General features: G+C 41.8%; 3 protein-coding genes across 7 annotated transcripts; all 3 read left to right on the plus strand.

Moving 5' to 3' along the window:
- Positions 1–26164: 26164 nt before the first annotated feature.
- Positions 26165–73084, plus strand: RIPK2 (receptor interacting serine/threonine kinase 2). The gene is made up of 12 exons (XM_061602673.1): positions 26165–27318; positions 45238–45391; positions 46169–46324; positions 48863–49020; positions 49598–49647; positions 50113–50274; positions 56667–56752; positions 56922–57017; positions 58307–58385; positions 62673–62834; positions 65094–68909; positions 73004–73084. Exons 1-11 carry the CDS (start codon positions 27089–27091, stop codon positions 65432–65434), a joined length of 1674 nt encoding a protein of 557 aa, XP_061458657.1. The 5' UTR covers positions 26165–27088; the 3' UTR covers positions 65435–68909; positions 73004–73084.
- An 8039-nt stretch (positions 73085–81123) lies between these two features.
- LOC133373224 (Y+L amino acid transporter 2-like) lies at positions 81124–108081 on the plus strand. 3 transcript variants are annotated; one of them, XM_061602694.1, is made up of 12 exons: positions 82163–82363; positions 82548–82626; positions 86666–86762; positions 92299–92823; positions 98921–99046; positions 99144–99288; positions 99473–99596; positions 102093–102196; positions 104267–104363; positions 105081–105230; positions 105902–106085; positions 106535–108081. In XM_061602694.1, the coding sequence occupies exons 4-12, from the start codon at positions 92319–92321 to the stop codon at positions 106624–106626; spliced, it is 1527 nt and encodes a 508-aa protein (XP_061458678.1). In that variant the 5' UTR covers positions 82163–82363; positions 82548–82626; positions 86666–86762; positions 92299–92318; the 3' UTR covers positions 106627–108081. The 3 variants fall into 3 exon arrangements, with proteins under 3 accessions (XP_061458687.1, XP_061458678.1, XP_061458670.1); XM_061602703.1 differs by lacking the exons at positions 82163–82363; positions 86666–86762 and adding an exon at positions 81124–81207; XM_061602686.1 differs by lacking the exons at positions 82163–82363; positions 82548–82626 and having other exon boundaries at positions 86169–86762.
- A 19716-nt stretch (positions 108082–127797) lies between these two features.
- Positions 127798–143283, plus strand: OSGIN2 (oxidative stress induced growth inhibitor family member 2). Of its 3 annotated transcripts, none has more exons than XM_061602747.1 (6): positions 127798–128149; positions 135121–135275; positions 136987–137123; positions 137986–138177; positions 139128–139219; positions 142005–143283. In XM_061602747.1, the coding sequence occupies exons 1-6, from the start codon at positions 128106–128108 to the stop codon at positions 143044–143046; spliced, it is 1662 nt and encodes a 553-aa protein (XP_061458731.1). In that variant the 5' UTR covers positions 127798–128105; the 3' UTR covers positions 143047–143283. The 3 variants fall into 3 exon arrangements, with proteins under 3 accessions (XP_061458731.1, XP_061458741.1, XP_061458721.1); XM_061602757.1 differs by lacking the exon at positions 127798–128149 and adding an exon at positions 128292–128454; XM_061602737.1 differs by lacking the exon at positions 127798–128149 and adding an exon at positions 128494–128577.
- The last annotated feature ends 896 nt before the right edge of the window (positions 143284–144179 follow it).

Here is a 144179-nt window from a genome sequence, read left to right on the forward strand (position 1 = left end):
TGGTTTCTGCTAAGAGTATGGTGTCATCTGCATATCTTAAATTATTGATATTTCTCCTTCCAGTTTTCACACCTCCTTATCTTGGCCCAATCCTGCTTTCCGTATGATATGTTCTGCGTACAGATTAAACAAGTAGGGTGATAAAATACACATGACTCTGTTCTGATTTCCAGGACTTTGGTACATAGGACACAGTCAGAAAACATATTGGTTTAGGAAAGGCTGTTCTCATATAATTTTCTTCATACATAGCATCTCTATTTGTTTATTATTTGGTTTATATCCCGCCCTTCCTCCCAGCAGGTGTGATTTCTTCCAAATGAGATGTACAACCAGTTATAAATTTAGAACAGTAACAGCAGTCATAACAAATTATCGGAGGTTCTCTTATTTTACTGAAACCTTGGATAAGAAGAGTGGAAAAATCCCACAAATCTTGACCAAAGTATGGCTTCTAAGCATAGTGATGGTGGTGTTCAGAGGGTGATACTGTTGTATTATTTAAAATAATTTTAAAACTTACATAAAATATCTATCTCATAGCAAATGCTGAAATAAATCATAGAGAGAATCTGACTTATACCAAGTTGCTTGCATGAGCATCATATCAGTAATTTAGTTGTTGCTTGCCTGCCTGCCTAAAAGGCACGGAGCTTTGTGCATGTGGTGCTAGAACAGCCTTCAGCAACCCGGTGTTCTCCAGAAGTGCTAGCCGTGGCTGATAGGAGTGGTAGTCCAAAATGTCTGAAGGGCACCAGGTTGATGAAGGCTGTACCATTCCCCCCCTCAAAACTCACTAATGCAATCCACAGCTAGCGAGGATTTACACTGGAAGTGAGGAACCTGTGGCCCTCCAGATGCTCTTGGACTCCAACTCCTATGAGCTCAGTCAGAATGGCCAATGGTCAGTAATGATAGGAGCTGGAGTCCAGCAAAGCTGGAGGGCCAGACATCGATCCCCGCCACCATCACAATTTACACAATCAAAACATGCCCTTAGGAGAAGGATCATGGCTCAGTGGTAGAGTATCTGCTTTGCATGCAGAAGGTCCTAAATTCAATCCCCGGCATCTCCAGGTAGGACTGAAAATGTCCCCTGCCTGAAACCTTGGAGAGTCACTGCCAGTCAGTGTAGACATTCCTGAGCCAGATGAACCAATGGTCTGACTCTGTGTAAGACAGCTTCCTAGGTTCCCAATAGTGCATGGTGGGAAACTGCCAGAGGATGTTAGGCAGAATATGACTAAAAAGTTCCAGTAAAATGTTTGATTAGAACCCCAGCAAGTTTTTTTCTGGTTCTGTCTGAGTGTAACTAACAGTTACTAACAAACAGAATGGAAAGTGAAACTAAACTAAAACAACTGCTTTTCCCTGAAAGACGGTATCAAAATTACAAAACTGTATAGTTAAGGAACATCCCCAGATGTCCACAACAGATATTCATCATGGTATAACAGGTCATAAAGTGTACTACTTCTACTTTGAAGTTGTTGGGGACAGGTTGGCGTGGGATGGAGAGAGGCTTTAAGCCTGTACATTTCTAATCCATCGTCTCAGTTTGCATACGTTCTCCAACAAAAGTTTAGTTAGATTTATTAATTTATATCCTGCTCTTCTGTATAAAAACATACTTGTAGCTTACAAAGAATAAAATGAAACAATATTACATGATAAATTAAAACCAAACTCAAAGGTAGAAAAAGCATCAGAACAAAGCCAAAACATGGCAGTTATTTTATTTAGGTATTTATTAAAAATATTTAAAACCAGCCCTTCATCCATATGGCTACCAGGGTGGGATACATGACATAAAGCAACTGTACAGCACCAATACAATTTTCAAGAATAGGAACAAATTAAGGTACCAAAAACAAAGTGGGTTAAACAATTGCAACTATCAAAACAGTCAAGAATTTTAAGGTTTAAAAGAACGGCGGGGTACCTCCCGGCAAGGGTCCTAATTTGGTCCACAAGGCCATTTTCCCAAACCATGCCAACCTGCCCCACACCTAATGTCATATGTGAAGACACGACTGTGGCATTTATGGCCACAGATGTGATATGAACATCAACCAATAGAGCCAAAGCCAGGTAACATCCCCAGGCTACAGACCTAGTTCAGGGAAAGTGCACAGCAACTCTGTGGTCCTGATATACTGGCAGTCTGCTAATATTGGCATAACATTACACCAGCATAGAGTCTCCACTCCAGGCTTATGTTCAGGATTCAGTGGTGCTCAGGACCTCCTCAAATACGTATGGCTGTGCTGTTGCTATAAGGTGATTTAGGGCCCTAGTTCAGGGATGGGGAATCTATCCCTAGCCCTCATGACTCTTCCCAGGCCACATGCCTTTTCCAGTCACACCCCTTCTGCCCAGGCCACACCCTTCACCAGCCCTACTTTGCACCCTCCTTGAGTGTTTCTGCCTGGCTGGAATGTGTCCCCAGGCTCTGCTAATGCTTCTTGGTTGCCTGCAGGAATGAGAGGGCTGTTTGAATAAATTAACATTTGTTGCTTCATCCACTTTTGCTTTTTGCCATGCCCACTACTGGCATGTGGTTTCTGGAAGATTATCTAGAAGAGAATGTGGCCCTTGGGCTGAAAAAGGTTCCCCACCTCTGCCCTAGTCCTATGATCCATCTCAATGTTGCATTTGAATGATTAGACATACCTTAATTTCATTTCAACTTCAATCCTCAAACTAAGCCAATATGAAACTGATATGAATCATTTGACCATTCCAAAGTGACATTAAGCTTGGATTAACGCAGGCCTTGCAACCCATCACAAAATAAACATCTGAAGCCGCTCCACCGCGGTGAGCCCTTTAAGAACTGTAGCAATAATTGGTGTTTGAAAAAAACAGTTAGGGAAGATGAATGAATTAAAAACAGCAACTAAGAAGTGTGAGGTTCAACAAGCACTTGAACCATTTTCAAAAGTAAAGATGTGTTGAGAATTGCTTTAAACAGGGCCAATTTATTCTTAAAATGGTTATGAACAGAGATAAGACTAACAGAAAATATTGCATTCAAGCTCTTATTAATATAGTCGTCATAAATGAGAGATAAATCTCTTTTTTGAAAAAGAACAGAAAATTTGTGACTACAGTGACATCAAGTGGCTAGATGTAGTGCTGGCAATAGTTCTCTGCCGGTCCTTCAAAGTTTATCCAGGCAATCAGTAATCAGTACTTCCTTATCTGAGCCTTTGTAGAACTGCTCTTAACATTATATTTCAAAGTATAACATTATTTCTGCACATAATGGAGCAACAGTGTGAGGGGACATAATTTGCTGCAAGGACATAAGATTCCTGTTGGATTAGATCAAAGGCCCATCTAGTCCAGCATTTTGTTTTCACAATGGCCAACCAGATGCCTGTGGGAAGACTGCAAGCAGGAGAACTTGGATGCAACAACACTCTCCGCAGACATGATTCTCAGCAACTGGAATTTAGAGGCATACAATATTGGAAGCACAATTGTAGCCATTGCTAGCTTTATCCTCCTTGAATTTCTCTAATCCCCTTTTAAAACCCAGCTGGCAGTGGCGTCACTAGGGTTGGTGTCACCTGGTGCGGTAACTCATGGTGTCACCCCCATGGACCTCCTTCCGTACCAGACCATACAAAATCCTTAGTAATGTTTTTTGTACTAATGTTACTCGTAAATCGTAATTCCCATATATCACTGAATGTAATGGCAATAGTAGTGACATAAACAACTAGCAAAATTAAAATTACACCTTTAAATTACAATATCATACACACAGCTCAAATTCTTGCTCTTATTACTAATGGGAGTTAATTATCTTGCATATGCCCATAGTAAATTTTCAGATACTTTCAGACCCTCAGCAATTTTCAAGTGGTCTATGTAGAAGAAAGGTTTGGGAACGCCTGGAATAAGACACCTGCTTATGACCCTATGCTGCTCTCTCCCCTCATTTAGGTGCCTGGGATGCATGCGTGTGGACGCACCTCCTTACAATTATGGAAAGTGATTCTTAATAATAAGTCTCCAGACACAAAGTTACATAGGTATTTATCAGTTGTTTAGTAGAAAATTCAGAGCTGCAGGGTCCCTTCATGATAGTTACAGCCATGTACACCATTTTTTGCTCCTGGATTAAGAATGAGATCTTTGTTAATGCATTCTGTCACAACAACAAACATCTCTAGGAGCCAATCAGCATGAAAGTGGAGAGCGTTAGCAACTGAGAAGAGTCTTCTCAGTGGCTGACTCACCTCCTTTCACTCTGATTGGCTCCAATCTGCAGAAAAGGCAAGGAAGCATATTAGAAGACTCTTCTCAGTGACTAACACACTCCCTTTTCATGCTGACTGTAGAATGCTTGGAGACATAGGGACCCTGCTCCCAAAAAAGCAGAGGGACTAAGATCCCCTGGGCGACTACCCTCCTGGTGCTTATGGACATGACCGTAATATATTTTGTGATGTGCAAGTTCGACATTATTTATTAAGTGTGTTTAGGATTACACTGATGGCATTCCCAAATATGTACTTTCACACAGACTTTGGTTTTCCATAACACAATGTTTGTCCAAGCCTCCACACTTGGGGGGACACTACTTGCACACCCCTTCCATAAGCACATCAAAGTTGGATACACACCTGAACCAAGACCCAGACAAAAGGGCACTCAAAACAAAAAGGTAATTACTGTGGCTGAGTAGATCTTGTACAATGGTTATACTGACTGGGCAGCCACTGTCCTTCACATTTTACAAAATACTTTTTCCTATACAAAGATTAAATTTCTGTGTATGAAAAAGTAATACATGAAGTGGTCTCAATAGTGAGAAAAGTAAACAAGTGAATGGTGATCCAAATGTTTTTCATTCTCATGTTATGAAGCTAGCTGCCAGATGATGTATCACCTTTGCTACACATGCAGCGTAGACTGAAAAAACAACACCCAAGCCACCATTCAATACATGCACGTGTTCTTTCCAACATGAATCTACAGGTCTCAAAAAGTAATGTGTGACAAAGTCCTCAAACACCTTATAACATGCCTCAAACATGGTCTCTTGTTCTACCAGCATGCCTTCACACCATCACTTTGCCAAAACATAAGGATAGGTAAATTGCTTTTAGGGAGGTTCACAATTATGATTTCCTATTTATTTAATCTAAAAATATTTAAAATACATAAAAACAGCCAGGGGAAGATATTGGAGAAATATAAAATAAATACAAATAAAAAAAAGGAGGGGGAGGTGAAGAGACCTTAAATGTGCTACTCACCATCTCTCAGCCTATCCTCCCCTCAGGATGAAAACAACAGAGAACCATGACCACCCCCAGGAAGAAGGGCACACTTAAAATGTAGAGGAAAAAATCATCTACAACCATCGTGTGAAATCAAATATTTATTGGGACACAGTATGAAGAAATATTTCTATAAACATGACTCTCAAATATGTTTATGAATTACACAATATTTAAATATATTTATAGTGCAATCCGATGTTTGTTTACTCAGAAGCAAGTCCCAATGTATTCAATGGGGCTTACTCAAACTGGGAAGTGTGCAGAGAACTACAGGCTCAAGTGATAAGGAACTTGTTCTTTCAACTTGTGCTTTTAAGTTGAGACCTTATCCAAGTCTGAGTCTGTGTTGGAATTGCTTTTTAATATGTTTTTAAGCCTTTTCTTTTTTTTAAAAAAAAGTTTTTTTAAAGATTTTAAAAAATATTTTCAAAGATATTTTAAAGTCTGTTTTTATGATGTTTTAAAGTGCTTTTAGTGCTTTTGTTTGCCACCTTAGGGCTCCTACTGGGAGGAAGGGTGGGATATAAAGCAAATAATAAATAAATAAACTTCATTCACCCAACCCAAAATTCAGAATCATGCCTCTTTAGGCTGTTTTCCAACTGTTTATTCTTGCTTTATGGTTATTGGATTTTAAATGGCTTTATTTCTTGTTGTGAGCTGCCTTGGTTTCCAACCCTACCTCACAGGGGTGTTGGAAAGACTACACACGCACACTGCAGATGTATAAATACATACAGCCCATATAATAGTTTATTGTCAAACCAGTTGGTCATTGCAGAAAAATCAGTATTAGTTTTTTAAAAATCAGTATTCGTTTCCTACAGAATAAAAACTGTAATACCTAAGTAAGCCCTGCCTACTTGCTTTAAAATAGGACTGGAGGAGGGGGGGACAGAAAGACAACACAAACACAATTCTTTTTTACATTCACTCCAAAGTCCCATTGATTTTCAGCACATTCATAACCAAGTCTACTCAAAAGTAAATCCTATTGAATTCAATGGGATTTACTCTGGAGATATGGGATTAGCAATGCTTTTACCCCCACAAAAGCAAGTATTCAGAAGGTTTTGAAAACACTGCCCAGGATCTGACTCCTACACACAAGAGGGGAAAAAAATGAAATATATATACTTAACCAATTTATGAGATTTTCAGATAAACGGGGGGAACCACAATTTTCTGGCCTTGCAATGAGGTTTACTAGACACTGCCACAGGTCAAACAAACACTTCACTGATTGGCTGCAATCCTGAACGGGCAGGGTTAAAGCTATGAAGTGCTATACAGTAGTTTAAAAAAAGATTTAATGGGGCGGCTGACGTTTTTATGTATATCTCGAGAACCGGACCACCTAGAAACTTAATTTTTTTAAAATTAAAGCTGAGAATCACCCCCCTCTGATGGTGTCACCTGGTGTGGTCCACACACCCCGCACCCCCTAGTGACACCACTGGGGGGCGGCTGACGTTTTTATGTATATCTCGAGAACAGGACCACCTAGAAACTTAATTTTTTTTAATTAAAGCTGAGAGTCACCCCCCTCTGAGGGTGTCACCTGGTACGGTCCGCACCCCCCGCACCCCCCTAGTGATGCCCCTGCCAGCTGGTGGCCACAACCGCTTATGGGAGCAAATTCCAGCGTGTGAAGAAGTCCCTTCTTATATCTGTTGTGAATGCCTCAACATTCACTAGATGACCCCAGTTTCTAGCATTAGGAGAGAAGGAGAAAAACGTCTATCTGATTTCTCCACACCATGCATAATCTTATACATCTCTGTCATGTCCTCCTTTATTCTTTTTTCCTAAACTAAAGAAGCCTCAAATGTTGTATCCTTTCCTCACAGGGGTATTGCACTAGCTCCTTGATCAGGTCGGTCTGTAATAAAACCATGTTGATCCATGATTTGATCATGGATGAGCAGGTCAACCTAGTTTGTATCACTGAGAAATTGGTGGCCTCATTCTAGGATGTCTTTGGAGCATCCTCTAGTGTTATTGTTACTAAGCCAAAGTAGATGCAACCGAAATAATAACCTCCCTTCCTCTGTTGGTTTGCTATGTCAGTTTTCAATTGTAAGCCCCATGAGGTAGGGACCTGTAAAGCTTGTTCTTTGTAGATCACCATGTACATAGATGGTGCTATATAGACATACAAAGAAATACTGTGTAGTTCAGGGTTGGGGAACTGTGGCCCACTAAAAGGTAAAGGTGTCCCCACACTTATAGTGCGAGTTGTTTCCGACTCTTAGGGTGACATCTTGCGACGTTTACTAGGCAGACCGTATATATGGGGTGGGATTGCCAGTTCCTTCCCCGGCCTTTCTTTACCCCCCAGCATATGCCGGGTACTCATTTTACCAACCACGGATGGATGGAAGGCTGAGTGGACCTCGGAGATTCGACTTCCTCCTTCCATTGGAATCGAACTCTAGCCGTGAGCAGAGCTTCGGCTGTGTTACCACCGCTTACCATTCTGCGCCACGGAGGATGCCCACTAGATGATGTTAAACTGCAGCTCCCATCAACCCTGGCCAGCACACCCAGTAGTCAGGAATTATGGGAGTTGTAGTTCAACACCATATAGAGGGCCACATGCTCCCAACCCCTGGTGTCAGCATTTACTGAGACCACCTTTTTAACAGGAAATAGGGCTGCTTGCTGCTCCACAACCAGGGACATTTCTATATCTGTACCTTTCATTTAAAGCAGTATTGACTTTGACAGTCATGACTTCCACCAGAAGAATCCTGGAAACTGCAGTTTGTTAAGGGTTCTGGGAGTTGTTAGGAGACCCCATTCCTCTCTCAGGACAATTCCCAGAGTTCCCTAGGGAGAGGGCTTGAGTGTTAAACCACTCTGAGAATTGTAGCTCTGTGAGGGGAACAGGGTCTCCTAACAATTTTCAGCATCCTTAACAAACTATAGTTCCCAGAATTCTTTGGGGGAAACCATGACTCATAAAGTGGTATAATACTGCTTTTAATGTAAGGTGCAAGATGTGGCCTATGTGAGTTTTGCATTTCTGTGGGCTGCATGGCACTGGTGGGAATGGCCAAAGGTAAAGATGGGTGGGGCAGTGAATGTGTCTCTCACATTTGTAGAGTAGGGTTGAGTGTGAACTTCGCTTAATCCAGATTTGTTACCGGATTTTTGAATAGTTCACATGCTCACTCTGTGTGCGAAGCAAGCATGTTTGCTTGCTGTGACTCGAGTGGATTTTTTCTGACACCGGCCTCACTGTGCGCAAGCCCAGCCTGCAGCTGCTGCCTCCCACACTGCCAGGCACACTTCCCTGCCCGGCCCGGCCCCACTATCAAAGTTCAAGAACACATGTGTATTGCCAGTCACCACAAGAACTTCGATGTAATGAGATTAGAAATGGCATGTGAATGGCCGTTGTCCCCTAATTATTGCCCCTAAACCCCTGATTTATGGGGGTGCTTATTGCTTTTGTACTCTGTTACTGCTTGGAGTCTGGGAAGCTCAAAATGCAGACTCCTTGACACAATCACAGCATTGGGAAGTTTCCCTATGCCTCTGTGCTCAAAACAACACAGGATCTGGGAAGTTTTTGCTCAGTAACCAAAACAATGCAGCTTGTCTCATACTTCTGCTCTGTCAGGTGGGTTTGTTTATGGCTTTCTCAAGGTTTGAAGCGGTGATGAGCTAATTGGCTTACGAATGTTCTCACTTGGCTAATGTAAACAAGTAACCTGATAATCAAAACAAGCAAGCAACCTCATGAGGACAGGATCAGGAGACATCACCTGAGGGGGAAACCAGCTACCTGAATGGTGGGAAGATAATGATCTAATAGGTGTAAGGTGCCCCCTCCCAGGGGGTCTTTGCAGGACCCCTTGATCAGGGAGATTAAACCTCCAGGGGCTGAAGAAGCCCCAAGATACCAACAAGATACCAAGCCTCCAGGGGGCTGACATAACCTCGAAGTACCATCAAGAAGCAACATCGAGAAGATTGAAGACTCAACCCCTCCCAAGCAAGATTTATTATAGTGCTGTTAGGAGGTTTCCAGCATGCAGGGAGACAGACGGGAGATAAGAGCACTTAGAGACAAGGGGAGGAGTGGTAACATGTTACTTAGTTTCATTTTAGCTGTTTGTAATCCTGCTGTAACGGCTATTTAGCTCCATTTTAGCTGTTTTTATCTCTTTGCTGTAATAAACCCTTCATTTCCCCACAGCCAGCTGTGTTCATGATTTCTTTGAAATTCCGAACTCAATAGTCATGTGCTTGGCAAAGCCTGGGCATTTGGCATTACAACATGCTAGCCAGGCCAAAGCACTTCAGGAGGGCCCAGTGGTGTCACTAGCGGGGTGCGGGGAGTGCGGACCACACCCGGGTGACACCATGAGGGGGTGACATCCAGAGCCGCCCCATCACGGGGAAGGGTGCCCGCGCCATTGCCCAGCAAAGGAGCCGAGAAGCTCTCCGGGTCGGCGTCAGAGCAGCCAACTCCTCCTCGGAGGCAGGCAGGTGGGCGGGCGAGACCGGGAGCAGCGTCAGCAAGGCGAGGGAGGCACGCCAGCATTCCCAGGCCTGCTTCTCCAGCTGGGTGCCCCTCCGGCACGTGCCCTCCCAGGAGCATGGGTGGCTGGCCTTGTGCACGTGCACGCGCGCGCACTCAGCAGGACATTTGGGGGCTCACCAAGGAGTTACCGCACCGCGTGACATCAACCCTAGTGACACCACTGGGAGGGCCTGAAGCAGACGGAGGCCTGGAAGGCTCCATTTGCCCCTAGGCATGAGATTTCCTATCCTTTTTATATAAGAATGGAAGAATTAGGAGGACAAGGTCATGGCCAAGAAGGCCAAGAATGTGGTACAGGATCCAACAGGAGACAACACTGGGATAATCCAGAAAGTTGAAAGTACCTGCAGCGGAGCTTTCCAGACATTCTCTTTCTTCCAGGATCAGCTAATGATGTTGCCCCAGAAAGTGCTCCCATTGTGAGAGGAATTGCTGTTTTAACAGCAGAGAACTTTTAACTGCAGTTGCTCCAACCAGTGTTATTGTCACATGTCCTTCAGCGTGTTGAAGATGGCTGTGCTGGTGACATTTTGTACCCACTTTAGAACAAAAAATGTGCTTCTCTTTGACTGCAGTTGTTCTGCCAAGGAGGAGGGGGAGGAGTCAGAGAAATGAGCCGCCACCAGACACAAAATTAGACACAGTCTATGCTATTTTTCTAACTTTTTTTTATTGTTTTCTTGTTTTTCTATTCTCTATCGCAGGGATGGAGAATCTCAGGCCTAAGGGCCATATGTGGTAGTCCAGGTCTCTCTTTCTAGCCCCCAGAACTCTCTCCATCCACATCCTCTTCCCAGGCTACACCCTTCCTGGTCCTGCTTTGCATCATGCCCAATTGTTTTTGCCTGGCTGGAATACATTTTTGAGCTCTGATAATGCCTTTGGAGAGAGGATTGAGAAAGGTGCGCAAGTGGATGTATAAACTAGGACTGCATTCAGACAGCAGTTTATTCCAATTTTGTGACATTTCCTTACCTGATAACTTTCGCTTTTTCTGGTGGTCTGTGAGTTTAATCCAGGTGGCCTACAGGTGTCTGTGAAGAACAAGTAAGCAGCGGCAACAGTGGCTGCTTCAGGTCCAACTAGAAGTGATGGATGGAAGGAAGCAACTTGCAAGGGAGGGGTGGCAGAAAGACAGTGGCTGCATTCAGAGAGCAATTTATTCTGTTTTCCCGATGTTTCCCTTCCTGATAATTTCCACACTTTATTTGATCTTTCACACAATGCATAAGCCACTTCTGGAAATCTTGCAAAATATAGCAGAAGTTTAGCACTCATTTCTGTGTTAATTGTTTCCGGGGGGAAAAACTCAATTTGCAACCCCATTGACCCAGAAAATCACAGGAGTAAAGTGGGGAAATTTGAGGTAGTATACCATCATACAGTTCGTTCCCGCCATTTTCATGGGGGAGTCATGGGAAAACAGAAGTGTGCATGTGTGGAAAGAGTGAGGGAGCAATGACATGTCACACCATACCCATTGGAGTGAATGAAATTTAGAGTGACATGCAATATATTGGTCAAAAAGCCACCATTCCATAAGGCAACTGGTACTGCAGTGTGAAAGGGGCGTTAGAAATTGGGACAGAAGTGCTACAAACCCCATGTCTGAATGCAGCCTAGCTTATGATACAAAGTTTGCCTCAGATTGTGCTCACTTTTGACACAGGACCAGCCCACCACTGGCATGTAGCTGCGGAAGATAGCCCAGAAGTGAATGCAGCCCTCAGCTTCCCACCCATTCTATAGCACCAAAAAAGGTGGGGCTCCTTCAAGGTGCATGGTAGGAAGTTGTCAACTCTCTGGGAACATGGCAAGTTATGGGCTGGGATGTCTTTGTCTACATTAGTTATCAGAACCAGATTCCAGTACCTAGGTAAATCATATTATTATTATTATTATTATTATTATTATTATTATTATTATTATTATTATTATTATTAATTTATGAATTGCTTCCTAGGAGGCCTCTCAAAGTGATTTACATTTCAATAAAATGTATATAAAACATACACACACACACACACACGAGTTCAAACAATTGCATGTATAAACAAAAAAATGCATATAAAACAATTAAAATACAACAGGAACAATTATATATAAAATCAATTCAAATCCAATGCAGATACTGGGATAACATTCTCCACTTAATTTGTTAAAAGAGCAAAATCTTCAAGAAGCACCTAAAAGAAAATAGAGATGATACCTGTCTGCTATATAATACCAGAAAGTAGGTGCTCTTTCCCCAATCATAACATGAGTCATATATCTATATTTAGCTGAGATTGGATGGCCATCCTTATTCTTTTTTTAACATCATGCTAGTATTTCACCACAAGGTGGCAACCAAAACATACAAAAATATATTGCGAAAAATGCAAATCTCATCTGTGATAGCATTCACGTCAGTAAAGGGCACAAATACATGTGCTGTATTTTTTGAAGATGCTCAAAGACAAAAACACAAATTTTGCACATAACACAACTGCTTTTACTTTTTTGTACTTATATTTTTAAAGATCTATATTGACTAGATTTCTACAGTTGACCTTAACACGGCTTTCTTCTGACTTTCTTTATTAATATCATTTGCAGATATAAGAAGGGAAATTAGAAGTCTGCTGCAGGAGGCTGTTTGCCAAAGCGAGTAATGAACCAACAATTTCCTGCTGCTAATTTCTGCCTGCTGTTAGCATCCTGATTCATTGATGAAATAATGCCACTTGTCTCCATTAGAAAATCCTTCTGTGCCTATTTCATTTGTTTTACAAGACACATTTCCAATTTAACCTGAACCCTTTAATAGGAAATACCATGACAGAGCTCAATATCTATGTGTGCATAGATACAGTCCTCTTACATCGGGGTCTTACATCATGCGGCCCTCCTGGCCTCTCTGTCTGGCCCTCAAGATTCTCACTATGCCAGTCCCCTCACCAGCCCTGCTCTGTACCCTTCTCGAGTGCTTTTGTCTGGCTGAAATGTGTCCTTATACTTTGAAAATGCCACTTCCTTGTCTGGATGCAAGATGGAGATTGCATGAACATCTGTGTTGAAATCTCTGGCTTTGTGGCTGAAATGTTGCCTACTATACAAAGAGTCACATCCATTGCTCCATCCACTTTTGCCTCTGGCCCCACCCACCACCCTGGCATGTGGCATGTGGAAAGTCCCCACAAGGAAATGTGATCCATGGGCTGAAAAAGGTTCCCCACACTAGTCTTGCACAATTAAACTTTCCCTTATAAATTAATTCATTGTAAGCAGAAAGAAAACTCTAGGCCTCTGATATTTTGGGCTCATTCACACAGGAGTTGAACTTCGCAGTAAACACGCAGCTTTTGCCATTACGATAGATTTGCAAGGTTACCTTCAAATCCGCTGTTTTCCTTTCACATAAGTAGGCATTCCTCTGGAAAGGTTTAGTATTGCTGTTTCCTTGTGGCCCGCCCCTAATTTTACATGCTTACTCCCTCCTGAGTATCCATATTGCTAATGGAGAAGCAGAGGGGTTTTTTGGTCAGTTTCACTGTTTCTTGTCAATTGCATGCCTCAGCCAGAGAGGGTGCTCCTGCAATTGACACCAAAGTGTATGAAACTGAATGGAGGGGGGAGTGAACGAAAAGAAGCTTTTGTGGGCAGCAGAGAGAGAGGGATCTGACAATAGGGCATAATAGAGATCGCACACTAAAAAAACATCGAGGCAAAGTGCCTACACAGAGGAGTGCAGAGAACCTGAGATGGTTTTTCCTTTCCTTTTCACATTAAAATTGGATTGGGTTGATACCGGAAAACTCTGTGATAGCTGCTGATTCCCTGCAATGTCATGTGAACCATGCAAATTAAGCAGGGATGCAAGTAGCACCAATCTCATAGTAAGTCACCAAGTGAACGGAATACAAGTGGCATGCTTTGTCCACACAGTCAATGTAGTATTGGCAGTAGCTTTGTTTCAGCATTAAACGTGAGCATCTGAAGCTACCTTACACTTCAGGCCAAGTGTGAGGTCCCCATTGGGCTAGGATCATGTAGTGAGCATGTCAATATTTCAAAAGCAGCCCAAAAGCAACTGCTGACTGGACAATGAACAGTGCATGCGCAATAACAAAGAGAAAAGGGGGAGTTGAAGCCCATTTTGCGCACCCACCCCATCCTGTGCACACACACCATTTTCACTCCGGAAAGGTTTGCTTTCAAATATAAGTGTTGTAAGAAAGAAAGAGCAGCAGCCATGCTGAAGTAGAGACTGTGCTTCCCCACCAGGAGATAGCCCATCCTTCAGTGAACTTCATCTCTCCTTTCTGTTCACACTTTAACCTCTGAAGAACCAATAGTATATCATTTTCTTTAATAACAAATTAACTTTAAACTATCTTATCCTCCCAGAATCTGTAACTGAAATGTATTAACTTAGTACATCTCCTTTGCCTCCAGACTCAAGTTGTGGTCTCCAAATGGAGGCATGGGTTCAGATCCCACTTCTAACACCATATTATAAGAAAGAACAGCAGCCATGTTGAAATAGAAACTGAAGTGTTTCCCCAGCCGGGCCATCACCAGGCATGACTGAGCCCTTGGGCACCAGCCTGCCCTGGGCCTGCGGTGCCATAGCCCAACACACACACACTCTTATACAGTCAGCTCAGGTCTAATAAGCCCACCCATGTACCCAGCCTATCTCTTGTGTCATGTGAATGTGCACATAGCACACATGCCTGCCATCAACCAAGATGGCATCAGGGGCATCAGCCCCTCAGGGAAGCCCCTGATGCCATCTTGGGAGATGGCAGTCATGCTCACACAGCACGCACGACATTCACACTGATGAGAGAAGTGGGTGGAGTGGGTGGATGCGCTTATTGAAGCCTGCTCTGTTTGTATTGGGGGGTTCCTGGGAGCTCCCCCTCCGTGATAGGGTCTGGTTGCAGGACTGATGCTGCCACAGATCATGAGAACAGGAGCACCACCTTCCCACCCTAAGGAGGGACCCTTTAGAGGCCCTTGGCCAGGGCCCAACTTGGCCGTCCTCTGGTGAAGGCCCTGTTCCCCAGCAGGAGACAGCTCCTCCTTTATTGAACTCCATCTCTTTCCTGTTCACAGTATGACCTCTGAAGAACCAGTTAGTATATCACATCACAATTAACAGAAACCCTTGAATCGTTGAGGATACAGGCACAGAAAGTCCATTTGTATTACTAGAACAATAACACAAGTGACATTGCAATGCAGACTGTAATCCTCAAGAACTAAGCAGATGGCCCTAGTAATTAGCTCATGTTTGTCATCCTAGGAAACGTACTAAAAAATGAGAGCTACTGATCGATTACTCATTTCAGAAGTCATCTCTCATCAGCACAAGGGTTAGCAGCACCTGCAATTCGTCCCCCCCTTTCTGAAAAGCATGTAAAAAAAGACTCTTGTTTACAGATAGCCATATGGATAGCAAGGCAAGATAGCAGTTGTTAGTTGAACTTAGTTACCCATCCTGGGAGTTGACACTAACATCAAGGGGTATAGTCATTTTTAATTCCCATTGTGTGATGAGTATAGCCAGGATTCTAAATAAGTGTATGGGGATGTGGGCACGTTTGTTCCCTAATGACTGGACAACCCGTAGGAAAATTTAGTGGATCTTTACACTCCTAGGGAGAGCCAGTGTGGTGTAGTGATTAAGGCAGTGATTCTCAAATGGTGCGCCGCAGCACACTGGTGTGCCGCAAGAGGTGACTAGGTGTGCCGCGAATATTATGAAAGTATATTTTAAAAATGAGAAGAAACCCATTTGTATATTTATCTTTATTCATAGTTTAAAATATATTAATATATTTTTAATTTTGTACATGAAGTGCGCCAGAAAATTTTTATATGTTTTACAGTGTGCCACGAACCAAAAAAGTTTGAGAACCACTGGATTAAGGTGTTGGACTATGACTTGGGAGGCCAGGGTTCAAATCCTCACACAGCCATGAAGCTCACTGGGTGACCTTGGGACACTCACTTCTTCTTAGCCTCAGAGGAAGGCAATGGTTAACCCACTCTGATTACCACTTACCATGAAAACCCTACTCATAGGGTCGCCATAAGTCGGAATCAACTTGAAGGCAGTCCATTTCCATTACACTTCTAACAACGCAACTTAAATTATGTTATATGATGTTGTCTAATTGTCTTTGAAATGTTTTTGGTTGATAATGTTAATATTTCTTGAAAACCGCTTAGAGGTTTTGCTACAATCAAGCAATATATAATTTTTTGTTTAACAAACACATAATATGTGGATAGATAACTAGAGATAGCTCAGAACTGACAGCCAGTGTGGCGCAATGGTTAGAGTGTCAGACTAGGACCTGGAAGACCAGAGTTGAAATCCCTGCTCAGCCATGAAGCTCATTTGGTGATCTTGGGCCAGTCAACATTTCTCAGCCTAACCTACCTCACAAGGTTGTTGTGAGGATAAAACAAGAACTAGGCATAACAATTTGAGCTCTTTGGAGGAAAAGTAGAATATAAACGTAAACATGAATTAATTAACCAACTAACTAATCATTACATGCATAAAACCCTTTCCCACAATGGCTGGACTTACAGATGGCAAGGAAGTGTTTTTTGTGCAGACACTAGCAATGTGAGATGTGGGTTGTGTGAACCTCTCTTTTATTAGGTGATATCGAACACAATCCCCAGTGTATTTTGAACAGACTACATGACTGTGAAAATGGACATTTCTGAGTGTTTCTTTCTATACAAATATTTTTAACACATTTCCTCTAGCAACTTGGATGTGAAATGCCCGTTTTTATCTTCACAGCTTCTACTGCACTATCCATACTGTTTATGATTTCTTTATTAACATCCCCACACAACCACAGTGCTGTCACTTCTGTTCCTTATATTGCCGTGAGGATAAAATGAGGAGAACCATGTTTGTATACCACCTTGAGCTCCTTGGAGGCAAGGTGTAATAATAATGATGAGGTTGCCAAGCCTCACAGCGAAGTCAATGGCAAAACTTCCATTCATCTTAACAGATTCTCCTTCTTGTAAAATGAGTAGTCCTTTCTTCCTAGCAACACAAACGCAAGCACATTTCTTCTGAATATAATGGGTGGATGGGTTGTGGCCCACTCTGGATGGGATGACACTTCTCCTGAAGGAGCAGGTGCTTAGCTTGGGGGTACTCCTGGATCCATTACTGTCACTTGAGGCTCAAGCGGCCTTGGTGGCACTGAGTGCCTTCCATCAGCTTCAACTGGTGGTCCAGCTGTGCCACTATCCTGGACAGGATAGCCCAACTTCGGTTGTCTACATTCTGGTAACATCTTGGTTAGACTACTGCAATGTGTTATACATGAGGCTGTCTTTGAAGATGGTTCAGAAACTCCAGCTAGTGTAGAATTTGGCAGCCAGACTGCTGAATGGGTTAAGTCGGTCAGTACATATAACACCAATTCTGGCAAGGCTACACCAGCTACCAATTAGTTTCCAGTCTCACTTCAAAGTGCTGGTTTTGACCTATACAGCCTTACGTGGCTCAGAATCTCAGTATCTCAAGGACTGCCTCTCCACATATTAACCAACCTGGACCCTACACTCAGCATCAGAGACCCTTCTTCATGTGCCCCCTCCATGGGAGACTCGGAGGTTGGCAACACAAGAACGGGCCTTTTCAGTGGTGGCCCCCCAGCTATAGAATGCTCTCCCAAGGGAGGGACGCCTGGAGCCATTTCTATCCATCTTTAGATGTTGGGCAAAGACCTGCCTTTTCACTCAGGCCTTTGGCCCTTGAGGTGTGCTGTCTTAGTTTCTTAGTTTCTTTCATTTGGGTTTTATTTTATTTGGGTTTGGGTTTTAAGTTTTTATATTGTATGGGGTTTCCCCCCAAAAAAATTTGTGTTATATTGAACATTTTAAAATCTGTTTCATATTGTATGTTTTAAAATCTGTTGTAAGTCACCTAGAGACCGTTGGGTATGAGGCAACCAACAAATAAAATAAATAATATACACGCTATACTAATAACAAACTCAGTAATCTAAGTGTGGCTCCTTATGAAGCCAAAATGGCATGACTCACACCTAAGAGAGAGGTATCAGTAGGCTCAGGGGAACCCCCAAAGTTTCCATAAAAAAAGCTTTGGAAATAATTAAGGGGGAACCCCAGAATCAGTCCAGTGAGGAAAAAGCATGTTCAGTGGGTACAGAATAGTGACCAAATTGTAAAAAGAGTAAAAACTGGAAAACTGGGGGGAATGAGACAGAGTATCCTGGAAGAAGGCAAAGCTGGCTGGCATCCTGAGCAAGACCTTTCCACACTGTAACTTTTGTTGCAGGTTCCATGTCATAGGAAGTTTCAATAAATACCAGTTACACTAGTCAGAAGTTATGAAATCTGGTTTGGCAATGATGATGCCCATCATGTTTATTACATTTTTGCTTAGAAAGTCTAATAACACATATTCTTCCCATTACCCTTGCCTGCACCTGACCCCTTCACCTTTGTCATAGATCATAAGATCCTGAAATCCCTGCCCTGAGACTAAGCAGATCTCACTGGGAAGGGAATTCCATAGCTGTGGTGCTGCCACTAATGAGGGCCTACCCCTGCTATCCACCAACTGAATATCCACTCAGGGTAGGGCAGAAAACATCTAGTTTTTCAAACCTAGTTCTTCAGATTTCCCTCTTCTTAATGTATGTACTGAATTAAATCAGTCTTGAATGAAGAGTTCATACCCCCAGTGACTCACTGGAAGCCATCTTGCTCTTCTGGGCAGCTCTAGTGACCTTCCTGCAACAAGAGGGTAAGGGGGAACTTTAAAAATGGAACAACCCAGGAATTTGTGTATCATAAAGCCAATGACTTTAGAATAGGGAAGGGAGGAGGTTCTAAAATAGGTGACTGGCACTGACAAATCTGAGCAAGCAGGGGGTTGGACTCTGTAGCCTTCTAGGTCCCTTCCAACTCTAGTATTCTATGATTCTATGAAAGCTGCAGCTTTGGGAACTGCATGATCAATAACCTTTGGAATACACATAGGCCTGCTTCTGAATGCATTTTGACCTGTCTAGAATGGGGTATATGCTTGCAAGGGTTGCTTCACAATCACACAACACTTTTTTCTTACAGGGCGATCATTGCTATGTAGGGAAAATATAATCCTAGAAGATGCACCAGCATATGCAAAGAGCAGCATGGTTCAGTGGATGAAGCTGAGTTTATATTCTTGCTCACCCAGACACTCACTATCGAACCTTGCTCAAACAAGTCACTATTGTCAGTCTCAGATCCCCATGTATAAAATGGAAATAAATAATAGCAAGTGGAACCTGCAAGATGTTGCAGTGTGAAGCATTCCTAGTCAAGCCAGCCAGCCAAGCTCCTTTCTAGCATATTCCATTCCATGACTCCCCACCCACCCCTTAGCGTACTGTTCACCATCACCCTGCAACAAATGTGCAGTGTTCTGTGGCCACTGAGCATTCTCAATCAGTTTTGGACTGTTTGGGGGATTGTCCCCTCTTTAGTCTTTTCTTCCTACTTCAGCAAACCTTTGGGTTCCCCCAAGTCCGTCGATACCTTCCTCTTGTGTGTGGATGGTGCTGTTTTGTAAACACAAGGACCAAACCTGGAGAATCACACAGAGAATCAGGTCACTATTAGTATGTACTATACAGAACGTGCCTTCACCAGGGGAAGGACAAGGTGCAGTATGTGGTGTGCAAAGCATTTTTGCCTACACAGAGAATAACTGAAACGATGATTAACTATATGACTTCATCATGCAAGGGGTACTTTTTACCTTTTCTATCCCAAGCTATAAATGTGCAGAATCTCATCTTTGCGCAGCAGAACTTCCTTAAGAGTTCCAACAGTTGCAGAACTGTTTCCTCCTTCCTGTTGAAAACCTGCTAAGCTGGAGGGGAGGGGGAGCAAGGGGATTTCCCAACAGTTCTGCCCATTCTGAAATGTGTCCAGAGTAACAGAATCCTTTAACTGTGGAAACTCCACTCAGCTTATATGCATGACACACCACTGGAAAGAGAAGCATACACACAGCCATGAACAAGTATCATTGCCTCTCTTCATATACATATTTGTCTTGTTCCCATCACTCAGGGCCCTTCCAGACAAACTATTCATTTGCACATTCATCCTCATTTGTTTGCAGGGCGATCAGATGGCATTGGCAATTTAATGAGCATTCATTCCACTTTGATTGCGCGGAGGTTAGATGATGCTGGGTCAAAGCACGTGTTATCCCCCACTTTCCAGTGCATTTTCTCATCACTTTCCTTAATGCAAAAGCTCTGACCAGGTGTGTTGGGCAAAACCTCCCAATCAATTATAATTGCACAACCTGGATTTGCCAATATGCAACTGAATCCCACCTGAAAACAGCAACAGTCTAGAAGTGCCCTCAGTTACTGTTTGCTGCTGAGATGCCGCTCTGCACCATCCTACAGGAAAAGGTCAATGAGAAGGAGGACTTGCGGTGCAATCCTAACCCCTGGCTGGCAGCAGCAGGGCTTAATACAGGGGCACAAAGATCTACCCGGGCTATCAAATTCTGATTCTGCCAACTTCAAATCTCTAACCATCCAACTCCTTACTATAAAGGGCTAAGGTACTCCTCTCTGAAGCCCTCTTCAGTCATTCAAAAGTATATCTGACATTGATGTGTTTTGCAAAATGTCTGCAAAGCAGCACCTGTGTGTGAATGTCTGTAGGCACCTCTTTGCAGGCCTTCTGCTGAGCATACAAATACTGTGGGTGGAGTGGGACACATGAGATCATTGTGGAGGAAAACACATCAAGAGGGTTCTGTAACACTAATAAAATAAAATCCATTTTTTCACATAGATGATTTATAAGGAATATGTGGCCCTTCAGATGTTTGTTTATTTCTTACATTTATATCCCACCCTTTCTCCAAGAAGCTCAAGATGGCATATACGGTTCTCCCCATTTTATCCTCACAAAAACCCTGCAAGATAGGTTAGGTTGAGAGACAGTGACTGACAGTGAGCTTCACAACTGAGTGGGAATTTAAATCTTGGTCTTCCAGGCCATAATCTGACTCCCTAACCACTACACCATACTGTCACCATACTGACACCCTAACCACTACACCATACACCAACTCCCACCAGCCCCAGACAGCGCTGACAATGGTCAGTGATGATGGGAGTTGATCAGTACAACCATAACTGCGGGCCACAGGCTCCCCATCCTCATAAGAAGCCAGTGTGGTGTAATGGTTAGAGTGTAGGACTGGGACCTGGGAGACCAGAGGTCTAATCCTCACTCAGCCATGAAATTCACCGGGTGAACTTGGGCCAGCCACTGTTTCTCACCCTAACCTAGCCCACAGGGTTGTTGTGTGGATAAAGTGGAGAGAGGAGATCCATATATACTACCTTGACCTCCGTGGAGGAAAAGGTGGTATGTAAATGTATTTATTTATTTATCTATTTATTACTTCATTTATATCCCGCCCTTCCTCCCAGCAGGATCCCAGGGCAGCAAACAAAAGCACTAAAAACACTTGAAAACATCATAAAAACAGACTTTAAAATACATTAAAACAAAACATCTTTAAAAACATTTTTTTTAAAGCTTTGAAGACATCTTAAAAAAAAAGGTTTAAAACATATTGGTTTTTAAAAAAAGGTTTAAAAAACATATTAAAAAGCAATTCCAATAAAGACGCAATTTCAATGCACAAAAAAGCAATTCCAACACAGACACAGTTTCAGTGCACAAAAAAGCAATTCCAACACAGATGCAGAAATTAATTAATTTACTGCCATCCCGTTCTGCACTGATAACCATAACCAAATGTGGTCAATGGGAGCACAACAGCATATATAACCTGAAAATATTTTAAATTTATATGTGCTCTATTCTGCCACAACCTATGAAATCAATGTAACAATTAAATGCCATGGTAGACTCGTGGCAGAGGACTTTAGTTTCAGTTTCTAATTCTTTTCAGTGTGTTGACATCCAAAAATTTGCATCATTTTGTAAAACAGTTGCTTTTACAGGACTGGCTACAGCCAAGGTCAACAACAGCTAGGATACCTTTTAAGTTACTTGAGAGAATGCCAAGCAACATACAAAGCACAATGAGGATTTTCCCAAGTTATCTGTGGGAACTGCTATGAAGTTTCCCTGTAAAAAAAAGTGCACCAGCTAGATACACATGCCCTGGGAATTCCCAATTTTTTTCCAGTTCTTTTCCATTTTCAGCAGTTTGCTTGTGTGTGTGTGAACTCAGAGTGCCCAGAGAGATAAATTACAGAAATTAACTAAGCTTGTAAACCTAACCCCCTTACCTGGGAGTAAAACCTACTGAATTCAATAGGATTAACTTCTGAAGAGACAGAAGACTGAGCAGTAAAATTGCCCAGAAATCATAAATGCTAATAGCAAACTCAACCCTCCTAGTGTGGATCCTTAGAAGAACCATCCAGACAACTAGAGGGAGGTGTCAGCATACTTGGGGGATGGGGGAACTCCAAGATTTGCAGAACTAGAGAACAATCTTTAGAGGTGGGTGAACCCAAATGGTGGTGAAACCCCACACATGTCAATGTAGACCAAGTATGTTCCATTGCAACATCACACTTTTTGAGTGTTGGCGGAGAAAAAACAAGAAGGGGTCAAGTGGAAGAAAGCATTACTAGATGGATGGCACCCTGAACAGAATCACTCCAGTCTACACTGCAACACTTTGTTGCTGGTCCCACGTGTTTTAACTACATGGAGAAGTCGCTTCTCTTTTGAAAGTATTCTGCAATGAATCTTGAACTCTGACCTACAACAAGTCATTCTTTCCCAGCTTCAAATCATCTTCACCAGGAGCAGTCTGTAACTATTATAGCTGCGCTCATTGAAGCTCTACCAGATGAATTCTGATATTACCCTTCTTCCAATGGTAATTCTGTCAATATCTAAGAAAGCCCACTGATATCCCCCAACTCCCCAAAGGACGCTTGTTGGCATACAGTATTCACTGTGCTTTTAGCCACAGCAGAAAAGCATTCTGAATTGTTTAAAGGATGCTTCACACAAAGCTCAGCCACAAAGCCAAGTTTGCCATTGAGGGCCAAACCTGATGGTGCGTGTGCTTAACATGTGTTGGGGTGAGATTGACTTTTATATTAAAATGATCACATGGGGGAGGGAGCAAAAACCCACCTCACCACACCTGGCTGCTTTAAGCCATTCTCTCTAGCCTGGCCCACCTCCAATCTTATATCAACCCATCATCCCACACTATTAGCAAGCCATCAGTCTAATGGAGGACAGTCTCCCTAAATCCTCACAATAAATGTGTTTCCAAATATGACATCCGCTGGTTCCATTCAACTTTGTTTAGGTACACCTAAAGAATATAACATCATGTGAAATGGCTGTATACACTCCAATTATCTTCTAAAACACAGAACTACTGGGAAAGATATATTTGTGTCTTCAGTTCTTAAAGCTTAGTTTTTCAACCCAAGGCACAGACATGTTATGACAGAACAGTAAAATGTAAGAGAGGTTAGTACCATTGTGGCTTGTGGCTCTCAAACTGAGTCACATCATGTAAACATGTTACAGTGATGATTATAATCTGAAAGGACTGGGGTTTGATCCGAACACTGCAATCACAAGAGCTGCCAGATAATATTTTACAGGCATTTGCATCAATTCTTGCTGACCAAGATTAAATTGGAGAAAAGACCACTCTCTCCAACCGGTTGTGTTGCCCCTTCTGCTGGGTATTGTACAAAAAGTGGAAAGTGTGAAACAAAGCCCTTTTCTCCCCGTCAGAAAGTCACAACGGCTCATCCTGACAAATTCCCAAATCTACCCACTCCAAATGGCATTATCTTCCGAGAGCCATCCTAAAAGCAATAATGGAAAAAAATTTAACGACTTATAAAAACATTTGCATTCACTGAGACACCCCCCCAAAATACATATATTACAAAATATGAATTATTATTATTATTATTAATAATAATAATAATAATAATATATGGAAGATAAGATTTTTCAACTTGTTTGCCAGTTTGAAGGCTATTTTCCTAAGCTAGCATGTTGTTATGTGCCTCCAAGTCGACTATGACTTATGGCGACCCTATGAATCAGTGACCTCCAAGAGCATCTGTCATGAACCACCCTGTCCAGATCTTGTAAGTTCAGGTCTGTGGCTTCCTTTACAGAATCAATCCATCTCTTGTTTGGCCTTCCTCTTTTTCTACTCCCTTCTGTTTTCCCCAGCATTATTGTCTTTTCTAATGAATCATGTCTTCTCATGATGTGTCCAAACTATGATAACCTCAGTTTCATCATTTTAGCTAGCATACTGACATGAACATTTTAAGCTTTTGATCCTTACAAATTATTCGTTATCCTCATATATGCAGCATATTGTAGCGCCTTACTCATAAACAAAGAGAGAGAGAGAACATGGATTTACGTGACATTTGCTTAAATTTCTATGTATAGATGCACGATAATTTAGATAGAAATGCAGTATATCTCACCATAGTGGGGAAGACAGTGACCAGGTGACCCATGTGCCTGTTCAGTCTGTCTGCTGCTCATGTGTGTTCCACTTGGAATAGTTTTACTTGTTTTATGATTGTAACAGTGTAATCTGGTTTTATAATTATATATTAGATTGTTGTAACCAGCCCTGGGACCTCATGGTGAAGGCCAGGTAAGAAATCATATAAATATATAACTGTTGATAAGCAACTTCAAGGCCCCTTATGATGTTTACATCTTTAAGCTGGGCTTAGAATTTGATTTGATTTGAATGTACAGTCCTTCAAAAAGAGGACTGTCCTCTGATAGCTTCTCAAGAAGAGGCCTGCCCTCTGTAAAATAGGACACCTAGCCACCCTAAATCAGCATGCTTCATGAGCTCTGCATATTTTCTTTCGCAATAAGCGCTGGGTTCTAGACTCTGAGACACAGAAGAGGGGGTCAAGAACTACAAAAAAAGCCTCTAAAGGGATTGTAAAAACAGACAGGTATGCACAATGTCCAAAAAGGATGCTTGCAGCACATTACTCAGAAATAGGTTTCACTGTGATCATTATAATTGTGCTAAGAATTGCATAAGTCCTAACAATTGTGCAATGTGGACTGAAATTTAAAAGATCATAAAGGTGGACAAGCAGGGAGACAACCGCATAGAGGAAGCCCAGATAACTATTGCTAATGCCAAAAGCACACCAAAGCCAGGTTGGTGCCCTAGGACAGGACATCATGCATTCTTGCTTGTATTATTTTTGGAAATGCAAAATAAGTTACTTGTATATTGGCTGGTGAAAGTACAGTATTTTTTTAAAAAAATACCTCCCTGCTTCTTTATAAGACAAAGCACATTGCTTACTTCCCCCAGAAAGCCTGAACCGGGTGTGTGTTTTCCAGAGGCTGAGGGTGCCCTCCTCCCTAGCTTGGTATGCGCACGTGATCAAAACCAGTGGCAGCTAGGGAACAAAAACATCATTCAGTTGTAAGATGGCTCTTTCCAAAATGTGCGCTTATTGTTTTGAATTAGGGGTAAGAACATGTATCAGTCACTGTACGAATGAGGTGGTTGGTTTTTTAAAAAGTTTAAAAGAGCAAGATTTTTAACAAATGTCGATACAAAAAGGGGGGCACTGTCACTTAAGACTGCAGTTGTATGCACATGTACCTTGGCATAAGTCCCATTGCCTTCGGTGGGGCTTATTTCTGAATAGAAACTGTATATCTTCAGATTGCAGTGAGTCTCGGAATGCGCAGCCCCAATTTACCTATGTTTAGAAATAAGCCCCACTGAATTCAATGGCTCTTGCTATCAAGTAAAGTGTGGAAAGCGCTGGGCTGCCTTCTTAGGCTGCAATCCTAACCAAACTTTCCTGGCTGGGAGCACATCCCATTGGACTCAGTGGGACTCTTTCTTCCGAGTAGGCACGCATAGGATTCTCTTTCAAAGCGGGCTTGAGAGTTCTAATACCCACCGGTGATTGACACTAGAGACCCGGAAAGCGCTTGCGTTATTGCGAATTAAATAAGGCGGCGTAGAAGGGCGCCCTGTAGCTGCGTTGGGATGGGGAGGGGGGGGCTCGCCGCGCCCTGTTTTCAGTTTCAAGCAGCCAAGGGAGCCAGGTAAGAGAGAGGTTCACCTTCTCCCCGCGTGCAGGCACGCAACATTTAACTACCCATCACAGGGCAAGCCAGACTTTCCGGACGCCTGGGCTGTTGTTTTCCCGGAATGGGTGGGCGGAGTCTTCTGGAGCGGCGCCAATGCCTCCTCCTCATTGCTCTCTTCCGTATCAGGAGAGAAGGGAAGAGCTTGGAGGTTGTGTAGTTCTCCGCGCCGAGGTGGGCCCCCGTTCTGGACGCTCCGTCAGTGCCCCAGTCGCCTTTGATGCGCGGGGCGACCATCGTCGCCCTCTCGAAGTTTCTTTTTGCTGCGTTTAACGTCATTTTCTGTAGACAGGCTGGAGAAGCGACGCGTCTCCTTTGGCTTCCTCTCCTTGCATCTCTGGATTGCTGTTGGTGGTCATGGAGATCTGAAACAGGGGCTTCCCCCGCGCTCTCCTCCCCCCAAAAGTTGAAACGTTACTTTGGATCTTAAGCGTTTTGAAACGGCAGATCGCGAGGGGAAAGTATCGGCAGCTTCTTACAACCGTCGGAACTTTTGTGCTCTTCAGGGCGAGGGAAAGCGCAGACCTACTGGGCTTGGGGAGACACGTCCCGCAGAAGCCTTGCTGGGAGTGGGAGAGGGTGTGTGAGGGAGAGAGAGGAGGAAGGGACGAGGCTGATAGCTAGACGTGAGGGGCAAAGGAAAGGTGTGTGTGAGAGAGAGGGCCTTAGGAGCGGGTGGTTGGCGTACGATGGCGAGACAAGTTGGCCAGGATGGAAATTGAGGGCCGAAGCTGTAGAATTTGGCGGAGTAGCCGAGGATAGCTGGAGATACTGATGAATACAGAGGGAGGGAGAAACTGAGATGAGTCAGTGCCGCCTGCAGAAAAGGATGTGATGCAGAGAAACTTTGGAGAGGTTCGCAGAAGAACTTGCGGAAATCTTGGTGGATGTTAAGAGCCTCCATATCCAAGAAAGGAGCCTCCGCCTGCTCGGAGACACGGGGAGGGGGGTGTTTTTCGGCCTGTTACCTGGTTTAGCAGCAGAGGCCCCGGGACTGCCAAGCATAGGCCAGAGCTGCCTTGACTTGATGGCTGCTGACGCCGGCATGAGGACGAATGGCGGAGGCCCCAGCAGCAGGAGCGATGACAGCTGCGTGCTTTCTAACATCAGCTACACCCTCCCCACCATCTCCTCCAACAAGCTCCCGGACTTGCGCTTCATCAGCCGGGGGGCGTATGGTACTGTGTCCTCTGCGCGCCATGCGGACTGGAGGGTCCCAGTGGCTGTCAAGTGTCTGCAGGGACCACTACTAGACAGGTAATGGCTGGAGTTGGGTTTGGGTTTACTTCTTTCTCTCCACCACCACCCGGCTCCATCCGCAACTGTGAAATCTAGAAACTTTATTAATTTTTTTATCCCACTTAGAAGGTCCTTGATTCAGTCTCCAGGGAGACAGGGAATGTAACTGCCAGTCAGTGTGGACAATACCGAGCTAGATGAGTTAATGGCCTGACTTCCTATAAGGCAGCTTCCTATATTCCTAAAATTGTCTCATTGGAAAATATGGGCCTCCCTCCTCCATTTTACCCTCAGGACAATCATGTGAAGTAAGATTTGACTGGAAGACTTTCCAGTCCGAGTCAATACTGAGTGTAGTAAGCCATTTCTCAGAACTGTCTTTCACAGCTGAGACCAGCCATCTGCCACTATTTTACCATTAGCCCTTGCCCCACTCCTTTTGCTTAAAGAGCCACACCCCCTCCTTTCAGGGCAGTCCTTGTGAATATTACCAGCTTTGTCTGGTGTGTTAGCTGCAGCTGTTCCTGGACACAGATAGCCTGACCACTGTAGTCCATGCATTGATGGGGGGAGATTACTGCATTGCGCTCTATGTGGGGCTGTCAGCCCTGGTTCAGGAGCTCCAGCTGGTGCAAAATGCAGCGGCCAAACTGCTGATGGGAGCACATAGGCAACAATATGTGACAAACATCTGTACTAGCTGCCCATCCGCTACTGAGCCAGATTCAAGGTCCTTGTATTAATTTACAAAGCCTTGAACAACTTAGGTCCACACTATCTTAGGGACCGCCTGAACTCATATCCCAGCTGGGATCACTGAGATCATCTGTAGGAGCAACCTTGGCCGTCCTGCCAAGTTGGGGAGACTCATTTAACATCGACACGAAATTGACCCTTCCGGCCCAGTGCTCTGGAATGCTCTGCCAACAGAGGTTCAGCAGGCGCCCTCTGTTTTTAACTTGTCAATGCCTACTGAAAACCTTTCTGTTTCGCCAGTCTTATGCAGGCAGTTAAGAAGATGCTTTCCCCCCACAACAATTAACCTTTGTTTTTATTGTATCTTTAATGTTTTTATTCTATAGTGGTGGTTTTTTAACTTGTAAGCGGCTTTGATGTGTTTAACGAAATAGTGGTATACAAATATATTTCTAAAAGAGTTAAATAAGTAAATATTGTTTCTGCCCGAGGGTGTAATTGGGATGAAAAGATCTGCTGCACAGTAGGTCCCATGTTGGATCCCCAGCCTCTGCGGCTATGGCTGGGAGAGACCTCTACCTGAAACCTTGGAGAGTTGCTGGCAGCAGTCAGTATAGACAGTGCAGGGCTGGATGAACCAATTGGTCTGACTTGCAGTTAGGCAGTTTCCTATCTTTAGGCATTGGCTTGTTTTTAATCTATATTGGATTGGACTTTGAGTGCAGCATTCAGAGATTGTGTGAAATGTGGTTCTTCTCTGTCCTGAGAGCTTTATGGGACAGAAGATTAAGTCTAAGTGGTGCAACACCCAACACAGTTTTATCTATGTTTACTCAGACATGGTGTTTTTCACTGTGATTTGCTCTCATGCAAGTCTACATATGTTTGCAGCTTTAGGGGGGTGTCCTGTTGAAGCCAGTGATACTTATTTCTGAGAAAACATGAAGCTGTAACCATAAACATAAGAACATAAGAAGAGCCTGCTGGATCAGGCCAGTGGCCCATCTAGTCCTGCATCCTGTTCTCACAGTGGCCTACCAGGTGCCTGGGGGGAAGCCCGCAAGCAGGACCCGAGTGCAAGAACACTCTCCCCTCCTGAGGCTTCAGGTAAACATGCTTACCTGATCCAATTGAACTACTTCTGAGTACAAATGCTTAAGGCAGGGCTACAGTGCATACCTCCTAAGCATGCACTATTCCAGCTATTCACGATGTTTATCAATAGACTCTTATCTGCGTCTTCTTGGAGGTAAGTCCCATTGAGTCCAGTGGAGCCTACTCCCAGGTAAGCAGGCATAGGACTGCAGCTTTATTAGTGCTGTTTTGGGCATTGTGTGGCGTTTGTGTTTTTTTAAGATCTACCTTATTAAATTGACAGGGAGATGTCTGGCTTCCTCAGTTTAAAACATATAAGGGAGACTTTATATCTAATACTCTTGTGTTTTTGCTGGAAGTCTTTACTTCAGTAACCTTTAATCTGTCATAATGATAGCTGAAATTTTATAGGCTGATTAGTCTAGGCCAGGTTGGGGGGGACCTTTTTCTGCTTGAGGGCCACATTCCTTTCTGGGCAACCTTCTAAGGACCACATGCCAGGGGTGGGTGGGGCCAGTGGCAAAAGTGGATGGAGTATCAAATGTAAATTTTACCTTTATACAGTGGAGCGAATGCTCCTAACCATTAAGAATGTTTAAATGAATGCTGATGAAAGTTAAAGAGGAAAGCGCAAAAGCAGAACTACAGCTGAACATCAAAAAGACTAAAGTAAGGACAACAGAAGATTTATGTAACTGTAAAGTTGACAATGAGGACATTGAACTTGTCAAGGATTATCAATACCTTGGCATGGTCATTAACCAAAATGGAGACCATAGTCAAGAAATCAGAAGAAGGCTAGGACTGGGGAGGGCAGCTATGAGAGAACTAGATAAGGTGCTCCAATGCGAAGATGTATCACTGAACACCAAAGTCAAGATCATTCAGACCATGGTATTTCCAATCTCTATGTATGGGTGTGAATGTTGGACAGTGGGGAAAAAACAGATATGAGAAAAATCAACTCATTTGAAATGTGGTGTTGGAGGAGAGCTTTGCACATACCATGGACTGCAAAAAAGACAAATAATTGGGTGCTAGAACAAATTAAACCAGAACTATCACTAGAAGCTAAAATGATGAAACTGAGGTTATCATACTTTGGACACATAATGGGAAGACATGATTCACTAGAAAAGACAATAATGCTGGGAAAAACAGAAGGGAGTAGAAAAAGAGGAAGGCCAAACAAGAGATAGATTGATTCCATAAAGGAAGCCACAGAACTGAACTTACAAGATCTGGACAGGGTGGTTCATGACAGATGCCCTTGGAGGTTGCTGATTCATAGGGATGCCATAAGTCGTGATCGACTTGAAGGCACATAACAACAGTGGAGCAGCATTGAACCAAATAGCTGCTTGTACGCAAGGATTACTGCTAACACAGTGTTACTTCTTACCCTCTCCTCACCTTGTGCCATCCCAGATTTGCTTCAGAGAGTTCGGGGATGCACGGGGGGCGGGAGGAGAGGAGGAGAATGTTCTGTTGTGCAAGGATAAATCCTTGCAATGAGAATTTTCATCTTAGCACTTGAATACTCAAGGAGAACGCAAAGGAGGGCTGGTGAGGGAGGGATCACTGAGGAGGACAAATCTGCAATAAGTAAACAGTTATTTGTCCTACCAGGACAGAAATTCATGTCAAGGGCTAAGATCTAGACTAGCCGTTTTATACAAGGGCAAAGGAAGCCCTTGTACAACCAATGCTTTAACCACTCTAACTGTCTTGAAAACCGAACACTAGCTTGGATCTGTTGTTTTTTGTTTTAGTGCTTGCCTTGTTCAGTGCCATAGCTGCAGCAGTGAAAATTAAACAGAGAGCCTTAGCTGCATGCACCCTTTCATGTGCTGAAAGAGCTTTTTCTAGGAACAAAGGAAACTGCCTTGTATTGAGAGAAAATCTAGCTCATTATTGTCTGCACTGACTGGCAGCACTTCTGGGATTTCAGACAGTGGTTTCTCCTAGCCTTGTTGGAGCTTATAGGGATTGAATTTAGAAGTTTCTGCATGTAAAGCAGATTCTCCACCCATGAGCTCCCCTTCCTGAGGAGGGAGAAAATGGACAGCAAGTGATGTACTTACTCTAGGCCTGATCCCTGACACAGAATAAGTACACCACTTATTCATAATCAGATAAGCCCGGTATATCTGCATCTTCCTTTTTAATGTGTGCATTGGACGCTTTGCTGACTAGCTTCTATAACCTTTTACAGGTTGTCAATGGCAGGGCCTTCTTGGTGGTTGCACCTGCTCTGTGGAACAAGAATTGCAGGAGGTTTGAATCGTTAGCCTCACCAAGTGGTCAATCGCAGGGAATTTTAGGCCAGATTTATAAAATAATTATTACCTTAGAATAAGAATTCTTGAGAATTCTTACCAATGTTTCAGCCACAGTTTCACCAGATGAACAGGCATGGATCCAGAGGAATGATCCCTACTTTATCTCATGTGTGAATCTCAGAAGAAAATATCTATAAGATCCTATCTAGATGGGTATTTAACTCCAGTCAGATTAAACAGGGCTTAATTGTAAGGTGCCCAAAGCATAGCTTGATTAAGCAATTCTGGGATTCCTGTACGCACCCTGCTGCTATCACGTGATAGCAACCAGCCTGTTCTGGCCCTCTTCCCTGTGTCAGCAGCAAAGGGGCATTTTTCCTGCTCCCACACATATATCTTTTACCCTGGCTAGCACAAGCTCTGAGGTTTTACATAAGATGCTGGCTATGCAGCTCTATCAAGCCTGTCCACTGCCAGCCCAAAGTTGAGGCTGTAGCCCTAATCATTAGTTTAATAGCCATAACAACAACAATGGACTGCCTTCAAGGTGATGATAAATTGCATGCAGTCAGGTTAGCGGGCTGGCAAAGGAGAGATGGGGTGTTCCATCCCTTCTTGATACCCAGCATAGAAACACAGCGGACTACTTGTTGGAGTGACAGAGTTCTCCATCTTTCCTCTGCCAGTAACAAAAATTCACAGACTATCAAACTTTGTGGGGTTGTTTTTAATGCATTCTTTTAAGTAAGTATTTAAGTTGTTCAGTTGGAGATTTTGTTTGTGCTTGAGGTAGGAATATGATTGTTTGGCTTGTTTTGTTATAGTTGCCTTTCTAGACCATTGCATGGTCTGCACCGTTTATATAGGAAGTTTTAAATTAAGTTTATTGTAAGTCACTTAGGCATGAGGCGATTCATGAACTTACTTAACAATAATAAACCAGGAAAAATCTGAATAACTGTTTCGGAATGGGATACTTATTTAAAAGAAACTATTTTGATGAAGTAGCTGTTGTGGAGAAGACATGTACAAAAGTATCCTGTATATGAGGGATGGGAATCTCCAGGCCTCCCTATCTGACCCTCAGAACTTACCCCAGGCCACACCCTCTCTCCCCAGGCCACTCCATTTGCTGGCCCTGCTTTGGACCCTGAATGCTTTTGCCTGACTGCAGTGTGTCCTTGAACTCTGATAATGCTTCTTGCTTGTTTGTGTAGAAGATAGAGAAGGGTGTGTATAGAAACTACCCACTGGTACAAAAGTAAAATTTACATTAATCGTTCTGCCCCTTTTTGCCTCTGGCTTCATGAATCACTGGCACATGGCCCTCAGAAGGTTGCTTAGAACGAAATGTGGCCCTTGGGTCCCCATCTCTGTTGTATACAAATAGGCCCTCTTTGATGACAGTAAGAAACTGAGAAACACTCATCTTTTCAAATGGCTTTCTTGGTTCCTACCTTAATCATCTCTAGTGATTCAGTTCAAATTAATGTTCATAGTTAGTCACATGCGTTTCAGTGGTGTTGTGGTTAGAGTGTTACATCTACACCATACATTTAAAGCACATGGCTTCTCCCAAAGAATCCTGAAGATTTCTGAAGATAACATATGATCTTCTACCGAATAATAGTAGATTTTCTTTAAATAATCTAAGCAATCAATCAGATGCATCCCCAGTAATATCCAGGGCTGTGGAGTCGGAGTCGTGGACTCGGAGTCGTGAGCAATTTTGGGTGGAGTCGGAGTCGGGAGCAATTTTGGGAGGAGTCGGAGTCGGTAGAAATGCACTGACTCAGACTTTCAAATACATTTTGATTGACAAGAAGCAATTTTGGGTGGAGTCGGAGTCGGACAGTAGAAAAATAGAGGAGTCAGAGTCGGACAGTAGAAAAATAGAGGAGTCGGAGTTGAAGGTTTGGTGTACTGACTCCACAGCCCTGGTAATATCAATATTTTCAGCCCATTTATGCCAGACTTTTACTCTCCATATCTAGTTAGAATGCTTCTTAACACACACAATGTAGTGCATACCCTTAGAAACCACAGCTCAAGGCCAGTGGGACTTCTGCAAAACACATAGTGAAAGTAAAACCCCATTTTGGGGAAGTGCAATGTAATTCGGCAGCATGTGTAAAAACCACTTCTGAATAGTGTGACCAGATGCAAAGGAAGGCAGAACTCCTGCACCTTTGGTAATTGTAAGGAGGAAGGAATTCTTCTTATGCATGGACGAGAAGTGGCAGCATCTGCTTAAGGACTTAAGAGCCTGCTGGATCAGGCCATTGGGCTATCTAGTCCAGCGTCCTGTTCTCACAGTGGCCAACCAGGTGGCCAACATTCTGCCTTCTGCACAACTACAGGAGCTCTGTCCTTCTCTCAAATGGACACCGTATTTGTGCCCCAAATCTCTGGCCCACTGTGAGAGTATACCACCCTCAGCCACCTGAAACTCTCCTGTTTCATTCAAGACTAGAATTGCCTCCAGAATGGCTCCATGCAGGTGGCTCCAGGTTCAAAAGACCCTTGAGCAAAACATCCTCCAAGGACTTCACTTTGTTAGCCACCCTGAACTTTTTAGAAAAGGCAAGGTAATTTCCCCCCTAAATAAATACTATTCTTCCATGCAACTTGAATAGCCATGGGAAAAAATATCTTTTTGAGGTCAAGAATTGTCACTATAGCATGGTAAGTCATGTGCTGTATTGTTATGGGCTTGATAAGGGGGCCACAATCTAGCAATCCAGCCCCTGTCTCCAGACAGGCAAACGCCTGTGCAAAGGCAAGGGGGCTACAATCAAGCAAGAGTTTTGGATTGTTAGTGAGTCCCTGTTTCTCGGTTGCATGCAGATGTGGGGCAAGGTAGGACTGTGATGTAATATAGTAGAGAGGGGGAGCCTGTGGTCCCCCAGAGTTGCTGGATTACAACTCCCATCCTCCCTGACCATTGGCCGTACGGCTGGAGGGGGTGATGAAAGTTGGAGGCCAGCAATATCTGGAGGACCACAGGTCTGCCGTCCCTGCAAATGCAGGAAGAGGAGCAGAAATTTACTAGGAAAATGAGAGCTAGTGTGGTGTAGTGGTTAAGGTGTTGGACTACAACCTGGGAGACCAGGATTTGAATCCCCACATAGCCATAAAGCTCACTGAGTGACCTTGGGCCCGTCACTGCCTCTCAGCCTCAGAAGAAGGCAATGGTTAACCACCTCTGAATACCACTTACCATGAAAACCCTTTTCTTAGGGTCGCCATAACTCGGAATCAACTTGAAGGCAGTCCATTTCATTTCAAACGTAGGAAAAAATTCTACTCCTAGACAGTGAGAGTGTGCTGTGTTGTTAGTTGAACCAGTTAGCATGCATAATTCTTTATGGTATATATGGGATACTACCATAGATGGTGTGAGTGCCCCATGTAGTTAGTATGCACTTAGTATTGCATCATTCTTCTATCAGATACCATCCGAGAGAAACTTGATCTAAATCAAATCTCTTTAATCTAAATTTACCCTGAGCAAATAATTTACCTAGAAGATGTTATGTCGATTGTTCACTCTGGCAAAAGGCCACAATAGTATTGCCATCAAGGATGTTTTGTTTGTTGGTGGGAATGGAACCAAACTCTGCAATGATGTACTTATTAGTGGTTGCCAAGCAGTTGAAAGAAAGCATGGAAGAATTGCCAGGGGGGGCGGGGAGTGGTGTTTTAAAGTAACTCAGAGAAAGAAGAGTGGTTACACTCTGAATATCATATTTGTCTGTTTGTGAATTTTCAGTATTTATTGGTTATTTTTCTATTAAAAAAATATTCGAGGCAGTGTAGATAGAGCTTTTCAAACAATAAATGTTTTTTTAATTTAAAACCCAGAATGAGAGAGAGAGAGAGAGTACACACACACACACACACACACACACACACACACACACACACACACACACACACACACACACACACACACACACACACACACACACACACACACACACACACACACACACACAATATTATTGCACATATGTCCTGCCTTTCCTCCAAGGAGCTCAAGGTGGTTCTCCCCCTCTATTTCATCCCCACAACAACCCTGTGAGGAAAATTAGTTTGAGAGGCAGTGACTGGCCCAAGGTCACGTCATGGCTGAGTGGAGATTTGAACCCTGGCCTCTCTCAAGTCCTAATCCAATACCCAGTCTTCAAAATGCCTGAGAAACTACTACATAGCAAATTTGCACTCTGCTACCATTGAGGCCACGTTGATATTATTAATGCAGGAGAAACCATGCTAGAGAAATGGTTTTGTACTTGCATTGTGGACAGATTTAAGTGCTCCCAAATATTACAGATACTACGATTGTGTTTCCTAATATTGAAAATCAGGTCCTTCATAGTAAAGCTGCTAGACCACATTGGTTCTCAGGTTTCCAGTAAGTTGTAGAAGGATGGGAAACCTAAGGCATGGGAGATCAACTGCTTTTTTATTAGAATCCTGAAATCTACCAACCAGAAACTGGTGCAAAAGGAGTACACTTACAATTGAAAAGGTCTGATCCAGGAATTTATTCTTATTTCCAGAACTGAACGGAGATCACAATCCTTCCATCCAAAAATCCACTTCTGGTTAACCCCCCAAACATGCACACTTTCTTCATTTCAGCAACATGATTGAGGGAATTATTTTGCTGGTATTGTTAAACAATTGAGAGTCAGAAATCCTTGCCGATCTACTTCATATCACCCAGAAATCTACCAGTAGATTCCGATCTACCTTTTTGCCCACCCTTCCAAGGATTCTGAACCATTACCCCCAAAATTGGATCCTGAGAGTAGCCTTGGGACAGGCAGCAACCTGAGTAACTGGGCATCTGCTTCTTGCACTTCTGTAAATTGTTGGAAAGGAGACCTCTGGGCATTTCCCTTCCATTGAGATGTGTGGCACCTGATATGAGTGCAGCTAATTTATCTCCCCTCAAGGGAGAAGCACCAATCTTCCTTCAGACATGGTGCTGAAATGTGAATAGTGGATGTGCAAGTCAATTATGCATCTGTCTTTCTGCAGCATCCTAATAAACAAAAAGTATTTTGTAATGTAGCCTAACTGTGTGTTATGTTAATTGTGTGGTTTGCAGCCACAAAAATGTTTTTAAAAATTAATCTTAGGAGAGGCACCATTTCCATCAAGAGCATAGCACTTGGGGAGGGACAGTTAAGTCACTAGCACAGTAGTCTTAGCTTAACACTGGTCTAGTTTGTGCACAATGCTAAGCAATAGTTTGTTTAGTTAAAGTGGTTTGTGTGAGCCCAACCCTGCAGACTATGGTTTGTTGTCTGGTGACAAGCCACAATGTGAAGCCATGGTTTCCTGTTGACTTGCAAACCATGGCTTATTTTAACGAAGGTTTGGTGCTGAATCTGGTTTGGAAACCGAACAGCCTTGCTTAATTATGGTTTCTTTGGTCACCCCAACATCCTGACACTTGCCAAGCTGCAGAGACTTGAGCAAAAGCAAGTGGAAAGCAAACCAAGGTTTGGCTTCTCTTCTCATCTCTGAGATGGCTCATGGTTTGTTTGCATGAATCATGTTTAAACTCGAAACCCCAAAAGAGGCAGACTCCTCCACAGAATCGTTGTCGGTGGTGATACCATGCCCCAGGAGGGACTTAATACTGGGAATGATCTATCGTCCCCCTGATCAAAATGCTCAGGGAGACTGTGACGTATTCTCCTGGCTCTCCCTGTCAGGTTCCTACCTGCTCGTGGTTACTGCCTGTCACTAGGCACCACCAGGGACTCCACCAGTCCGGACTGTCCTTTTTTTATGGTTTCTCTCCCCGCTCTAGCATAGACCTCACCAGATCCCCCTGCTAGGCAGCACCACCAGTCACGTCCTATAACCCGTATTCCCAGAGACTCTGCCTGAGTCTCTCTATCAGGTTACCTCTGTGACTGCGTGCTTAAGCTGTCCCAATCCCTTTGTATCAATGCAGATAATCCTGGTTTGCTCTGAATACTTGTGGTGTTATTCTTCCCTTCCCCGCTGCCACCATTTGTCACTCTTCAGCCTTGGTATTTACCTTACCCTCCCTTCTGGTCTGTGAAACCCCAGCCAAGGATCAGGCCTTTGGTAAACCAAATATATTTATTAAATAACAGAGATAACAAGATTTCTTTATAAAGCATATGGTTTCATCTATCCCTGAGGTACTGGTCTTAGTATTAATCCGAACTCCACACTCTCCTCACATCCACCAACTCTCCACACAATCTCCTCTCTTAAACCCACCAAAACAACCCACTAACATCCACCTTCCACCTCACATCCACCTTCCACCTCACATCCACCCTCCACTTCACATTCCCTCCAGATTTACCTGTCCTCCTTCCATTTATACTGTCAGCCATTTTAAACATTCAGCCAATCATCCAGCATTCTACTGCCCATTCACTCCCCCCTCCTCTTTCATTCCACTTACCATGTATCTCCTATACAAACAGCACTTACCATATATACACTAATAGAGAAACATCACAGAGACCTTGAGATGAGATATGAAATTGAGGAAGCATCCAAACTAGGAAATGTGGTAGTAATGGGTGACTTCAACTACCCGGACATAGACTGGCCACATATGTGTTCCAGGCATGACAAAGAAGCAAAGTTTCTAGATATTCTAAATGACTATTCCCTAGACCAGTTGGTCATGGAACCGACCAGAGGGACGGCAACCCTGGACTTAATCCTCAGTGGGGACCGGGACCTGGTGCGAGATGTAAGTGTTGTTGAACCGATTGGGAGCAGTGACCACAGTGCTATTAAATTAAACATACATGTAACTGGCCAATTGCCAAGAAAATCCAACACGGTCACATTTGACTTCAAAAGAGGAAACTTCACAAAAATGAGGGGATTGGTAAAAAGAAAGCTGAAAAACCAAGTCCAGAGGGTCACATCACTCGAAAATGCTTGGAAGTTGTTTAAAAACACTATATTAGAAGCTCAACTGGAGTGCATACCGCAGATCAGAAAAGGTACCGCCAGGGCCAAGAAGATGCCAGCATGGTTAACGAGCAAAGTCAAGGAAGCTCTTAGAGGCAAAAAGTCTTCCTTCAGAAAATGGAAGTCTTGTCCGAATGAAGAAAATAAAAAAGAACACAAACTCTGGCAAAAGAAATGCAAGAAGACAATAAGGGATGCTAAAAAAGAATTTGAGGAGCACATTGCTAAGAACATAAAAACCAACAACAAAAAATTCTATAAATACATTCCAAGCAGAAGACCATCTAGGGAGGCGATTGGACCCTTGGATGATAAGGAAGTCAAAGGTGTACTAAAGAACGATAAGGAGATTGCAGACAAGCTAAATGAATTCTTTGCATCTGTCTTCACAGTGGAAGATATAGGGCAGATCCCTGAACCTGAACTAACATTTGCAGGAAGGGATTCTGAGGAATTGAGACAAATAGTGGTAATGAGAGAGGAAGTTCTAGGCTTAATGGACAATATAAAAACTGACAAATCACCGGGCCCGGATGGCATCCACCCGAGAGTTCTCAAAGAACTCAAATGTGAAATTGTTGATCTAACTAAAATATGTAACTTGTCCCTCAGGTCCTCCTCCGTGCCTGAGGACTGGAAAGTGGCAAATGTAACGCCAATCTTCAAAAAGGGATCCAGAGGGGATCCCGGAAATTACAGGCCAGTTAGCTTAACTTCTGTCCCTGGAAAACTGGTAGAAAGTATTATTAAAGCTAGATTAACTAAGCACATAGAAGAACAAGCCTTGCTGAAGCAGAGCCAGCATGGCTTCTGCAAGGGAAAGTCCTGTCTCAGTAACCTATTAGAATTCTTTGAGAGTGTCAACAAGCATATAGATAGAGGTGATCCAGTGGACATAGTGTACTTAGACTTTCAAAAAGCGTTTGACAAGGTACCTCACCAAAGACTTCTGAGGAAGCTTAGCAGTCATGGAATAAGAGGAGAGGTCCTCTTGTGGATAAGGAATTGGTTAAGAAGCAGAAAGCAGAGAGTAGGAATAAACGGACAGTTCTCCCAATGGAGGGCTGTAGAAAGTGGAGTCCCTCAAGGATCGGTATTGGGACCTGTACTTTTCAACTTGTTCATTAATGACCTAGAATTAGGAGTGAGCAGTGAAGTGGCCAAGTTTGCTGACAACACTAAATTGTTCAGGGTTGTTAAAACAAAAAGGGATTGTGAAGAGCTCCAAAAATATCTCTCCAAACTGAGTGAATGGGCGGAAAAATGGCAAATGCAATTCAATATAAACAAGTGTAAAATTATGCATATTGGAGCAAAAAATCTGAATTTCACATATACGCTCATGGGGTCTGAACTGGCGGTGACCGACCAGGAGAGAGACCTCGGGGTTGTAGTGGACAGCATGATGAAAACGTCGACCCAGTGTGCGGCAGCTGTGAAAAAGGCAAATTCCATGCTAGTGATAATTAGGAAAGGTATTGAAAATAAAACAGCCGATATCATAATGCCGTTGTATAAATCTATGGTGCGGCCGCATTTGGAATACTGTGTACAGTTCTGGTCGCCTCATCTCAAAAAGGATATTCTAGAGTTGGAAAAGGTTCAGAAGAGGGGAACCAGAATGATCAAGGGGATAGAGCAACTCCCTTACGAGGAAAGGTTGCAGCATTTGGGGCTTTTTAGTTTAGAGAAAAGGCGGGTCAGAGGAGACATGATAGAAGTGTATAAAATTATGCATGGCATTGAGAAAGTGGATAGAGAAAAGTTCTTCTCCCTCTCTCATAATACTAGAACTCGTGGACATTCAAAGAAGCTGAATGTTGGAAGATTCAGGACAGACAAAAGGAAGTACTTCTTTACTCAGCGCATAGTTAAACTATGGAATTTGCTCCCACAAGATGCAGTAATGGCCACCAGCTTGGACGGCTTTAAAAGAAGATTAGACAAATTCATGGAGGACAGGGCTATCAATGGCTACTAGCCATGATGGCTGTGCTGTGCCACCCTAGTCAGAGGCAGCATGCTTCTGAAAACCAGTTGCCGGAAGCCTCAGGAGGGGAGAGTGTTCTTGCACTCAGGTCCTGCTTGCGGGCTTCCCCCAGGCACCTGGTTGGCCACTGTGAGAACAGGATGCTGGACTAGATGGGCCACTGGCCTGATCCAGCAGGCTCTTCTTATGTTCTTAAACCAAACTGAGTCTTGGTGTTAGGTGCAAATACAACTATTGCGACATGGTGTGGTAAAAGGAATAACTTCAACCAAATTGAGGGGGATGAGACAACTGTTGACTAATGGAAAATTGAAATGAAACATTAATTTAGCTAGCATTCATTGATACTGGGGAAATGTAGTTGAAAAGTATGCTTTTAGTCATGTGAACCTGGCTTTCAGTTAATGAATGGTTTAGGGGATTTTCACTACCTCATCCTTGAAGTATTGGACAGTGTGGGCAGGAATTACTCAATACTACATTTTGTTTCCCTTTTTTCTTTTTATTCCATGCTTTAACCCTTAACTCTGCCCAATGCATGTATCTCAATTATGGCAAAAGGTGAACAGGAAGACAGTCATGGGCTAGCTCTAGCTGTTGTTATGGATGATCACTTATGCGCAACAACTAGTCTCTGCAAGCCAGTTCCTGCCTGCAGGCTTCCAATAAGCAGCTGGTTGGCCACTGGTATGATCCAGCAGGCTCTTCTTATGTTCTTACATGTAGCTACTAGAGATCTGGTTCGCATGCAGTGGTAAGTCAAACCATGGCTTACTGAGAATATGTCAGTGTGTGGTTTCCCAGAGGGAACTATTTTACGCATCTAGTCCAGCTACCGCTGCACTGCAGTGAGCTAAGTCATAGTTTCACTTAGCATGTCACCTGAACCAGGGTCCGTGATCTGTGTCATTCCAGACAAACCAGGAGGTGCAATCAATGTTTGTTCTTGGTTTGCAAGAACATTTGGAAGGCACCATGATGGCTATCCAAGGTATACAGTGACTAATAGTGTCTTTCCAGGGTTTTAGACAAGGGACTTTCCCAGCCATACTTGGAGATGCCAAGTATGGAAACCAGTACCCAGCCCTGTAGCTAGCCTTCCTTGTTAGATTGGGCAGCCACATTTCTAGGTGGGGTATTTTGGAGGGAAGGTGCATAAAGCCACCCAATCCCCTGGTTGCTGGGTTGATTTTCGGCTCAGAAACCCTAAAAAGTCCTCCAGCAGAGCTGCACACATTGGGGAAATCAGAAATTAGGCCTCAGTTACAGCCTGCCAGTTAACTGTAGTGTGCACAGTAGTGTTTCTGTTCCTATAGGGCTGTTTCACCCTTTGCCATCAAGTACTCAAGAAAAAGAAGAAAAAATAGCCAGTGTGATTGTGAGTATAGTGATTCCTTTAAAAGAGTAAAGGGTAACTTAGGGTAGATATTCTTTTCAGATCATTTACAGTGCCTTGCAAAAGTAAACAGACCCCTGACCAGTGCCGTCATATTACTGAATTACAAATGGTACATTGTAATTTCATTCTGTATGATATTTTATTTTGAAACACTGAAACTCAGAGTCAATTATTGTAAGGTGACATTGCTTTTATGTTGGAAAATGTTTGTAAGAAACATAAAAAACTGAAATGTTGCTTGCATAAGTATTCAACCCACACACATTAATATTTGGTAGAGCCACCTTTCACTGCAATAACAGCTTTAAGTCTTTTGGGGTAGGTATGTACCAGTTTTATACAGAGCGTCGGAGGATTTTGGACCATTCTTCTTGGCAGATTTGCTCTGGGTCGTTCAAGTTGGTTGGACGTCACTTGTGGGCTGCAATTTGCAAAGAGCACCACAGATTCTAAGTGGGATTGAGATCAGGACTTTGACTGGGCCACTGTAGGACATTCACCTTTTTGTTCTTGAGCCACTCCAATGTTGCTTTGGCCTTGTGCTTGGGATCATGGTCCTGCCGAAAAGGGAAAAGCTGTCATTGTCTGTCATGTCACAAATTAAAAAGACAATTTTCCAAAACAAAAATCTGTGGGGGGGGGGAGCACAGCTGGGGGGGCGGTGCACCCATTTGTGCCACCCTGACTACAGGGCTGTGGCCCTTCTGCACATAAATCCTGTGCTCTAACTCTGTGCTACAGCCTTTCCATTTGTTCTAGATTTTTTTAGTATGGTACCATCACATTTTCAGACACACATCTGCAGCTGTGATGTGTAGTTTTTTCCTCCCCCTTGAAGTTCCCTTGATGTTGTTTCCCAGATGTTCTCTAATATAGTATTTGGTGTTTTTGGGAAAACAAGGAATCTCTCCAGCTTCACTGAAATAAAATTTTCCTTGTTTTGCTTCCCCCCCCCCCGGATATTTTACATTAGGGATGAGGAACCTGTGGCCCTTCAGATGTTGCTGGACTTCAAACTCCCAATATCCCTGACCATTGGTCATTCTGGCTGGGGTCATGGGAGTCTGGAGCCCATCAACATCTCGAGGCCTACAGGTTAATCTTCCCTGTTTTACAGTGATTGTCCTCTTGTTGTATAGTTCAAAGCACTTAGGTCTAGCTGCTTTGCTGCTGCAATGAAATCCTGGAGAGTCGCTGTCAGTCAGAGTAGACAATACTGACTAGATGGACCAATGATCTGACTCAGTATAAGGCAGCTTCCTTTGTTTCTATGTATATTATATCTGTATCTGTTAAACCCAGCAGTGTAGTGGCAAACGTAGAAGTGCAGGGTCTCTTCATGTTAGTCACAGCCACCACCACCCTTTTTGTTTTTTGGTGCTGGGTTGAGAATGAGATCCTTCTTCCACAAGAACAGGAGCCAATAAACATGAAAGGGGAGACTGTTGCCTACTGAGAAGAGTCTTCTCAGTGACTGACTCACCTTATTTCACTCTGATTGGCTCCAATCGGCAGGAAAGGAAGCATGTTAGAAGACTCTTCTCAGTGGCTAACACACTAAAAAACCCTGAGACCCTCAACAACTACACCCCTGGTTAAACCTATTCCTGTCCCCCATCCTTCATCTTCAGTGATACAACTCAGCAAAATACATTTACTCAATGTGTAGAGGCTACAGTGTATTGTGAAATATTATCATATGTGCATAGTGCAACAGAAATACTGAGTAATACTGCCGTTTGGCTACTGGGAGTGTGTGTGCACTTTGTTCAGTACTAGGAAGCAATGTCATTTCAACACACCCATGAAAATTACAGAGGTGAGCTTGGGGTCTAGACAATCACACAAAACTTCCCTATATCCTCATTTGTACTGCATCATGAATACAGTTTGTTCAGACATGTCAAAAGGCCATAAATGGGAAAAGATGAAGTTGGGATTCTTTATTAAGGCTGCAATACTTTCTAGAGAGTAAGTCTCATGGGATGCAATGGGACAATTCTGTATAAGCAAGAAAAAGTGGAGTGCTTGAAATGACAATGTGATTTGCTATTTGATCTCTAATAATTCTGCTTGGCTGCAAAAAGTAATGAGGAGAACTTATATTTGGATTTCATCAAAGGTCATGGCAAAAGTAGAACTCTCCTTCAAACAGAAATCCTGGGAAGAAAGCAATAGAAGGGGTCTTTTACAAGCTGTCTGTCTCTCAGCTTTGAAGCTCTGTTGACATATGACTGGATTTTTAGTATCTGATATGTAGGTGAATCAGTCTCAATTGCAAAATGCTCCTATTGGGAGGAAGGGCAGGACATAAATTTAATAAGTAAAGGTATGTGAAGGAAGATGGAACTCAGTTATTGCCTGTCTCAATGGACTTGTTCCAATTTGGAAGAGTTATTCATAATTTATTTGTTCCCGCTGAAATATTTTATTCAGTAATCTAGTAGTCCCTTGCCAATTTTTATTATAATATAGTTAGGGAGGCTTATTTGCTACCAGATTTAGTTCCTATTATTATTTTAAAAAATAAGCCTGGACCCTGGATCCTACTAAAGACTTTCCTTGCATGTGAAACCTTGCCATACTTTAAGTTCTTCTGGAGAGGCCAGATCAGGGTCCTATTCTACATAAAGTAAAATCTTGCAGAGGTTAATGGGACAGGGCATTCTCTTTTGTGGCACTGCACTGTTGGAATCCATTTTCCAGGCAGGTCTGCTGAATCACATCATTGCTAGTGCTTAGGAGCAAAATATAAATGTATTTTTTCTTATATCCTTTAATTGGATTGAAATGTTGTGCTGTGGACTCCTTTACATTATGTCTGTGGTTTTAGGGTGTCCCCGGACTGTCAGTATTTTGCAGGAGGAGTTCAAGTGCATACCAGGGAATGTTGGTTTGTGCCCTAGCACAACAAATCCACTTAAAAAAATAATTTAACTTTTTGCGGTTAAGAAAGTGACACAGAAATGTGTTGAAAAGTGTGGAATGAACAAATGATTAATGGGAAGACATATAAATACCCTGCAAGCAAATCAGGAGGACTGCAGAATGAATGTGCATTGTTGTACGACCACCCCGCAACCAAATCAGAATGAATGCTCATTAAAAACTGGGTATCTAACCTCTTTATAAGCTTTGTGCAAGCAAATGAGGAGGATGGGTTGTCTAGAATAGCCCTTATTGGTTTAACTTTGTCAATTGCAGACCACCTTGGGGGTGCTTTTTGTACAGAGAACCCATTAATACATTTTCTATTAATAAAAATAAAAAGGTTTTTTTAAATGCTTTTCTCTAGCCATTACTACAGTTTCACAGTGTATGCTTTTCAGCATGCCACTTGAAAGGGTGTTTAAAGTGTGTGTTTTTGCCATTGCACTGACGGTTTACATGTCTTACAGAAATGTATTTTAGGAGTTTTAACTTACAGTTACATATTTCTGGGTTCGGATGTAGTAAAACTGGTTTGGTTTTGTCTTTTGTTCCTGTAGCGAGAAAGACAATCTCTTAAAAGAAGCTGAAATTTTGCACCAGGCAAGGTTTAGTTACATTCTACCAATTCTGGGCATTTGCAATGAACCTGAATTTCTGGGCATCGTGACAGAATATATGCCAAATGGGTCACTGAATCAACTTTTACACAGTGTAAGTATATTAAGCCCACGAATGGTGTACATTTTCTAAATGAAGCATTTTCGAAGAGAGTGGAGAAATTTAAAGAGACAGTCCTCTTCAAATGAACCTTCACCACTGCTACCCAACTGTCTGAACACATGAGTAGGGAATAAGGCCACATCTGGTGGTCACATGCATACAACCTTAGTCTCAAAGAGCAGACAAATTGGGGGCCGGGGTGTCCCACTGCCCTTTGAGCATGTGGGGGGGTTTTTTGGTCTTGTGAGCTTCTAAAGCAGTGGTTTTTAACCTTTTTTGGGGTCACGGACCTTCTGAAAATCTGATGAAAGTGATGGACCCCCATAAATAAATACAATTTATTTTATTGCATTGGAAATTTATTGTTGTTGTTTTGTGCCCAGCTCACTGACTCCCTGAAGCCCATTCAAAGACCCCCTAGGGATCCATGGACCACAGGTTAAGAACCCTGCTCTAAAGCATGAGTGGCAAGTCTATGGCTCTCCAGATGTTGCTTCCTTCAGCTCCAGCCACCATTGCCAAGGGTCATGGATGATGAGAGTTGGAGTACGGCAACCTGTGGAGGGCCACAAGTTAGCTATCCTTACCCTAAAGGGCTATTGAATCTGTCATTTAGACAAGCATTTTGTAGTATAGAGTAGTTTTTAGTTTTGTAACATGGAGTATTTTTCATTGCATGGCCTGATATTGTCTTTCTTATACATCCAAATATATATAATATGTATTGTGTGTTTGTGTTTAATCATTTTCTCTCTCTCTTTTAAATAGAAAAATGTATATCCTGAAATTGCTTGGTCATTGAGGTTTCGCATTCTTTATGAAATTGCCTTGGGAGTCAATTATCTTCACAATATGAGTCCTCCACTCTTGCATCATGATTTGAAGACCCAGAATATTTTACTTGACAGTGACTTTCATGTTAAGGTATGGGTGTGTTTTTCTCTCTCATTCCTGTGGTCATCTACAGAAAGAGAAGGCATACTTCACATTTGTGAGATCTACTTGGTCTTTCACTAAAACCACAAGATCCATCAAATGGAGCCTGGTGCAAAAGATATGGGCTTCGAATTAAAGAACAGAATCCTCTGATCTGCTGAGCACAGGGATTTTTGAGTACCTGAACTGAACTGAGCTCACATTCCTTCCACTCAAAATACCACTCTTGGTTATCCCCCAGCTCTCAGCCGCCTAATTTAGGTGTTTTTGTGTATTATTTTGCTGTTGTTGCAGGTGTTGTTAAACAGTTGCAAGTCAGAAATCGTTGGTGATATACTGCAAATCACCTAGAAATCTACTGGTTGATTCTGATCTGCCTTCTGCTACCCCTGCTTTGCAGTAAATAGATAGGAGCTGAAAAGTTTGAGGGTGTGTTTTTTTTAGAGAAGGAGAAACAAGACTATGCAACATTAGAAATACAAAGGGGCTCAAAGGTTTGAAGGAGAATGAAGCTCTGTCTCTCCGAGCACTAAAAGCCTTCTGAGATTTCATTAGGCTCAGAAGAGTGTAAGCGCTCTCTATTTATGCCACTAACGACTAGAAATGTGTTTTGTTTTTGTTTTACTTTTTGTAATGAAAAAAGAGCAGCTGTGTTCACAAAATTGCCTCTGTGAAAAAGAAGCTTGTTGGCAATTCCTTTTTCAAATTTGCACTTTGTGGGCAATGAATGAAAGTACCAAGTATATTTTGGCTTTAATATCTTAAGAATTTGGAAAGGTTATTTGAACTCTTTATGAAGCAGTAATCTATAATGCAACTATGTTTTATTTGAAGAGAGAAAGAGAGGACACATTTCATTGTGTTATTAATTTGTCCTCTGAGTTTGGACGTTGGTGGGTGGAGTTCAGCATTGTTAACCACTGCTCTGAATGCATCTTTGAAAAGGGTAATAAAGTAATAAAGCTGTGCAAGAATTAAGGTGGGCATGCAAGGATGTGTTAATTGTACCACTTACTGAGTAAGACAATAAATGGTGCACAGTAGCTAAATTTAGGCCTAGCTCCAGCATAACACTGAGCCTGTGATCCATCATATTTATAAGATTATTTGTATGGCAGAACATCCACAGGACTTTGCCCACATGAAGCGCATGCATTTCTTCCCTTGATTAATAAGGGAACACATCCACATGACCTTCCATCAGAGATGTTCTTGTCCTGTGGTATAGGTACATAAACATAAACAATGGCCTGCTGGATCAGACCAAAGGGCCATCTAGTCCAACATCCTGTTCTCACTGTGACCACCCAGATGCCTATGCAAAGTCAGCAAGCAAGATCTGAGTACAACAGCCCTCTCCCCACTTGTGATTCCCAGTGACTGGGGCTCTGCCCCACCACACATGCTAGTACTGAATCCTAGAGAGTTGTTTCCAATCAGTGTAGTCCAGCCTTCATAAGAATATAGGAAGAGCCCTGCTGGATCAGGCTGACAGCCCTTCTACTCCAGCATCCTGTCCAGATAGAGGCCGGAAGTAGGAAGTTCTGCCATGCAACCTGATCCCCTCATAGGTGGCTATCTAGCACTAAGGGCTTCATACTAATGGGAATACTGTATTTAGGCATGCCCATGACATTGCATGCAAATCTGATGCAGCATCAAAGTACATGGTTTCTCTACCTCTCTTGAAAATGCCTGTCTTAGTACAGTTTCACATTCTTACCACTTCTTCATTAAATTTTGGTAGGAAAAAGTAAAAATCTTTGGCCGTCTCCACCTTGCATGGTTATTTAAGATTGCTGTCCTATACCCATTTACCTTGGAGTAAGCTAAATGGAGAAGTATAGAATTGCACTGTAAATGTCAAAGTGACTGCAGGGGCTGATGGGAGTTGTAGTCTAAAACATCTAGAAGGTACCAGGTAGGAGAAGGTTGCTATAGAGTGTTTTGGATTTTTCAAAAGCAAAAAAAAGGGGGAGCATTACAAAGCAAAAAGAAGAGACAACACTTAGACTGGTGCTCAGAATTTTAAAAATATGATGGGGGCTACTTCCCCTGCTAGCTTCGCTTGCCAACCATGCCTCCTGTCACCAAACTCCCCCTACCCCTCACCAACAACAAATTGCCCCCATGGTAATCCCTCAGACTTTCACCTTTCACCACCTGCAACTGCTAAGCCCCCTACTTTCCCCCCTGTAGACCTCACTAAGAACCTTCCCTTTTACCCCTTAAAGTTTCCCCCCTTTCCCCCAATGGGTCCCTAAAGCTCCCCTTCTCCGCCCAGCCTCCAAGCTGCTGCGGCCACCACTGGCGTCCCATCCAGGCTGTCACCACTGGGTTCTCACCTAGGTCTGTTGTTCAGGCTGCAGCTGCTGAGGCTGCTGTGTAACTTACTTCTGTGAGTGAAAGTTCCTTCTGTTAATGGAACGAACTGGAATGAAACCTTTGCATCCGCTCCATTGTATCTGCACAGGCATGCTGAGCTCTTATTTGTAGATTGTCCTGAGTTGTTGCTGTCCCTTCCAGATTGCAGATTTTGGTTTGTCAAAATGGCGCATGGTGTCCATGTCACTGTCACGAGGTGAAAAATCAATGCCTGAAGGAGGGACTATTGTCTACATGCCACCCGAAGAATATGATTTCAGTCAAAAAACGCGTGCGACTGTAAAGCATGATATATACAGGTATTTACATTTTATTATCAGGTTAAGAAAGGACAGACTGTTTCAAGCTTGTTTCAAACAAACTACGGTTAAGTTTGACTGCAGTTCTGGGCTGAGATGTAATTTTAAACTGCTTCTCCTCACCGCTGCACTGACTGGGAGAGGTAGCATTTGCTGTGGCTCATGCCCATCATGGTATTTTTATTATTATTTTATTCATTTATATCTCATCTTTTCTCCAGAACTGTTACACAAGTTGCTAAATCATGGTTTATTGGCTAAACCACAATAAACCATTGTTTATTGTGTCATCCAAAGGCAGCCAATATGACTTCTGTTAAAGTATCTTCTGAACACAAACCCTTACATTTCTATTTTTTCTAAGTATATAGTTCATATGTGCATTGATATGCCAAAGTCATTTGAGCCATCCAGTACTGGAACAAATACTGCCCTTGAGTACTTCAGGTAATATCCTCCTTGCTGAGTAGAGAGGGAGAGATGCATATAAACTGTAACTGCATTTTGTGGAGTATATTTTGCCTTAGCAGAAAACATGGGACTGATTTACATGATTGTGCATTTTTACTTTGAACAGCTATGCCATCATTATGTGGGAAGTGATGTCAAGAAAGCAGCCTTTTGAAGGTCAGACCATCTTTGACTTTATTACATAATCATGTTCAGAATTAGATGGATTGGTTAACATGCAGCAATTATGGGGGATTGATCCACTGAAAAATATAAACCATGGGGTTCTTTTGAATGCTAGACCTACTCAGAGTAGAGCCATGGAAATTAATGAACCTAAGGTGGTTATGCTTATTAACTTCAGTGAGTCTGCTCTGAGGAAGACTAGCATTGGATACAACCCATTATTATTTTTATTTATTTATTTATTTATTTTAATTTTTTTAATGGCCATTCTTTCTCTTTTTGTCTTTTCTGTTCAATAAATGATACCATGAAGGCTTGGAAAGGAGGGGCGGAAGATGGGTAGCAGTCTCTTGTAATTTAAAATGCTAATTATTGCCTCTTCGTTCAGCTGTTCTTTTGCCACTGCATAAGAAGTGCATGTATTTCTAATAAGTGCATAATATCTACTTTTGACAGATGTTGTAAACCCCTTGCAGATTATGTATAGCGTGTCACAAGGAAAGCGTCCAGACACTGGGGAAGAATATTTGCCGCTAGACATTCCTCACCGATCCTTGATTCTGTCGTTAATGGTGTGTGGCTGGGCGCAAAATCCAGATGAAAGGCCTTCATTCTCAAGTGAGCTTCACATTTTACATAGCAGGGTAGGCAGCTTGGCAAGCAGCACTAAACTCTGCTGCTGCAGCATAATCTCTGTTAATTTCACTGAAGTATAACCCTTGCCCACACATCAGTTCCTATGGCAGTGAGTGGAAGCTGTGTGTCAGTCAACTATGGGCTTAGGAGATTGTTTGATTTAGAATACTTCTGGAAGTATTTCAAGTGGTGGCGGCTGCACTGCATATATCACAGTTATGGTATATGATTTGCATGGGCTATCTGAATAGCAGGCTAGTGGATATATCAATTTGTTTCTGATTATTTTCATCCAATTGCAGTGGAAAACCTTTTGAGATGACCTGTTAATTGAGGCTTCACTAAATGATTTTTTGTCTGTTTTTGTAACTCGTTTTGATACTTTGTAAACTGTTTAGAAAACTATTTTTTTCATTAAGTAATATATAAATTAATAAATAACAATAGGATAGACTATCATCATCATCACCTTAATGAAGAGATTACTGTTATTCCCATGTTCATTACACATGGGAAATTGAGTCAACTGCTGGGTAAAGTGAAAAGACAGAAATAGAGGGAAAATAGGAAAGGTTTGGCAAGAGGATTTCTACAGGACTGGGATAGAAATGTTTAGATGATGATGATGATATGTAGCATAGCACTTTAGGGTCCAAAGTATTTTAAATGCAGTATCTTCAAGCAAACTGGATCAAATTTTCCATAACATTTCTCTTTTTGAAAAATGATATATGTCTTGGCATCTACACCAATTAGACATTTGGGTGCTTGAATTCAGGATGATATATGTAGTTCGGTACTATATAGTTCTCATAAAAGTGAAATGGAGATTAATAATGGGATTATAATCTAGAGCAGCCTTTCCCAACCAGTGTGCCTCCAGATGTTGTTGGACCACAACTCCCATCAGCCTCAGCCAGCATTGCCAATGGTCAGAAAAGATGGGAATTGTGGTCCAACAACATCTGGAGGCACACTGGTTGGGAAAGGCTGATCTAGAGTCAATGGCATACATTTTATTAGTATGACATTAAGTTCCCTTAGCTCAGCATTGTCACTGTTGCCACATTGGTGTTCTGTAACAGAATTTTCTTCTCCAAAATTGCTGTGGCATTTCACTTCTTGGTATCAATTTCCGTTGTTTCAAGTTACGAATTTGTTGAAAGATAGTCCTATTTTGATACTTGAATAAGTGGTAGATGAACTGGAAAGCAATTGGCCACTGTTGTTTCAGCGTTCTTGCGTTAGGAAAACAAAACAGGCGTAGCTCAATGGCAGAGCATCTACTTTGCATGTAGGAGGTCCCAGGTTCAATCTCTGGCATCTCCATATAGGGCTGGGAATGTCTCCCAGTCTGAAACCTGGAGAGCCACTGCCAGTTAGTGTAGACAGTCCTGAGCTAGGTGAACCAGTGGTCACTATAACACAGCTATGTATACACAATGTTCTAGATGGGCCAATAGTCTAATTCTGTGTAAGGCAGCTTCCTGTGTTCCCATTATCCCTGTATTTCAGGCTATGACATATGGTCTTGCTTAAGTGTGTCTCTGACAAGAGGAAAGATTTTGTCCTGGATCTTGTCTCAGTCTTTTGCGCATTTTGCTACAGTAGGTCTCAATAAAATATTTCTGAAGGTGCACAACCACCACTTAAAGTACAACAAGAGCCCATGAATTGAATTGCACTTGAAGCCATATCCAATATTAATCAGAACTACATTCTGTTTGTGCATGTGGAATTAAAAATTGAAAGCATGGGTTGCACATGTTAAAAGCACATGCTTTTAAGGGACCGTAGCAAAAAGTGTGACCTTCAGAGCTTGTCTTTATTCGGCTTAGGGTAGAAAACATGGAAGGGTTCACTCTGTTAAGAGTTGAGAGCCTCTGGCTCTTCTTGTTGTTTAAGTGAGCAGATAACAAAATCCTGTGTGACAGGTTTTCCTTTTAATATTCTGGAGTATTTTGAAATTGAAGAGATTTTTGAAAAGCCTGACTTGAACTCTCTCTCTTATCCTTTCTTCATACATCAGCAAGGCTCATGTGATGGCTAACGTTTTAATTTAAAATGGTCTGTACTCTTTTGTATGGAGGTGGCTGACTAATGTGTTGGCGAAACGGTGAATGTACAAAAGTCCCACAAAGAAAAGCTTTATCCAGGATATTGGTTTAAATGCTACGCAAGTTTCAGATCGCTCAGTGAAAGAATATTTAGTTGATAGCCCTCTCTGATTCCCCCCCCCCAAATACTCTGGGTATAACATTTAACTAGGATATGCATCTTTTAATCTCCCCTCCCACATTTCTTTTTTTAAACTTACTTGCAGTTGCAATGGAAAGTTTTGTCTAGTGTCAGATGTTAAAATGTGGAAATAGCCAGTCTCTAATTGCACTCCTACTTCCCTTCATCGTGCAGTAATTGGTGAAAAACTTAGAAAGCTAAATTTCCTGAATCATTGTCTTGTCTAGTGTCATTTGCAGATTTTTCTCCAGATTCCTTTGTTGTTGTTGTTGTTATGTGCCTTCAAGTCGATTACGACTTATGGCATCCCTATGAATCAGCGACCTCCAATAGCATCTGTCATGAACCACCCTGTTCAGGTCTTGTAAGTTGAGGTCTGTGGCTTTCTTTATGGAATCAATCCATTTCTTGTTTGGCCTTCCTCTTTTTTACTCCCTTCTGTTTTTCCCAGCAGTATTGTCTTTTGTAGTGAATCATGTCTTCTCGTTTTGTCCAAAGTATGATAACCTCAGTTTCATCATTTTAGCTTCTAGTGATAGTTCTGGTTTAATTTGTTCTGACACCCAATTATTTGTCTTTTTCGCAGTCCATGGTATGCACAAAGCTCTCCTCCAACACCACATTTCAGATGAGTGGATTTTTCTCTTATCCACTTTTTTCACTGTCCAATTTTCACATCCATACATAGAGATTGGGAATACCATGGTCTCAATGATCCTGACTTTGGTGTTCAGTAATACAGTAGGGCCCCACTCATACAGAGGTTTATGTTCTGGACCCCTGCTGAAAAGTGAAAACTGCCAAAAAGCAGAACTCATTGAATAGAATGGTGCACGATGCCTGAAAACTGCCGTAAAAGCAGAACAAGCACCGTATGAGTGGGACTTTTGTCTAATTGCATCTAATTGAGACTGCTGCATTAGCGAAGCACCGTAAAGCAAAGCACCATAAAGCGGGGCCCTACTGTACATCTTTGCATTTGAGGACCTTTTCTAATTCTCTCATAGCTGCCCTCCCCAGTCCTAGCCTTCTTCTGATTTCTTGACTATGGTCTCCATTTTGGTGAATGACTGTGCCAAGGTATTGATCCTTGACAAGTTCAATATCCTCATTGTCAACTTTAAATTTAAATAAATCTTCTGTTGTCCTTACTTTAGTCTTTTTGACGTTCAGCTGTAGTCCTGCTTTTGTGCTTTCCTCTTTAACTTTCATCAGCATTCTTTTCAAATCATTACTGGTTTCTGCTAGTAGTATGCTATTATCTGCATATCTTAAATTATTAATATTTCTCCCTCCTTCATCTTGCTCCAATCCTGCTTTCTGTATGTTATTTCTAAATATAGATTAAACAAATAGGGTGATAAAATACACCCCTGTCTCACACCCTTTCCAACGGGGAACCAATCGGTTTCTCCATATTCTGTCCTTACAGTATCGTCTCGTGCAGACTATAGGTTGCTCATCAGATGCTGTGGCACCCCCATTTCTTTTAAAGCATTCCATAGTTTTTCATGACCTACACAGTCAAAGGCTTTGCTGTAATCTATAATGCATAGGGTGATTTTCTTCTGATATTCCTTGGTCTGTTCTGTTATCCAATATATGTTTGCGATATGATCTCTGGTGCTTCTTCCCTTCCTAATCCAGCTTGAACATCTAGCATTTCTCGCTCCATATATGGTAAGAGCCTTTGTTGTAGAATCTTGAGCATTACTTTACTTGCATGGGATATTAAGGCAATAGTTTGATAATTACAGTAGGGTCCCGCTTTTCAGCAGCCCACTTTTCAGCATTCCACTAATACGGCAGTTTTCAATTAGAGTGAGGCCCCACTCATATGGCACTTGTTCCACTTTTACAGCGTTTTTCGGGTGTCGGGTGCCATTTTGTTGATGGAGTTCTGCTTTTCGGCGGGTTTTGCTTTTAGGCGGGGGTCTGGAACGTAACCCGCCATATGAGTGGGGCCATACTGTACTGCATTCCCTGGGATCCCCTTTCTTTGGAATTGGGATGTACATTGAACATGTCCAGTGTGGGGGCCATTGTTTAGTTTTCCATATTTGTTGACAAAGGTTTCTCAAAATTTGGACAGATTCAGTCTCAGTAACTTGTAGCAACTCCATTGGTATGCCATCTGTTCCTGGTCTCTAGCAGTACTGTAAACTAAGCTCTGGCATCGTGATTCTGGAGTGAGTTTGATGTTTTTGGAGCATCTCTTCCCTCTCCCCCTAAAGCAATACATTAGTGTTAGGTATTGCTCAGCTGTCTTTATAGAGATCCTACCCTTTCCCCCTTCTCATATATAATGATATGTTCATGTTGCTTTTTTTCTAAGGATTGTACAACAATCAGACTGCAGTTCCATCGATTCACTCGGGAGTAAGCCCCATTGTATGGAATTGTGCTATCGGTCACCGGAAATGTTTCATAGGGAAGTCATCACCTACATTAGAACATTATTATTTGTTAATTTATATACTGCTTACATGCCAAAATGAATTCTTAAGCAGCTTATAAATATAAAATCAATTATAAATGTAACTGTCTAACCATAGCTCAGTGATAGAGTTCATGTTTTGCATGCACAAGGCCTCAGATTTAATCCCTGGCATCTCCAGGTGGAGCTGGGAATGTCCCCTGCCTGAAATCCTAAAGAGCCTCTGCCAGTCAGTGTAGACAGTACTGAGCTAGATGGACCAATGTTCAGCATCTGTGTAAGCCAGCTTTGTATGTTCCTAACCCATCCTGTCTTGGGATATTGTGAACTTTAGAACCAAGACTGAGGCCTAGCCCAAGCCATAGAATTGTTGTTCGAACCCTCTTCAGGCGCAGAAGGTACTGGAGAGTGTAGCATTGTCCCTTTGCAGTTGGCCTGGTCAGGCTTTGTAAAAAAACAAGGAGCCTAGCCTTATTCCCTTCACCTGGTCAATAGTGCAGTACTTCAGGCTCCTGCTACCACCTCAAGGCACTGAGCTCATGAACTAGAAGGCAGCAGCCATTTTGGATTTGTTTTGAATAGGGGCTCTAAAATATTTGAGGAAGCAGAAGTGCTTAAAGTGGTGAAGGCAGCTTCCTCTCCTTTCCCCCCTTTTTCTTCTTCCTCTTTTCTTTTCAATTGTTTAAAGGCTGCTGAGCATCATTCCTGGAGCACTCTGGAGTTAGAAGTAAGGCAGCAGCATCCAGAGCTTGGCTCAGCTTGCTCTGCTCCTGCCAAAGCAGCCGATAGAAACAGCCACTTAAAAACAGTTAGAGAAGAGGGAAAGAAGAGCACGCCATCTCTGCCCTCATAGTAATTGGTCCCTCCAAAATATACCCAGACCGAAATACTCCCCTCCCCCGACTCCAAGTTGAGCAAGCCGCCAATTTTGAGACGATTCACTACAGCCCCCATTGCAGAAGCCCTTTTGGTAGTTGTGTGGCTCCTGAGAGGAGGGGCATGCAAATTTCCAGCCCTTCCTGCTGTCTACGTGGACTTGGCCAGCTGTGATAGGGAAAAGGAAGCACATCAGCACAGCTGGGCTTGTGGGTCCTTAATACCAAGTCATGAAAAGTTAGTGAAGCAGAAAGCATTTTGAGTTGAATGTAGACACAACTTTTAAAACAAATGGTTTGCAGTGCATCAGCGTGTTGGTAGATGTGAGGTGTTCCCAGAAGGATGTGCCTTGCTGTAAAAAAAAAAAAAAAACTTCCTCTCTTAATTAACCTGTAAATTTCAAAAGCCCACATTCTCAAGTCTGTCATTCACTCCTTTCTGATCTGTGTCAAATATTCATAAAAATCTGGATATTTCCCAACCCAAAGAGCAGTGCAGACAGTCAAGAAAGGCAAGTGACATGAACATGTTAGCCTTCCCCATAGTAGAAAACCTGAATGCTGCTATTTTTTCATGCCAATGGTTTATGTAAATAAGAAAAACTGGTAGTAACTCTTCTTGTTGCATGACTATTGAGTACTCCAGATCTGTCTATGCCTAGTGTTTTTAGCTAGGGATTTGCTCAGGCAGCAATTTTTGGCATCCTTACAGTGGGGTTCATGTGCGTGCCCTTAAGAATTTTTCATAAATGTGATTTCAGACTTCAGTCATTTACTGTTAAAGACCTAATACTGTGGAACTGAGTGTTCTTTTTCTTGTTTAGGATGCTTAATAGAGCTTGAACCTGTGCTGAGAACCTTTGATGAGATACCTATGCTTCAAGCAGTGATACAGTTAAAGAAAGCCAAAGTAAGCATTTGTTATAACACAAAATGAAAATACACAAATTGAGTTATTTCTCCATCAAAAGAAACATGATTGCCATGTTACTAATGCTTGAAATTGTATACCTAGAATGAACCCTGTTCTCATAGTTTAGTTCCAAGATGACTAATACAAGCTTGCAAATGTCTTTCAGTCTCAGTATGAGTGGCGATGCATTCACTTGCCTAGCAAGATGTCCAGTGATGAATCAGTATCTCTAAATATACCATTAAATTCTAGTCCACAAGAGGTAGGCCAACTTTTTTCTCTTATTACTGTCTTCATATTTCTACAGCATTTTTTACGTGTGTTACTTGTTTTCCTTTTCTTCATCAGCTCTATTTTCGGGCATTTTTGGTTCCTTTGTTGAGCAAGTCTGCACTAAGTAGTCCTGTACTCCACATTGCACACTCAGCCCTTCGTGCCTCAATGTATTAATGTGGATGTCTTTGGCAAGAGGGCCTTTGCACATATAGCTGTATGTATGAAGGCTTCCCTGGAATCTGCAATCCTGGTCATTCCAGGGATTTCTTCGTGCATACTGCCATACATGTGAAGGCCTTTTCACTGCAGATGTTTGTGCTGCATGTGCAGATGTTGAGGGAGGAGCACACAATGATAGGAACATGGCTCCGCTACCTGCTCCTGTGTTCTTCAACATGGGAGTAAAGAATACCCAGATGGGGCTTTTGTGTTAAAGATAATTAAAAACAAGTATTCTCTGGGTCTGGGGTGGAGACCCTTATTAACCGCAGACCTAATTAAGCCTAGTAGACCAATTCATTTGGCCTGTGAAGCCCTTTTGGCTAAGCCATGCCTCCCTTCCCTACACCTTATACCATATATGAAGCTAGGTGTGGGGCAGGTAAAGACATGGCTGGGCTAAAGGTGGTCATGAATTGGGACTTACGTAGGTCCATGTGTGGCATTTTGCAAGTCCTGACGATCAGCTGATTGTCTGTGCAGACCAAAATGGGTCACCAGATGTGACTTCAGGTTATGGACAGGTGGGCAGCACTGTCCACATGTCAAACATACCCACCTGTCAAACATACCCACAGGGGGGATGGAGGAGACAAGGAGCTGGCCTGCCAGCTGGATCCAATTCCCCACACCAGCTTTAGGTCAATTAAAATGTCCCAAGGCATAGGTTGAAGGCACATGCTACAGCACTGTTGCTAAACCTAAGCAGTCCTATCTCTGGATGTGAGGCCGTACAGAACTCTAGGTATACCTCAACTTACATGGCAGAAGAAAGGCAGGACATAAACGTACTAAAATAGGATAGTTATTCCTTAAATAATCCTATCATAGGGCAGGGGTCCTTCTCAGCCTTAAGCTTTGGCCTTCCCCCCTCCTCCCAGATAAATTCTAGAATCAAAGCTTTGCTATGCCCTACAACTACCACTGAAAGTTCCCATTGCCTGCTATTTAGCAACAGAAGGGGAATTCTGCACGGGGGGCGGGGTGCAGAGGGAGGAATGCAATGTAAACATCATTATTCAGTATTTGTTCTTTATGTGATGATGATCATTCTAGGACTCTTCATCACAATGTGACAGACATCTGCAAAACTCTGTCCAAGATACGTCAAAACAGTGCAATCTCCTCTCAGAAGGTATGTCCTCTTGACCTGGTACAGCTTTTGATGAATGGCAATGAGATGTGAGTGAGGTTGCATAACCATCTTTAAAGGATAGAGCAGGTAGGCCATGTGTTTCTGGTCCAATGGATGTTAACAGCAGGGACAAGACCAAAGTGAAGGGAGAAAGAAAGATTGAATCAGTAGCACAGTATCCGGGCAGATTTCTTAGATTGAAAGCAGGCATCCTACAATCTTCTTTGTTCTTCTTAAGCTATTCTCCAGGCTAGCATATGGATGCTTAACTAATACATTTTTAAAAGTTGGATAGATCTATTTTTATTTATCAATTTATCTACAAAGCCAAACTACCGTATATTCCGGCGTATAAGACGACTGGGCGTATAAGACGACCCCCAACTTTTCCAGTTAAAATATAGAGTTTGGGATATACTCGTCGTATAAGACTATCCCTGCTTATGACATGCAGGTACTTAGCAGGAAAACTGTCACTTATAAACTTATAAATATTAATATTTGGATTGTCCAGTTGTTTTGTTTTTGTGCCTAGGAATTACCACCAAAAACTGGGGAAAGATGTGAGAAATCTTTTTTTTAAAAGCAACATTAAATGCCTAGACTCTAGTTTCCAACACTATGGAGTATTTATTGATTGATTAAGAGAATTTATATCCTGCCCTTTTGCTGTTAAAAACAGAGCTCAGCACAGCTTACAAATATAGTAAAAACAATAAAAATACACAATCAGAGAAAAACAAGCCAAAATGTTAGGAAAAGGAGTCTTTCACACCACATGCTCAGTTCTAAATACTGTTGCAGCAAGTTTTACAAGTTCCTCCAGTATTCCACTGGTGCAGGCACTCAGACATTCAAAGTACTGTATGTTTCTTAGGTTTTATAAAAGCAGAGCTTTGCTTAACTCAAAATTTCTTCTCCCTTTGATAACCACATCTACACAGGTTCCACCTCCATACTCAAAATGAAACTGAGCCTGGAAGCGTACAACAACCCCACACATACCTTGCTAATTCGATTATCAATGCCAGGATGTCTGTCTTATCGACTACTCTCCTGCTCCCCCCACACACACACACACACCGGGCATCATGAAAGACCCAGTCCTGGGCTCAGAAAGAAAATAAATATCTGGTCCTCTTCAAAGTATTGATAAGCCTCTTGTTTTAATTGAAATAATAATTATAAATTCTTGTTCTTATCACTAATGGGAGTTAATTATCTTGCATATGCTGCTGTTGCTTCTATGGCTGTAACGGAGTGAGGTTAAAGATAAGTGAAATGCAAATAGGAAAAAAAATACAGAAGGCAGTAACACTTTCCTAAATGTAATACCATACCAACCACAACAAGATTCCTATAAGGCAAAAAACTAAGCATCTCACAACCAGTCAGGATTCCTAACCAAAAACCAAAAATATGATAAATGAAGAAATATTTATATAAGCATAACTATCAAATATATTTATTATTTACACAAACTAAAGATATTTATAGTGCAATCCTAAATTTATTTATTCAGAAGCAAGTCCCAGCGTATTCAATGGGGCTTACTCAAACAGGGACAGAAATGCAACCTCAAGTGATAAGCAACTTCATTCACACAACCCAAAATTCTGAATCATGCCACTTTAGGCTGTTTTCCAACTGTTTATACTTGTTTTTATGGTTATTGGATTTTAAATGGCTTTATTTCTTGTTGTGAGCTGCCTTGGTTTCCAACCCTACCTCACAGGGGTGTTGGAAAGACTCCATACACACACGCACACACTGCAGATGTATAAATACATACAGCCCATATAATAGTTTATTGTCAAACCAATTGGTCATTGCAGAAAAATCAGTATTAGTTTTTTAAAAATCAGTATTAGTTTCCTACAGAATAAAAACTGCAATACCTAAGTAAGCCCTGCCTACTTGCTTTAAAATAGGATGGGGGGGGGCAGAAAGAGAACACAAACACAATTCTTTTTTACATTCACTCCAAAGTCCCATTGATTTTCAGCACATTCATAATCATGTCTACTCAAAAGTAATTCCTACTGAATTCAATAGGATTTACTCTGGACATATGGGATTAGCACTGTTTTTACCCCCAAAAGCAACTATTGGGAAGGTTTTCAAAACACTGCCCAGGATCTGACTCCTACACACAACAGGGGGAAAAACTGAAATGCATATACCTACCCAATTTATGAGATTTTCAGATAAACAGGAGGGGAAACCACCATTTTCTGGCCTCGCAATGAGGTTTCGCAGACACTGCCACCAAACAAACACTTCACTGATTGGCTGAAATCCTGAACGGGCGGGGTTAAAGCTACGAAGTGCTATACAGTAGTTTAAAAAAAGATTTAACCGGGGGGGGGGTGCCTGACGTTTTTATATATAGCTCGAGAACCACACCACCTAGAAACTTAGTTTTTTTAAAAAATGAAAGCTGAGAATCCGGGCCACCTAAGGGGCTAGCCGGGCGCCGGGTGGCATGCTTAGAATCCGGGTAAAACCCGGCTATCCGGGCAATATGGCAACCCTAATAAGACGACACCCGGCGTATAAGACGACACCCGACTTTGGAGAAGATTTTCCAGGGTTAAAAAGTCATCTTATACGCCGGAATATACGGTAACCACATGCAGCATGAAAGGAACATTAATTCATTATTCTGCATAGGGTGAGTGCACATAAAGCAATACATGATGGACTCGTAGAATTGGAAAGGGGCATTGAAGGGCATCTAGCCATTCCCCTGCCCAATAGATTCTTGACAGATGGCTGTCCAGCCTTTGCTTAAAAACTTGCAGGCAAGGAGAGCCCACCATCCTCCACAACAGTCTGTTACACTGTCAACATAGCTGTTGCCATTAGGAAGTTCCTCCCCATGTTTAGACAAAATCTGCTTCCCTGCAATTTCCATCCATTGGCTCTTCTTGTCCTCCACTTTGAGTCAACAGAGAACAAAGTCTGTTCCATTAAAGGATATAAATTGGTTAAATAAGGAGTGGAAGTTTGAGGAAAAGCTTAGGGGCCATGATGGTACAACAGGTTTGTCTTGTCTGTCCACCTCTGGACAAGCTGGTTTGGTGTTCATTCTAGCTGTTTCTGTTACACAGGCGGTGGCTGGTTTGTTGTCCTTATACTGCGTTGGGTGAAAAAGATTGGAGCTAGCCCAGCCACACAAACATCAGGCCACTATATTTCTAGAGATACCGGTGAAATGGCATGCAGTGCAAGAAGTGTTTCTCCCCAAATCTGTTGGGTGTTGGAAAGGATGCTGGGATGCCGTTCCCAGATCATGCACCATAGACAATTCCAGAATTGTATCCCAGCCTTCTCTGTAATGTAGTAAGAGAACCTGAGTTGCATCTCTCAGGTTGTGTGGCACTGCAGCTTGGACCAACCCTGATCAACTCCTATATTTATGGGCTGTGGTCTCTCGTTTGTGGGCTGTGGTCATAGCAAGCACGAACGTCCCCACTGATGCGACTCCATGAGTCTTCAAGCTGCACAGAGGCTGCATAGGAATATCCTACTGACCATTCTCTTCCCCACCCCTGGCCATGGATCAGCAAGAAATTTTCAGCATGGAAGACAGCAGGGTAATGCAGGGACCCAGCTTGTCTGCCATGGGTGAGAGAGAGTTCCATGTGCTCTCCAGGGTCCCAAATTGGTTGCTTTCTTACGAAAGATGGCACGTTATGTTCTGCAGCTCCTCTGTGGCAGTGGCTGTTGCCCAGCAAAGGAAAGAGTGAAAGTTTTCATACTGACAGTCAAACCAGCCAAGCAAAACTTCTCAGGTGCCTTTTCTTGCTGTTCTTTTCTCTGCTGGGCCAAACTTGGCTGCATGCAGAGAACGTCTGCTGCTTCATCTTCCAGAACCATCAAAATATAGGAGTAGTGTTGTGTAGTGGTTAGATTTTTGGAGAAGGACTAGGGAGGCCCCGGTTTAAATTCCCACTGAGCTATGAAGGTGTCCTGTTCTGGTCTTGCAGAGGAATCCATGAAGCAAGGCAGGTAGGATAGGTGTTACAGCACCACAGAGAGGACAACTTGTTTCAATCAAGACTAGAGGAGGACAGAGGCCTTCTGGCCCACCTCTTCTAGAATCCATCCCCTTCTTTGAGAACTATCGTGCCTTAAAAGGGCTAACCCTCTGGCCTACAGAGCAGTTCTTTGGTTCGAGGTTGGTATGTGTAAGATAACACACTAGTTTTTTGTTGTTGTTGTGGGCTTTGTTCTTAGCCTGATGTGAACGCAAATTAAAAACACACTCTTTTTTCATTAAAGGTGATGAAGACTCTTTAGATGAACCACACTCATTGGTTAGCTTGAAGGGAAATCGCTCACTGCCTCCAAATCCTCAGTCTTGGGCATCTCAACAAAACTTTTCTTCATCTACCACAGATAGCAATGATTCATCAAATTCCATGCCACCAAGACATAACTCAGGTACAAATCTTTGTTATCTTTGTATCCTTCTCATATGATGAGTCTGGGTATTTATTCACTAATAGGCAAAAAACCTTGCGGTTTAAGAACGTACCTATAGCCCACAGATATTTCTATCAAACTTTAAAAAGCAGGGAAATTGGGCAGCTATAGTGAATACACCAGGGGAGCAGGAGACCTGACCTCCTCTCTGAGATATTGTACTGCCCTACAAATTTATGCAAACACAATTTGGGTTGGTCTTTCACAGTCCAATCCACCAGGCCTTTATTTCAATTTGGACAGTCATGGCTTCTCTCAAAGAATCCTGGGAAATGTAGTTAGTGGAGGGTGCTGAGAGTTGCTAGGAGATGCCTTGTTCCTCTCACAGACATTCAATCAGAGTGGCTGACTGTTAAACCAGTCTGGCCACTAGAGCTCTCTCAGTGGAACAGGAGTCTCCTCTCATCATCGTTCACAAACTACACTTCCCAGGATTCTCTGAGGGAAGCCTTGACTGTCCAAAGTGAAATGAAGGCCTGGTGTGGGTGTGGCCCCCTGATTAGCCAAGCCCAGCAGCTGTGAGGCTTTTAGAACACTGACAGTTGGTTCTTACTGAGCATGCCTGATGTTATAATTGGATTTGTCAAAATTTCTTAAATTAATTAAAAATCACCCAGGCATTTTTTTAACTTTTAAACTGCAGAAGATGATGGTCAGAGTATGGGGCAACGTCAGTATTAGGATTACAGGCACTCTGTGAATGTGGCTGATTTTTAATGAATTTCAACAGATTATGAGAACTCCCAGAGAAAAAAGTCCAAAAGGGCTCTGGGGTTTGTCTCTCTCTCTTTACACTTTGAACTCTCTATTCTCTCTGACTGTTTTGTGTATTGCCATGAAAATTGAGAGGGTTGTTAAGCAAGTGTTTCTGAGTTCAGGACTATAAGTTTGGTAGGGTTTTGTTTTGAAATGAGCTTATGGGAAGCATCAGAATGGCATGGGGGGTATTTTCAATTTAACATTGCGGAATGTGAAAAATCCACACTGGCTGTAGTATACAGCCACTCTCGTGGATGTATAATTAACAAGGTATTACAATATAATATGGTGTGCAGTATAGCTAAATCAAGTCTCTGAACGCTGAGAAGTAATGGTGTAACTTACGCAAATTCACCTGCATGTCTCTTTTTGCCCTATTTGATCACATTTCCAAGAATGAGTTTCTGTGGTCATTATGACAGAAAAAATTAACTATGCAACTTTTCCCTTGCAAAGCTTCCTTGTGAGAATGCACCATACAATTTATACTGAACCACATGCTGAGGAAAGATCAAAATAAATTCCTTTGGACTGTAAACTAGAGTCAAACTATTAGGGCTGTAGCCAACTAAATCTATTCAGAGTAGACCTATTTAAATGAATGGACCTACGTTTGCCATGTCCACTCATTTCAGTGGGTGTACTCGGAGTATGATTAACACTGGATACAACCCTTAATTCTTTCAAGTTACTACAGTGGGACTTCTTTCGGAATAAACTTAGGTAGGACTGGGCTGCATATGACTGAGGAATAACTGGCTTATGAATCTTTTTGAACAATTATTATTAGTATAATATTCTAATTACTTAATTTACATCATTAAATACATTGCAAATGTAAATGAATATAAAACAAAATGAAAGAGGTAAAAAGAAGATGTTATAGGTGGGAAAGAAATACAACTGGGCAAGGAGTTAAACTATGCTGCTTCTTGTAAATGTCTGTATTTCTCTGAGAATCTAGCTGATAAACAGTGGTTCACTGTCAAGAAGGAAATAATATTAATCTAAACATAAAACTCTAAATGAGGTCCTTTTGTACAGTTTATTTGCATGAACCCATAAAGCAGATTGATTCAGTTGAAGAATATAATATTAATAATTAATATTAAGCAGGCACCTTCACTGTATTGTTTGCAGTTCCTGCTAAAAACGTTTCTGTTTAGGCCAGCTGAACAGCTACCCAAACATGTAATTTTATTATGCTTGTTTTTTTTAACTGTTGGTTTTATGTCTACTTGCCTTTAAAGTTTTGGCATTTTATTGTATATTTTATATAAACTGGTTAGAGGTTTTTGTTGAATTAAGCATTATACAAATCTTGTTAAGATAATAAATAAACAATTCTGTTATTTAAAATTCAGGCAGCTATTTCTGGGGTGGTTTTGCTGTATTTTGATGCTATTTGTAGGCATTCACAATTGTGTTGTCTTTCTCCCACCACCCCACCCTGGTTAGATTTTGTACTGAGGACTGTGCAACAAAATGAGGAAGCTGTTGCTCACCAGTGGATCCAAAGTAGAAGAGAGGAAATTGTCAGCCAGATGACTGAGGCTTGCCTTAACCAGTCCTTGGATGCCCTCCTCTCAAGGGATTTAATCATGAAAGAAGATTATGAACTTATCAGCACTAAACCTACAAGGACCTCAAAAGTCAGGCAACTGCTTGATACTACTGATAGCCAAGGAGAGGAAGTTGCTAGAGTCATTGTGCAAAAATTGAAAGACAATAAACAGCTGGGACTTCAGCCTTATCCAAATATATCTGCTGCATACAGGCCCGCATCTTTGAATTTATAAACATCAGTATACAAAATGCACAATGTTTTCTCAAAAGTCGGATTCCTGTTTCTGAAATGTCACTCTCTAGACGACATCGCTCTCTAGACTGAAGTTCTCGGGTGGGTGGCTGGGTAAGGGAAAGTCTGGTAAGTGAAAGTATTACAGGACATGCTTGTCATTTTAAAAACTATTTTTACACCACATCTTGGTGGAGACGCATGTATTGTGTGGATCTATAAAAACAGGGAAAATATAAACCATTGAGGAAAATGCACATGGCTTTACTTTCTTTATACACGTCCTCTCATCGGACAGAACTATCTTTGAGAGAGATGAGCTATGTTTGGCAGGAATGCTCTAAAACAGTTGTTTTCAAACCTTCACTCTGAAGGGCAGCCCTTTCTACAGACTTGTCTGCTGTGGGAACTACTGCTTGTCTGCTTCACAGACTATGGGGCATATTAAGAGGTTTAGAGTCAGTTTTTGAGGAGCAGTAACCAGATTTATTGGCTCACATCCCATGTGAAGTCAGAGCACACTTCCTGGAATACATCCACCACTGCTCTGTAGCCTTCCTCAAAGAATCCTGGGAACTGTAGTTCCCTTACAGAGCTATGATTCCCAGCACCCTTAACAAAGACATTTCTTTGGAGGAAGCAATATGCTTTAAATTTATGGTGTGGATGTGATTGTAGTCGAACTTCTGTGCCACTAATGATCTTTTCCTTGAAGAACTTCTGATAAGTTTCCAAGAAAGGTTTGAGCCCCAAGTACTTAACAGACAGCCTCTTCCTATATTTTCCAGCCCATGTAATGAGATCTGCAGGGAAGGGGCCACTCATGGTCCCACTGACAAGGATAGTCCATGGGGCAGTAGCTTATGGTAGAGCCTTCTCTGTGGTGGCACCCTGTATGCAGAACTTCCTCCCTTTGGTTGCCTTCCTCTCTTTTTAAATGTCAATTAAGATTACTCTGTTCAAGCCTTTGGCCCATAATTTTGAAGAATGCATCTGCTCAGATGTGACTGCCAACTGCTGCCATTTACACTTTTATGCTTTTTTTTGCTATAAGATTTTAATTAGTTTTAATGGTTTTATTGTGGTAGTATTTTTTATAATAGATAACATATAAGTTGATTAGCCACCCTGTTCCTACAGGAAAGGGGTAGGATTAAAAAAATTAAAAAACTCCAGGGTCGCCCAGAACAGAACACCATTACTTTAAAAAAGAAGTAGAATTAAGGGGTTGTGCAAGTTGCTTGTCTTTAATTCTAGGCTCGTTCATTACTCATTTCCTAGGGAAACCCACAGTGTGTTCTTTTTCTATAGTAATCAAGGTCCCACTGACTTCAAGCGATTATTCAGTTTAACAAGGCATGACATCTTTAACCAGGCACCTGGTTGGCCACTGTGAGAACAGGATGCTGCACTAGATGGGCCACTGGCCTGATCCAGCAGGCTCTTCTTATGTTCTTAAGTTCTTAACTGTCTTGCTGAGAAAAGTTGTAACAATCAGACCTCCAATACAAATGCTACATCAAAGCAGTAACAAAAACCTTAAAATTAACAACCAAACATTTCAATTTGGAACACATTTGAGAAGAGATGAAGGATGAAGCAAAAATAAAAACTCAATAGCTTTTCTTATTGCAGTTCCTTGTTTGTCCAGGAGAATATTAACAGAGTAGGGTTGCATTCCATTCTTTTGCAGTTATGAGTCTATTTACCATTGTAAGAAGAATGGCCCCTTCTTTAAAAAGCAGAGCAGAGACAAACTCTGAACATAAGAAGAGCCTGTTGGATCAAGCCAGTGGCCCATCTAGTCCAGCATCCCGTTCTCACAGTGGCTAATCAGATGCCTATGGGATGCCTGCAAGCAGGATTTGAGCACAAAAACACTCGCCCCTTCTGCAGTTTCCAGCATACTGCCTCTGACCATGGAGGCAGTGCATAGCCATCATGGCTAGTAGCAATTGATAATCCTGTCCTCCATGAATTGGTCTAATACTCTTTTTTTAAAATCCATCCAAGTTGGTGGCCACTACTTCCTCAGGTGGGAGCAAATTCCGTAGTTTAGCTATGCACTGTGTAAAGAAGTACTTTCTTTGATCTGTCCTGAATTTTCCAACATTGAGTGTCTTTGGATGTCCACAAGTTCTAGTGTTATGAGAGGGGGAGACAAACATTTCTCTATCCACTTCCTTCATGCCATGCATAATTGTATATACTTCTATCATATCACCTCTTACTTGCTTTTTCTCTAAACTTAAAAGCCCCAAATGCTCTAACCTTTCCTCACAGGGGAATAGCTCCATCCCCTTGAACATTTTGGTTGCCCTTTACTGAACCTTTTCCAATTCTACAATAGCTTTTTTGAGGTGAGGCGCCCAGAACTGTATACAATATTCCAAATGCAGCCTCTCCATAGATTTGTATAACTATAAATCTGATATATCTTCATATGCTTGTCACATACTGAACATGTTTCTTGTGGAAAGAATGTGTCATTGGACTGTTGTACATATTTACTCTGCTATTCATGTTTTAAGTCATTCACTTCGGAATAACCATACAAAAAATCCCTAGCCATTTTGCTGTTGCATTTGTGAACAATGCCAATGCGGAATATTTCCTGCCCGGTAAAAACACCACCAAGGACCCTGCTGTGCATAGCTTGATGGAAAAGCATTATCAGTGCAGGGAGAGGTCAATATGTAATTCATTTGTGTTAAAACTGTATGGACCTCGGGTGGTTTCCAGTTGTACCATCAGCACAAGGATTTATGCTTGTGCAAAGAAGCTTTGCTACTCTCCTTGCTTCCCCCCCCAAATCTGCTCTGGAGGCTTCGGAGAGCCCCACAAAACAGATATAGGGGAACACGCTGGGATGGGGGATGAGGGGGCAAGTTCCATTGAGCAAACAGAAATCCTTGCACTGAAAGACCAGATTAGTTAGATACTGTCCTTAATATCTGGCTCATAAACTACTTGATTCAGCTAAAATGAGTACATTTTAATCCACTACAGACTGTTGTGCTCAACCAGCGCTATTCTTAGCACTCTCTCTGTGTCAGATTGCAAGTTGGGGAGGGGGCATAGCTCAGTGGTGAAGCTCATGATTTACATGCAGAAGATCCCTGCTGCAGTCCCTGGCATCTCCACTTAAAAAAGGATCAGGTCGCGGGTGAAAGCATCTTCTCTGCCTGAGAACCTAGAGAGCTGCTATGGATAATACTGGGCGAGACAGAGAAAATAGTCTGGCTTAATATAAAGCAGCCTCCTATGTTCCTATTGACTCAGGATGGAGGGTTTGTTTGCCAGCCCTTTAATCAGCCAGATAAGTCGTACCAATAAAACAATGGAAACTGAGTTGATGGGATTTTTTTATGCTTTATGATCTGCTATGAAACATTTTACGACTGCATCTATCAAAACCATTAGCTGACATAGTGAGATAGTGAAACAGCATAAACTTGAATGAATTCCTGGAACAGGTAAGCCTCCCACAGAAAGTAAGCTGGAGCAGAAGAATAAATGCCCCACATTATAAGTTGTGTTGAACCCATTATTCTCTTCCTCCCCCACCCTCGGCGAGCTATGAGAATGTAATGGTGCTTGTGTGGCAGGAAGACCCTCTTTGCTTTAACTTTATTTAACAAATATGTAGGTGTGACATGTAGCATGAGGCATGCATTCAAAATAACACTATATCAAGAAGGCATGGAATTATTTACTTATTGAATATTATATATTTATTGTATTTATATCCTGCCCTTCCTCCAAAGAACTCACAGTGGTATAGATTGTTCTGTCCCTCTATTTTATCCTCACAATAATCCTGTGAGGTAGGTTAGTCTGAGAGAGAGATTGGCCCAAGATTGCCCAGTGAGTTTCATGGCTGCGTAGGGATTTGAACCCTGGTCTCCCAGGTCCTAGGCCAACTTTCTTAACAATTTCACCCATATTGTGAACCTATTCTTCACAGTTGCCATTCTTTGGTAGTGATGTGCAGCCTAGAGCTAGAGCAGTATAGTGGGGCCTGACATTCCCACATGGCACCCTGGAGGCCCAGCAGGCTCCTCTGCTGCTATCTGTGCTGGGCCATCATTTTTTTTAAAAAAAGTGCTTCCCCACCTCACCCCCAACACTGATGAGCACTGAGCGGCACCTGCTGCCATTTGATTTCCCACAATGGGACCAGTGTTGCATTCTGGGAAGACAAAATGGCAGTGCTCCCAGACTCAGCACTATCTGCTATTGCCACTACATAAGCCCGCCAAAGGGAGGCACTGTTGTAGAAAAGAGGGTCCCCTAAAACTTGGAGCCAACTTGTAGGGGCTAACAATGTAAGTTGGGAAGTTCCCAGTTCAGATATTGCCACAGCTACAGGCTTGCTAAGCAGCCTTAGGCATACTACAGTCTCTGCTTCAGGTGCCCATCTCTGAAGGGGGGGGGAAGAAAGACTAATATTGATCTACTTTATCACAAGAGCCCTTGAGAACTGTGTGTGAAGATGATCCTAAAGTGCTATCAATATAAATACTTGTCGTCATTGTGAGTGGTAAGTGAATGGAAGGTGGTAGTGGCTTGCTGAATTGGGGATTCCCTTTTTTATCCTAGAACCAATAACAGCTGACTACTAATTTGTTCTATAGGATGGGTGGCTTTTATCAATGTTTTTAACATGTCAATCCGTATGTTAGGAAGAATGCAACGTATCCTTTGCTTGCGCAAGGATTTTACAGACTGGGGGTGGGGGGAATTCTGGGTTTTGTGGTAAAGTTTTGATTCCTGGTTTCCAGTTCTGCTTCTGTTTGTGTGCTTTGTGCACAATGAAAGATGCAAGAACAGCCTGTGATTGTTACCATATTGTGACAGTGGTGTTGCTGCCTGGCACACAGTAGTGGGCAGCTCTAAAACAGCCTTCCCCAACTTGGTGCCGTCCAGATGCTTTGGACTACAACTCCCATCATCCCCAGTTGTAGTCCAAAGCATCAGGACCACATTCCCACCATACATTTATTCTACTTTAAACAATCATTGCTTCCCCCAAGGAATCCTGGGAAGTGTAGTTTGAGAAGGGTGCTGAGAATTATAAGGAGACCCCTATTCCTCTCACAAAGCTACAATTTCTAGAGTTCTCTGGGAAGAGGGACTGTCTGTTAAACCAGCTCTCTGAGGAGAAGAGGGCTCTCCTAACAACTCTCAGCACCCCTTATAAACTGCCCTTCCCAGGATTCCTTGGAGGAAGCCACGACTGTTTAAAGTGGAATAAATGTCTGGTGTGAATGTGGCATTGGAGGGTGCCAAGTTGAGGAAAGCTGCTTTATAGCCTTTAGCTCTCCTAGCCCAGACTCGACTCTTTCACCCCTACAGGAGCTGCAGCTTTTTGGCCATGCCTGCTTCTTCTCTATTTCCTCCCCCTGTAGGTGGGCCAGAGTTGCCTTCCTCAACCAGGCACCCTTCTCACTTCCTCCTAATCACCGCCAAGACAGGACTCTTTCCTGTTACACTGGCCTTGAGACAGAGCAACTGTTTTACCCATTGTCTCAGCAGTGAAGAGTCCCTAGAAATGCCCAGAGACCAGATTAAGTTGAGCAGAGGGGTACATCTGGCCTTTGGGCCAAAAGTGCCCCGCTTCTGATTAAAAATAATGACAAAATACATTCCTCTCCTTCTGTGCCCTGTTGACCTACTGCAGCTTCAGGCATATCAGTTTCTGTGAGCCACAGTAAGCAGAGGCTCTGATCATCATGCACTTTCTTGATAACCATCTTCAACTCTGCTCCGTAGAACTACAGGACAACTTCAGTTCCAGTTTTGCCTCTTTCACAGGGCTGTATTTTAAGTGACTCCTAACGGGTGGGGAACCTGTGTCCCTCCACATGTGAATGGACTCTAATCCCCATCAGCCCCAGCCAGCATGGCCAATGGCCAGGGACTGCGAGAGTTGTCATCCAGCGACACCTGGAGGTCGCAGGTTTGCCACCTTTGCTCAGATGTGATCATTTACCAAATTGTGCTTATCATTTACTTTCTTTAGCAGATAATCAACCAACAGGCCTAAGCACACAAAATCATGCAGCGCTCTCTGACAGTTGAAGGCAAAATGTGATCAAAGCTAGTGGTTGAGGAACCACCTACTTTCACAGAAAGATGGTTTATCTACCAAGAAGCCCCCGCACATTGCTAAGGAGTCTGGGGAGTGTTCTGGGATGCATGCTCAGATCATGTGTGATGCTGGCCAGGCCTCTTGCTCTCACAATCACCCCACGTGAGCTGAGAGTGCACTTGCAAAAACCCACCGCTTCCTTCTAGCTGTACATTACAGGGGACCCTTTATTTAGGCAAACATTTAAATACCACCTAGTCAACCACGTTCTCTGGGCCAGTGATGATGGGCAAGCTGTCTTTCAGAAAACATTATGAGCCAATACAACCTCATAGATCAAGAGCCTCTGAAAAGCTTTCATGGAACCAAAGGCTCCCCTGAAGTAAGTTTAAAAATCACCACTCTAAGTCATGGAAACATAAAATTACATTTTAAGTACTGTACATTAATGGGCACTCCCCTTTGAGTCCTGGTAAGAGGGGTAAATCTACCCAGGAATATAATTGTATGATCCATGTATTACTAACACAACAAGATTTCACAAACCATTTAAACTGGTTGGTTTTAAAGTCATTTTGGTCTCACTGATGTCAGTGAACAGCATGAATCTTAAGAAATCTGGTTTATCCAGTTTGTGCACTTGCCATCTTAAGGTTTTTTTTTCCTGATCATGGGAAGCAACCTCCAGTTACATTCTCTTCTAAATAAGATTTCGAGTCTTTATGAATATCTCTTTACTGTGGTGGTATATACTGTAAATAATAAAGGATTTACAGCATGTTAAAAATAAGTTTTCAGGGGAACTTGATCAGACATAGTGCTAACGCTGATATATTCTCCAGTCTTTTTTTCTTTTTAAAATCAGCTGGGTCATGATCCAAAGCATCTAAATGCAGGGGCTTCAAATTCTCTTCTATGCCCTGTGTGCATGTGCACATAAAGATTTATTTTCCCATATGAAGCTTTTCTCTCATTAAAAGAACAGGAAGCTTTTGCATGCACACACTCAACATGCACATTACAGTCACTGACATGCTATCCCACTCCTAGGCTGCAAATGCAACAAAGTACATTCACAAAGCTGCATAATTTCACATCCATGTTAGCAACGCAAGAAGCTGCCTTATACTGAGTCAGACTATTGATCCATCTAGCCCAACATTATCTGCACTGACTGGCAGCAGCTCTCCACTTTCAAACCAGAATCTTTCTCAGCTCTATCTGGAGATGTAGGGGATTGACCCTGGTATCTTCTACATGCAAAGCAGGCGCTCTACCACTGAGCTATGACCCTTCCCCATGATTATTTGGAAGCCACCCGATGTTGAGATCTAGACTGTGAACACGCTAGTTGCCTGCAGCAAAGCATTTCCATTAGCCACACCAGGAGGGGGAACAGGTTGATCTACCCATCAGTTGCGAAATCTCTTTGAAGCTGATTTTTTTTAAAAAATGCACCCATTCTGATCCCACCAGGCTTTACAATAGAAAGGGACGGAGTTGACTAGCATGGTGTGCCTTCATTTTCAGAAGAGAGAGGTGGAGATGTACTGGAACCAGCAGAACAGTGAGTGTGTGCTTCTACCCCTAAATAGAATCTGGCTTTTGAAAGAATTTGTGGTTTGGGTCTTAGGCCACCCTAGAGATGGGGGAGAAATTTAGTTGAGTTCATATTGAAAAACAAATCTATCTAATCTGTACTTTTCAAAACAAGATACGAAATGAAACACAGCCATCCTTAGAAATCCACACTTCTTAGAATTTTCCAGTGCAGTTCTCCAGCTAAACAATGTCTGTTGTTGTTATGTGCCTTCAAGTCGATTACGACTTATGGCGACCCTATGAATCAGTGACCTCCAAGAGCATCTGTCATGAACCACCCTGTTCAGATCTTGTAAGTTCAGGTCTGTGGCTTCCTTTATGGAATCATTCCCTCTCTTGTTTGGCCTTCCTCTTTTTCTACTCCCTGCTGTTTTCCCCAGCATTATTGTCTTTAGTGAATCATGTCTTCTCATTCTGTGTCCAAAGTATGATAACCTCAGTTTCATCATTTTAGCTTCTAGTGACAGTTCTGGTTTAATTTGTTCCAACACCAAATTATTTGTCTTTTTCGCAGCCCATGGCATACGCAAAGCTCTCCTCCAACACCACATTTCAGAGGAGTTGATTTTTCTCTTATCTGCTTTTTTCACTGTCCAACTTTCACATCCATACATAGAGATCGGGAATACCATGGTCTGAATGATCCTGATTTTATACAAAAATCCATATACTGAAGTGTGCATAAAATTAATATATACATTTTATGTATAGTGAAGATAACATACAAAAATGCATTACATTATAAAAAATTGTTTTCCAAAAAATATGTATATTAGGCAAAATTGCATACAAAAATGTTATATTAGGAGAAATTAACAGTAAAATGCTGATGAAATTTCATGACTTTTTAAAAAAATGTAACCTGAAGTGGTAGTATGGAGAACCGAACTTAAGGTTGAAAAAAAGAGAAATGAAACAAATTGACAGATTTGCCCATCCCTAGGTTACCCACAGTAGTGCACGCCAGAATGACTGAAAGTAAAGGGGGATAATGCTGTTGTGTAAAGGGGGGCATTTTTTCAAGTGACACTGAAATTGGCATTTCCTCTTCACATCTGATTTAAATGCAGACATAACCTAGACAAGCTAACCTGTGTATCTGACTTACATTCAATTCTCTGCTGGTTTCCTTCCTTCATTATGAACACATACAACTCATGCATCACAGAAGAAATGGTATGCTCAGCATCACTAGTGACTGTACCTGCCTTGCATAGAAAAACTCCTGTAGGAAGCAAACTCTAAAACTCTCCATAAAATCATAAGAAAAACTTGCTGGATCAGGCCCAGCTAGTCCAGCATCTGTTGTGGCCAGCCAGATGCCTATGGGAAACCCAAAGGCAGGAGTTGGTGTAAAAGCACTCTCCTCACCTGCAGTTTCCAGCAACTGGTATTCAGAAGTTTCCTGCTTCCAACAGTGCAGGGTAGAACATAGCCATCAGGGTTAGTAGCCATCGATAGCCTTATCCTCCATGAATTTGATTGGCATTCAGGCTAGTCCAAACTGCCCAAGATTCTTTTTCACTGTGAGCCTGGCACCTTCTGCATGCAGAATATATGCTTAACTGCTGTGCTGCAGGGCACCTGCACCTCCCTCAAAAACTGTCAGATAAAGTGGGTCATCTTCTTGCTCACTGCTGCTGCTTCCTTCCCCTCTCTTCTAACAGTAAGGCTTCTGTCACTTTCCTGCAACTGGATGGCTGCACATGGCTCTAGCTGCCATTGGCAAGTGGAGGAAGAGACATTTACACCTCACTTAGCAGCTGGCTGAGCTTTTTGGAGCCACACTAGGGGAGAGGGAGGAGAAACGGAGAGATGTGCGATCAGTTTCAACATGCCTTTTTTCTCCAGTACGACTGCCAGATCGCAACCGCCTATGCTTGCTGTATGGATGAGGAGGCAAGATTGGGTCAAAGCAGGACAAAGATTTTCTGCTTGCTAAGCCTGCCAATATTGGGTTCAGCTAATTTAAAGATAATGTTATTACAGGGCCAGGTCATGGGGAAGAGGCCAAATTAGGCAATAGTAGCAGATTCAGTGTCAATGTCAAATGCTTCAGGTCACTTCAAGTGCCAGTGTGAAGTCAGATGGAAATAATATTTACTATTTGGCAGAAAGGTAGCATCCGAGGCACTTGGCTACTCAACTACCAGCTCAAGCAAATGGTCATCAAATTGAACTACTTAAGAGCAGGGGGGGGTGTTTTGCTTTTTAAAGAGAGAATATACCAATTGACTCCAGAGCACACAATCCAGTCTAAAGGAATGGCTGTGTTTCAATATGCAGACAACACCATGTTGAGCACAGGCTTCCCCACTCACTGCGAGGTAATGGGTAGCTCTGAGTGTGGATGCATACCAGAGATTGATGCAAACGAAGCAATAAATGGGCAGCTGTTGAATGGGTGTAAAAGTGCATTTGATTTGGGGATAATGTGTGCATGTGCATGGGCCAGAGCCATCAAGAGGGTGCCACAGGGGGTATATCTGTACTGGGCCCAGTACAGCCAGCAGGGGGGCAGACTCTGGCTTTTCATTTATAGGAAAAGCAAACCTCTTGCCCCTTTAGAATGAAAGCTACGAAACAAAATGTGTTGGTACCGTTTGAAGCAATTGCTTTGTGACATTTGTGTCTGCTCCCCACTCTTCAGTGTATTTAGCCAATGAGTGAAGTCAGAAATGTGACTGACAACTGTTAGAGAGAAATGTGAAATCATAAAAGCCCAAGGGAAAAGTTCCAAATGGCTTTAAAATAACGTAGGAATTCCCTTCTCTGGAAAAAGCTAACTGCTAAATTAATATTGCTGGAAGGGCTTGAGAGAAATTAGTGTATCACACACCTGCAATGTAGTCCAGTGTTGTTATTAAATCTCTTGTGTGTTAGTTGTCTTTTCCACCCTTCTTTTTTGGAAATGCAGTTTCTGGGGGGACTGTTGAGCTGATTGTAGCAGCAACACAGGGTGTTGTTGTTATGTGCCTTCAGGTTGATTACAACTTATGGTGACCATATGAATCAGTGACCTCCATTAGCATCTGTCATAGCACTACCTTGTTCTGATTTTGTAAGTTCAGGTCTGTGGCTTCCTTTATGGAATCAATCCATCTCTTGTTTAGCCTTTCTCTTCTTCTACTCCCTTCTGTTTTTCCCAGCAGTATTGTCTTTTGTAGTGAATCATGTCTTCTTATTCTGTGTCCAAAGTATGATAACTTCAGTTTCATCATTTTAGCTTCTAGTGACAGTTCTGGTTTAATTTGTTCTAACACCCAATTATTTGTCTTTTTCACAGTCCATAGAATGCACAAAGCTCTCCTCCAACACCACATTTCAAATGAGTTTATTTTTCTCTTATCTGCTTTTTCCCTGTCCAACTTTCACATCCATACATAGAGATTGGGAATACCATGGTCTGAATGATCCTGACTGTTGTGTTCAGTGACCCATCTTTGCATATGAGGACCTTTTCTATTTCTCTCATAGCTCCCCTCCCCAGTTCTAGCCTTCTTTTCATTTCTTGACTATTATCAGGAGAGATTAATTGCTTTTCCACCTAATTGGGGGGGGGGGAGTAGAGGGATTCTTGGAGGAGGATTGTTCCTAGTAGTATAAACACTTAAATGGGTATAATCATGTCAAAGTCTCAAATCCTTTTTGCTCAGAAGACAGAGAGGAAGGAAGGAAGGAAAGAATGATTTTTGACCTGTGTCTATAACATTGTTGTAGTTTGTTATGAGGGATAAATAATGACAACAAATGTTCTTCAGTTTTTTAATGATTCATTCTTGAATTTATCCAAGCATGGCACCTTAACCTTGGTTGCTGTACATCATAAATCTTGTTTACCACCACCACCACCCCAGCCATCTGAAATATTAATACACCTGGTCTTGTTCTGAATGTAGAATTGCCAGCCTAAGGCCAATTGATGAAGGATCTACAATACCGCAGCTGGTTTACAATTCATGAAACTTGGATTCTTTGTCTGGCTCTTGTGCTTTTGTTTTAACCACTGTATGGAAAGCACACATTTAATAGGTTAAGCCTTTTCTAATATGGAAATTCAACTATGGGAATAGGTTTACCTATTGGCATTCTGTCTGTCAGATACCTTAGCACTTGTGTGTGACCCCTGCACTGATTTATTTTGGGGTCATATCTCATAGCACTTGACCCAGAAAATCATATTGGGATCCTCAGGTTATGAGAAAGGAAGGAGGAAACCATCTTTTGAAGCATAGAGGTAGGTTTTTGACCTATTAATGAGAAGATGCTAGAATGAAAGACTGCACCTATTTTCAGTCAGCCATCTGCACTATGCATTTAAAGGCAAACATTGTTCCCAACTTACCGGCAACCCAACTTGAAGCTTGGCAGGCATGTGGCAGGGGAAGGAGGATGGTGTTGTGCTGGGAAGGAGTGGGCTGGATGCTATCCTGAGAGCCAATTGGCTGGTTGCTTGGCTCTCACAAGGAGACCTTGCATCTGCTCGCGGCTATTTAAGACTGTCCACAGCCATTCCAGCAAAGAGTGGTTTAGCAATACATCCCTCTTTCCAGGGAACTCTGGGAACTGTACCTTTGTGAGGGGATTAAGAGGTCTCCTAACAACTCTCAGGACTAGGGTTGCCAGGTTCGATCCCTGAGACTGATCCTGTATATTTAGGAGAAAAGAAAGTCAGCCAAGTGCAGGTGTTCTTGCAACCTTGTAATGGGAAAAACCACCAGGTGGCATTCTCTCTCCCTGCTGCACAACTTTTAAAGATACAAAAGACCTCTTGGAGGCTGGGCCTGGCAACCAAGAGGTCTTTTGTATCTTTAAAAGTTATGCAGGGGGAAGGGAAAATTCCACCTGGTGGTTTTTCCCATTACAGGGTTGCAAGAACACCTGCACTTGGCTGACTTTCTTTTCTCCTAAAGATACAGGATCAGTCTCAGGGATTGAACCTGGCAACCCTACTCAGGACCCTTTACAAACTACACCTCCCAGGATTCTTTGGGGGAAGCCATGACTGTTTACAGTGGTATGATGCCGCTTTAAATGTATAGAGCAGATGCAGCCTGTGATATGAATCATGAAGCACAGCTCAATGAGTGTCATGGGTTGTTGATGTTCTTGCATACCTTGCACAACTAATGAGTTCTGTGAAGTAAGCAGTCTTCACAATCTCCTGTCTGCTCTGAATTTGCCTGAGATAATTGTGTAATGAACAGAGTTATTTTGGGTCAAAAAAATAAATAAATACATGGAATGGGAAGCCACAGCTTGACTTCCTCACTAGCTTGTTTCTGCATTCTCCCCGTTCAGTATACCTTATCACTCTTCCTTTTTTCATTAATAAAACCATCTTCTCTACTGGATGAAATAACTTCTGAATAAATCTAGCAATTTTAACAACAGGATTTATACGGAGAGAGGTTTTTGTGTGTTTGGTGAGTCACAGCTTCTGCAGGCCTGACATACAGAGCAAGTATGCAGGAAGCTGTAAAGGGTAAAGGTTTAGACAGCAGCAGCCTCTTGTGACGTAAATGGAGCATGGATTTTGGTGCATAAAGTGAACCCTTTGGTTTAGTTCTGGGGTCATCAACGTGGGGCCCAGGGCACAGTGGCACCCTTGAGAACTTCCCCTGGTACCCATGAAATCTCTGATGGCCCCCCATCATTGCTTCCTTCATCATTACATGGGGAGGGTAGCTCTCCTCCCCCCTTAAAAAGCATACCAAACTAAAGGAGAACATTGGGAAAGTGTTGATCTCTCCTCCTGCTTCCTCCCTCTGCTCTATCTGCTTTTTGTGGCTCAGATAGGCACCAGAGCAGCTCAGCACAAAGTGGAGTGAGTGAAATGGTAGGAGTAGGGTTGCCAGGTGTCCTGTTTTCACCCAGAGACTTTGGTTTTGGGGGATCCTTTCTGGCCCTCCAAGTAAATTACCTTAATCTCCAGACTCGTAGCTTTCATTTTTTAAAAAATTAAGTTTCTAGGTGGTCTGGTTCAAAAGATATACACCAAAATGTCAGCCACTGCTTCCCTGCAACTTGTGATACTACCAGAGGCTCTCATCCCTGCCCTTTCAGGTTTTTAGCCAATAAGTGAAGTCAGAGTTGTGATTGACAAGATTTGTTGACTCCCCCAGGCAATAGCTAAACCCACAGTTTCCTTTTCCAGCTTGCCTCAGATCAGAAATTCAGTAAACATACACCTTTCAGCAGAATAAAGAGTACTGTCTCTGTACAGGATTGGGACTTGCTTCTGAGTAAACATGTATAGGATTGCACTAGAACAAAAGATCACAGCAGGATCTTGGTAGACATAAAAGTGTACATGCAGGGTTTTTTAATTACTTCCATATTATACATTTTATACATATTATACATTTTATCTTTCAAATAATTTTTGAACAGAAGTTTTAAAAAGTATACATGCTGCAGTGTTATACTTTTCTTATTAAGGAGTCAAACAAGTTTAAATTTTACTGGACAGTTGAAGTGGGCAGTTTCTTTGCCTTACTCATAACTTGTTCTGAAAACCTTCCCAATATGAAGTGTTTCTGGGAGTAAAGCTGCAGTGCTAATTCCACATGCCTGGGAGCTAATCCCATTGAATTCAGTAGGACTTACTTTTGAGTAGACATGGTTAGGGTTGTGCTGAAAATCAATGGAACTTTTGAGTAAAGATAGAAAAGGTTGTGTTGTAAATCTTTCTCTCTCCCTCCAGTCCTTTTTTATTATTATTAAGCAGTTAGGCAGGGCTTACTTAGGTGTCACTGCTTTTATTTGCTAGGAAAGGAATACTTATTTTTTTTAAAAAAATGTTCTGCAGTGACCAACTGGTTTTGACAATAAACTATTATATGGGGTGTATGTATTTTTACATTTCCAGTGTGTGTGTGTGTGTATGGAATATTTCCAACAACCCATAGGGTTGGAAACCAAGGCAGCTCATAACAAGAAATAATGCCATTAAAATCCAATACCCATAAAACAAGTATAAAACAGTTACAAAACAGCTTAAAGTGGCATGAATCTGAATTTTGGATTGGGTGAGTGAAGTTCCTTATCACTGAATTCTAGTCCTGTGCATGCTTCCCTGTCTGAGTAAGCCCCATTGAATCCATTGGGATCTGCTGCTGAGTAAACATGCATAGGATTGCACTATAAATTCACTAACAGGCAAAAACAAACCCTTGCGGTTTAAGAATGTACCTATAGCCAACCGATATTTCTATTAAACTTTAAAAAGCAGGGAAATTGGGCAGCTATAGTGAATGCACCAGGGGAGCAGGAGACCTGACCTCCTCTCTGAGATATTGAACCACCCTACACATTTGTCAAAATGCAAACACAATTTGGGTTGGTCTTTCACAGTCCAATCCACTTGCTGTGTAGCTTGGAAGAATTTGGTAACGTGCCTCTGAGCAAAAGGAAAACATTGTGAACAGTATCTTTTTTTTTCAGGGTTTCCCCCACCTTTTTATTCTACAGCAGGCACATGTAGCCTCCCACCCAAATTTAAACCAAACCTGTCCCTGGTCACATCCACACCAGACCTTTATTTCACTTTAGACAGTCATGGCTTCCCCCAAAGAATCCTGGGAAGTGTAGTTTGTGAAGGGTGCTGAGAGGAGACTCTTATTCCTCTGACAGAGCTCCAGTGGCCAGAGTGTGGCCCCCTGGTTAGCCAAGCCAAACAGCTGTGAGTCTAGCTTTTAGAACACTGACAGTTCTTACTGAGCATGCCCAACATTATCATTCAGTTCAATGCAAAATTTCTTAAATTGATTAAAAATCAGCCAGGCATTTTTTAAACTTTTAAACTGCAGAAGATGAAGGTCAGAGTATGGGGCAAGGTCAGTAATAGGATTACAGGTATTCTGTGAGCATGGCTGATTTTTAATGAATTTCAACAGATTACGAGAACTCTAAAGTTGTGCAGAGGGATGGGAGAATTCTACCTTGTGGTTTTTCTCATTACAGGGTTGCAAGAACACCTGCACTTGGCTGACTTTCTCTTCTTCTAAAGATACAGGATCAGTCTCAGGCCATGAACCTGGCAGCCCTGCACTGGAGTCATTCAGGAGCCACCTGTGGTATGCTTTAGGCTGGATTCCTGCATTGAGAGGGGAATTGGACTCAATGGCTTTATAGGTCCCTTCCAAATCTGCTATTCTATGATACTGTACCCTCAAGAGGGCAGGATTCAGGATTTATTTTCAAACCCAGAACCCTTTTTGCATAGATGGGGGACACCCTACTTTTGGGGTAGAAAAGGCTCTCCAAGACTTGAATCCTAGTACACATTTACCAACAGAGGCAGGTACAATACATAGTATCACTTTGCCTTCCTTCATTCTCTTTTTTCCCCTTCTGGCTTAAAATAGCACAGCAATTACAGTGATACAGAGGAGTAGAAATTCTCAGACCTGGAAATAGGTTTACAAAAATGAGCCCTCTCAAATTACTATTTTGCAATTGAGGTTTCTTAACTTTTTTTTGAGGTTTTTTTTTTAAGTATTGGACTTTTTCGTGGCTGTGAATATTTTGTCTTTTCAAGTAATTTTGTGGCCAAAGCTTTGCAGTTCAGTGAAATTAACATTTGATCCAAACATTTAGAGCAATAACCATGATAAACATGTGGAAATGTCCCAAAAATCATATTCCAAATTATTGCACTGTGCTACTAGACAGTTGTTGAAGGAACTTGTTACCTGTGTGGACTGGCAGGGGTGGGAAGCTAGCAGCATGGAATGAGGTACCTTGTGGGAATCAGAAGTACTAAAGCAGTGTGACCTTGGCTGTGAGCACACTAGTTGCCTACAGCAAAGCATTTCCATTTGCTGCACCTGGAGGGGCAACAGGTTGATTTGCCAATCAGTAGCAAAATCTGTTTGAAGCTGAATTTAAAAAACAAACACTCGAGCTGATCCCACCAGGTTTTACAGTAAAAAGGGGTGGCGTTTGACTAGCATCATGTGACCCCATTTTCAGAAAAGAGAGGTGGAGATGTAGTGGAACCAGTAGAATAGAAAGTGTGTCTCTATATCCCAAATTCGAGCCCTCTGATCTGTCTGTGGTTACTGCTGGGTTGATTATAAATCCAGCAGTTGGTATGCATAAAGGAGAAGTTGGAAGTTGGGGAGAGATAGCAAAAAGTGCTGGGAAAATAAGCAACAGCCTCTGGGAAAAAATCAACAAGGGCAGGGCCTGGCTGGCCTGGGACATATCCCCATGGCTACAGCCTGCTCAGTAAGCTCCTTCCAGCTGCTCTTTGACTTTAGGAACACAAATTCATTCCTTCACCCTGGCCCCTTTGTTTTGACTGCCTCATAGTCCTCCTGCACTCATTAACTTCTTAAGCTGCTGCTCACAAAACGCTCACCAGGGCTGTTTTTCTGTTCACTGTCTTTGACGGCATTGTACTTTGCTTCAGTCTAGGCCCTGGATTCCATCACGCCGGTTCTGAAAAGGAGGCTTAATCACTTTGGAGGATATCTAATCGGAGAATCTTGGTAAGCCTTGCTTTCATGTTTTTTTTTTTAAATCACATAACATGGGAAAAAATTGTAGGGGGAAGGTCCACAGTTCCGTGGTAGGGTATGTGCCGTGTGTGCAGAAGACTGCAGGTTCAGTCTGGCATCTCCAGGTCGGTCTGGGAATGTCTCCTGCCTAAAACCCTGGAGAATTGTTGCCAGCAGTCAGTATAGATAATATTTAGCTAGCTTGCCAATGATCTGACTTGATATAAGGCAGCTTCCTATGTTCCTGTCTTCAGATAGCTTCTCTCCTGTGCCGGAACGTAGTATGTACCTGGGAGTGTTGGAAGTGTTCCAGTTAAAGGCGAAGAAATGAAAGCCTTCAATAGTGGACAGATTGCACTTGATTTTTGTCATTTATGTGACCAACCAGGGAATAGGGATTTTCACCCCTATTTGTTACTTTGTTTCTCCTGTTACTCATGTATGCTGGCTTCAGAACGCTGGGAAAGGGTGCAGTAAGTATTCCACCACCATTCCACATCATGGTTGAGGGTCTGCATGTTGCACATCAAATTGATCCTGGAGCACCACTAGGGTGATTTCCAAGAGGGAAATTCCAGCAGTTAGATATAGGCACACAGAATAGGCTTCCCCATGTATTACTTATTGTTACATTTCTTTCATGCCCCACCCTTGAGGAACACAGAGTTTTCAGTCTGCAAAGTAGAGTAGCTTGAGTGAGGTTGACTTGCCCAAGGTTGCTCAGTAAGCTTTGTAACTGAGCAGGGATTTGAACCTGGATTTCCAGCCCAGCCCAGTCCTTGCTGATGACACTAAATAGTTCAGGGTTGTTAAAACAAAAAGGGATTGCGAAGAGCTCCAAAAAGACCTCTCCAAACTGAGTGAATGGGCGGAAAAATGGCAAATGCAATTCAATATAAACAAGTGTAAAATTATGCATATTGGAGCAAAAAATCTGAATTTCACATATACGCTCATGGGGTCTGAACTGGCGGTGACCGACCAGGAGAGACACCTCGGGGTTGTAGTGGACAGCACGATGAAAATGTCGACCCAGTGTGCGGCAGCTGTGAAAAAGGCAAATTCCATGCTAGCGATAATTAGGAAAGGTATTGGAAATAAAACAGCCGATATCATAATGCCATTGTACAAATCTATGGTGCGGCCGCATTTGGAATACTGTGTACAGTTCTGGTCGCCTCATCTCAAAAAGGATATTCTAGAGTTGGAAAAGGTTCAGAAGAGGGTAACCAGAATGATCAAGGGGATGGAGCGACTCCCTTACGAGGAAAGGTTGCAGCATTTGGGGCTTTTTAGTTTAGAGAAAAGGCGGGTCAGAGGAGACATGATAGAAGTGTATCAAATTATGCATGGCATTGAGAAAGTGGATAGAGAAAAGTTCTTCTCCCTCTCTCATAATACTAGAACTCGTGGACATTCAAAGAAGCTGAATGTTGGAAGATTCAGGACAGACAAAAGGAAGTACTTCTTTACTCAGCGCATAGTTAAACTATGGAATTTGCTCCCACAAGATGCAGTAATGGCCACCAGCTTGGATGGCTTTAAAAGAAGATTAGACAAATTCATGGAGGACAGGGCTATCAATCGCTACTAGCCATGATGGCTGTGCTCTGCCACCCTAGTCAGAGGCAGCATGCTTCTGAAAACCAGTTGCCGGAAGCCTCAGGAGGGGAGAGTGTTCTTGCACTCGGGTCCTGCTTGCGGGCTTCCCCCAGGCACCTGGTTGGCCACTGTGAGAACAGGATGCTGGACTAGATGGGCCACTGGCCTGATCCAGCAGGCTCTTCTTATGTTCTTATGTTCTTATGTTTTAACCGTGCAGCAGCCAGCAACCCATTTGACCTCTCTTAGGGCCAATTCTTATGATATGTTATTGTGGACTCGGGGATAAAGTTCCCAAATTTATATGAAGCCTTCTGTGGTGGATTGTTGCATTGAGCAGAGGGTTTGACTCGATGGCCTTATAGGCCCCTTCCAACTCTACTATTCTAAGATTCCATGTCATTTCATTGGAATCAGAGTGCTATGCTTCGTTTGTAATCTTACCCTGTACATAGATTCAAAATATATGCTATGTATGTTTCAATGGCTGGATTTATTTGCAATATGCACTGAAGTAGAGGAGGCAGAGACTTTGCCAATTGCAAGGAACCCTGGACACTTAAATATGCACGTACAATTCACAATTGATGGGGCTCCTCTTCTCATATGACTCTTATCTTTAATAAGTGTGAATCAAGCCTTAGTGGTATCTCACTGAAGTCAACAGGAATACTCCAAGACTGCTTTGGAATGTATTGACTTCAACTAGGTTTTGCCATCCCCTTCCAGATGTTTTGGACTGCAACCCGTCAGTTCCAGGGAGGTTGGCAAAGGCTGACTTATACATATGTAATGTAAGGAGTACAAGAAGCATACTTGTTGCGCAAGTTGTTATGAATTTGTCAGGATGTTCTCACGCATGTTTTCCAGACTTTCTGTGAGATACTTGCCTTTATTCATCCCTCAAGCATCTGCTTTTGACCCATCCTTTAAATCCATCCCTCATTTTGACTCTGTCTTTCATCATGCTTTTTCTTTGCTCCTGAATTTCTCTTGAATTTATCTGCAGCTGTGTATGGTGGCTCCTGTTAACTTGATTTATTTATTTATTGCATTTATATTCTGCCTTTCCTCCAAGGAGCTCAAGGTGGTGGACAAGCATGGTTCTGTCCCTTCCAGTTTTATCCTCAAAACATCCCTGTGATGTAGGCTAGGCTGAGAGACAGTGACTGGCCCAAGGTCACCCACTGAGAAGAGACAACACAAGACATTGCAGTTATACTTGGAAAGTATACTTAGATGTGGAAGTGGCTCTGTTAGTTTGGTTAGATCATGACCCAGTTCATGGAACTGAATACCATAGATTTCTATGGGGCTTTCCATATAATTTCTTTGGAATTAATGTGTTACACTTCATACAGCACATAATTACACTTTGGAATTCACTCCCACAAGGTGGCAATGGTCACCAATTTGAAAGGTGTTAAAAGATTATTAGACAAATTCATGGAGGATGAGGCTATCAGTGGCTACTAGCCACAATGGGCAGGTTCCACCTTCACTGTTGGAGGCAATATGCCTCTGAATGCCAGTTGCTGCTAATCACAAGTGAGTAGAGTGCTGTCGCACTCAGGTCCTCTTTTCAGGCTTTCCATAGGTGCCTGGCTGGCCTCTGTAAGATGCTGGACTAGATCGGCCATTTGTCTGATCCAGCAGGCTCTTCTTATATTCTTATTGTAATCTTATCCTGCAATCCCTGTTTTTTTATGCCATGAAGTTGGATAACTCCTCACCTCTCCATCTAGCCTGGCTGATCACAAGCTGCATACACACCATACATTTAAAGCACAGGACTTCCAGTAATGAATCCTGGGAACTGAAGTTTTCTCATGGGAACTGTAGCTTGCAATTCCCAGCACCCTTAACAAACTACAGTTCCCAGGATTCTTTGGGGCAGTAATGTGCCTTTACATGTACTTTAAAAATATGATGTGTACGTAGCCTGAGTCTGAATTAAAGACTCACCTGAATGCTTTTCTGCCTGTGACTTCTACCCATACTTAGCTTTAGTCTTAATTCTACTCATTACTCTGGAAATTGGCTCTTATATGTCAGCACCCTCTGCAGGATATCCCATTACTACCATGCCAGGAACAAGCCATGTTACATTAACATGAAAGGTAGTAATGAAAAATTCTAGGAATTTAGAGAGAGAAAGAAAAGAAAGACCATAACTGAACAAGCAATTTCCTTTGTTTTTAGCAGAGTGAATTTCCAAGAAGTTCTGAAAACAAGAGTATTGGCTGTAGCCTTGGCAGTTGTTGTTCATTAGTGAACTTGAGCTGTTTGGGAGGAAACAGTTTGCTCTATGGGCTGCTGCTGTTGCAGCTGATTTTGGTTTCCATGCTATGGGGACACAAATAGCAGCGGCAGCAGCAGCAGAGAGAAGGGGCCATTCACATTCATATCACTTACCACTCCTCATCAGGCAGCTGCTTGCTTACTTAGAACCTGAGGTCACTGTTCTGTTCCTGAAGTTACAGCAGTCTTTTCATTAAACAAGACAAGACATCAGTGATACACAGGTAAGCATTAACCATTCTCTGTTTAATATTTATTTACCAGTTGTAGATGAGAACAGTAGTCCCCTTTTGATATTAGAGATGAATCATTTAAAGGCTAGAGCGTATGTAGATTTGCAGATGCACCTTCTAAACGTTGTAGACAAGCAAGAAAGGCAGATAAACTTATTTTTCTGCCATTTTTAGAGTGATGTTCAGCTTTTTATACTGGACAATAAGCATATGTTAAGACTGTGATATACTTTTGGAGGTGGGGTGGGGAGATTGGCTTAGTAATATGCCTTTGGAGAGGTAGACTCCTAGCCTTGTTTTGCACGCTTGGCTTCTTCCCTGCTTGGCATGTGTTCATGCAATAAACACTCCTCTTCCAGCTTGCATTTGGACATGCTCAATAGCTGTGTTTTGAAGTTTGATACAAGCAAGCACAGCTGAATTTCCAGTGCTAGGGCTGATGCCTTGCCTGGCTTACTACAGCTATTTTGAACAAACATTTTCCCAATCAACTATTGCATCAACTATTAGTCATTAAAGTTCCACAACAAGATTTAGTAAGATTTATATACTGCTGAATCAGATATTCATAAAAATAACAATTAAAAACAGACTTTAAAAACAGTAGACATAATAAAATTATCCAAATACAGATAAAATCAACAGATTTTAAAAACAAATGTATGTAATAAACATAACATGTCCGGGTAGGCTTGCCTAAACAAAAACACTTTTAGCTGGTGCCAAAAGCAATACAATGAAGACTCCTGCCTAATATCAATAAGAAGGGAGTTCCAGAGGATAGGTGCTGCCACACTGAAAGCCCTGCTGCATATGGGGACCCTCCTGCTAATTCTGTGTAATGGGGTTCAGTAATTCTGCCCCAAAGTCTTGTCCTGGCAGTACCACTGCCATAACATTCCTCCCGTTTTTCTTTATTTAACAGTAATTCAGGGAAACTGCAGGGGTGTTTTGTCCTCCTTTGTATGAAAGAAATCCATTTACATTATTATTAAAGTTTTGAGGTGTTGAATACACCATCAGAAAGTCAATTTCTCTTAAGGTTACATTCCTCAACTTTTCTAAATCACATAGTAGCAGGATCATTTTTTGCCCTTTGTTCTGGGTCCTGATTTTCCCAACCTGATGCCCTCCAGATGTTTTTTGAACTACAGCTCCCATCATCCTGACCATTTGGCCATTTGGGTGATGGAAGTGTAAGTCCAAAAATATAGAGGGCACTGGATGGGTAGGCTGGACTGTACTAATGAAAAGATAAAGTGCAAGTCTCCTTTGAGTTTTGGTTGTGAGTAGAGAGCGTAAGTGGTGGACTTGGATTGTAGGGGTGGCCTGCTTCTTTACCAATAATTATTTTTCCTAACAAACAATGAAAAAGCATAGCACTTTCTCTCTGTCCCTCCCTCCCTCTGTACTTTCTTCATTGGGGGGGGGGGGGTTGAGAAAATACTGCAGTGTTTCCAGTATAATGAAGGTAAAATAAATCAGTACAGTAGCCCATGGACCTATTTGTCTGAAGTTTGGCAGGACTCTTACCCAGGGGCACCTCCCTCATGTCCCCAGTTTTCAGATTGCCCCTCCCCTAAGAAAAACTAGGGAAGCTAATGCAATTTATGTTTTCCCACCCCAAAATAATAAAGCCTGCCCTTGCAGGAGAACCACTGCATCTATATTTCTATAACTTCTGAAATTTGGCAGGATTTATTTTTTCAGAAGGGTTGATCATGCCTTCAGTTTCCATTATTTGCATCTCAATTACTCAAATTTCTGATGTCTAAATTCACATCTCCCCCTCCCCGCCACCATATTAATTTAACATTGTGGAAACTGCAGCCCTAAGTATATGAGTGTTTTGACTGTGCTTAACTATTCTTGGGAGTTCTCAAAAAAAATGGGCAAATGAGGTTACCTTGTCAATGATCTTCTAGTTACTCATTTGACTTAGTCATCTTTGGTTTATTTGCATTCCTCCACCAAGAAGGCAGTGGTCCTTGAAGGGTTTAATTGCATGATCTGGGCAACATAATGTCCTTTCACACGCTATCATATCCCTCCTTATTCGCCTTTGCAGTATTTACTGCAAATCACATGACTTCCAGTAATGAATCCTGGGAATTTACTGCAAATGGTCAATGGGATTTCTTCAAACTATCAAGCTTGAAGAAGTTGGAAAAGAGGAGGCAACTGGGCAACGTGATCTTGCTCCAGTTCAGTGCAATCAAAACATGAGGGTGGCTTCTTTTTACAATTATTCTGACAGCCACACTTTATGAATTTAGCCATACATGCACCCTGATTTAGAGTTCCATGTACACTGTGACACAGACCCAGACCTCTTGAATGTCGACTTCGTCATTCCAATGAAGAGCACAGATTCATACATGTATCCTTTTGCTCACATGTAGCTATCTCTTTCATTAAAACAAATAAGGAAGCTCTGCTGGGGTGGCTACTTTTGACCCTCTAGATGTTGCTGGACTACAGTTCCCATAATTCCTAACCATTGGCCATGCTTGCTGGGACTGATGGAAACTGTAGTCCAGCAACATCTGGGGACCAAAAGATTGGGAAAAGCTGCTCTAGATGTTGCTATACTACAAATCCCATCATCTCTGAATATGGGTCATTGGGTAGTTGCCATCTATCACTGTGGTACACCAGTGGTAGACTACAGCAGAATCTTGCTTAAATCTAGGAATGTATCTCTAGCCATTGTTTAGTGACAGGCTTGTAGTCCATTGGGTTAGAGGAAACATAGAATTCACGCACACAGGACCAATTCTAAAACATTCATTGTTACATCTGAGCTTGTAGCACCTGTAACTAACTGGGTCTGGGGGAAATGAGGACAAAGATATACTAAACATTATCATGAATGTTGCATGATGTGGAAAGAGAAGAAAAAGCAGACTCAGAGAAATCACAGGCAGCCCTCTCACAGATGTTTGCTTTAACATTGCTGTAGACAATGTTCTCAGAACAAAGTGTTCAAAACCGAATTGCCACATGCATTATCCAGTAGTCATGAAAGGTAATCACTAAGCCACCCAAAGCCGTTATAGCTCAGGCTCCTAGTAAGAATTAATAACAAAAAACTAATACTTTAAAATTTTCATACCCAAACCCCTAAAACCTTTTTTTCCAGGAGCAATGGGTGTGTCTACACACTTGAAATGTAAAACAAAACAAGAACCACATGAGACGGAAACTTGAAACTGGTAGTGAACTGGAATGATTTCTTTGCAGAATAAAAATCATAATTTTCATTAAGAAGTTAATTCTGCATGAGGAAAAACCTTCCTTCAGGCTTGCCTCTTTTCATGTTTTTTTGCCTGTTTCTTGGTTCACCCCCTCCTCTTATTTAAAACCCATCTTTTTTTCCCCCGTCCTTCCTCTTTCCTACTCCTCCCCAAACAACACTGAGAAACCTGTTTACCTTTCACATGTACTTATACCTCAGTTCAATTGCATCAAGTATGCCTATACATAAAGATGCTATGGCAACATGACCTCCTTTTTTCAATAATTTCACATAATATTTATAATGCTGTTATGTGTCCCCAATCTCCAAGGGGTGAGAGATTTCAGGAGTTGCAGTGCATACCTCAGGTTTGGCTTCCTTAGAAAGAAAGTCATTGGAGACTGTAGTTCCTTTGTAAGATGTGTTTTTCTTTATACATATATACAGGCTGAGCATAAGATAGAAGGGCTCACAGCATTAATACTCAAGCAAATCTTTGTCCACATTAGGATTCTGGGGAGGGGGTGGTAAACCCATAGCTTTGGTTTCAACAGAGAGAGCAAGGCAAGCCTCTGTGTCTCTTCCCAGCCCAGTCCAAGATGAGAATAGCCCCAGGTCTGTTGTTCTCTTATACCGACTGATGATATCCCCTCCAGAAGGAAAAGGGGGAAAGGCCTGCCCCCTTTAGCCCACCTTCTGGAGGCATCTCCACTAATAGTTTCTCTGGCAACCTGGCACCTGTATTCTTTAGTCATGCAAAGAGCAAACTTGCCTAAAGCCAGCAGCTTAAAAAAGAAACTAGTCTGACCACTTTAGCAGTCTATTTTTCTATAGAATCCCACCTTATAGATATAAGGCCACGGGATTGAAAGAGACCTTAAAGATAACTACCTCCCCATCCTATAACAATACTTTGACTGTCAGTGCAATCCTATACATGTCTGCTGAAAAATAAGTCCCATTGATTCCAGTGATGCTTACTCTACATAAGACAATTGACAAGTGCAGCCTAAGCAAAATCCTCTATTTTCCCTGGAAACAGTTCTTTTGAGACATTGGTGCATGGGACAAATAGCATTCAGAGGCCTCTTTCCTCTCCCCCATAGTGAAGAACCACATCTGACTGAAACATGGACAGATTGATTGCTAGGCAAATTCAGAGCAAGTTCTTTTTCTGCAGGTTCTTGGGGAGCTTGTTCTTGAATTGGCTGAGAATCCACCACCACCACCCCCGGTTGTATATAAAAAGGAGTTTTTGCTAATATAGCACAAAATGAAACTTTGCACAAATTTGAAAATTAGACAAAGTTTTAGCATCTGAATGACTTAGGAATCAATTTTCTAAATTTGGGGTAGGGGAACTTGCCTGAGAATTCCCTCCCTCTGCCAAATTCATTCTGGTAATAACTCCTATCATAGTGCTCATAAATCCTATCATAGTGCCCACCTGCAAGCCTTGTGCAAGGTCATCTGCGTTAAGATAAACAGATAGTTTTACAATCATAAACATTACTCATTGATGTTTTCTTAAGAGCGTGGGCTGTAAATGTTCATTGGCTATGAATCTGGATGGAAGCCATTCATTCATCTCATCTTCTGGATGGAAGCCATTCATTCATCTCATCTTCTGGGTGGAAAAACACTAAGACTCACACAGAAGTTGCTGACTATGTGGCAGCACTCACTGCATGAACAGGTAGCCTCATTTAGCCGCTGGTCACTTGGTAAACCCTGAATTGCCTCTGCGGTAATTGTGGGGCCTCAGATGGACATTCCCCCATGGCTACAACTAGGAATAAATATGTGGATGTTGATGCCTCTGTTTCTCATTTTTCCAATCTTAAGTTCAGTTCTCCACATTTCCACAACATGTAAAAAACATGTGATGTAAAAAAAAAGACCACAAGGATTTGTCAGCATTTTAGTGCTAGTATACACATTTTTGTATGAAACTTTGCCTAATATGCACATTTTGCAAGCAGTTTTCCCTGATATAATGCATTCATGTTATTTTCACTAATATGCATTTTCGTGCACACATTATCCTTATGTGTGCATTTTTGTACACATATGGTTGGAGAACTGCATCACAAAATGCAGAGATGTGTGAATTTTAAAGTATAGTTGATTTCAGTTCATATATTGTTTATGTTAAAATGCAAACTGAACCAAATTTTTCCCTACACTACCATGCAGCTACGATATGATTCCTGTTTGTCTGTGTCCACCTCTCTCCTTTGTGACTCTGCCAGTTTTGCAGACAAAACATTCTCTCCTTCTCATTTCCAGGTAATGATTAACTGAAGATCATGACAAGCCCCTGGACAACGTGTTGCAATAAAAAGAACAAACCCAAGAATGGATTGCATGAATTGGATTCAGTGGCAGAGAACAAGAAGGAAAAAATGCAGATGAAACAAGAAATCACCTTGCTTAATGGCATTTCGTTAATAGTAGGGAACATGATTGGCTCTGGAATATTCGTATCTCCCAAGGGTGTTCTGATGTACAGTGGTTCATATGGAATCTCACTCCTTCTCTGGGCCCTTGGTGGGATCTTTTCATTGTTTGGAGCATTGTGTTATGCTGAACTGGGGACATCCATTATTAAATCAGGAGCAAGCTATGCCTATATTCTAGAAGCTTTTGGGGGCTTTATAGCCTTTATCAGACTGTGGTCTTCCTTGCTCATTATTGAACCAACAACTCAGGCTGTGATAGCCATCACTTTTGCTAATTATATTGTTCAGCCGATATTTCCATTCTGTGAGCCACCCTATGGAGCAGTTAGGTTGATTGCGGCTGCCTGCATCTGTAAGTAAAATCATAGCATGTCAATGCAACAATTTAATTTGCTTACACAGGTTCAGGTCACAAATTGATGGTTTTATTTGTCTTCAGGGCAAAGATTAGGTACAAGGTGCCTAGGCTTCTGCCACTGAATCTAAGAAAAACTCTAAATTTCAATTTAGCTCAACAGACTTGGCATGAGAATGGTGTGTGTGTATTAAATATTAAGGTACTTTAGTAGTTCAGTAGTTGTCTGTTAATTACAAGGCAGAAACTAAGATCTCTGCCTCTGGAGAGTCATACACTGTAGGCAGCAGAGGCCAGACAGCTCTTTATCATCTAGGGGGTTTCCCCTTCTACTAGTGATTACCAGATATTGGAGATAACAGCAAAGTTATCCATCACCTTCATACTGTGCTTATGAGAAGTGGGCGGTGTTACCAACAGTGAACATCTACTTTTAATAACAGAATGTTGGAACAAGGAGGGCAAGATGGGGAACCTGTGGCTGTCAGGTTGGCCAGGCTAGCTTGGCCTGGGGAGAGTTGGAGTCAAACAACATCTGGAGCCAAACTACAGGCTCCCAACCCCTGAGATTGGCAGTAGTCTAAACCAGCAAGGCAACATTGTTGGGGAGCATACTGTGGAATGGTATGCATAGATCATCTGCTTGTATGCATGTCCCAGCACCAAGAATATATACTTCAGCTGCTTCTGAGAGATTCAGCTACATCTCAACACTATAAATTCTCAAATTGCATCATGCTGACCTACCCAGATCAAGCGAAAGTCTGAGATGCCCATGGTGAAGCATCATTTTATTTCTATGGACTTGTGAACTGGAAGACTGCTGTCAACATTGTTTTTCTTTGAAGAAATGAGGCTGGGAGACTGCGTCTTTCCAAAGATGGCATAATACAGTATTGTGAAAAAGGAGGAGAAAAAAAATCCAAAATGCTTTAAGCAGATTTATTTCTAAAACAAGCCCAACACTTTTTGGCCCCCGCTGTGTTCTGTCTTCATCGGGCTACAAGCAAAAGCATATACCACATTTAATTACATAAAAATAAATAATCATCAATGTCAACAAAGAATGCAGGATAAAAATGCATAGAAAATATGTTTTGAAATATTTTTCCACTTGTAACACTGCTTGTGCAATCTATGCCATTTAGTGTGCTTGTCAGAAAATCTACGTGGGAGAAACTCTAGAATGATTTAAAAATGCATAGGCATGGACTGCAAAAAAGACAAAATTGGGTGTTAGAACAAATTAAACCAGAACTATCACTAGAAGCTAAAATGACGAAACTGAGGTTATCATACTTTGGATACATAATGAGAAGACATGATTCATTAGAAAAGATAATAATGCTGGGAAAAACAGAAGGAAGTAGAAAAAGAGGAAGGCCAAACAAGAGATGGATTGATTCCATAAGGGAAGCCACAGACCTGAACTTACAAGATCTGAACAGGGTGGTTCATGACAGATGCTCTTGGAAGTCATTGATTCATAGGGTCGCCATAAGTCGTAGTCGACTTGGAGGCACATAACAACAACAAGGCTAACATCTTAGCAATATCAGAAAAAAAGAAATTGAGGGCTCCTTTGGTTGAGCATTTCCTAGAATTTAATCATTCTTCAGATTTCAGGTTTTAGATTTTAGAAAAATGAAATAAGGAAGGTAACATCTTGCTAACAAAAGATATGTTATGAATATTAGAACTGAAAACTTGGACCCCTTGTGGGCTTAATGGGGAACGAGAGTTTCTTCCCTTTTTATAGTTTATAAATATTTCAGACAATCCCTCCTGTTTTTACATAGTCATTGTAATTCCTTAATGGTAAAACAAGAACAGCTGTATCTGTACATTTTGTAATATATAGACCTAGATGTGTTCAGTTTTCATCTTTTAGTCATTACCGAAGACTTAAGCATTTTTGTTACTAGAGTTCTCTACAGACAGTTTTAATTTCATCTAAGTATTAACCAACAAATTTGTTCACATGAAACAATTGCCCTTTAATCCTGCATTCTTTATTGACACTTTATTGATTATTTATTTTTATGTAATTAAATGTGGGGGGGGGAGGTTGTAGCCTCTGACAAAGGCCGAACATAACAGAGGCTGAAATGTGTTGGGCTTGTTTAAGAAATAAATCTGCTTATAGCATTTTTGGATTTTTTTCCCCTGCTTTTTTGAATGCTGACTGTTTTTTGTAATAATACAGTATTGAGCCTTGAGCCTAGGACTCTTGAAATCAAATCCAACTGTCTATCCACTGGGAGAAAAAGGCATTTTTCATTTTCTATTTTGTGAGCATTTTCACCATTGATCTTAAAGGAAGGCTGGTGTCTCAGCTAGTTAGCTAACGCTAGTTTTAAAAAGAACTCCATGTAGCAGCTATCTCTGATCTCAAGCCAGACAGCTGGATGGATAGTTTCAAGAAAGACTGCTGCATATTTACTAATAATTATCCACATGTTCAATATTATGCTCTGTGGATAAATGAAGTACATGTAATATTTAGCACTGAGTGAGCTCCTTCTCCCCAGAAGCCAAGACATTTCATAGCAAAGTGCAACTTTGCCTCTGAATGCTAGAGGGCACTAAAAGAATGAGGATATATTGGCTTTGTTCTCATCTTGTTGATGAAATAATTGGAGCTGTAAAAAAGATGACACCCTCCCCCCTCCAAACCCATTTCAGCTTTTTTATTTTGCACTCATATTGACAATGCAGTCTCTTAAAGCTTTTATTTATATTGCTTTTACTTATATTGCCGACTTAAACAAAAAATACTGACTTTTTGGGTGAAGCCAGGGATCAGAGAGCCAACACCTGTTGAATTACAAGTGGAGCCTAGAGGAATCTGGCAGCTTGGGGGCAAAACTAGAGCAGATTGGTTGGGGCCTGTCAGATTCTTGTTTTATAGCCCTAACCCACCAATAATGGTTTTACTGATCATAAAATGACCCTAGATTTGTAAAGAATAACATGCAATTATTTGCCAACTGCCACGCAAAACCCCTTCCTATAGAAAACCAGGCCTAGGATTGCTACAATTACTAGGGCGTTGGGGATGCTCAAGTGGCCAGATGCCCTCTAAGAGGGCCATTAGGGGAGACAATAGATAACCAATTGGAGTTGTGATCAAAGGCCAGGCCTTCTTTTTTGAGGACTGTCCGATAATGTTTTTTGGCCTGTGAAAAGGCGCACAAAAGCTCTCTGTATTCCTCCGATATGAGAACAGATGAATATGGTGAAAAGTCAACTTTATTTGAGTGTCTAGAGCAAACTAAATCATGTTATGTGATCTTGAGAATATACTAAGACCATAAGAAGGGCCCTACTGTACCAGGCCAAAGGCCCAGCTAGGCCAGCATCCTGTTTTCACAGTGGCAAACCAGATGCCCATGGAAAGCCAGCAAGCAGGAACTGAGTGCAAAAGCACTCTCCCCACTTGTGATTCCCACCAACTGGAAATCTGAGACCTACTGCCTCTGTCAGAAAAATATTAAAGCAAATCCTGATAGGATGGTTTGGTGATCCACCAGGAGCTCACTGAGCTTCCATTTTTTGCTACCAGTCTGGGAACTGCAAGAACAGGAGGGCTTTTGACGGGCACCCACTAAGCCATGACACACCTCTGATGTGGGCTGCATTCGACTTGATGGACCAAAAAACAGCAGATTTCACTAAATCAGAGAGTGGTGATTATAACCTGTGTCAGAGTATGAAAGAACACAATTTTTGTGATGCTATTATGTATTAGTCTGATACAGAGCAAATACCAGTTTATGCTTCTCAGATAACCTTGAATAAGTTACAGTGTGATCAAACACACAGTGTGTTCTATGTCTCCCATTTATGTGCTGCAAAATTTACACTGAAAATTAATACTTGTTCAATTTTGTCAAATATGCTTGATGTCCTTCCTGGAATGGCCCACTCTCTTGCATGGGAAATAACTGCATGTATAGTACTGCTACTGCTTATATATTATTAGCAGTATTAGTATTTACTTCACACACTTTGGGCACAATCCATCTCGTATTTACAACATAATTTTAATGGAAGTCAATGGGGAGCACTTACTCCCTGGTAGAGATATTCATGCGAGACGGCTTTTTCTTTTCTCTTCATGTGCAACTCCCGGTTGAGCTGACGTTTAGCTGGCCCGGTGGCTCCTGAACAGCAATGGATGCCGTGAACCTTTCCGCTGGCTCCTCCTCCACTGACACTCCTTCTGCCATCTTCCCATGAGTTGGATTGCTCTGCCCAAATCTTTACCATAAGTTATTTCACACATTACACTGTAACAAACCTGGGTTTACTTACCAAGGTTACCATTAGCAAAGAGTTGCACCAATCCTAACTCTCTGAAGAGTATACCTTTAAGATGCATGTGTTCATCATACTCCTAATTTATATATTCAGGAATGCACTTAAAAATATTAGATGTACAATCAAAATATCTGTGAACAGCCCTGTGAAGCAGATAATGTATTATTGCTCTTTTAAAGATGGAAAGCCAAGGATAAGAAAGTGTGGTTTGTCCAAAGCCAAGTCTATTTATTTATTTTATTTAACAAAATGTATATACTACTTTATTGTGGAAAAACCTCTAAGCAGTTTACAAAGAACATTAAAATTATAATCAATAAAAACAGTTTAAAAAGTAAAGAAAAATATTTTAAAGACTATTGAAGTCAGCAGTAGACTAAAAAGAGATTAAAACAAATCATCTATCTGTCTGGATAGGCTTACCCAAACAGAAATATTTTAAGCAGATGCCAAAAAGAATACAGCAAAGGTGCCTGCATGATGTCAATAGGCAGGGAGTTCCAGACCATAGGTACTGCCACACTAAAGAATCAATTTCTTACAAGTGTGGAACAAGTATTATGTAGCACCTGTAAGTGCCAGTTCCACAGATCAAAATGGTCGAGTAGGCACATATGGGTAAGACTACGTTGGAGGTAGGACTTAAACTCATCCAGCACAATCCTATACATGTTTATTCAAAATGAAGTCATATTGTGCTCAATGGGACTTCCTAGAAAGTGTGCATAGGGTTGTGGCACAAGTTTTCCTAATACAGCTCTAGGAACTGAGCCACAGCATGAGGCTGTATTAGGTATCTATGCGTCTCTTTAGTATAAATGACTTTAAAATTCTTTTCTCCCTAGACCTACAGCACAATCCAAACCCAAGATCCACTGGTTTGAACCAGTTTGGAACATGTGGAGCTTGGGCTGTCCCAGCTCAGCTGGGGCTTAGATGGTGTAACTCCTTCATTCCAGTTCAGCTGGGGATACACAAGTGTAAGTCCCTAAACCCAGCTGAGCCAGAGCTATGATGGCTCAGCTGGGGGAACTTAAGCAGGCATAAGTCTGCAAAAGGGGCATTCCCTGGGTGTGGCAGTGGCAGGACACTTTTTCTGCACCTCTTTTAGTGAAACCGTGTGACCTGACAACTCAGGGGAACTTATGCCGGCAAGCAGGATGGATAAGTTAAACTCTATTTTAAAAGCTTGTTTTTCCTCTGCTAGCCTCGGGCCAGCTCAGCCAGCAGTAATCCAGCTCCTGAACAGAGGTCGGATAAGGCAATTTACACCATCTTAACTTAAACTGGGGTATGTTCCGCTAGCTTCCTATACTTAGGCTTGCTCTGTTGGTGAGTCTGTTTAGGCACGCTTAGAAAATGCAGCACGATCCGTAAACCAGATGATATACAAATATCATATTTAAATATTTTCTTTACCGAAGAACTTATTTTGTTCTCTTGTATCTCTTTGTTCCTGCCTTCCATCCTAGAGGCAGCATCATACATGAAACAGGCATCCTTCACTTCTGTTTAAATCAAGGGTGGGGAACCTGTGGCCCTCCAGATGTTGTTTGGACTCCAACTCCCATCCGCCTCAACTAGCATGGTTAATGGTCAGGCCCTGGTTTAAATGACTGCATTTATTTATTTATTTTCCATTTATTTTTTTATTATAGTAAGTTGATTTCTCCACCACCACTCCCAAAAAAGTTCTGTTCATTAAAAAACGTAGTCTGTATTCTTATGAAATGCAGCTGCTTATTTTGTTTCTATTCTGTTCTCTTATTAGGCTCCCTGACGTTTATTAACTGTGTCAATGTGAAGTGGGGAACTAGAGTACAAGATCTTTTCACGTATGCCAAAGTAATGGCCCTTATTATGGTCATAGCTGTGGGTCTTTACAAAATTAGCCAAGGTAAGAACTTACTATTTGTAAATACTAACAAAAGCTACATATAGATTATATATCTGGATAGATGTAAATAAACCATAGGCTTCTGACATTTCCACAGGAGAAACTGAAAATCTCAAGGAGCCATTTGAAGGCTCAACAACAGATGCAGGATTCATTGCTCTTGCTCTCTACTCAGCCCTTTTTTCCTACTCTGGATGGGATACATTGAATTTTGTCACAGAAGAAATGAAAAACCCAGAAAGGTATATAGCTGTCTTGAATTACATAATTATTGCAACTGGTGTGAAGTTTCATGCAGATTTCAGCAGGTCGTTTCTAAAGCATTCACATTTCTGTATTATAAATGGTTTTTAATATGCCTCCCTTTTGGTTTATCCCTTATTCTGTTGCAAATCATGTGCCAAACTGTTTTATTTCCCTCTGCAGGAACTTGCCACTTTCCATTGCTGTTTCAATGCCAATTGTGACGATCATTTACCTGCTGACTAACGTGGCCTACTATGTCGTGCTGGACATGCCTGCTCTGTTAGCGAGTGATGCTGTGGCTGTGGTATGTTGAACATTGCTAGTTTATAGAATCATAGACCTAGAAGGGATCTCAAAGATCATCTAGTCCAACCCATGCTAATGCAGGGAAATCTACTACTATAGCATCCCTGCTAGGTGGCCATCCAGCCTCTGCTTAAAAACCTCTAATGAAGGAGAGTCCACTATCTTATATAAAGATATAAGTGGTGGATCAAGCAGAAAGCTAAGGCAGGATAGGTTAGGATCATTGTGGGAGGGATCCCAAGAAAATCATTAACAAAAAAAGAAAGAAAAGGGTATTGGTGCAAAGTTAATTAGCAGAAGCAGCTGGTTTCCTGTGTGGTACTGTGTAAGAAGAACAGGCAGCCAAGAACAACACCCCAACAACAAGGCTCAGGTAAGTGCAGGAACTGAACTTGAGTGGAGGGATCATATGTAGGAGGTTACATCTCCTCTAGTGACTAGGGTTGGCAGAGAAATTTGATTCCATCTGCATTTAAAGCTGAATTTATCAAATTCACATTTTCTGAAACAATGTCAGAACTGAAACACAGCCATCCTTCAAAATTCACTTACCCCAATTTTGTGATGCAGTTCCCCAACCAATGTTTACAAAAATGCATATATTGAGGGGAAATGTGCTTAAAAATGAATATGTGAAAATAAAATACAAAAATCCATTATATGAGGAGAAATTGCTTGCATAAATAATGTACATTAGTCAAAACTGCATGCATAAACAATGGGAGATACAGAGGGTTTGAGACTTGCCTGGGAGGTAGACCTCACCACGTCAATTAATGTTATCATACACCTCAAGAACAATGGGGTCCTCATAGTGCACTCTCACTGTTGGCAATGATAGATGGCACAATGCTTTTCTCCTAAAAAAAAAAAAAGCACAGAAATTCTACAAGGCCCCCGAGCTTAACATCTACACTATCTAAGCAGTAAACACATTATACAATCTTATATATCCTTGCTTTCAAGTAAACCTTCATGTATCCACATTTTCTATATACAGTATAAGTCCCTGTGTGATTTGAGGTTCCCTGCTGTTTCAAGAACTGAAAATGAATATACACTGGTCACACAGTCCAGAATATTAGATGAACCTGGATATGATGGACCAAGGATTACTGCTTTCAGACAACTATGGAACATGAAGATATTGGTTGTCAGTTGGCTCTCGTTAATCCTACAAAATCATATAATAGTTTAGATCTTGAGCCAGTAGTGTAAGCTGATTTGGTTAAGAGATACTAAGTTAGATTCCTAAAATCTAGTTATTTTTGGAATGACATTTTATGCAACTGCCAGTACAGGTTTTCAAGATATGCAATTTGTGAAGAGTATAATTTTGAACTAAAATTGCCAGTTTGTACTAATATAATTATGCTAATAAGGTATATTTGCATATTTTCCTGGCTTCTGAAGCTTGCGTACATGTGTGGGGGAAGTTTGAGCAGAATCTGACATCTTTGTCAGATACATGTGGGCAACAGAAGGCATAAATCCCCAGCCTGATCCCTTCCAGATGTTTTGGATGACAACTCCCATCACCTCTGTCCATTGCCCATGCTGGTTAGGGCTGATGAAAGTTGTAGCCCCAAACATCTGGAGGACACCAGGTTGGAGAAGGCTGGCCTAGGTGTAAGGAGCATTACAGAGTTATAAATATGGACCTATACATCTGTGCTTGTTGGCTGGATGCATGGGTAGCTGATTTTCCCTGTTGTCTCTTTACAAGAGGGGTGAGGAAAGAACCCTTCCCTGCATCATATAACTATATTGTAGAGATACTGTAGAATATACAGTTCATATAATAATCCCTTTTGCTATCTCACAAACAAGTTTGAAAAAAAATGGAAATGGACTGCCTTCAAGTCGATTCTGACTTATGGCGACCCTATGAATAGGGTTTTCATGGTAAGTGGTATTCAGAGGTGGTTTTACCATTGCCTTCCTCTGCGGCTGAGAGGCAGTGACTGGCCCAAGGTCACCCAGTGAGCTTCATGGCTAAGTGAGGATTCGAACCGTGGTCTCCCAGGTCGTAGTCCAACACTCTAACCCAGCCTTTCCCAACCAGTGTGCCTCCAGATGTTGTTGGTCCACAACTCCCATCAGCCTGAGCCAGCATTGCCAATGGTCAGGAAAAATGGGAGTTGTGGTCCAACAACATCTGGAGGCACACTGGTTGGGAAAGGCTGCTCTAACCACTATGCCACACTGGCTTAAAGTTTATAAAATCTCACTGGAGTGATTAAATCCCACTGGTGATTGGGATCATTCTCTTTAATGTATATTAGTTTTACTTTCTCCTGTTACTTAATCAACCCGTTTGTGACAGATATCTAAAAGATCATTAGCATGGCTTTTAAAAAGCTTTCCCAAGACTGTGGTGATCATGGTCAAAATAGGCTAGCCTGACTTTGTGCTTGATCTGTAAATTTCCAGAACAGTTGGCTGACATTGTGAAACTAGCTGAGTGAACCTTTCTCTTTTTTTTCTGTTGCAGACTTTTGGAAATGAAACTCTTAGCCATGCTAAGTGGATCATCCCTATTGCAGTGGCTATGTCTTGTTATGGAGGATTAAACTCATCAATTATTGCAGCTTCCAGGTATGAGATATTAAGAAACTAGCATGTGCAGATAAAGTCAGTAGCATTTTGCAAGAAGTGATTTTACTTCATAACGGGGTAGAAAATTAGACTTTCCCATAAAATGGCAGTAAAATACAATCTAATATTAGTTCAGGATTATTAACAGGGACAACCGATACATCTGAGATTCTACTGTACATATCCTAGTCAATTTTAGGCTTTTTATAGCAATGATTAATTAGGTTTAATCTATTTGCACAAAAACAAATTATAAAAGATTATAAGGTGAATCATATTCTGTGTATCTTTTTGGATTCCAAATGTGTTTTTTAAAAAAACTGTTCAGAACTCCAGGTATTCATTCCACTGAAGGCTACTAATAGATGGAAGATATGGAGTGAAGGGCCTTGAATATTTTCCACTCTACTTTTTTTAACATATTTGTGGTGATTCAGTATTCAGTGGTAGGTCAGCAGCATGGAATCAACACAAGACTGAAAAATACTCAAAAGCACTCTGCCACCTGGTGGCTTGTGTTAGTAATCCAGAAACCTATTTATCGCTATACATAACTCTAGCCAAGCATCCAGCTCCAAGCAAATGTTCTCCAGCAGAAGCTATTGCCTTTCCATTACTAACTATTATAGACTCCCTGCACTGCAAGGAGTGAAAAGAATGAGGCAGTAGCCATTTCCTCTGCTGGTATAACAAGCTGTGAGATGCCAATGAATGTACCCCCTGTCACCTTACAATACTGAGACCAGGGTCGGTCCAAGGCATTTTGCTACCTGAGGCAAGATGGCACACCTTCCCAGTTCTACCTATAGAATGACAGCTGAAACTTACTTCAACACCATCAGCAGAGCACCATCCTTAACCATATCTGAGAGCAACAGATCAGCTTAGGGGGTGCAGGTCACACATACCATGTGTGACACCACACACACACCCCTCTGCCCTCCAACACCTCACAACTATTTCCTGTTCCCAGCATCTTCCACCTAAGGCAGCTGCCTCACTTTGCCTAATGGCAGGGCCGGCCCTGACTGAGTCACATGAACATGTTCCGTTACTGAATATTGAAAACTGGTGATTTAAAGGAACAGTTCCTGGCTATTCGAAAGCCCTTTGCAAGCAGCCTTTGCTCCACCTACTTGTTGCCTCTAGCCCCTCCCATGACCTCAGATGGGGGGGAGAAATTCTATTCAGTTTGCATTTAAAGTAGAACTTACCTAAGTTGCACTTTCTAAAATAGTATGCAAACCGAAACAGTTATTGAAATTTGCAGTTCTCTGAATTTTGCAATGTAATTTTCCAGCCAAGCAATGTGTACAAAACAATGCATATACTAGTGAAAAGTGTACATAGAGATGCATATATTTGTGAAAATAACATAGGGGAAATTAGTTTGCATTAGGCAAAATTGCATACAAAAATGTGTGTTAGGAGAAATTTGCACTAAGATGCTGATTAATTTTCATGACTTTAAAAAAAAGCAAACTAATGTGAAAAAGTGCAAAACTGAAGATGAGAAAAATGAGAATTTGAAAGAAATTGAAATGGATATGTTTCCCCATCCCTACCCACTACTGGCATGTGAGTTGTCATGAAAGACTATGGCCCTCTGGCTGAAAAAGGTTCCTCAACTCTGGACTAGGAGGCCCAATTTCAAATCCACACTCTGTCAGGAAGTTCACTGGCTAACCTTGGGACAGTCCCTCTGGCCTGTATTCAGTGTAGAGCTATGGTGAACATTCAATTAGTGAAAGGATTTCTCCTTGCGCAACAGAACATTCTCCCCCCCTCCCCATATGTACCCCCTAAATCTGTTCTGAGGTTTTCCCCAACCCTCCAGATCAGATTTGGGGGTGGTGTGAGATGCTTGCAGGGGGGAGGAGAGGGGGGAATCCTGTTATATTAGTGCTAATTCTTGCACTAGGCAACTATTTTGCTGAATATTGACCTCTCTCTTGGCCTAATCCACTTCCCATAGTTGTTGTGAGGATGAACATGTACCACCCTGTCAGTGTCACCTTAGAACATACTAGGATTGTGTACTGATAAGCCTTTTTTTCCCCCTTGTGGTAGGCTTTTTTATGTTGGAGCCAGAGAAGGACACCTCCCCGATAGTCTGAGCTTGATTCATATAAAATGTTTCACACCTGTCCCTGCTCTTCTTTTTAATGTAAGTAACTACAAGCCATAAGAAAGAAAACTTCTGGGGACTCTTAACACTTATTGTGTTCTCTATCTTGGCTCATACTTCATGAACTCAACCAAGCAAATAAACTTTGTTCTTACCAAGCCTAAGACCTATTCCTTGTTGTCATGCACACAATTAGTAACACAATTGTGGTAATAACGATGTACAGTGGCTTTTAGATATTCCCATCCTTATTATACAGTTCTGAAGGGGATCACATCATCAGTTGGGAATTGTGCATGCAGTTCCTGATTCCTGTGTGTGCAGTCTTGACTGCTGGGTGCAGGCATCCAGCCAAGGGATCTGTTTGTGCAGTGATCTGATGTGCATGCAGATTCTGATCTACTCAGGGGATCTGAATGGGGAGCTTGCTCCACTTTGCAAATCTTTTTTGTTCAGTCGGGCAACTGTGACCATATTGCATAATGTCATGCAACCACAGAAAAAGGAAACAAACAGTGGCAAAGGATGAAAAAATAATCAAGGACAAATCCTTGGAAGGGTATGAAAACTACATGTGCTTTTGTGGAAGATGTGAAAAATCTCAATAGGCAATGAAAAGGTTTTGTGTCAGGTTTAAGGCACAGAGCACTATGTATAATCTATTATGAAGCCTGAGTTTAGAACATGTTTTTAGGATCTCATACTCACACACCCCACCTGTATACTTTTTTGTTTTGTTTTGTTATCTCTCTGTAGGGATTAATGACTTTGATTTATCTCCTTGTGGAAGATGTCTTCCTCCTGATCAATTACTATTGCTTCAGCTATTGGTTCTTTGTTGGGTTATCCATTGCAGGATTAATATACTTAAGATATACCCAGCCAGACAGGCCAAGGCCCATTAAAGTAAGTAAATAACAGAATTAAAGCTTTCAGTGTTGTGCATATGTATGTGTGTTGTACCTTTGCTATTAAGAATGTCTAGAGATTTTTTTTTGTAGAGGCACATTTCCTCCTGCTTATAACCCCTTTAAACTGAGGAGCAAACTAAAGTAATCATTCTTGATGCCCCTCTTCTGCTGATAGGATTGGGGTGAGAGCAAAATTTACTGGAGGATGTCAGACCATACCCTAGAAATACTCTTGAGCCTCAAGGGTAATTATATTTATTTTTTGGAAACTGCTTTGAAAATAGTGGTGCTGCCATCACTGACACAGTCTTGATCAGGCATACTGTGAAGATTCCAATTTTTAGGTCTCATGGCTGATTCGTCCTGTCTGCGTATTCATGTACTGAGCAGTCTTCCCCAGTCTGGTGCCCTTTGAGTTGGCTGGGACTGATGGGAGTTGTAGTCCAAAACATCCAGAGGCAATCAGCTTGGGAAAAGTTACTCTAGTAGACAGATGCATCTGTAACTCAATAGCAGTTCATGTGTCTACTGGATACTAGTATACTGAGATGTTAGCAGCTCTAGAAAGCTTGCATAAAATAGGGGGAGGGTTCATGACGTGATTTGATGTTACAATTTCCCTGCAATTTTTCCTATAACTTGCATTCATTTTTTTTGTATTTGCAGCTCAGCCTCTTCTTCCCCATTGTGTATTGCTTATGCACCGTTTTCCTAGTCATAATTCCTCTCTACAGTGATACAATCAATTCCATTATTGGAATTGGTATAGCGCTCTCTGGAATTCCTGCTTATTTTTTGGGAGTCTATTTACCAGTTGAAAAGAGACCTAAGTACCTCCAATGGCTTTCAGGTAAGAAATTTATATTTTATTTATTAAAAATGTGGATCTTGTCATTTCATTAATGTCTGAAAGTATCTCATGCACATATGACTGTATGCTGAAAAATTGTTTAGGCAACAAAACATTTTTTTAGTGGATGTAAAGTATTTCAACTGGTATTAGTTATCTAGTGGTTGTGACATTTCTCATTATCCCAGGGGGAGCCGACCTGATGCCCTGCAGGTGTTGTTGGACTGCAACTCCCATCAACCGGAGCCAACATAGCCAAAGATCAGGGATGATGGCATCTTGGTGGCTGTCCCTGAATTAGCCCAGAGTTTGCAATGGCCAAATTGGTCTAATTATCAGAGGACTGTACATGTTAATGAGGCTTTTGACATTACGCAGAAAAATGCCATGAATGACACAGGAGTTACTAACTTTTACAATATAATCACTTTGTCTAATTTATCTTGTAGCAACAACCACAAAATATGTCCAGATGCTGTTCTGTTGCTGTCTGACTGACTTGGATATTGAAACAGAGACATCAGAAACCAAAACCAAGTAGAATTATTTGGACATTTCCTCCACTTGAAGCATCCAGTGTCACTGGGAATACTATTTTGTGCTCTTGGGCCATGCCAAGGCATGTGCAATTGTACTGTGCATCATTTTGATGTTTCTTAATCTGTGCTGCATTATTAGCCTTTCCTTTGTCTGATTGCCAGTTCATGAGGACTTCTTCATGCTGATTCAATAGCTGGTAATTATACACTATTTGAAAAATACAAGATACAACATATAGAAACAAGCACTTAATAAGTGCTAGTTTTTAAAGAGCTTTATTATAAATGTCTCCAAGTTGCCAATTGAAAATAGAGGCCTGGGAAGGAAAACGTAAATTTATGTCAAGAGGAGGAACTAAAAATATACACATTTCCAACTTCAACACTTTCCTCAAAAGGGCATATGAAAAAACTTGCACTGTAAACATTTAGTTCTAAGGAACTCTAGAGCTGTAATCCTATACCCAATTATCTGGCAGTAAGTCACAGTTAATCGGATTTCTGAACAGACCTGTATAAGATTGTGCTGCAAGCCTTTTACAGAGAGAGTGTACAAATTTATTTCATTCAGTGCTGGTTAAATACAAGTAATAATATTACAGTCTGATCTATGGTGAAACACATTCTGGCAATGGCCCATAGAAATCAGTAGAAGGATATCAATGGTATAGAAAGGCGGTATCCTGTGCTCTTGAATTGATGTGTTGCACCAAGACCTTGCCTTACTCCAGTAGTAGCCATCTTGGTGCCCTCCAGAAGTTGTTCAGCTTCAACTCCCGTCAGCCCCATCCTGCATGGCCAATGGTCAAGGATCATGAGAGTTGTAGTCCAGTATTAACTGGAGGGCACCACATTGGCTACTCCTGCCTTACTCCATTGCAGGGTACCATTGTATTACAAAACAAGGCATGTTCAGTGGAGATCTGGTCTGTTAGCAGCTCCTTCAGCAGAATACAAAGGACTGTAAAAGCAGCATAGTGTTCTATTGTGGATTTAATAGTATTCAGGATTTATAATACTTTTTCTTATGAAGTATAATTAAAATGTGTGGCTCAGCTTGATGTCTCTGCCCACATGCCAAGCTTAAGGTGCCTCTTTAGAAACATTGGGGCATGACTTTATATTACCACAGCTAAAGGAGCTCATCATGTTGTTTGTGATAAAGAGGGGAACGTCTGGCCCTCCAGATGTTGCTGAACTACAACTCCCATCCCCAGTGGCCAGGGATGATGGGAGGTAGTTCAGCAACGTCTGGAGGGCCAAAGGTTTCCCACACCTGATCTATGCCAAACAACTACCAATTTTCCTTCTGAACAAGCAACTGCCTAATCTTATGTGCACAAAACATAAGATAATCAACTTTTTCCCCTTCCAGCATTTTATATTACAAGCCACGCATGTGTATTGCAGTAGAGAAGGATGAAGGCCTGTTAAATATGCTTCTGTTCTGAATAAACTTGGGTTTAAAATAAAGTGACTGTTCTTTTGCCAGTTTTGCCTAGAAATGTTAGGTTCAGATGTGCAAAGCATATGCAACACAAAGATTACATGGGTTTTTTTTCTTAAAGAATTCAGTACTGTACAGCTAAAATGAATTTGCTGTCCTTGCCCCATTTAAAAAAAACACTTCTGTATAGGTTTGTTTGTGAGTGTTCCCTGAATATTTGCATGTTCTGACAATATTTGACATCAGTAGGGCACCCAGTAGCATTTGGTATGTATGCAATCTTCCTTCCTTCATTGACCCTACTTTAGAAGGGGCCTATAGTACCTATGGTTCATAGGTTATATTAGATCAGGAAGAATTTCAATATCCCTGGCTATTGCTGAAAGATGGAGTGCTCCCAAGCCAATTGCTTTCATGTCACCCAACCAGAGGCCACAATAAATCAATGCACAGTAGTCAGTCATAGGAACATAGGAAGCTACCTTATATCTTATATCATTGTCTAAGCTGCCTGGCAGTGGCTCTCCAGTGTTTCAGACAGGGGACATTCCCAAGTTACACTACTTGGAGGTGCCAGGGGTTGAACCTGGGGCCTTCTGCATGCAAAGCAGATGCTCTGCCTCTCCAGAATAGCTAAATCACTCCAGATATGAATCTAGTTAAAATAATCACTACAATACTTGATATAGTGGCAGTCAATATAACTGGAAATTAGGCTTCATCGTCTTTAACCATAGCATCTTTGTCTGGCTTCTTAAGGAAGCTTCTTGATTTAAAGCAGGATCTCAGGTTGGATTAGGGTTTCAGCCTGACTGCTTGCAGGGAGTTTGACAGCTATGGCGTCCTCAGCTGGGCATTTATAAATAACTGAGCCTGCATTCCCACACACACTGACCTAAGAGTAACCTCCACTGAACTCAATGGGGCTTGCTTCTGGATAGGCAAGTATAGGATTGCATTGTGTGAGTAGGCCTTTGTTGACTCATCTCAGATCCAAACTAGATGCAGTATGATTCACTAATACAGTAGGGCCCCGCTTACCGGCGCTTCCCATTCCGGCATTCCGCTAATGCAGCGGCGGGAAATTCCCCTTTTTAAAGCCAATTTTGCGATTTTACGGCATTTTGCGACATTTTTGCGTGACAGCCCCATTATAGTCTATGGGTTCTGCTTTATGGCGATTTCTGCCTTATGGCGAGGGCCTGGTCCCTAACCAGCCGTATAAGCGGGGCCCTACTGTAGGCAAAAAAACTTACAGTTTAAGAACGTACCTATAGCCAACTGATATTTTTATCAAACTTTAAAAAGCAGGGAAATTGGGCAGCTACAGTGAATGTACCAGGGGAGCAGGAGACCTAAACTCCTCTATGACATATTGGACTGCCCTACAAATTGGTCAAAATGCCAACACAATTTAGGTTGGTCTTTCACAGTCCAATCCACTTCCTGTGTAGCTTGGAAGAATTTGGTAATGTGCCTCTGAGCATATGGTGAGTGGTGGCAACATCTGCAATCAGCCCAAATAACAGAAACAAGACATGAGGGGGAAAGGGGATTGGGAGAGGAAGGGAAGGGGAAAGAGGGAGGGGATAGGAGGGAGGGAGCAGGAGGGGAGGGCAGGTTTGATCATTTGCATGCTTTTTGACTTCCGTGGGATTTATTCCTGTGCAATCATGCTTAGAAGAGGTGGAACTGACCTGGGGGAGGGGCAGGGGGGAGGAGGGCAGGAAGGGGAGGAGGGGGGATTGGGTGGGTGGGCACTGGGCAGAAGGGAAACACTGTGAACAGTATCATTCTTTTTTCAGGGTTTCCCCCACCTTTTTATTCTACACCAGGCACATGTAGCCTCCCACCCAAATTTAAACCAAAGCTGCCCCTGGCCACATCCACACCAGACCTTTATTTCACTTTAGACACTCATGGCTTCTCCCAAAAAATCCTGGGAAGTGTAGTTAGTGGAGGGTGCTCAGAGTTGCTAGGAGATGCCCAGTTCCCCTCTCAGAGCTTCAATCAGAGCGGCTGACTATTAAACCCCTCTGGCCACTGGTGTTCTGTCAGGGGAATAGGAGTCTCCTCTCAGCACCCTTCACAAACTACACTTCCCAGGATTCTTTGGGGGAAGCCATGACTGTCTAAAGTGAAATCAAAGTCTGGTGTGGATGTGGCTCCCTGATTAGCCAAGCCCAGCAGCTGTGAATCTGGCTTTTAGAACACTGACAGTGTCTGACATTATCATTGAGTTCAATGCAAAATTTCTTAAATTAATTAAAAATCAGCCAGGCATTTTTAAACTTTTAAACTGCAGAAGATGAAGGTCAGAGTATAGAGCAACGTCAGTAATACGATTACAGATCTCTGTGAACATGGCTGGTGTTTAATTAATTTCAACAGATTATGAGAACTCTGACAGAAAAAAGTCCAAGAGGTCTGTTTTTTTCTCTTTTTACACTTTGAACTCTCGATTCTCTCTGACTGTTTTGTGTATCGCCATGAAAATTTAGAGGGTTGTTAAGCAAGCATTTCTGAGTTCAGTAGTATATGTTTTGTAAGGTTTTGTTTTGAAATGGGAAGCATCAGTATGGTATGGGGGGTATTTTCAATTTAACATTGCGGAATGTGAAAAATCCATACTGACTATAGCAGCCTTTCCCAACCAGTGTGCCTCCAGATGTTGTTGGACCACAACTCCCATCAGCCTCAGCCAGCATTGCCAATGGTCAGGAAGATGGGAGTTGTGGTCCAACAACATCTGGAGGCACACTGGTTGGGAAAGGCTGGACTATAGTATACAGCCACTCTCATGGCTGTATAATACATGTAATGATGAACCAAATCCTTTGTTTTGCCTTTTCAATAAATAGCAGGAAAGAGGGATTCTCATTAGAATAGCAGTGTGGCAGTTGGTTCAAGCCTTTCTTCCCTTTCCTTGGTCCTGGTGAAAATCCTACCCCTCAAATGCCATCAGTCCTGCCCCGGGGGGGGGGCAGCAGGGAAGGATCTTCCATTGGTGCCAATGATAATTTTTGTTTCTGGGAATAATATCAGCAGCTGCTGGTGGTGGTATTTTTTGTCAAAACCACAGTGGGGGAGGAAAGACTTTACCCCCCTTTTCCTGCCTACTGTTGTCCCAATGAAAACCATCATTTCCGTTCCCTGTGTCTCCTATTAATTAAAAACACACAGATATACAGCCACAAGAGTGGCTGTATACTATAGCCAGCAGGGATTTTTTTGCATTCCACAATGTACAACTGAATATATCCCCATGCCATTCTGCTGCTTCCCATACGCTCATTTCAAACAAAACCTTACAAATCTTATAGTTCTGGACTCAGAAATGCTTGTTTAGTAACCCTCTAGGTTTTTATCAGAGCTTGGAAAAGTTACTTTTTTGAACTACAACTCCCATCAGCCCCAGCCAGCATGGCCACTGGATTGGGCTGATGGGAGTTGTAGTTCAAAAAAGTAACTTTTCCAAGCTCTAGTTTTTATAGTGATACACAAAACACTCGAGAGTTCAAAGTATAAAATGAGAAAAAAATCCAGACCCCCATTGGACATTTTTTGTCAATGGTCTTACAATTTGTCAAAATTAATTAAGAAGCAATCATATTCATAGAGTACCTGTAATCCTATTACTGACATTGCCCCATACTCTGACCATCTTCTGCCATTTAAAAGTTTAAAAAAATGCATGGCTCATTTTTAATTAATAAATTTAACATGATAGGACTCTATGATAAGTCAGGCATGCGCTAACCAACTGTCAGTGTCTGAAAAGCCAGACTCACAGGTGTTTGGCTTGGCTAATCAGGTGGCCACACCAATGCCAGATATTCATTCCACTTTAAAAAGTCATGGCTTCTCCCAGGGCCTGCTTCAGGCATGTGGGGGCCCTTGGGCATCAGCTTGCCCTGGCCCCCGGGTGGGTGGGTGTGCATGCGCTTGCCTATGTGCATGCATGTGGGCCCCCCACGTGCCCCCCCACCACCCCCCTACCTGTCTAGTCTTTACCATTGCCCTTAATGAAGATGGCGGCTGCGGTTTCCCTAAGGGGAATGAAGCCTCTGCCGCCATTTTTGTTGATGGCACACATGCGTGCTACGTGCGCACATCTCTGCCATCAACTAAGATGGCAGCAGCGGCTTCAGTACCTTAGGGGAGCTGCGGCCGCCATATTCATTAAGGGCAATGCTAAAAAGCAGGCTGACAGGTAAGTGGGGTGTGTGGGGGAGCGGATTGTGGAAGGGGAGCGGAGGGCCCCTCAGGGGCTCCTGTAGCTCCGGGGCTCTCAGGCCAGTGCCCAACCTGGCTGCCCTTTAGAACCGGCCCTGGCTTCTCCCAATGATTCTGGAAGTGTAGTTTGTAAAGGGTACTGAGAGTTGTTAGGAGACTCCTATTCTTCCAAGCTACACAGGAAGTGGAATGGACTATGAAAGACCAACCCAAATTGTGTTTGCATTTTTACAAATTTGTAGGGCAGTACAGTATCTCAGAGAGGAGGTCAGGTCTGCTCCCCTGGTGCATTCACTATAGCTTCCCAATTTCCTTGCTTTTAAAAGTTTGATAGAAATATCAGCTGGCTATAGGTACATTCTTAAACCGCAAGGGGTTTTTTGCCTATTAGTGAATATTTTGTAATGGTGTTTACACCATTTAGCATCTAATTGAGTTTAGTCCTGAGCTCCCTCTTCAAAATTCCTGTTTTGACTAGATCTTTTCTTCGGTGCCCTATAAGGACTCCTCTGTAACAACATCCTTTAACAATCCCATTCCTGGGGAGAATAAAGATCTATGAAATACACCTAGAGGGTTACATTTTATTCATTATCATTTGAGTTCTACAGTAGTGAAGGAAATGCATCCCAAATATAAATATGGGTTGGTTGGTTTTGCTACTGTTTATCTTCATTACTTATTTGTTACATTTATATTCTTTTCTCCCAAGAGCTCAAGGTGTTGTACATGTTTCTCCCCTCCCCGTTTTATCCTTATAACAATCCTGTGAGGTAGATTAGGATGACTGGCCCAAGATCACCTAGTGACCCATTGATTCAATTCTTCTAGCAGTATAGTAAGTCTCAGATACTTCATAAGGCAATAAAAGGTCAGGACAATGTGGGACATCTTTGCTGGTCCCAGACACTTCTATCTCCTCATCTGGATTTGGCTCTAAAAGGCGAATGAAAAGTGTGTGCATGGAAGGTAGGTTGTATGCTGCAAACATAATTTGTGATATTGTACTTCATTACTGATCACATGGTATATTTGTAAAGGCATCAGTCTTACTTTCCAGTTTCCAACATGAGCCTTACCTCTTTTTAAACTGGCAGGTTTGTTGATAATTGAATTTCTGTGGTTTCAAAAGGGCACTTTATCAAAATACTAAGTTCTGTTATACAGGTCTGTATGTGTGTGAGTGTGGTTGTAGCATGGTGTATCCTGCAGCATGGGGTGGTTTGTGGTGCTTGTATGTGTTTGCATGGTATATGTGGTTGTGTGATTGCAGTGTGGATGTGTCCATATTTTTCTCAAGTTTCAAAATGTGGCTATGGGCCAAAAAAGGTTAGCAACCCCTTGTCTAACTACTGCACAACACTGTTATGTTCTGTAACTAAAGGAATGGGCAGTATGCATAGCATCCACTAGATGGCTCCTGCAAACTCTGGAGTATTGGCAAAATGTTCACTTCAAAACTGAAGTGTGCACACACTGCCAAATTTAGCAAGTAGCTGCTGCCATAAGCTTTAATGGGGCAGGAAAATCTTAACATTTGAACTGCTGCTCAGAACCTCACCGAACCAATAAAGGATTCCATTCATTGAGAAACCTGAATAAAGTACATCAGTAATTTTCACCAAAATAGGAAAGAAATATATAATATGCCTGTTCAGTACCTGGGAGTAAAAGGGGGGCAATGTATCAGTTTTCAGCATTTTTTAACATCCTTTAACTATGACAGTTTCATTAGATCAGTTTGAAATTTGGCATATTCATAGACCTCATCAGTTTGACAGTGTATGCCAAGTTTCAAGTTATTAACTCAGCAAGTGTCATTTTTATGAGTTTTATAAGTTCTGAGGCTTATAATGGCAGAACTTTTTTCTTTTTCTCTTTAGTTAAGGTGAACAGCCAGTCACAGTCTAGCACTTTTCAACACACTTGCTCCACTGACAGCTTACTTAACTCTCTGAGTGAAAGGAATTCACCTTTGGCTCTACATTAAAAAAAAAGGAACAACTCAGCCAACTTTTTTCAGAGTCAGTGGAAATCAATGGGTATAGGATCAAATTATATATAATATTACTATCATGTTTAGGAACCAGCACATCATGGCCACAGAGAGTTCTGATCTAGAGCAGGACTGCTGTGCAGGGTGAAAAGGGGTATGTATAGCTGTTTATGACATGCTTTTTTCCTGCCAAATTTTTCCCTGAAGCTTCTTTAGCCGCCTGCTATTACTCTGATACCAACTGTATGTCCTGTAACTATTTCTCAGTTTCACACCCTTTCCTCTGGAGGGAGGATGGGGGAGAGAAGGGTTGACACAGCCTCATTTGTTTTATGCCCTCACAGTCTGAAGATAAATAGGTCCTGCTGTGTGGCCAGGGAATATGTTAAACCCTGATAAAAACAGCACTGTTGTTCTTTACCTAGTGCCAAACACCAAATTCTATAATTTTAACGTTGTTTGTTCGGTGTGTGTGTGCGTTACTGTTGGGTGAATGATTGTATGATTGCTTGTCTGTGTGAGTTTGTGTATTTTTAACATGTGCCTGGGAGAAAAGATTCCATCCTTCATGGGGGGGCTTTCGGGGGCCCCAATTAACGTAGTGACGGGTAATGGGAGGTATGGCGTTAGGAGGAGAACAGGCCAGGTAAGGGGAACTCGTCCCAGACAAATTGTGTCTGTGCCTTGTTCCGGTTCTCCTCATACCCACAGGTTTGTTGGTTGTCCTATCAGCCAGCTCTCAGATCTCCAAGTGCTGCTTTTGAATGCTAGGTCGGTACATAATAAAACCTCACTTGTCCATGATTTAATTCTGGAGGAGGGTGCCAACCTGGCATGTATAACCGAAACCTGGGTGGCTGATCAGGGAGGAGTTGCTCTTTCCCAGCTTTGTCCACCCGGGTATTTGGTTCAGCACTGTCGTAGATCTGAGGGCCGGGGAGGGGGGGGTTTGCTGTGGTCTATAGGAGTTCTTTCCCTCTCACCAAGCACCCTGTCCAGATGGCGACTGGTCTGGAATGTCTCCACCTTGTATTGGGCCAGGGAGACAGACTAGGAATACTGTTGGTGTACCGTCCACCTTGCTGCCCAACAGCTTCCTTAGCTGAGCTGACAGAGATAGTCTCGGAGGTGCTCTTGAGATCCCCTAGACTTTTGGTACTGGGGGATTTCAATGTCCATGCCAAGGCTGTCTTATCTGGCGCAGCTCAGGACTTCATTGCCTCCATGACAACAATGGGTCTGTCTCAATTTTCTACCGGCCCAACGCATGTGTCGGGACATACTCTTGATTTGATCTTCGCCACTGGACATGGAGATGGTGATCTGGCGGTGGGGTGTTTTTCATCTACCCCATTGTCATGGACAGATCACCGCTTGCTGAGATTTAGACTTACAGCGGCTCTTTCCCTCTGCAAAGGTGGAGGATCTATTAAGTTGATCCGCTCCCGGAGCCGGATGGATCCCGCAGGTTTTCAGAGGGCTCTGGGAGATTTTCCGGCTGATAGGACTGGTGCTCCTGTCGAGGCCCTGGTCGCACTGTGGAATACGGAAATGACCTGGGCTATTGACACGATCGCTCCCGCGCGCCCCCTCCGCTGTAGAGCTCATACAGCTCCGTGGTATACCCCGGAGCTGAGAGCGATGAAACATGAGAGGAGGAGGCTGGAGTGCAGATGGAGGAAAACTCCCAGTGGATACAATCATGCCTTGGTAAGTGCCACCAATAAGTTGTATACAAAAGCGGTAAGGACAGCAAAGAAGCTTTATTTTGCTGCCTCTATTAGATCATCCCTATGCCGCCCAGCGGAGCTTTTTAAAGTCGTGCGTGGGCTCTTACACTCTGGCCCCCACGATACTACGGAAACATCGGAAGCCCGCTGCAACAAAATTGCTGGACACTTTCAAGATAAGATCGCATGTATCCGCAGGGATCTTAACTCCGATGTTGCGACAGATGAATCCATTGAAGTGTCTGGAGCACGGCCTTGTCCTTCATTATTGGATGAGTTTCAGTTGGTGCAGCTCGAGGAAGTGGACAAGGTGCTTGGAATGGTTCGGGCAACCATGTCTATTCTGGATCCTTGCCCATCTTGGCTAGTGAAAGCTAGCAGGGCTGGGACCACCGGTTGGGCCAAGGAAGTGGTTAATGCCTCCTTGAGGGAGGGAGTAGTCCCTGGTAGCCTCAAGGAGGCAGTAGTGAGACCTCTTTTAAAGAAACCCTCCTTGGACCCAGATAACTTGAACTATAGACCGGTGGCGAATGTCCCTTTTTTGGGCAAGGTTTTGGAACGGGTGGTTGCCGGCCAGCTCCAGGCGTTCTTGGATGAAACCGATTATCTAGATCCGTTTCAATCCGGTTTTAGGCCCGGTTTTGGCACCAAAACAGCCTTGGTCGCCCTGTATGATGACCTTTGTCAGGAGAGAGACAGGGGGAGTGTGACTCTGTTGATTCTCCTTGATCTCTCAGCGGCGTTTGATACCATCAACCATGGTATCCTTCTGGGGAGACTCACGGAGTTGGGTGTCGGGGGCACTGCTTGGCAGTGGTTCCGCTCCTACTTCGCGGACCGTCACCAGAAGGTAGTGCTTGGGGAACATCACTCGACACCATGGACTCTCCATTGTGGAGTCCCTCAGGGGTCGGTCTTGTCCCCCATGCTTTTCAACATCTACATGCAGCCGCTGGGTGCGGTCATCAGGAGTTTTGGAGTGCGTTGCCATCAATATGCTGATGACACGCAGCTCTATTTCTCCTTTTCATCTTCTTCAGGTGAGTCTGTTGATGTGCTGAACCGTTGCCTGACCGCGATAATGGACTGGATGAGAGCTAATAAACTGAGACTCAATCCAGACAAGACCGAGACACTGCTGGTGAACGCCTTCCCTGCTCAGATGGTGGATGTTCACCCTGTTCTGGATGGGGTTACACTCCCCCTGAAAGAACAGGTACGTAGTTTGGGGGCTCTTTTCGATTCTTCCTTGTCTCTCGAGGCCCAAGTGGCCTCGGTGGCACGGAATGCATTTTACCATCTTCGTCTGGTAGCCCAACTGCGCCCCTATCTGGACAGGGACGACCTCGCCTCCGTTGTTCATGCTCTGGTAACTTCAAGATTGGATTACTGTAATGCACTCTACGTAGGGCTGCCCTTGAAGACAGTTCGGAAGCTTCAGCTGGTGCAGAACGCGGCTGCCAGACTATTGACGAGGACCAGTCGGTCTTCGCATATAACACCTATTCTGGCGCGTCTGCACTGGCTCCCTATTTGCTTCCGGGCGAGATTCAAGGTGCTGGTTTTGACCTATAAAGCCTTACACGGCGTGGGACCTCAATACCTTGTGGAACGCCTCTCTCGCTATGAACCTACCCGTTCACTTCGTTCAGAATCTAAGGCCCTCCTCCGGGTACCAGCTCATCGGGAAGCCCCGAGGGTGGTTACTAGATCTAGGGCCTTTTCTGTGGTGGCCCCTGAGTTGTGGAACAGCCTCCCCGAAGAGGTACGCCTGGCGCCTACACTTCTATCTTTCCGGCGCCAGGTAAAGACCTTTTTATACTCCCAGGCATTTTAATCTTTTAATTTTCTTAATCTTTCTACTTTTAACATGTATCCTTCTTAATTTGTGTTGTATTTTGTTTTTGTTGTGCTTTCTGTTGTTTGTTTGTACATGTTTTTGTTTTTTTTTACTATGATATATTGTATTTTATCTTGTTTGTTCACCGCCCTGAGAGCTATTCTGCTAAGGGCGGTATATAATTTGAAATAATAAATAAAATAAATAAAATACAATGAGGAACGTGTTAGAATAATAAACACTGCTGAAATGTTTGTTTTAGTTGTTCTCAGAGTAACAACAGGGTGTGAGAATAGGGAACTTTGAGTAATTCTAGAGAAAGGGGTCTCTCAAAATGTTGGCAAACAGAACATTTCCTTTTTAATACGAGATAAAGTTGGTTTTTCAGAAAAGAAGGAAGACAAATGTTGACAGTGTCATAATTGAGAAAAGTCCAGACAGTGACAGAATCATATAGATTGTCACTGTGTATAGGCCTTGGGTGGGGTGGGACAGGTCTGGGGGGCATCCCCTAATTTTTTTCTCCAGCTTAAATAAAAAAAAAATTAGAAATTTTTTTTTATACCCCCCTACTTGTTTGGTGCCTCCCAAAACTTTTAGGCTGGCTAGTGGCTACTGAGCTGGAACTGTAATAACAAATTACCGTTTGTTACATCCGCACCAGATTTATGGACAAGATAAGTAAACTACAGTTTCGGGGTCCTCTAAATAAAAATAAATGTCAAATTTTACACAAGTGGTTAGAAAATAAAGGAAACAGGGAAACCTGACTCTAAAACAGACATTATTCTGACATGACAAAAATATATTCCTCAATGGCTACACAATTATTTATATTGTGTTTATAAATGCAATATTTAACATCAAAATTTCATTAGGCCAGGTGCCTAAAAGCTGTCAAACAGCACCGGTGGCAGGTGAGGTCCAGTTCAGGTCAAGTGCAGACCACAACAGACCTGATCCACATTTGACCTAATCATCCTGTCCTGTGTACTGATATGCAGATATAACAATTTGTTATTTCTATTTTCATTAACCTTTCTGTTAAAATAATACATATATTTTGGTAATGCCCTGGGACCTCTTAAGCATGACATAGTTTAGGGCTTCAGCATGTCTTAATCTGGCCCTGTGTGAGATTCTGGGAGAGAAATGGGAGAACATTTTGTTCCAAAAGAGGAACTAATCCAAAATGATTAGTATACATTTGTATATTAGTACACGCAGAAAATATATTTAGCATTTTAAGAAATATTTATTTATTGATTTGAGAACCTTTCATGATACCATCCCTGTTTCAAATACTGTACATGAGCTCATGTGCCTTTAGACAGGGGCAACATAAATATTATCAATGAGTAAGATATTTTATTTTAATCACAAAATTCAGATCTATCACCTAGGAATCCTGATCTGAACATTTTGGTAGCCATTCCAAAAATCTACCATCCTTTGATTATTCTGTTTTCATGAAGGCTTGAAAATGAGATTGTACAATTTCATGGAGAATAGGTTTATCCAGGGTTATTAGTCATGATATTGGCTAGATTTATTTATTTATTCAGCTTATATCCCACCCGACTAGCAAACAGCTCTCTGGGCGGCAAACATAGCAACATATACAATAATAAAATTACAAATTTTAATAAAGTGCCCTTTTGAAACCTCCAAATTCAAAGGCAGTACAGCACTCAATCCCAGTTGCTGGGGACAGCAACAGCAGGACAGGGCTATATCCTTCAAGCCCTGTTTGTAGGTTTCCAGGACCACACAACTGGTCACTGTGAGAAGCAGGGAGCTGGACTACATGGACCTTTGGTCTGATCCAGAAGGGCTCTTTTTACATTCTTATCTTCTAATGAGCATTGTTATTCTTGTGAAAGTTCATTTTTTATCATCAACCTCTCCATTAAAAATCAATCGCCTGTGCACAGAACAATTTTCAGTGCTTAGGAAGTGTTTTCCCCATGTCTAACAGCACAATCCTATGCATATATTTACTCAGAAGTACATTTCATTGTGTTCAACGGGTCTTACTGTTGGAAGTGGGGCAAGAGCAACTCCTGTTTGGGTTCTTTTATTTGTATTCCAGAAGGAAGATAGAGTTAGGGTCTTCCAGCTGACTAGGCTTGCCTACCTATACCTATGCTCTTCTCTACCTAACTTCCTTCTGTTGTAAATTGATATGCTCAGGGAAGATGACCTGACCTCCTTCCTTTGGTGACCTGGCCCTCCTTCCTTTTCATCTTCTTCAACTGTCCGATGAGAGAGGAAACATCTCTGTCTTTGTTCTCTCTCCTGAGCCATGAGGGCAATACCCAAGTCTGGGTATTGCTCCTCCAACTTAGTTAGGTAGAACTAGTTATGCCTTTCCTATCTACTATTATAAATTAAGCAGCTTTTCTTATTTTACTAAGTCTGAAGTCGCAGTGATTTAAATGCAGGGTAAAAGCCTGCTTCTTAGGTAAATACACACTGGCACACACGCAGCTCAGACCACTTAATTACTCTGCACTAGGGTTGCCAGGTTCAGGGCCTGAGACTGATCCTGTATCTTTAGGAGAAGAGAAAGTCAGCCAAGTGCAGGTGTTGTTGCAACACTGTAATAGGAAAAACCACAAGGTGGAATTCTCCCTCCCCCATGCACAACTTTTAAAGATACAGAAGACCTCTTGCAGGCTGGGCCTGGCAACCAAGCTCTGCACACATATTTCCATAACACTTACTCCCTAAAAAAGTGTGTTTTGGACTGTAGCCTTAGCTGCATGTTTCTGCTCATGATGGTTGTCGGAGGAACAATCCTTTGATTCTAAGAAGATGCAATTATTCAGCCACTGATGTCACATTAATTAACACAAGTAAAAAATACAATAAAAAAAATAAAAAAAAATGTTTACCAGTTAAAACGGGTGTCGATAGAAAGCAAGCAATGGTTTTGACCTTTCTGCTCTTATTGAATAGCAAATAAAGGCATCTGTTGTCAGAGGAAGAAACATGTCTGGTTGGTAATGGAAGGGATTTGTTTATGGAATGACAGACAATGTTCATTTCTATTTTTAACCAGGCTGATTGTTTATGTAACTAAAAGGCCAAATCCTGTACTTGCTTGGGTTTTTGGAAATTTTTAAACATGAAGCTTTTCCATACAACCATATTAATAATGTAATTGTACTGCCTTCAAGTCGATTCCGACTTATGGCGACCCTATGAAGAGGGTTTTCATGAGACTGAGAGGCAGTGACTGGCCCAAGGTCACCCAGTGAGCTTTATGGCTATGTGGGGATTCAAACCCTAGTCTCCCAGGTCATAGTCCAACACCTTAACCACTACACCACACTGGCATATTATTACATAATAAATATGCTATTATTAGTGCAGGATACAAATGTTTCCCACCGTACAAGGTAACATTTCTGTTGCAGAACTAGTGCATTTTCTCACCATCAAACCTATAATAGCACATTATCGGGAAAGTGCAATCTTCATCTCACAAGCCAGTCTATTGCAGTGTGGAGTTACGTCGAACATGGCTATACAAGTGGTTCAGGCATCTATTAGTCACTCTACTGCTCTAGTACTACTAGAATATAAAGGAAAAGCCTAGGGGAAGTCTAGGCAGTCATTGATCTCTTATACCCAGCTTCCCAAAACAGGTCAGCTCTGGGAGTGGACAGGTTCAAAACAAGTTTCCTTTCTTGCATACCAGCCAAGCAAGGCTCTTAAAAAGAAAATTTAAAACTGCCCAGTGGTATGTATTTGTAATTCACACACAAAGTGCATGCTGCTACAACACACCTGTGCATTTTCCTCATGTGTGTTTGCATGCTTTTTTGCTTAAGAGACACATTTCATGACATTCAGAAACCTACTCCAGGTGTAGGCAAGCTTTGGCCCTCCAGATGTTGTTGAAGTCCAACTCCCATCATCCCTGGCCTTTAGCCATGCTTGCTGGGCCTAATAGGAGTTGTAGTTTAGCAACATTTGGAGGGCCAAAGGTTCCCCACAGTTGGCCTACACAGAGTTGAGAAAATGCTCAGAGCTGGGAAGTGGATGACATTAATGCAGAAGAGTGTTATAGTCAAGCTTATGAACTCCAACAGTAGCAGTGGAATCTGCAGGGAGTATCTTTGGCAGGGGGAGGAGAAATGGTATGCTTGATAAGAGTCTGGCTTCTGGGAAGCCTGGAAATCTCAATTTACTTCTCACATTTTTATCTGTCACTTTTTACATCACCTAGCACGGTAAAACGTTTGCATCACTTGCATTTTTTAACTGTCCATTTTTTCCTGGAACTGGCCATTTTGGGTCTGGCTGCCCATTAAAAAAAAAGGCCTGCAATGTAGCCAAATAATTCAAATGTTAACCTGATCCAGTACAGGAAGCCCCAGAGCCAGTGCTGACACTGCTGAGGCTCTCAATATTGTCATAGTATACTAACAGCAAACTCATTTTCCAAAAGCCAATCCATATGTAGCCAAAACAGCAGCACCATACAGAAGAGGAAGATAGCAGCAGCTCCAGGGAAACTCAAGGTTTGCAGAAATTAAACAAAAAATCCAAACCTTAATGAGTGGCCACAGAATGCTGGCTGACTGTTGGGGGTGGGGAATGGAAGCTGGGGGCAAAGGAAGTTGGGGAGGAGGAAATGGAATATCCTGGAAAAGGGCATAGCTACTGACTTGAACAAAGGAGAACTCCACAGTATAACATTTTGTTACAGGTCCAACTTTTTTAAACTTATTCTCCAATCAAAAATATATTTGTAGATGCACCTATTAACCCTTGGACATGAGGAGGAGACCGTAGGAGCAGACTATAGGTCTTACATTTCATGAACTACTCAATTAAGTTTCCAGTATGATACATTCAATCCAAACTATTCTCTTGAAACACAAAAAACTTACAAGAAAACATGTTAAAGACAGGACCAAAGGCTCTAATTGTTACGATTGAACAACCATTCCAAATACACCTTATTTTAGTGTTTGTGCAAGCATAATGTTTAATGTTTAATTAATTGAAAGCCAATAGTGGGAAATAGTCCTTTAGGTATTTTTGAAATTTTGCCCAAGCCTTAATACTTTTACATCCTATTGTTTTGTCTCTTGCATTCAGTGTGATATAAGTATAAACAACTGTAGAGGAATTCACTGAACTGGCTGGGGCTGATGGGAGTTGTAGTTCAAAAAAGTAACTTTTCCAAGCTCTGCATATTCCACAGGACTAAAACACTGTGGTTCTGTTTCCAGCATTAAGAAAGGAACAATTAGACATTGAATCTAATAATTCCATAGCACATGTGCTAAGAAATTAAATACATGGAGAGTGTTAGAAAAAAGGATAAACTGTACCATGAGGGATAGAGAATAATGGAATTATTATTCTCCGGGGAAGCATTTATATTCCCTTGATTTATTTGCATTTAATCTTCCTGAAAATAGGTTTGTAAAAACTATTTGAATTATTTATTTTTAAATAAAATGGGTTATGGCCCATTCCCATTGTGCAGCAGTGGTGTAGCCAGCTACCCCGCTATGCTAATCATTACAATATACAAACTTCGGTTTTGTAACTATAAGAGAAGGAAGGAAGGTGGTTGGATTGCTGCAGTTATGAGACTGGAGAAATGAGACTCATTGAGCTACTGTCTCCCATGTTAAGGGAAACTGGCTATCAACAGAAAGAACAGAGAATTGCATAACACATGAAATATTGTCAGTATGATCCTTCTCTCTTTGTCTATAAGAAACATAAGTTTCTACAATACCTGTACTTGTTAATGCAATGCTGAATACTCTTCAGCACAACATACAAGCTAGGTACTCCCTGATCAGATCTGTGGCTCCAAGTTGTAAATACAGATCAGGCCCAATCCAGTCTGGTCATATTTGGACCTGATCTGACCCAATTTGGATCCAAATCCAGATATTACAAATCTCCAGAAATCCCATTGATTTACATTCCAAAACTGAAACAGCCATAACATTCTTGTTTTGTGACCTAGACACATGAAATTTGGAAACATGATAGTTGCTGTATGGGGGATTAAATATGCTAAGTTGCAGGAGGTTAGCTTCAGGGGTTTTCATGCTAACTACCTTTAAAATTTTAAATGTTTTAAAATTCAAATGGACAGAATGAGACATGAAATTTGGTGACATGGTAGCCCCAGTAGAGGGAATTAACCCTGCCAGATTTCAGATGGGTAGAACAATGGAGGGTTCTATACACACACACACACACACACAAACACACACACATGCGCCTCTTCATTCTCATCCAGCCAAGCAAGAAGCATTATCACAGTTACAAGGACACATTTTAACCAGGTAAAAACACGTAAGGAGGATGTGGGTGAGAGATGTAGCCTAGAGAGGGGTGTGGCTAGATTAATAGGTTTAGAGGGCTGCAACTGGCTTATCTGCAATTTCCCTTTCCTTCCTAGCCAATTCCCTACTTCTAAAAACATTGTCTTAATGTTTTTAGCAATATGCTCCTCAGATTATTATTTTTTATCCCTTACTGTATGCTTGCATTTCCTTTGCCAAAGTTTATCTTTTTTATAATCATTTGGGCAAAACTTCCATTTTCTGACATCTTGTCTCTAATAGCTTTCTTGACTTGGCTTGTTAACTGTGCTGGCATTCTCTTGGCCTTGGCAGTTCCTTCTCTGATCAGCAGTATGCATTCTAGCTAAGCGTTTATTAGATTTGACCTGCTTTACTTTCCATTTCAACTTCTTTTTTTACTAAGACTAGTTTAACAATCACTCCCTCTTCCCAGGAAACTCTGGAAATTGTAGCTTTGTAGTGGGAGTAGAAGGCTCCTAACAACTCTCGCATCCTTAAAGCATCCCAGGATTCTTTGGGGAAAGCTATAACCATTTAAAGTGGTATAACAGTGCTTTAAATGTATGTTGTGCACATTGCCCTTTGGTAGAGTCCTATCCCAAAATGTTCCCCAGTGCCTAACAAACCCAAACCCCTCTTCCTGAAACTATTGTCTCATCATGCATTTGAGTTCTTAGTTTTGCTGATCAAGTCTGGCCCTATGTATGGAAAAGGTAGATTTAAAAGAAAGCTATTTTGAAGGTCCTGGCTTTCAACTTCCCACATAACCTAAATTTTACTTCCAGAACCATATGATTACATTTCCTTACATCACTGGTACCAACATGTGCCCTATGATAACTGATTGCTCACCAACAGAAACCTAGACAACACATGACATCTGCAATTTTCACACAAGGTAGGTCTACATGCCCATCACAAACTCAGCTGTCTCTGTCCCTAATGATAAAATTACCAGGTAATTTTACCAGGTGCCCCCCACCTCCCAAAAGAGTGTATGTTCATCCTCCAAGCAATGGGTCACTTCTAAGGGATAATTTCCCTCTTCCTCAGACTGACACTCTCCTTCTCTGAGAACCTACTTCTCCATGACAGGAGAGCAGTCACCCTAGGCATGGGGTGGCCAATATGACATTCCTGAAGGCTTTCTGCATTAATCACTCTCAGCTTCTCCAGGTCATCTACTTTGGCCTCAACAGAATGAACTCATTACACCAAGCACACCTGAATTACACCTGAATCTGGCCCAGCAGAAATTCTGTTCCTACTGGCTTTCTACATACATACCTGTTATTGTTTTTTATTGAGTTTCTTTACTTGGAAGTGTGAGATTTACAAGATAAAAAGGGGAAATTTGATTGCCCTGGCCTCCTTGCCTTGCTGCTAAAGTCACACAACTGCCTAACTCACTTGCTACCTGTGATTTGTCGGATGGCTGAGATGCTTTGTCAGGTGGGCTACTCTCTTGCTTGAAAAAATAATAAAATTACTATTATTTGGTTAATGTTTGTCACTGCTATCTGAGTGGTCCAGGGAAATATTTTTAGGGGTAGAGCCAATGGTGCTGGTTCCTAAATAATTGTGCACCTAACAGATTTTTACCACCTAGATCCAACTTTTTTTTTTTTTTAAGATCTCTATTCCCACATAGCCATGAAGCTCACTGTGTGACCTTGGGCCAGTCACTGCCTCTCAGCCTCATGAAAACCCTATTCATAGGGTCACTATAAGTCAGAATCGACTTGAAGGCAGTACATTTTTTATTTTATCCAAGCTAAATGGGAATTTTTGCACCTGAATACATTTAAATCAACCACTTCATGATTTGGTATTTCTATCTCTCTGAGAAGTGAAAAATTAAGGAGATAAGAGGTTGAAAAAGAAAATATTTCCATTCTTTTTTGGGTGGGATGTAGGGGGGCACTTGCTCACCTAGTTCTTCCCCCACGATTTTTTGTATTTCTGAAACAGTGGAGTTTCCTTAAGTATACTGGGACCTCTCTCCTATTTCTCAGTGACCTTATTTTGGCTACTATCCTGTTGGCACTCACCCGCTGACTTTGATATCAGAGGGAATTAGGATACGCAGTTGTACTAAATACATTATTAGTGTTGCAACCTATTTAGTCAGGTCTGTGGAGTTGGAGTTGTGGAGTCGGAGTTGGGAGCAATTTTGGGTGGAGTCGGAGTTGGTAGAAATGTACCGACTCCGACTCTTTCATAAATGGCACATGTATATTAACTAGTAATAACAAATTTACTGTAGTAAAATGGTAGCACAAGGCATTTCATCACCACCATGTGAATCCAGAGCTTGGAAAAGTTACTTTTTTGAACTACAACTCCCATGAGCCCAATCCTTGGGGCTGATGGGAGTTGTAGTTTAAAAAAGTAACTTTTCCAAGCTCTGAATTCACGTGGTGATGAAATGCCTTGTGCTACCATTTTACTACAGTAAATTTGTTATTACTAGTTAATATACATTTGCCATTTATGAAGGAGTCGGGGTCGGACAGTAGAAAAATAGAGGAGTCGGAGTCGAAGGTCTGACGTACCGACTCCACAGCCCTGTATTTAGTACCTCTAACTAAACAAATAGTTTGGTTTTGCTAGGATACTTACTGGAGCTTATTTCTGTTCACACTGAGGGCCCAAACATAAATGGCATGGGAGTAGGGTTGCCAGGTTCATGGCCTGAGATTGATCCTGTATCTTTAGGAGAAGAGAAACTCAGCCAAGTGCAGGTGTTCTTGCAACAGTGTAATGAGAAAAACCACACGGCAGAATTCTCCCTTCCCCCTGCACACCTTTTAAAGATACAGAAGACCTCTTGGTTGCCAGGCCCAGCCTCAAAGAGGTCTTCTGTGTCTTTAAAAGTTGTGCAGGGGGAAGGGAGAATTCCACCTTGTGGTTTTTCTCATTACAGTGTTGCAAGAACACCTGCACTTGGCTGACTTTCTTTTCTCCTAAAGATACAGGCTCAGTCTCAGGCCATGAACCTGGCAACCCTATATGGGAGATCTGTGATGAGATCTTCCAATATTGCCATCCACGTGAGGGGACAACAATGAGATAGATGAAAAGGTCCATTTAAAAAACAAAACTATTTTGGTATGTAGCAAAACTATAGTTTTTCATAAGGCCTCCTCCAAGTTTCTCTTGCCTATACACCAGAATGTTGCTGCTGTTGTCTGAAAAAGAAAACAGTGGGAAAATACGCATGCTTAAATTTATTGTGTTGGTTGTGGCATCTAGTTGAATTACAAAGTGGGAAACAAAAGACAAATAAGCGTCACTTATGGAAACAAAACTGAACAACACACAGGGCCTGTGTATTGCACATCTCAACACCAACACTAGACCGTCGTTGAGTCCCAGAGCTTTTTTTAAATTTAAGGGTTCGATTCCCTCATGGCTTCCCAACTGGTGTGCTTGTATGTACATATCTACTACCCAACCACCATTTTCCGCTCAGAGCCGACTTTTTTTTTTTTTAAAGTTGTTAAGCATCTTAGCGGATGACCGTTAAGGACCATGGTCCTTCTTGCCCTCAGAACATCCACTCGGCAAAGACCACAGCTGAGGATGAGCTTGTTGCTGAAGGTGCGCTCCGCCTCAACGAGCGGGAAGCCGCTTGCCTTCCTCCCTCCTTTGCCGGTGCCTGGAAGAGGCTCCTCCCTCCCGTGTGACTAGCCTAGCGCCGCAAGCGAGGCGAGGCGAGGCAAGGCAAGGCGGCGGGAGGGAGGAGGAAGAGAGAGACCGAGCCAACAGCGGCCCCCAGCGCAGCGGCAGAAGAAAGAAGAGGCGGCGGCGGAAGCAGAAGCAGCACTATCTCCATCTGCCGCTGTAGTGACCTGCCACCTTCCCCTTTCTTAATTCCTCATGACGGTTTGGTGTTGCCGATGCTCCCTGACCAGTCACTTCAGGTAACGATCTAAAAGCCTCTTTTCGGTTCGCTTTTACGAGGCCAGCCGAGGGAAATAGGTTTGTGGGTCACACAGACACACACAAAAAAAGGCGGCTGGCCGCGACAGCCTCCATCCTTCCCTTCCGGCTCGGCTCCTCCCTTGTCTCCATCCGCGGGAGCCGCCAGCTGATGAGATGTGAGAATCCGGCGCTCAGAGCGTACGGCTCTCTCCTTCCCTTTCCCGGCCAACCGGCCGGCGTTAAAAGACATGGATGAGTGAAGGAAGGTCATGGGGCGGTCGCACGCGCTGAACGGAGGGGGAAGGTGAGGCGTCTAGAAGAGCCTAAGGATGGGGGGGGGCACGAGACCTGGAATGAGGAGGATTGGACGGGCATCAGCGAGAGGGAAGTGGGGGAGAAAGAGGAGAGAGAGGCGAACGTGTGTAAGGTAGGATGTGTCGTTGACTGGATTTTACTAGGGATGGAGGGAGGGTTGGGAAAAGGAAAGCGCTCCTTTCGTTGCTGCCTTCAGACACTTTACGTTAACGATGATGGCGGTGGTTTTCAGAATGGCCAAGATGTATGTAATGCGAACTATTTATATGACACGAAGGCACCTTTGCGTCTTCCCTCTGTCACGCATACATACGGCGTCTGTGCGCACCCGCAGGCTGTCTATGCCACCTCACGTGTAACATATTTTATTAATTACAGTTCTATCCTGGCTTTATTCCATGATCATAACGATAAGAGGTTTTTGATACCTTAAAAACTTAACATGTTTATTACGGCATAAGCTTTTTTATAGAATAGAGTTCATTTCACTTCACTTCTGAAAATTCTTCCATGATTCTTCCAAGATGGAACTAGTTTTAGATGGGATTCCCAAGCGGGTCTACCATTGTATAGGCACTGCTTGGCTTTAGCAAGGCTACTGTTTTGTAAGCCTTCAGGCTGTATATGAGTTGGGTTCTTTAATAGTTGGGAGTAGGGATGAAAAAATGTCAATTTTGGTTCTCTCAGTTTCTCATTTCTCCAATCTTTAAATTTAGTTCTCAATATATCTGCAGTAGTTTGTGGGTTTTTATCCTCATGAAAATTCTCCAGCGTTTTAGTGCGAATTTCTGCTGATAAACACATTTTTAGGCAGTTTTGACTAATGTACACATGTTTGCAAGCCATTGCTTATCAGATAATGCTTTTTTGCATGTTGTTTTCACTCATATTAATTTTTATGAACACTTTTCCCTAAAGTGCTGCCCTGGGCTGGGAGGAAGGGTGGGATATAAATCAAATAATAAATAAAGTGCATTTTGTAAATTTTTGTAAACGTTGGTTGGCAAACTGCATTTTACAAGCCGAATAAGTATGAATTTTGAAGGGCTGCTGTGTTTCAGTTTTCATATTGTCTTGGAAAATGTGAATTTGATAGATTTTGCTTGAAATGTGAACTTAATTTAATTTCTTGCCCATCTCTAGCTGGGAGGAAAACAAAAAATCCTTTCCACTCCTTGGATTTTGATTTACATGTACAAGTTAAAGTTATAGGCATGTGGCAGAGCAAGGTGAAAGAGTAATTCTTTACTTTATGGTAGCAAACTGACAGGAAAGGAAGTGTTCTGGAAAGTTTTACTTAGATGTTTGTCGTAGACACTTGAAGTATATGATATCCTCTCTTAGGGCCAGAAATAATTTTAGCTACAGCCTTGACAAAACTCTTGATTGTTCCAGTATGTTTTTAAGTGCTTCACAATCTTTGCCCCATTCATCAGATGTAACAATTTTAGTTCCTTGGCTTTTATGTTAATGTGTTGAGTTGCATCAAGTATTTTGCTGATCATAGTACTGTGGCATGAACCTGATAGACTTCCTGTGAAAGCAAATGAGTAGGGTTACAATTTAACTGATCCAAACAATAGTGTGGATGTTTTATGAAACTCTTAAATCATAGGGCAGCTTCACTCATTATGTAACAGCAAATGTACATTTGCCACTGCACATAACATGGATTTGTGTCTAATCTCAGTAGGTTACGTGTAGGATGCAAAGAGTTGAAATGTCATTTGTACATATTACACTTTTAGCATTAGTCTTGTGGTTGACATCTGAGGGAGCAGCCCTCAGTGTGGGAAACCAGCGTAAATTACGGTGGCTTAAATTAAGCTAGTTTAAAGTACACCAAATCCCAGAGCTTGGAAAAGTTACTTTTTTGAACTACAACTCCCATCAGCCCCAGCCAGCATGGCCACTGGATTGAGCTGATGGGAGTTGTAGTTCAAAAAAGTAACTTTTCCAAGCTCTGCCAAATCCAAACCATACTGACGAGCGAGGCTGATGCCAGTTGAGTAGTCCAAGCCCAATAATAAGTAAATAAATAAAAGTGAAATAAATAAAGCCTGGCAGAGGGAAAACAAGTCTGCAAAATATAGTTTGATTTATACCACCCTTCTGCTGTTAAAAGTTCTGCTGGTTGCCAAATCATATGACTGAGCTGAACGGAGTTAAATTCCAGCTTAACTCCACCCCTGACTTGGTCCCAACCCTGGAACACCCTTTTTTGTGGACTTGTGCTGGCCTCATCTGAGCTGGCTTTGGCTGACTTGGGGCTGGGGACTTGTACCAGTGTCGCCACAGATGAGCTGTGGTTCAGCTGGCTGAGCCGGAGATCTGCCAGATCCTAACTTGCTCATCCCAGCAGATCCTGGGATTGAATTGCTCCCTGAATGTTTGCCATGATGGTATAATGTACTAACTATACAGTTTCTAAAAATAATGTCATTTTTAGCTAAACAATTTAAACAGTTTGTCAGTTTTATTCTCTCCTTTTAACTCTGCAGTACAGCTCCTATCTTTGGAAATTTAAATTAATGGCTAAATAACAGGTAAAGCCTGATAAGGTGTTGGATAGCTCATCATGGCTTTCTGATTTTGGACAAGTTATATAGGGATCTTCCAGATGTCACTCCTAGTAGCTGGTAGTACCTAACAAGGATATGCAGTAATTTATTTTGTGGGTTACAGTGCAGCCTTTCAGTCTTGTTTCTGCTGTTATTGATGCCGACAGTTAGTGTAAACATATTTGCTAGTGCTATCTCACACTAATCTTCTTGGCCTAAGCAAATTATATAGCCACGGGAGTGGCTGTATACTGTAGTCAGCATGGATGTTTTGCATTCCGCAGTGTTAAATTGAAAATACCTCCCTATGCTATTCTGATGCTTCCCATAATCTCATTTCAAAACAAAACCTTACAAAATGTATAGTCCTGAACTCAGAAATGCTTGCTTAACAACCCTCTAAATTTTCATGGTGATACACAAAACAGTCAGAGAAAATTGAGAGTTCAAATTGTAAAAAGAGAGGGGGGAAAACCCAGACCCCTTTTGGACTTCTGTCAGAGTTCTCATACTCTGTTGAAATTCATTAAAAATCAGTCATGTTCACAGAGTACCTGTAATCCTATTACTGACCTTGCCCCATACTGTGACCATCATCTTTTGCAGTTTAAGAGTTAAAAAAATGCCTGGCTGATTTTTAATTGATTTAAGAAATTTTGCATTGAACTGAATGATAATGTTGGGCATGCTCAGTAAGAACCAACTGTCAGTGTTCTAAAAGCAGAACTCACAGTGGCTGGGCTTACCTGATCAGAGGGCCACATCCACACCAGACTTGGATTTGCATGTGAGACAGTCATGGCTTCCCCCAAAGAATCCTGGGAAGTGTCGTTTGTGAAGGATGCTGAGAGGAGACTCCTATTCCCATGCTCCAGTGGCCAGAGGGGTTTAACAGCTGCTCTGATTGAAGCTCTGTGAGAGGAACAGGGCGTCTACTAGCAACTCTCAGCACCCTTCACTGACTACACTTCCTAGGATTCTTTGGGAGAAGCCATGACTGTCTAAAGTGAAATAAAGGTCTGGTGTAGATGTGGCCAGGGACAGCTTTGGTTTAAATTTGGGTGGGAGGCTACATGTGCCTGGTGTAGAATAAAAACGTGGGGGAAACCCTGAAAAAGAATGCCCTCTTCCTCCCCCCGCCCTGCCCTCTTCCTCCCCCCGCCCTGCCCTCTTCCTCCCCCCGCCCTGCCCTCTTCCTCCTCCCGCCCTGCCCTCTTCCGCCTCCAATCTCCTCTTTCCCCCTCATGTCTTGTTTCTGTTATTTGGGCTGATTGCAGGTGTTGCCACCACTCACCATATGCTCAGAGGCACATGTTACCAAATTCTTCCAAGCTACACAGCAAGTGGATTGGACTGTGAAAGACCAACCCAAATTGTGTTTGCATTTTGACCAATTTGTAAGGCAGTCCAATATCTCAGAGAGGAGTTCAGGTCTCCTGCTCCCCTGGTGCATTCACTATAGCTGCCCAATTTCCCCACTTTTTAAAGTTGGATAGAAATATCTGTTAGCTATAGGTACGTTCTTAAACTGCAAGTTTTTTTGCCTATTAGTGAATAGTACTGCATCTAGTTTGGTTCTGAGATGAGTCAACAAAGGCCTACTCACACAATGCAATCCTATACTTGCCTATCCAGAAGCAAGCCCTATTGAGTTCAGTGGAGGTTACTCTTGGGTCAGTGTGTGTGGGAATGCAGGCTCAGTTATTTATAAATGCCCAGCTGAGGACGCCATAGCTCTCAAACTTCCTGCAAGCAGTCGGGCTGAATCCCTAATTTCATAGCTGCCTAATCCAACCTGAGATCCTGCTTTAAATCAAGAAGCTTCCTTAAGAAGCCAAACAAAGATGCTATGGTTAAAGACGATGAAGCCTAATTTCCAGTCTATATTGACTGCCACTATATCAAATACTGTAGTGATTATTATAACTATATTCATATCTGGAGTGATTTAGCTACTCTGGAGAGGCAGAGCATCTGCTTTGCATGCAGAAGGCCCCAGGTTCAACCCCTGGCATCTCCAGGTAGCGTTGGGAATGTGCCCTGTTTGAAATACTGGAGAGCCACTGCCAGGCAGTTGGCTATAGGTACGTTCTTAAACCACAATGTTTTTTGCCTATGAGTGAATATAACTTCAGTCCCTTACATTTAACAAACTCTTTTAAACATATGTTATGTTACATTACATCCTGTATTTTAAAGATATATGCATATTTCCTCTAGAGTTGTGAAGATGAATATGTGGTGCTAATAGTGATTAGTGTTATGTAGAAAAAGTATTATTGATGCTGGGTTTTAAAACTGATGTTAATAGTAAGAACAGAAGGAGAGTTCTGCTGGACCAGACAAGAAACCCATCTAGTCCTGCATCTTGTTCTCCACAGTGGCCAGCCAGATACTTCCAAGAAGCCCATAAATAGTTTTTCCTTTGGTCTTTAATATAAAGCTCCATAGAATACACAGTAAAGACTGAGAAAAAATTGTACACACCTCAAGTGTACAGGCATTGTGGGTTTTGCAAAATAATATAGCTTGCTTTAGTTTATAGCCAGACTTCCTTCATTACTTCTAATTTCTTCAGTGTTTTGAAACTTAAAACTTGTTTATGTGCAGATGAGCATTTATATTCAAAGAAAGGTTTGCTTATCATCTGTCATTAGTACAATCAATTTTTGGCTCCTGCAACTTTGAGTAAATGCACAGATGCAATGTGAGACGAAGTGAGAAATAAACAAGAGGGAATGCATCTCCATTTTGGTAGAGAACAGCTGCTCTCATGGCACTTGAGTTAAATCCAACAATTCTACACATGCATTTAAGTGGGCAAAACTTGTGCAGTATCATTTTCTCACAACAAAGATGAGGAACCCATTGAGTTCTACTGATTAATATTTTGCAGTAAAGGAGATGAATGTATGTGTATATATTCAAGCCATTTAAATGATTTAATGGTTGACAGCAGGTGTAGAACTAGTTCCAGTATAAAATTATCAATGGTTTGTTATTTTAGCCATGAATTTGCCATATGTACAGTATTGCAGGATTTGTACTAAACTTAATTTGCCTTTAGCTGTGTACAAGTATGTTTGCATGCATGAATGACACGTGATTTTGGTGTCAGGGAGGCAGGCAACTGCGTTCTGGGCCTGGTTGCATAAGTACAATGCTCAAGGCTGCCATATGCCAACTCTAGGGTTGGGCAAAGGCATCCCTAGAACCAGTAATGACTATTTAAACATTAGCTTGGAGGTGGATTTGATGGGCAATACAATTAATGTCAGAGCTGGCAGATTTCTGGACTGTAGGAGGAGGGAGAGAATCAATTACAGAATTGTACATCTTTACCAAGTTCTTGAGGAAATATTTACATTGCACTCAGATTATGCAAGGACTGTTTTCCTTTTGGAACCAATTCATACTTTATGCTTAATAAATATTTTGGTTTAGATCCTGTGAGCGGAATTCAACTCGTGGGACACTTCCTCTGGCAGAAAAGGGGAGGCAGTTTTTGCTGATTCCTCCTGTGGCTGCCAGTGCCTCCCAAAATCTGCTCAGGGGTGGGGAACCCTCTGGAACAGCATGAAAGATGTTGCAGAGGAAGGGGAAATCAACAAAATCACTTCCACCAGCAGGAGCATCTGCTGGGTTGAAAACCCTTCCACAGTTCATAAAAGACGAAGTCAGGACCAAAGGCATAAACATTACTTAATATATAAAATGAAAGTCCTACATATAACTTTCAGGTCCATAGATGCTTAAATGTATGACCAGGTACTTAGATTATTAATTATAGAAATTATATCAGACAACTTATTCCAAAAGAAATCTGTGTGTCACTCAACATGTACACTCACTTATCCTTATGTAAACTAGTATGAACAAACAACCTACTTTTTCCTTGTAGGATTGCAAAATAGCTGTATCTGTTTAGAAAATGCCATTGTGGATTTGCAGCAGTGTATGAACTAATTAGTGCATATTTTCACTTAATGCTGACAGTTTCTGCTGGTTATATAATCAAGCAAGTGATTTGACATTAATGTAATTTTATTAAGAATGTATTATAATGATGAACTGATGTGTTTCTCTTTAAATAGAAACTACTGTAGCCCTGAAACTGAAGGATGCTTTTTGAATTCCTTAGTGCAGTACTTTGGTGACAGCTTTGGGTCAAATGTTAAAACAATGCCCTTACTAGAAGAAGCTACTCTACCTGTGGACCCACCACTGAGTTTACCAGTAGTAGTAATAGGTGAGTTACTATCAGAATTGCAGTACAATATTTAAAATATTCAATCTGTTAGAAATTTAGTAGTCCTTGCTTGACATTTGCCCTCCATTGGACTGCTTACTAAGTTATGATATAACTGAGAGTTCTAGTTATACTATTATACTGGTATACTGTGATTAGGTACTGTTGGAAAAGTATTTGACCTATAATTGTTTATTCCATTATTAGGGAAAATAAAGATTATTTTCTATAGCAGAATAGGAATTGCCAAAGTGTATCCCTTTCCCACTGAATCTAGCCCCCTTTAGGGACCCTAACGAGGGACCCATTAAATGCAACCTAGTCCCATCTATCAATCCATGAAGGAGCAGCTGCTCCAACGCTTGCTTGCTTCTCCTATCCCCATTCCTTTTTTCCTTCTGTATTATGTTTTATTTGGTTATGAATCTGTGAAAGCTTTATCTTTTCATATCTGTACAGCACTTGAAAAAAATTAAGCACTTTTAAAAAGAGTTTTATAATAAGAAGATGCAAACGCTTTTAATCAAACTGAGATGACCCCCCCACACACACACACACCTTTTTTAGGAAATGCTGCTTTGGAACAGCACAATTTGGATAAGAGACGTTGTGATCCCTATCTCTTTCCCTACCAGTTTTTTTTTTCTGTTCCAAATAGTCCCACCCAATGCTGCTTTTCTGCCCCAAGTTTGTGATGCATGTTTCATTAGTTTCTAATCTAGTGGGGGAAAAAGAAATAGACAAAAGCTTTGGAGATGTAAGTTCTACCTGCTTAAAAACAAAAACTACCCAAAATTAGCTTTGGAAGAAGCTGATGGGGAAACTGAATGTTTCAATCCTTTGGCCATTTTTCTATTTCCAGTTGGTCTCCTATGCTACTTCTGGAGTGAAGGAAGCTGCTTGGGAGGCCAATTTAGAATGGAAATAACAGTCGGTGGATATAAACTACTTAGGCTCAATATGGGGAAGATATTTGTAATTGAGGTCCCTGGCTTCTTAAAATCATTAAATAGTGAAACAAATTTATTGTTATAATTGGAAGAAGACATGTAGTCTGCAAAGAGGTTCGATATTTGATATGGTACCTTTAGGAATTTTATACCAGATGTTCTTTCCAAAGTTTTCTTCATTGATAACACTGAAGGATAGTTAACCTGGAAGTGAAAGTGATTTGAATCATTCTGCTAAAGGAGGAGGTACTATAACTTTATGATACCAGCTCTGTGCTTCAGATACTACCCTGGGATCAGTTTTGGTGGCATGATGTTATGCAAATATTGTTCTGAAGTGTTATTGCTGGTTGAATTCTGCCTTCTCACAACAAAGCTATCTGTGGAACAAGCAACTTTCTGTTCCTCCTCCTAACACTATTCAGAAAGTTCACGGACAACAAACAAATCACTGTTGATATAATTAGTAACAGTTTTTATTGGCAAGCTTAATTTGGTGATCAGAATTGAGCTAATAGGCTTTGCAAATAACATTCTAGAATATATGTGCGAAATACTAGGTGCATCGTAGCCAAAGTTCAGCACTTTTAAGTCCCTTGATTGCAGTGAGGGAGAGAAAAGCATGCATTTGATACTTGTGTTGAAATCAGTGGGGCTTAAAAGTGCTACATGTTGGTTTGATCATGGCCATTATTTTGGTTCAGGTTGTAAGATATAATTTTAAGCTTTCGTAAATCTTATATGATGTTTTTAAAAAACAGGTAATGGACCCTCAGGAATTTGCCTGTCTTACATGCTGTCTGGATACAGGCCATATTTGTCTCCTGAAGCTGAACATCCAAATCCTATTTTGCATAATAAATTAAAAGAAGCTAGTCTCCTTTCTATTGTTGATCAGGTAAGTTGCTATTCAAAAACAGTCAAAACATTTTATCTCCCTACTTATGAAATTATGGATTGTATCCAGTGAAGTTATCCTGTTGCTTGCACAACAGAACTTCCCTTTCCTCTCCTGTAACCTCCCCCCCATCTGTTCTGGAACTTCCTCCAACTCTCCAGAGCAGATTTAGGGGAGTGTGGTGGGCATGTAGGGAGAGGAGAGGGAGGACTAATGGTAGTTGGAGTCCAGTAACATCTGGAAGGCCACAGGTTGTGAACTAAGCTAGTGGGGTTCAGTGTACTGCTCTAAGGAGTAATGTGACACAGATAGGAGCTGTCACAAAAAATGGTTGTAGGCATCATGGAGCCCACTTAATGTAATATAAGACTTTCCCAAAGCAGCTGAAGAGAGACTGACTAATCATATGACATGCATGAAACATGTAATCCATCCCTTGTATTGATTATAGCCAAAATCTTGATTCCATTAAAATCATCCCCAAGGGTTCAAATGTGAAGTCAATGGGGAGAAAGCCAACTGATATAATGAATTTGGTTTGTACCCATTGTGATTAGGAAAACTGCGGTAAAGAGCAGACAACAACTAGTGCAAATGTGCGACTTCTGATATCTATACTAGTACAGTCAAACCTGAGAAACAGGCTGGTCAGTTTTATACCTCCTAAAGAGTTGTTCAGACACTGCCGAGAGAGTGAATTGAAAACACAAATGGGTCATCCTGACAAGAAAATGCAGTGTTGGTGAAAAGAGAGAAAAGTGAATGCTGGGTATTCAGGGAACTTGTGAGATTCTTTACTTCACATCATTTTATATTCTGAGGCAAAGTTGCACTGCCGTTTAAACCTGTCTTTTCAAATTAGGAGTTAGAGTTCTTGGCTGAAGGCTTAGAAGGACGCTCTTCGAATCCTGTTGCAGTTCTCTTTGACACACTTCTTCATCCTGATGCTGACTTTGGATTTAACTATCCACCCGTTCTTGATTGGAAACTAGAACCGCATCACTACATCCCTCATATGGTGCTTGGCAAAGGACCACCTGGTGGGGCTTGGCATGTGAGAAATTTTTCATTTCTGCTTTTGGAACCATTTTTAATCGGAGAACTTGAGCTTAACATTCACTATAGGTACATGCCACACAAAGCTCCTAATTGGTTGTGACTCCTCTGACATATACCCATTTCAAGGGGTTCATGTTTTGGGGCTGCATCATGTGTAGCATCTAATATTTTAAATGAGTAAACCAGTGTGTAAGGAATTCATGAACTTTTAGGACTTGCTGCACAGCTGTTTTTTAAATGATCTTTGTTCTCACTTTCTAGGAAAATAGATATGGATTACTCTCCCCTTATTACATTTTCTGGAGATGTATATGTTTCTAAAAGACAGTCTGATAATAAAATTATGTCACTTGATTATTTGAGCCAGTACAATGATAATTAGGACAGTGTATTTACCAAGTCATTTTTTACATAAACTACCACCGTCTTGCCCAATCAGCGGAGGACATATTTAGTAATAGAATGTTGTTCAGGGGCTCAGTAGATGGCAAATGGGCCATGGAAGGCTAGAAGTGTAGGCCAAGGCAGAGCTAAATGCTGAGCTACAGGCTACCATCAGCTTCTGGCAGGAAGTTTTCTGGTAACTTTCTCTCTCTCTGGCTGTAATGTCTAGTGTAGTTTGATATCTGGAGCCTCTGGGTCACTTTGAGAGTTCCTATACCAGCAACAGATGTTGGAAGTTGAAACTCCTTGCATTCCTGAAGATCTGCATGGCAAGCTGTGCCCAGACATTACACCTGGGATTAAGAAGAGTTGCAGGTGGGAACTTTCTCCCAGGCAGATAATATAACATATAAACTGGCTCCTTCAATCATGATTCAGGGTATTTTTTTCAGTTTCTTGTTCTGAAACGATCCTTAAAAATTTGCTACTAGATTAGTGGAATGAGATAACCTTCAGCAATGTTTTGAAGATTTTATCCTGCCATTATTTTATTTTCTATAGTCTATGGAAGGTTCTATGCTGACTATCAGCTTTGGAGACTGGATGGAACTGCCTGGATACACTTTTAAAGATTGGGCTGCTACTAAGCGAAGGTGAGAACAATAACTTTCTTATCATGACTAATGTAGGGGAAATTGCTTCTGTCAGTGGATGAAGAAGTTAAAGGTTTCAGTGTTTCTGTGATCTGCCTTTCAGAAGTACAACAAGCTGTTGTATATGTAATTAAATAATGATAACAACATGTAAACAATGCCCCACTATTCTCGAGCTTTAGTTTACTGCATAAGCTTTTTTATTTAATTCATAACTTAGATCACTAAGACTGCTGGAGGATGTATTCTTCCCTATTTTTGAAAAGCTCACAAGTCTCAGTTATTTGGGGAATTCAACAATCAAGTTAAATTGGAGCTAAAATATGCTAAGCTAGGTGCTTCTGACAATTCATATACTGAGCACAGCTGCTTGATATACTTGCTGGTTTTGGATACCGTGTTCTTTTTGCTTTTAATGCATGCTTTTGTAAGGAGACTTACTATTAATCTGACAATTTATTTCTAGTTGTAATCTTGTTTTATTAGCTTAACTCGCATAAGTTTCTCATGAAGATGTATAAATTCAGGTTCATCAGTTGTCCACTTGCATTTTGATTCTTTTTTTATGAAATAGAAATGCCCATTTAGGAAATTCTATATAAAAATGGTTATGCTCCAGACTATATGCTTTTATAACTCTTTTAAAGCATCATGCTCTGCCACTATATGCACTTGTACAGCTAGCAGTGTAATTGCTTCTCCCAGGTTTTACACGTTAACAAACATTAATTATAAATAAGCTTTCAGAAACAATTGTATGCAAATGTGTTGAGAATTGTCACTCCAATTATCAATATTATCACTTTTGCATTTTTCAAAAAGTACCAACCACAATAATATATCGTTAGTGCGCAGATAATAACATTGCATAAATATTAAAATAAATGTTTTGAATGGAAAAGGGAGCCAGCGTTAAGAGTCCCTGGGACTGCCTAGAGAAGGAAACAGTTCTTAGATGCTTCTTTGAGATGAGAAATAGAAGAAAGCTACAGGAGCATAAATCCATATTGAGGGGGTTCTACTTTATAAGTGCTCATCAGTTTAAGGCATGATGGTGCATTACTGATGGCAAGTCTTGCTGAATATAATCAGTAAATGCATAGCAAGATGGTAATCGGGCAATACAATAGGCAGGTAATGGTTTACTCAGAAATTCAGAGAGGCTTTTGCTATTACTCAAATATCTATGTACACTTTTCAGCTATATTATTACCTTTGGCCTTGTAGCAGTCTTGATCTGAGAGTGATATAGGCCTTTTAAAAATACACACATGCAAACCCTCTCTTTTTCACTTGCAGTAGAAATATTTTTCAGTATAAAAATGCTTAAAAGGTTTGGAGGAAAATGAAACACTATAGTATTTTGCTATCTTGAATGCATGTATTCACCTACACTAGATAGATCATCAAAATGATATTAATGGGAGGAGTTAATAAGACGCTTGTCTTCACATTCTAATGACAGTGATTTATTTATTTTTCTCTTGTAACTTGTGTTTGCCAGTACAGGTAGATAAAAATTGTTGCCAACAGGCTTCATTGAACCAGTAAAAATTCATGATTCCACAGTTTAAAGCTGAATTTTTCTGTTCATGATTTAATAATTTCCTCTTGTGCAGCAAATTTAGGAGTTTTGCTTCTTTGTTTTATGTTCTGTAGGCTTTCATTTTATTTTATTGTGGGAAAATCTTTATCTTAATTGCCCTGAATCCATATCTTTTGTTACTACAGGATAATTCTTTAAAAATACTTCATCCTTGCTTCCACAGCTAGATTTGATTGTTCTACTGGATGCTGCTGGTAGTCTTCAGACTTGTATGTTTAAAGAACTTCTTTAAGTAAAAATAATAAACTAGCCTTTCAGTGTTCTGGGATAGGACCTCAGGTATAGGGCCACAAGTTGCCAAAAAACAGTCATACGATTCCCAGCACTGCCATTCAATGTGTGGGTTGGGAATGTAAGTTCATTTTTATTTCACTGTGAGATGAGGTGAATTGACATGTGTGTACACAGAAGGGTCAGAAAGGAGTTGGAGCCATCCTTCACAATTGTGCATGCCTCCCATGGAACATCATGTTTTTGAGAGCCAATGTCTGCATTTGCACATAACAGTAAGCCAAGAACTTTGCCTAATAAACTGTACTATGCCTGAGCTGCATGCTCGTGCAAGAGATCCATCGCACCTGCTTTACTCCTCCCCTGGTGTGAACAGGGAAACAAACCAGCAACGTGATAGCTTAGCATTATGTCTGAACTCAGGATCATGGTTTTTCCCCAACAAGCCAGGATTCATAAGCCAATTAAAAACATGGTTTAATGTTGGCTAGCCATCCTGGCTTATTGGGACAAAACAAACTACAATCCTGGGTTCACATATAATACTCTCCCCTTCCTATTTGTTGACTGTACCAACGCATAGCTCATTTATTAAATCAAGCTTCTTGACTTACCATTATGTGCAAGTATGGACACTAACTAATATATGAAAAATCGATTAGATTTTGCTGTAGGCCATAATGCAGCAGCAGTGGGGCCCTGGATTTTATCCAAACCATTTCCTAGTACATTATTTTAGCGCAGTGCTTCATAAATAGGAGCTAGGGTTAATTTAGAACTTTGCTCATGAAGCTGTCCTTCATTACAAATGTGTCAGGTCATATATTCATAAGCCCAATCTGACCTGAATGTGGCAGTATAGTCATGTTATGAGTCTAGAGAGGTGTTTCTGTGATGAATGTGAAAATTAAACTAATTGTAAATAATTGGAGATTTTATCTTTTTTAGAAATATAAAGTGTGACCGAGTTCTGCCAGATGAAATTGCTAACTATTACAAGCACTATGTTAAAGTCATGGGTCTACAGAAGAACTTCAGAGAAAACATTTATATAACTTCTGTGTCAAGGCTTTACCGAGAGCAGGACCATGAAGATGAAAGTGTAGTGAGTCAAGATGCTTTGCCACAACATTTGCAACTGGAAGAGCAGGTTGGGCAGACTACTCTGATCAAGAGAAACTGGGAAATCAGAGGTTATCAGAGAGCAGCAGATGGCTGTCATGTACCATTCTGTTTGTTTGCTGAGAATGTTGTGCTTGCCACTGGAACTTTTGATGCTCCTGGCAGACTCCAAGTAGAAGGTGAAGACTTTCCTTTTGTGCTCCATTCCATATCTGATTTTGGAGCAGCCATCAACAAAGGAATATTACGTGGGAAAGTGGACCCAGTCTTGATCATAGGTGGTGGACTCACAGCCGCTGATGCAGTTCTGTGTGCTTATAACAACAACATCCCCATAATTCATGCGTTCCGTAGGAAGGTCACTGACCCAAGTTTAATTTTCAAGCAGTTGCCTAAGAAGCTTTACCCAGAATACCATAAAGTCTACCATATGATGTGCACTCAGTCAGTTACTACAGACTGTAATTTGCATCGTACATATACCAGTTTTCCTGAACATCGGGTACTTTCATTTCAGCCAGATATGAAATGTATCCTGCAGAGCGCCTCTGGACTGAAGAAGATGTTAAAGTTCTCTGTAGCCTTAGTATTAATAGGTTCTCATCCTAATCTATGCTTCCTAAAGGACCAAGGCCAAGGTATAGGCCATAACCCAAATGAACCAATTACATGCAAGGGTAACCCTATTGAAATTGATCCATATACATATGAGTGTACAAAAGAACCCAATCTTTTTGCAGTAGGTCCACTGGTTGGAGACAATTTCGTTCGCTTTTTAAAAGGGGGGGCACTGGGCATTACACGGTGTTTAGTTACAAGGCAGAAGCAGCATCAGCATCAACTCATAGTTGAAAAAGAAGGAGTTTGAGTGCCCTGAAGCAAACAGCCACAGACATCATCTAAAGAACTACAGGCATATGCTAATAAGTGACTCATAACATCTACAGTCATTAGCAGCCTTGTTTTTGTTATATGTAAGTGTTCTTCATACTTGCATTGCCTTGTAGAGGAGAATGAGACTATAGTATTCCAGCCTGTACAAAAATTGTTTTTACTGGAATTGCTTCCAGGTAAAGAATCAGTAAATGATGACAAGACATGCAAATTTGCTTTGGTTTCATACTGTGCTGAAAGAATATTTAGTATTCTAAAGGAAAAGGGTTTCTACTTGGAGCTAATTGTTCTGCTGTATTATAAAACTAGGCCATGGTCTAAAATAGAAACTTCTCCCTAAGACAAATTAAAGCAAATATTCAGTTTATTTGCAGCAAATACTTTATTTTATCCTAGTCATGGGGCAAGTATTTATACATTTTTAAATGAGCTATAAAATGAAGATTTTTGCTACCAGGGTCAGCTAAATGATACTCCAGCTAAAGCCTTGGTTGATAGTTGGAAGCAATTGTCATAAATATGCGGACTACCATATCAAAGGAATGATGTAGTGCTAGCCTCTACTATAACGTTGTGAAGGGAAGTACTGCTTATAGAGCATCATTATAAGGGATAGCATAATGAATTTACTGTTGTAGTAAAAGCATAAATGTTTTGGAAATGGGGTTTTATATTAAGAACTTGCTTTGTCACAGGACACTTATTTGTAACAGATATTTCCAGAACAAAGTCCAAAACTGGAGTCATGTTCAGTTTCAGCATCACATGATTCTTGATATTTAAGATGTGCCTAATTTCTCAGATCTGAAACAGGATTAGTGTTGGCATCTGACTAAGACCCCCAATGTTTGATTGCATACACACAGCCCAATCCAACAAAAGCTAAAGTCACCTTTAAATCCCATTGAAATCGGCTTTTATCACACACATCATGATCCAAATTAGTATGTACAGATAAACACCTACTGTTTTATTGTTGCAGATCCACAATAAGCAAATTATAGCTTGTTGATTATGGGAGTTGCAGCAATAGAAACCACAAGGAAAGCATATGGTTCCTTTACATGTTCCTAAATGATTCTTGTGAATTATGACCATTGCTCTGTG

The sequence above is a fragment of the Rhineura floridana genome, chromosome 1 (assembly GCF_030035675.1).
Source record: "Rhineura floridana isolate rRhiFlo1 chromosome 1, rRhiFlo1.hap2, whole genome shotgun sequence".
NCBI lineage: Eukaryota > Metazoa > Chordata > Lepidosauria > Squamata > Rhineuridae > Rhineura > Rhineura floridana.

What these genes read in the sequence shown, in the direction of transcription:
- OSGIN2 (XM_061602737.1), top strand. Translation starts at nt 128,504, where the DNA reads ATGAGGAGGATTGGACGGGCATCAGCGAGAGGGAAGTGGGGGAGAAAG. An exon ending in GAGAGGCGAACGTGTGTAAG is followed by an intron (nt 128,578 to 135,120) that starts GTAGGATGTGTC and finishes CTCTTTAAATAG; the next exon opens with AAACTACTGTAGCCCTGAAA. An exon ending in TGGGCTGCTACTAAGCGAAG is followed by an intron (nt 139,220 to 142,004) that starts GTGAGAACAATA and finishes TATCTTTTTTAG; the next exon opens with AAATATAAAGTGTGACCGAG.
- RIPK2 (XM_061602673.1), top strand. Translation starts at nt 27,089, where the DNA reads ATGGCTGCTGACGCCGGCATGAGGACGAATGGCGGAGGCCCCAGCAGC. An exon ending in CAGGGACCACTACTAGACAG is followed by an intron (nt 27,319 to 45,237) that starts GTAATGGCTGGA and finishes TTGTTCCTGTAG; the next exon opens with CGAGAAAGACAATCTCTTAA. An exon ending in GTGCAATCTCCTCTCAGAAG is followed by an intron (nt 58,386 to 62,672) that starts GTATGTCCTCTT and finishes TTTTCATTAAAG; the next exon opens with GTGATGAAGACTCTTTAGAT.
- LOC133373224 (XM_061602703.1), top strand. Translation starts at nt 92,319, where the DNA reads ATGACAAGCCCCTGGACAACGTGTTGCAATAAAAAGAACAAACCCAAG. An exon ending in GATTGCGGCTGCCTGCATCT is followed by an intron (nt 92,824 to 98,920) that starts GTAAGTAAAATC and finishes TTCTCTTATTAG; the next exon opens with GCTCCCTGACGTTTATTAAC. An exon ending in TCAATTATTGCAGCTTCCAG is followed by an intron (nt 102,197 to 104,266) that starts GTATGAGATATT and finishes CCCTTGTGGTAG; the next exon opens with GCTTTTTTATGTTGGAGCCA.